Source organism: Callospermophilus lateralis, chromosome 14, assembly GCF_048772815.1.
Source record: "Callospermophilus lateralis isolate mCalLat2 chromosome 14, mCalLat2.hap1, whole genome shotgun sequence".
NCBI classification, from domain to species: Eukaryota; Metazoa; Chordata; class Mammalia; order Rodentia; family Sciuridae; genus Callospermophilus; species Callospermophilus lateralis.
Window position 1 is genome coordinate 12,312,068 of NC_135318.1, and position 121,896 is coordinate 12,433,963.

At 41.4% G+C, this 121,896-nt stretch overlaps 1 protein-coding gene across 2 annotated transcripts; it reads left to right on the top strand.

Annotated features, from left to right (window-relative positions):
• Positions 1-56,764: 56,764 nt before the first annotated feature.
• On the top strand, positions 56,765-117,198 carry Vsnl1 (visinin like 1). Of its 2 annotated transcripts, XM_076833466.1 has the most exons (3): positions 56,765-56,926; positions 109,796-110,011; positions 117,001-117,198. In XM_076833466.1, exons 1-3 carry the CDS (start codon positions 56,765-56,767, stop codon positions 117,196-117,198), a joined length of 576 nt encoding a protein of 191 aa, XP_076689581.1. The 2 variants fall into 2 exon arrangements, with proteins under 2 accessions (XP_076689581.1, XP_076689582.1); XM_076833467.1 differs by lacking the exon at positions 109,796-110,011.
• Positions 117,199-121,896: the final 4,698 nt, after the last annotated feature.

Sequence of the window (121,896 nt, forward strand, 5' to 3'; positions counted from 1 at the left end):
TATCTTCTTTAATCATACAAACTCATGCTTACTTAGATTGTTTTCTGCTTTTATATAGTTTTGCTGAAATTGGTCACTTTGTTTCAGTTGCTTGTACAATAAAAAGATTGACATTAAAAATTCATAAAGCTATTATTTGCTTCAGGTTTTTAAGGAATTACATAGATTCACATTAAATACAAAATGTATTGAACATGAAAATTATGTTGAACTTTTTTATTCAGAATGTAAAATAAAATAATAGTTGGATGAGTAAGGTCTGGAATCAAAATAATTTGAATCTACAGTCTGCTTTTTCTAGATGTATAATATAAGCCAATGATTTAGCTTTTGTGAGACAGAGATTCCTGTCAGTGGGAATTATAGAGGAGAACCTACCTCATAGGTGGTTGTGTTAATTAAATGCAATATACTATGTAAATCATTAAGAAGAGTTCTGGCAACAGCACAAGAGGTAGAGAGGGAAGATGGGAGGGGAGGGGAGGGGGGATAATAGAGGATAGGAAAGGTAGCAGAATACAACAGTCACTAATATGCCATTATGTAAAAAGGTGAGTGTGTAACCGATGTGATTCTGCAATATGTATTTGGGGTAAAAATGGGAGTTCATAACCCAATTGAGTCAAATGTATGAAAGATGATATATCATGAGCTTTGTAATGTTTTGAACAACCAGTAAAAAAAAAAAAAAAAGAAAGAAAAGAAAAAAGAAGAGTTCTGGGCACATAAGTCTGTGTTCATTTTTTTAAATTATTATAGTTATTATTATCAAACTTACAGTGTGCTGAGCTGGCTCTTACAGATTCAGACAAGCTGATTGGCAGCTTGTCTTCCCATCTATGCATTTTAATGACTTCATGTGGGTAGTTTAGAGTGGGCCATGATGGAAGTATTTACATCACAGAATCAGCAAATGCTACAAATCAGACCCTCCTCCTCCTCCTCCTCCTCCTCCTCCTCCTCCTCCTCCTCCTCCTCCTCCTCCTCCTCCTCCTTCTTCCTCCTTTCTAGAAAGCCAGTTGTTAAACAATTGCCAACATAGTACTGCATCAACTCTATATTACAATAATTCAGTTATAGTTCTGCATAAATCAGTTCACACTACAGGGCTGTAACAGTAGTAAAACAAGTGGCTCATCATAGTTTGGCTAAAGTCAAAGTTAAGCAATTCAACTGATCTATACTTGATGTTAAAACATATGTAAAACTTTATTTTAAAAAACATCTGGTGTTAAAATATGTGGTTCATCTCATTTAATAAGTTTTTATGAGTAGAGGTACCAAAATTTACCACATACAAAAAAATAAATATTTCCATATTTAAAGTTTTCTTACAGTTCTGTGGCTTTGGAATAGAAATAGGTTCAGCTGGGTGTGAAGCAATTGATCAAAAGATTGTTTCCTCTTTCATTATCTAGGGAAGAGTGTACTCATTGCTTACTGCCAATGATCCTTGATAACTCAACAATAATATAGTCTTCAAAATTCTTTAAAGCGTTTGGTCTCATCTGGTGCTTTGATTTATTTCTTCTTTGTTTTACTGAACACTTATGATGTGCAAGAAAATTTGTCCAATGCTATAAATACTATTATATAGATACTATGCTTATTGTTTATTTATCATATAAGTATGATGATATATGTTATATAATATAAATACATAATGATATTTATATAATGGAAATTATATTTTATATAAGTAGAGTTATTATATTGTATAAATAGAGTTGTTATATATGTATGGTATCCTTGTCCATCAAGAATGCATTCTAGCATTCTGGCCTAGTTAATTGAGCTGTTCACAATTTGATGGAAAGCTATTTTCTACCCTTACCTCAGCCATTTCATTCTACTCTCTGCCTCTCACACTCTGCAACACAAAACTACTTTAATTCCCAAACACTTAGGGGTTTTTTTAGTTGTCATTATTCAGTTCAGAAGACATTTATTGGACATCAGTTATGCACTGAGCACTGTGTTAAGTGTCAGGGTTTCAAAAATAACACAGTTATTTTCCAGGAATGTACAGCATAATAAGAAGAAAAACATACACATTTATTTCCGTATAGCAGAATAAAAGCCACAGTGGGGTATAATGAGGAACTGAAGAAAAGGGAGCCAAATCTTAGAAAATGTAGAAATGGTACCCAAAAACTCATTCTTGGAAGACCCACTTATACATCCCGGTCCTCTAACCCTATAATTTTCTATAAAACTCCCCTTTTTCTCCAAACTAATCAGGTATGCCTTCATATTTCTACATTTCAGACATCTACTGCAATATTCACAAAATTAAAAAATGGCTAATTGTATATATACTATATCTTCCACCAAATTATTAGCTTCTTGAGACTTAGAATAGTTAATTTATCTACCTTCATATTTTCAGTATTTAGTATGAGATCTTCCACACAAAAGACAATAATAATTTTTAATTATTGGCTTGACTATATACCCAATGGATAAGATATAAAATAAGTAATATTAAATATAAATATTATAGAATTCTAATTTTTGCCTTGAAGTGTGAAGAATAGGTAAGAGGCAAATAATTTTTAATCAATAATTATGTTGACTTCTCTGTAACTTGTACAGAGACAATCAATCCTGAAACATAAAGTTGTACATTTTTGCATTAGAAAAAATAGAAAGGGAAACCCTTTAAATTTATACAAGTTTAAAAAAGCCTTGGGAAGTTATGTTCAATTCCAGGGAAGCTCCCAAATGAAAAATGAGAGAGAGAGAGAGAAAAAAAAAAGTATAATACAACCTCCATTTCTCAGTAGGAAAAAAATGGACAATTACATTAAAAAGAATATAAACAATATAAACATATTTCTTGGATTCCAAATAATAAAGACTAATTGCCAAGATGGTTTCAGTGTCTGTTGGCAATTATAAAAACTGTTGCCCAGTCAAATAAGCCTAGAAATTTCCTCTGTCAAATGTAATTTCCTTTTTTCCATCAATCTAATTATAGAAAAATGCACTCAAACAGTAAGTTACTCTGTATGATACTTTTATATTTCACCATATCTTGTACATACATACTATATTGCATTATTAGAAATATAATCAAATTTTCCCTATATACACATGACATCAGATTATACTCTATAAAGTTATAAATATATATTAACCTATATACACAAATACACAACTGTAATTTAATAATAAACATCAAAAATAAATTGTTTTAATTTTTTGCTCTTTAAAATCAGTATGAGAACAACTGTTTTCCAACAGTTATGGTTTTATAAGTGGAAAATTATGTATCATACTTACTGTACTAATTAGAACATAGAATCATATTAAGTTGAGTTATAAGAATAATATTTGAAATTGTCAGAATTCTGAGTAATTTAAGTTTCTTTTTTAATACCAGGGACTGAACCCAGTGGCACTTAACCACACAGCCACATCCCCAGACCTTTTTATTATTTATTTTGAGATAGGTTCTCACTAAGTTGCTTAGCACCTCGTCAAGTTGCTGAGGATGGCCTTGAACTTGTGATCCTCCTGCCTCAGCCCCCTGAGCCTCTGGGATTAGGGGTGTGAGCCATCATGCCCAGCAGAGTAATTCAACTTTTTCTAAATAGTAAAATGGCAGAAAAATAACTCACTGAGAATGAAAACTAAAGAAATGGATTAATCATATAATTGCTAAGATCCATTCTGAATCAAGAACTTGGCATTTTGAATGATATAAAGGAAAGGTATATTCCATAGTTTATGCGCATGCATGAGCACACACACAAACACACACATACACACACAAAAGAACTTTACAATACAGGTGGATGCTAAAAAAAAAAAAGAAAATTATATATCATGGTGATATTTCATTGATTATTCCATTCATCTTGAGACCACTGGAAATGAAAATGAAGAAAATGTCAACCTCATATATATAATCATGGAGGTCTTCATAAGATCTGAATAAGACCTTGAAGAATAAACTAAAATTTTAGTGTTGTATGAATTAACTAATGCACTGTAATTCAAATTTTTCTGTGGAATATGCTAATCCCTTGAGAAATTCCTCATTTGAAATACAAATATGAGTGGGGCACTAAGAATACTACAGATTAGTAGTTGGAGGAATCTTTTGGGTGTAGAGATGCTCTGAGTCAGATCTTCATGAGAGGGCATCTTTCCCAGTTCAGCCTCATGTAATGTCTTCTATTCTGCTCTAACTTCAAGTAGAGGAGTTGGTCAGAAATTATTGACTGCCATAACCTGTGAACTGCTCCACTCCCAGCTCACCCCACAGAAGAGCATCACCATAAATACCCCCAAAAAATGAAATTTTCCCCTGAGAAAAGAAATATTGTCATAGATCTGAGGAGATTCATTTTTGGCATAGTGTTTTAATAAAATGTACCACCAAGTAACAGCACAGTCCTTGGTATAGAAGTGATCAAAAACAAATACCCAAAGGAGGAAATAAAAAGCACACTCACCTTACAGCATCAGGGCCACTCCATCCTAACTCCCTTAATATTACTGAGTAAAGCTTTCTTAACTAAAGGCATTTTAGCAGTTGCCTTACAAACACTCACTTCTTGTACTGGTAATCCCTAAAACATAAATAGAGTGGGTTACTGTATTCTTTCCTTCAGACCAAAGTGACAAATTGTTCACACAGCTTTTAGGATAAAACAAATACAAGCAGAAATAACATCATTAATGGCCCATTATCTTAGATTGGTGGATTTATTACCCTCAACAACAGACGAAAGAGCATCAATCTATTTAGTAGTCCTTAGAAAGATCTATTTTTAAAAAGGCATGTTGAATCCATAAAGACCAAAGAATAAACTTTAGCTTTTTAAAAACTGGCCTTAATCCATTGGATTCAAACTGCTTTCAAAATGGTCATGCTCCAGAATTTCATTTGTTATTTTTCAAGTAGTACAAAACATGTATGAAATTTTCAATAATGTTTCTAGATATTAAGACTTTCATAGAAAATGGACTTGATAGATTTAATCCTTGGGCTATATCTACTTATGGATGACCCTGAAGTTTATCATAGTAATAGGTCATTTTTTATAAAGAACAAATGTGAATTTTATGCAGTTATCAAGTTTGTGCTTATTAACTGGGCAACTAAATTAGTAAATATAGTAAACTGACCACCCAATGTTTGCAGTTCCATATAGCTTTGATATTGTTATTTAATTTATAATAATTTTAATAATGTGATCATTTTATCAACAAAACCATTTTATCCAGAGAGACACTGCATACCAGACACCAGAATAGCATTGAGTGTAAATAAATATTTGCTGAGTAAGGATAGTAGTAATGGTTTGCTATATGTGGTTCATTTTTATACCATAGTGAGAGAAAATTATTTGTTATCATTACTTAGCTTTTTTTAAAAACACACAATAGACTGCTTCTTACAGATTCTCACAGAAATGTAAGTGACACTCAACAGAGCCATTTTATCCATTCATATATTTGAGAGTCACGAAGGTCTTAGGGTATATGCATCCTGAGTATCAGGAACCTACAATATTAAAGAAGCAATACAATTAATCTTTTAGTCTTATTTTTCACAATCAACACGTTTGTGTTTGTGATACTGCCATAATCTATATAACCAGAACTGAGTAGAAACATACATATACTATAAACCTAAAACTGCTCTAAAAAATAAAGCCCATTTTTAAATAAAAATATATGGATCATTGATAAAGCATTATGCTTTACCAATGTAAATTTGTAATATGAAAATACTGTTTGTATTACAGTGTTATTAATACTTAGTTTTATTAAAATATCCATTCACTTGGCCTAAGAAATCTTGAACAGAATGTGCATTCTAACTTCTAGCAGTGGTGTTATGATCAGTGTATTTAATCTGATTTTCATGAGCAAATATGAAAGGTCCCCAAGGAAATTGTTTTAAATGAACTCAAAACTGAAGTCATGAATTTAATTCAGTTTTCAATAGGAAGAAACTGGCTCAGTGTCATCTTAGATGCAAATTAACATTACTAATTTACTATCTAGAATAGCATTGAGTGTTAATAAATGTTTGCTAAGTAAGCTAGTAGTAATGGTTTGCTATATTGGGTTCATTTTTATGTCATAGTAAAAGAAAATTATTTGTTATTGTTACTTGATTTTTTTGAAAACACACAATAGACTGCTTCTTACAGATTATCACAGAAATATAAGAGCAATGGTGATATATTTTCCATCAAAATACTATGAGAGACAAAAAATGTTACCAACATTGTTAAGGATATGATTGATAGATTTAGGGTAAATTTCAACTTGTATTACATAGGGATAGATCTGGAGATATAGTCTTGGAACACATACCATATATATCCTATCTTTTAAACCAGACTAGTATAAATGATCTCAAATTTAATTCAAACCCACTATTGTCATCTAGACTAGGGTCATTCCCTTTATCATCCTCTTATAAAAGAAAAAGAAAAAAATACAAATTATAGCTTTTTAGCTGAGCCTGTTCGTTATAAAATGAACTAATGGCTAGACATATCAACTTGCCCTTTAAAGCTAGCTCTGAAAGAAGTTACCAATACCCAAGTGAACAATGAAAGGGTCTAAGGAAAATGCAAACTCAATTCTGTTGGAAAATCCTGGAGCAATTAGTGCTCCCTTCAAACAACAAAATAAAATGGAACTTACATATTGAAAATGTAAAGACAGGAAAGGGGACATTGCTCTAGAGACTCAGAAAAAACACATTTCTGGAACTAATATTCTATAAGAAACAAAAAGGAAATTTTAGAAGACAACTGTTTTAGAAGACAACTCTTTCTAAAGAAAGAAAGAAAGAGAGAGACAGAGAGAGAGTGAGAGAGGGAGAGAGGAAGGAAGAAAGGAAGGGAGGGAGGGAGAGAGGGAGGGTGGGTGGGAGGAAAGAAGGAAGGAAGGAGTGAGGAAGGGAGGGGAAATGACCTCTATTGAACCAAAACAGAGCAATAGCAAACTGAAATAAAAGTTAGAAATGAAAACATACAAAATGTATTATCTTTACTGGACATAAGAACAAAGTTAATAGTATTGAAAAACTAATCAATGTTAAGGAAAACAAAAATTAGACTCGCCATAGAATATAGAGGAAACAATAATCAGAGTAAATGTGATGAAAAGAAAATTTTATACCTTAGATTTTTCTAGCACAAGGAGAAATTGACACACTCTGTCTATGCCAAATCCAAATTTCCAGAAGAAAATAATCCGATTGGTTTATCAAAGTTCTGGTGTCTGATCAAGCATCAAATAGCAGGCAGGGACTAACTTTTTCAGACTGAATAAGAGACAAGGGAGCTGTAGGTTTACAGGGTAGGCATATTCTTATAAAAGTATCTGCCACAAAGCCCAAATTTGAAAACAAAACTAGATATGATATGTGATGGATGGATATAGATAAGTAGACATAAGTACATAAGCACACACATATGTGTATGTAGTGTTTATACATTTGGATAAATTAATAATCATTTATTTTAAACACTAATATTTTCTAAAATACCAACATGCATATACTTCAAATACAGATTAGTATTTTTATTATTATCAGTGGACCATTTTTCACTTTAGCTAAGTTAGATATGTACTTTTATTTTATTTTACTTTTTTTTTTTTTTTTTTTTTTGGTGATGCGAGGGATTGAACCCAGGACCTAGTATCTGTTAGGCAATAACTTTATCACTGAACTATACCCCACACAGTTTCTTAAAGATAGTATCCTAAGTACTATTTAACAATACTCGAATGAGTAAAATCACCATTATTTTCTTGGAGTTTACAAACAATTATATAGAAAGAATAACCAGGTCACAACCAGATTCCTTTCTCAAGTTTTATCCTCCTTGTCCCTTCTCTCTTATAATCCTCTTTTGTCAGTCATACTTATTTTCATGGACTCATCCATCACCTGTACACGCAACTACCTGTTCTGTATTTCTAATGCAGCCCTCTTACCAAAGTTCCACACCTGCTGGTCCTTGATGTCTGCTGACTTCTCCACTGGATGTGCAACAGCCTTTCAAATGTAAGACATATGTCCAGATGGTAAGCCCACTTCCTTACTCTCCTTTTCTCTAAACTTGTTCTTTTTTTTTTTTAACTAAAGTAATTATCATTATTTCAATGAGCCAGTTCCAAATCTTATGATTGTGTTTGACTCTGCCTTCTCCTATATATGTAATCAAGAATCAAATTCTGTACATCCTAGCCCAACTATATCAAAGTCACATCTTTTCATTTCTACTTCTGTTTTTCTGGTTCAAGTTAATAATTTTATATAATTTTATAACTTTTCTTCCATGTGTCTTTACCTCCAGTTATGCCTCTTCTACTTCTATCCCCTGGTAGTTTTTTTTAAAGTCAAAAGTGAAATTTTGTATTCAAATAAAATCATACATAGAATTTCTATTTATGGAAAATATAAAACTGAAGCTGTTATTATAAATGATCATTTGCTGATTTTATTTTAATTTTATTTCATTTAATCAAAAATATAACAAATCATACTGAAATAAGAGACTAAGGTATATTTGTGTTACCAAATATCAATGTCCCAACAGAAATATTGCAGTGGGAAATTTAGCATACAAACATTTACCTCTTTTATATTTTAAGCAATTTGAATAAAAGTAGATTCCTTGATGCCTCTAAGTTTGGTGGCAACATTAATGAATATTTAAAATGACTTAATAAGTATGTGATTTGCAATTTTAGTGCAAAATTGTCCATGATATTAGACTATAAATTTTTAATAACATGTTAAATATCTTTTATCTTTGTTTTTAATGTACTCTCATCTCCTAATGAAGGGGGGAAAAGTGAGACAAATATTTTGGTTTTCTCCTCAAGGAGTGTCATAGTACTTCACATTCTTCCTAAATTTATAATATACTATAGCAAGTTCTTGTTACCCCCAAGGAAAACTTGGGAAAAATGAAACTAGAGAAACATTCTGTCATCATCAAAAAACAATTACTGGAAACTAGGATTAGATACTGAGTTGCACCTGGTTCCATCACATTATGGGGACATAACTTCTAGAAAGCATTGTAATATGGACTTTCTAAGGAACTATAAAGTGAAGATAATGATAACTGTTTTGGATTCAAATAACAGGATTATAAAATAAAGGTCACAAAACAGAAGGTATTATAGTATAGTTCTATACTTGCATCCCTAATAAACATATGAACAGAAAACAAGAATAATAGAATAAAAGTAATGGAATATCAAATAGTTAATGAATACTTTAAAATACTTTATGGTTTCTTTACACTACAGAAATTCAACCTTCATGCTACAATTTATCCAAGGGGGGAGAAACTAGTGTCAATATTATAAAGTGTCTTTATATCAGAGTTAGGAATTAAAATTTAATCAAAACAGGAGTTTTATTCTTGTACAATGAAACATATACATTTGGCTTCTTAAAATGAAAAATGGACAACATAAACTTTAACTTGATAATCATTAGATGGATTGACATTACCTAATATCTTGTGATTAAATACAACTTCATAGTTTGTACAGTCCTTTAATATGCCCCACCTTTGTTAATCTTCACAACAACCTTGTAAACTGTCTGTCATGGGCTAGGAAGAGAAAGATTCTTCTGTTAATATTTCAGCTTAACACACAAGATGAATAGTACCATTAAAGGCAAACCAATGTAAAGAAGAGTTTCAAAGATGAAAGAGCATGTATAAAAGAAGAAATACTACTACATGCTTAGTAAACTACTGACACCATGGTACACTAAAGAGGCATAGCAAGAGGTAGGACTAGACGGTGTGAAAGAGCCAGCCAATGGTCTTGTGCTAAGGACTTTTAATTTTTATTGCTGAAAGGGAGGAACCACTGAACAGTTTTATTCAGGGAAAGGACAGGATTTGTTTGAGTTTTTGCACAGTGATGAGAATGAAAATGAACAAGTCCAAGTCCAAGACAGATGAGAATCTGAATGACACAGTAGCTGTGAGGGCTGGATTCATGAGATGTTTAGAAGGTGAAATTCACAGGACTTAAGAAATGATTGGGGAGAATGAGAGAAAACGGGGATGCTGAGGATGGCATCCAAGGTTCTGGCTTGGGGGACTGCATTGGTAATGGGCCCCAGCACAGTGCTAGGGAGCAGAGGAGGAGAAGAACAGCTTCATGGAGATGGGGGAGTGAGGGAGATAATTGTTTGAACATGTTGAGTTTGAGGTGTCTGTAAAAAAAAAAAAAATCCTGTGATGTTCTGTAGGCAATTATAAATAAGAAATTGGATAGTAAGACTAATATCCGGATTTAGGAACATCAATAGTTATTTTCTTCTTGAACATTCTCTCCTTAGGAGTGGCAAAATAAATTTTAAAGGAAGAATATGGTAAGAACACTAAAAGAAATGAGTGAGTCCTCCATTTTTTTTTTCTCCTTCAGGTAGTAGATGAAAATTGAGCATTCTGAAAAAGGTTACTTTTATTTGGGCACACCTCCAGAAAAATTTAATACTGTGTTGTAAAGACAGACAAGTAGCAGTCTCTGCCACATAGTAGAAAATTCTAAATACATAATATGGTTTAAAGTTTCTCAGTAGGAGATGGGAGGCTCTTGAAAAAAATGATATGACCACAGTATTTGGAAGATCATCTTAATTAAGTACGGTATGTGGACAAGACATTGGTAAGATATAAAGGTAGAATCATAATATTAATTGAAATGGGATGAAAGAGAAATTGAGGCTGACTAATGAAGTCATTTGGTAATATTACTAATGCATATTTTGGCTCAATTTCCTCCTTATCTGTAAAATGGTTAATAATAACACTTATTTCGTATATAAATAAGGTTATTGAGAAGTGGAATATTGAATATCAAGAATATCACATTCTCACTACCTAATGCCTGGCCCAACGCAAGTACTGAAAAGCTGCATGATAAATAAACGATGAATTAGATCAAAAGGAATTCAACTGGCAGCCACTACTGTGCTAGTCAGTTTTCTGTCACTACAACAAAATGTCTGCAATAATTCACTTATAAAGAGAAAATGCTTAATTTGGCTCATAGTTTTGGAAGTTCCAGTCCTAGATTTGGAGGCCCATTTCTTTGGGCCTTTGATAGGAATAAGAGATGTCAATGACAGGGATCATATGGCAGAAAAAAGCATTTTGCCTCTGTTTTAGTCAGATTTTTTTACCACTATGATCAAAAAATAATTTTAGTTTATTTTGGGGCTCACAGTTTCAAAGGTCTCAGTCTATAGATGACTGACTCCTTCTCAGGACCTGGGGCAAGGCAGAACATTATGATAGAAGAGTGAGGTGGGGAAAGCAGCTCAGGGACATCACACCAGGAAGCAAAGAGAGAGTTCCTCATATCAGGGACAAAATGTGAACTCCAAGGGCATGCCCTCAGTGACCCACTTCCTCCATGCACACCCTACCTGCCAACAGTTGCCACCCAGTTAATACCTATCAGTGGATTAATGCTTTGATTAGGTTAAACCTCTCATAACCCAATCATTTCACCTCTAAAATTTCTTGTATTTTCTCACACATGAGCTTTTGGGGGACACCTCAAAAATACCTAAACCATAACAGCCTCTTAGCCAGAAAGGAAAGAACAAGAGGAAGGGGCCCAGGATCCCAAAATACCCCAAAAGGTTATGCTCTCAATGACCAAAGGACCTCAAGACCGCTCCTCCTAAAGTCCTACAGCAGCTCCCACAAGGGCCACACTGACAACCAAGACTTCACCACCTGTACCTCTGGTGAACATTTAGCATCTAAACTAAAACAATTTCAAAATGAGACTCTTAGTTACTCGAGCATTTTTTTCTTTCTTAAAAATAAGGCCAGTCCATTCTCCAAGAGATTGTAGTATATAAATCCTAAACCTACACTCTGAAAAAAAAATTATATAAATATATGTGTGTGTGTGTGTGTATCAAGAATAATTTTCTCTTCTTGAACTCTCCCTCCTTGGGATAGTAAACTTTAAAGGAGGAATACTGTAAGAACACCAAAACATGAGGGAGGTAAAAGTATAAATTCAGTTGTGAACACTTTTTTGTTAAAAAAAAAATGTTGGTTTGGCTTTTATTGGTTGATTCCAAAGGGATGTACAATTCTACCACTTTTATTTTTTCTTAAAATTTTTATTGTAAGATTTTATGTGGAGGTTGAGAGTCTCAGTACAAAATCTATATTAAAGAAAATAGGTTAAAGGGAGAAAAAAAGTAAGATTTGCTTTAGGCCAGAAGGGTCTTCGAAGACTCTTTTGAATCAAATGGTGTCCAAAGTATGGAGGTCTCAGAAAATGTATTCATTTATTATTATTAGTGTTTACACAATTTCAAAAAAAAGAGAACAGTCTAACACTGAGAACTATCTAAAAAGTCATCAAAGAAAAGAAATGGGCATCATGTACAATACAGCATTTGTGTGTGTGTGTGTGTGTGTGTGTGTGTGTATGTGTGTGTTTTCTCCACTATCAATAGTGATAAAAATTTTCAGCTTAAGAGGGCTGCTATAAATCCATAGGCTAGGCCCAAATGGAGGAGAGATAAAAAAGTGAATAAACATTTCATTATTATTTTTATTCTTTAGGCTGAATACCACCTGCATCTCCTATGACCATTTCTGAGGTTCTAAGAAACTTCTAAGACACTCAAAATTTTGATCATGATTCATTCAATAGAGCTTTAAGAAAATTTGTTGTGAATTTTTCAAATTTCAGAGTAAACTGATAACTATAGCTAGAGAGAATATTTCAAACTGAATTTAGATCCAGTCATACATTGCACAGCACAGCCAAATCAGAGATGGACTGAGAAAAATGATCAACTAGATCTATTAAAAGTATAACTTAATTAACCCCTCCCCTGCACATACAGGCATGGAACACTGACTCTATAGGAATCACTGCTTCATGGTCTTGCCTTTTTTTTACTTATTTTAATAAAACACAGTAGAAGGAATACAAAATGCATACAATGAAATATGTCAGAAAAACAGTGGTAGGATTTTATTCTAAGAAATAACTTCTTATTTGACTTTGGGGAATTAATTTTGTTGGTGTACCTGTATATTTTAAAATAGAACAAAAAGTCAGGATAAATATAAGGGTCTTACATAATACCTGTCCTCTATAAAGATTAATACCCTTAGATTTTAAAATAAAGTCACTTTATACATACAATAAAATTAGCATAACTATTATTTATGATTTAAACAAATATAAATCAATTTATTAATTTCCTGCAACAATGACTTTCAAAAACTTACTTTTCTTCCAATTTTCTACATACTCCCATGCCTTATGTTCCAGCCTTCTTGGCTTATATATGTTATACACAAATATTTCAAATAAATAATATTACAATGAGCTCAGAGGGCCATAAGCTTAGACCTGTTCTTTTCTGGCATTTCACACTTCCACCATCCTACTCAGTTTTCAACTTGTTCTTGCCACAATTAAAGCAGGAGAGGAATATTACATAGAGTTGTGTACACCTAAAAAGTTATTCTTGGTTCCATTGTTTGTTTCATTGAATTTGGGAAGTGGAAGTAAGACTGAAATCTTCTGAAAGAATATAATTTGCTGTTGTGAAAAGATACAATGTTTCAGTTAGACAATAGGAATAAATGAGAAATCGATTAATTACCCTGAGTCAATCATTCCACCTTTTATATATATAACATGGCATCACTTTGTACCTCATAAACAAATATGTTATAATTTGCCACTATCCAATAAGAAGTTTTTAAAGAATCTATCTTGCAACTGAAGAAAAGAAAGGGACTCCCAGTTGTTTCTGGTCAGTTGATTCTATCTAGCACTACTGAAATAATAACCATCTCTCTACAGTACCTTTTGTTCCCTCTTTTACTGCCCCTAACCCACTCCACTCCTACCCCTCCGCCAAATTCCCAGGTTGTGAAAGCTGATGCGGTCTTTTGTGATGTTGGGGTATTAGCCTTAGGTAATTGGCCCTAGATGTCCAACTGTTAGAGCTGATGGCATTCTTTATTCAACAGGTGCAGTACTCCTGTCCCCTTACCCTTGGGCATAAAAGATTGTTGGGTGAGGTGTCTCTCCTCTTCTGTGATTACTGGAGACCTCTGCAACTGCCTAGTGAGGAGAGCAAGAGAGGGCTCCCTCACTTTTTAGTTTTCCTACGACATTTTTTTCTCTCAAAGTTCATTCCATAATTCTAAGAGGGGAATTTGCTTTCTGTAATTTAAACATTAATTCCTTAGATGTCTCTTAGAACTGGCTTCCCTACTATGATTTTGTGCTGCATATAAAATTCAACTAAAGAGAATTTTTTAAAAAATTAAACAATATCAGAAGCTTAAGAAGATAAAGCTACATAATAACTGGAGATTAAAAATTAAGATATCGCATTTAGGACGCCAAACAACGCTGCTATACAAATGGAATTTTTAAAAATACAGTTGCCTGTCCACTTAGACAAAGCTGCTTCATAACAGCGCACTCGTCTAAATCACATCCACCCAATAACAGAGCACAGTTTAAAGTATCAGGATATAAATATTTTTTCCTAAACACAAGTTGAAAATAAGTTATCTAAAATCGAGTATTGCCACGGAAGAGACCTCCAGAGTGCAATAAATAGGCACATTGTGTAGAAGTGAAGAAATGGCATCATGACCCTTTGGGTGGATGCAGAGTGCACTGCGGAGGCTGCTCTCCAGAGAGAAACCAGAGAACCAAGCAAAAGATGCTTTAGTCGGGGAAATCGACAAAAAAATGGGAAATTACTTTGAAAGCCTTAGTCTTTAGGACTAACAAAAGCGATTCTTCCAGAATTGACTTTGTCCCCGCCCCATCCTGGAAAACATAAAGAAATTGCCTGGCCCCGGAGCCCCGCTGCGCAGTGCGCACTGCGGCCCAGGAGCGCGGGGCTGGAGCCCGCCCGACTCAAAACGTGCTTGGCTGCCGCAGCGCGTGGCGTCCGCACGGCTCCGGAATCCAGGTTTCCGGGGTCACCAGCTTTGGGAGGAATTGCCCCGCCTGGAAGGGACGGCCGGAGGGGTGTCCCGGGAGTCCCGTGAACGCGCTCTCCCTCGCGCAGCCTTCCTAAGGCGTCTGGCCGGGGAAAGCACGTTCCTAGGCTCCCAGCTGGAAGGCTGGCTTTGAACGTGGCTTAACTTCACCGCCTGAGACCTCACCTAGCACGAACCTTCGTTTGTCAAAGACTCGTGGGGTAGTTTTTCTGGGTCCCGGCTTAAGTAACCTGAAGTGCGTTCAAAACTGGATTCCCCTTTTGGAACCAGGAGCAGTTGCCTCTTGGCAACGGAGATTAGTCAGTGTAGAGCCCGTTTGCCACGGGAGGCGCTCTTGATGTCCGCAGCACAGAAAGGTCAACGCTGCAGTTTTCCTAAACGTGGAAAGATGGTGGAAGACACTCTGCAAAATAGTAAATCACTGCTTAAGAAAAATGTTGATCTTCATTGTTCTCCCCGAACTTCTCTTCCTTGAAAATAAAACTCCCACCCTAATGTGAAACCCAGAAGTGACTTTTGTTAACTGCATTTATTCCCAAAGCAGAGGACAGTGCCTTTTAATATAGTAGGTGGTTCAATGAATAATTGTTGAACAGATGCAATTGGGGAAAGTGATCAGGTTAGGAACATCTGAGAAATCTTTCCAGGTAGGGAGGGACCAATACTTTCTGAACACTAATCATTGCCAAGTCTTCTAGGCTTTGGCAGGCCTGTTGGGGTGCAGGGCAGGGCTGGCAAAAAGTTTTAGATCTTCAAGGGCACAAAGGGGGCTTTATAAATAGCCTAGTCCGAGGCCTGAGCCCTCAAGCCAGTATTCCCAGAATGACTCATTCTTTTCCCTCCACTCTCCCACTCCTCCAAAAAAAAAAAAAAAAAAGAAAGAAAGAAAGATATTCAATAAACATTTATTTTGCGTATACAGAAGATGCTTATTAAGCTTTTGTAGATTGCATGACTTTCCCAAGGCACGCTGGCCAAGAAGCCTTGGGCCCAGCTCCCTGCAATACACATTTTTCCTTCAGGGTTCTGAACTGGCACCCTGTGCTAGCTGAGCCAACTCCTAGTACTTTTAGCATAGGACCTCGCTCGAATGAAATGGCCCACGGCAAAATGAAAAGTATAGTCCTTCCTTCAGTGAGTCAGGTAGACATGCTCACAGCTTTCAGAGTAAGCTTTCTTGTAATATTTCTGCAGTTTTCTCATTCACCTCACAGGCTGACAAAAGGTAGACGAGAGGCAGGCTAGGACCGAGAGCAGCAGGAAAAGCGGGCTCCACATGTCCCATCTTGGCCTCAGCCACAGTCACCAGGGTCGTAACCGCAAGGTGTGGTGATCTCAACCCGCCGTCCCTGGTTCCGGCCCAGGTGCAGGCTGCTCCGGTGGGGTTTCCAATCTACCTTCCTTTTGAGTTTCTGCTAAAATCTGGAGACTGGGAATCCACCCGCGGAAACTCCGAGCCCCTCTAACTGAGCATGCGCCATTGCCTGGCGGCTTTTGGTCACAGGCTCCCAGGCTCTCCAAGCTGGGCTGCGGAGCAAGGGGAGGAGAGAGAAGAGGAAAGGGGAGGGGGTACCTGGGGAGGCGGAGGCTCGCGCGCCTGCGCATCCAGCTCCAGGGACCCTAGGTTTTCTATGGGATTCCCAATCTGCAGCAGAGATTCACCCGAGCGTGGTGCGGCGGTGGCTGGGCTTGCAAGGCGCGATCCGAGAGGGATTTCAGCAGCCCAGAGCTCCGAGAAAAAGAGAGAGAAGGAGAGAACCACACACCGAGACGGCTTAACCGTTTACCTGAATTAAATATATATATATTTTAAAAAGAACTGTTGAGTTTTATCATTTTCGTTAAGTGACCGTGCGCAGCGCTATAACTGTAAGTGGAAAATACAATCTTCGTTGCATTTCTGCATGTGTAGCACAGCCAATTGTCAGGGAGATGCTTGGCTATTGTCACATACTTTGCTTTGCATAAATGCGTTTAAATGCATGGTGACAAATGCCTTGGTTAATGTTGGCGAACAGAATGTGCTGTTAGTCCATGGGGGACCTTTGGGATTACTGGGGGTGGTGGGGAGGGGAGTGTTTATATGCGGCGTGTTTCGGGAATTGTCTTAAGCTAGATTTAAGATAGGTGAACCGAGATTCATTTTTAGTTTCAGTCTATAAATAGGCGGATTTCCATAGGCAGATTTAAGTACCTAATTGACGGACCATGAAGTTTTCCGGTTGCTGATAAAACTATTGAGCGGTTGCAGTCAAGTACCAACCTGTCATCCGTGGGGTTGGTGCACCATTTTTCCTCACCGTGAAAAAGCAGCAAAGGTGTTTGATAAGTAAAACTGAGTGGATGAGATTGGTATGACCATTGGGGTTGATTGCTAAGCGGAATGTTTAAAACCCAAGGAGTTGGGCGCAAAATAAGCACATTTCTCTTAGTACTTAGAACTGAGTAATTTTTTTGGTTTTTATTTTTCGTCACAATGGTGAATGGGGATGGGAGGGTGGAGGAAGAAAGCTGTTTTACTGCACTGTCGATTTTGAACCGAATCTGAGAATCAGAGTTGCTGAATGGGGACTATCAGCCCCAAACTAGTTACCTGCCTTTGCATTCCGTCTGTGCCTTCTGGAATGCAGGTTGAGAAATGCAAGCCCAGATGTTACATTTGGTGGTGTTTCTTTAAAGGAGAAAAGGTCGTTTTGCGTTTTGAGTTTAAATGGGTTGTTCCTTGCCCAGAAGTGGAAGAAGGGTCTTTGCAAGGTCAAACCCCATGTGGAAATCAAATTGCTGAATACCCTCCTCCGTGTAAGGGGGCAAGGAATGGAGACGCTCCTTATCTTGGAGGAGATGAGATGTGAGAGCACAATACTGCATGGATCAGTGCCCTGCCAGATGCTGGAATGGGAATCCATTTTTCTAGAGTTGTCCTCCTGACAGTATTTTGGGGACTAAAATGGAATGAAAATGCTGATGGGTGTGGAAAGCACAAAGTATACACTCTGTGTCACTTCCCACTTGAAGGCAAGAGAAGCTGTGAAATCTATTTCTACACATTTTTATTATTATTATTTAAAGGAATTTCAGGTTGAGCTAAATTTCAAAATGAAACTCTTGTGAAGACACATTTTACTCCCACCGTAATTTAAACTGCCTACATTTGTGTGTGGTGTGCATGTGAGTACCGCATCACTGTGTGCCTAGCTCATGAGTGTGCTCTCATCGAGCCTTGGTGTCTAATAACCTCGGGAAATGCTGCACTGAAGCAGGTCGGCAGAGCGGCGTGAGGCATGCAGGCAAGAGAAGAGCAGGGCAGTGTGTCTGGATTTCCACAGAAAAGCAGATCCAATCTCTCAGGTGGAATTACATAAATTTTTCCCCAACTAGCGGGGCCTCATTATAACCCTCTTTGGCCCTTTGATCAGTCCAAGTATTTCCAAACCCTCAAGGGAATTTATAATTTATTGAAATGGATGAAACCTGAAATTGGAAATTAGAGAATAACCTCTCCTTGGAAATCAAAGTATACATCATCCTGCCTTCTCTATTCCTTCCTCCTTTACTCCAGAGGAGGAGGACCAATCAATTGTCACAATTGAGCCATACTCCTTTGTCATCCCTGAGAGTTGGCATTGGTTCAATGAATGGTGCAGGTATTGCTCTGCATTGATAAATGGGTGGTAGAGAAAAAGGGGAAATCAGGTATTAAAGCTCTTAGGTATTTGGTCTCAGATTCACTGGATCATAGGCTAACATTCTAGAGGGTCAGATCAAGCACAGACCTTGTAAAACATCTAGTCCGAACCCCTTGTTTACAAACAGGGAAACTGAGGCTTAGAATCTTGGAGCTATAGAAAAGTCAATTGACTTCTAGTCTGTGGACTACACAACTAAAAAGTAATGTTAAGTGGAGATGTTCCCTCTCTCTGCAGTTTTCAGCATCCTGAGTGACTTTGCTGCAGTCTTCAGATAAATGTCTGCTTCTTAGCACATCTTGTGAGATAGTCTCCAGGGGGGCCTTTTACAAACCCTTTCTCTTTACTTCTCTTTTCCTTGTAAGCTTTCTTTCTCTTTTCCATTGCCCCTCACCTCTAATATACCCACCTCATTGGATTTTTAGTCTACCCTTCCTGGCCTCCTCTGCTTCTCTGTCAATTTGGGGGGGATCTGTACAGTTTGGAGGAGCACTGGCAAAACAGAAGGCACGAGCAACTCCTGTATGAGAACTGTCCAGAGCCCATTTCATCCCTCCCTGCTCTACTCCCCAGAATCCTCTGGGAATCCAGCTTTAGAGACCTTGCAGGTGCCTTCCCAAGCCCTCTGCCCATCCAGCCTCCTCCAGAATTGCTGCAGCTGTAGGAATAAGGACCTAGCGGAGTGAGGAAGCTGCAGTGTAAACACAGTGGGCTCTGCCAACTCTTCACTGGCTCCTAGAAGGCAGAACCCAAAGCCTGTCTTCAGTCTTCATGGAAATCCTCCAGATGAAACCACCTGCCGAGAAGGGGAGGGAAAGGGCCTGGAAGACTGCAGAAGGGTGCTTGGCATGGTGCTACAGAGGAGGGTGATGAAGATTTTAGACCCCTGAGAGCACTGAAAGTTCATGCCCAGCATTCCTTCAGGCTGCACTTTCCCTCCTCTTGCGCAGCTTTCTTCCTGACTAGCTGGACTGGGGCTGCGCAGCAGCAATGGGGCCTGCCCAGCTGCCTCCCTTCCTTCGTCCTTTCTTTTTTCTCTCCCTTCTTTTCTCCATTTCTCCCTTGCACCCATAAAAATTTCCCAAGTGCCTACACAATAAAGTTCTAGGCCTCTTAAAGATAACCTGGATTCTCAGTTCTTTCTCGAAAAATGGGATCTTCCAGGCATTTGGAAGATGGCCGCAACCACAGCAAATGTCCCCTTTAGGAAAATGCCAGCTATTCTTCTCCCAGAAATGTGGGGGCCTTAGGGGATGTGGGTGAGATGGGCAGGAGGTGAGGCCACAGGAAGGCCACGTTGGAGTCTCTTTCTCATTTGACAGAGAGTTAAATAGTCTTGGAAGTCGTTGAGACTGAGGATACAAGATGGTGAGGACTCAGCATGTGCACAAGTTGGCAGTGCAATATCACCCTCTCCCTTCTTCCCAGACCTTTACTGAATTAGGATGAGCTCTGCTTGAATAGATTCTGTATGTGTTTGTGTGTGTGAGTGTACATATATATTTATATATTGATATATTTATATATTTGTCATATTATTATATAACAAATAATGTTCTTGGTTAATTAGGTGATATCTAGTCTTGCCACCCCATTCCAGGTTATTCTGAACCCCAGGATTCCTCTGCAGAGACCCAGACTTGTAGCTGCTAAGTGTCCTACTTTTGATTTGCTATATGTGAATCACATTGTTTAATTGATCACATGACCAGGAATGCTCTAGTGCTCCTGTATAAGAGTTTTTACATAGAATAATATAATTAGGAATATTGTCCTGGGTAAGCTACAGGTTTTTAATTTGGATTGCATGGAGATATGGATTCCAAACATGGCTGAGAATCTTCCTGGGGAGTTTCAAAATATGACATCTGACATCAATATCAAATGTGGTTTTCTAATTGATAAGATCAATATATTTTAATGTTGTTCTAAAGGTCTTTTCTTTGTATTCAGTGATTTATATGCTCCTTGAATTAGTGATTATCTAGAAATATAGGAAGACTTTTTTATAGAAGGGATCACATTCAACTAATCCAAGGTTTCAAAATCAACAATATCCATCTCAGTTACATATAGTAGATATGAACATTAATTTTCTTTAAGTATCTAATGATGTAGAGTTAAATTAGTGAATGATGTCTATTTCTACTCCATTGGTTAATTTACATAATTAACAGAATAGACACACTGATAGAGTCCATATAAGTTACCAAATCATCCCTACGATACAAAAATATATATATAATCTTTAGTGAAATGATTATCTTGAACATATATCTACAATATGAAAACACAGTCTGCAAGGGCAAAAATTTCAATAATCTTTTTCACATTTCCATATTTACACAATGTATTTTTATAGTAAAAATTTAATAGTATTTACCAATTAAATATTTGTTCTAATAAGAATCATTTGCATGTCTCTTGTTAATTATATTGACAAATCATTTCTACTAAAGCTATGCATATAATCAACATTGCTTTAAATATCCTGGTTATTAAGGAAAATGCTAAAGATTATTTTATAATTTATTTTTAGTGAAGGTATAATGCATTATATTAATGCCTTTAAAAGTAGAATATGCCTTTTCATTCCCTCATACGAGTATCCTCCCTTTTGTTTCTTAATAAGTAAAAAGATAAATTATTTTCACCTATTTACAAAAAATTGGTATTCGTAAGTCAAAGAGGAAATAGAAATCTAGATTTGGTGGCTTTGTGTTCCACTTATTTAAATCATGGTCTCTCAAACTATGGAATTATTTTAATGTGTTCATACTGTGAAGGGACCTCAACACTTCATTTCTCATTTGCAGTTTATTTCTAAAGATGACTTATGCTTTCTTAAGTGAATCAAAATAGTTTGAGTAGCTCCCAGCTTGGTTCATTGAGAACTTCATTAAGGGAAGGATCTCAGGGATGCTTTAGAATCTAGTTAATGAATGAAACAGAAATGGAATAGCAAATTACTGAAGAATCCTCAAGGAGGTTTGACACCTTAATAATAAGGTGCCTCTGAATACATTAGACATGTTCTATAACCTTATCAGCTAACTTAAAGCACACAAATTGGGTAACTTTATGGTTCTTGGGTTTCTCTGGATTTCTCCATGGCCTTACTTCACTGCCTTCTTACCAGAGATGACCTGCTGTGCAACCACCAAGTGTTTATTTTTGTTTAAAATAAATGCATGGTATTTCCAACAACTTGTTGTATTATTTCTGGGTGAGCATTCTATTCCCTTTTTTTCTGAATTACATTAAGACATGGAGTACTCTCATTCAACAAGTGGCCTTCAATCTTAATATTGCTATTAAAATAATTGCTGAACTCTTTATAGAAAGTGAGTTCTTTTAATTAAAAATATTTTATTTTTATGAAGTATTTCTCTTAAAAAGTGTTAACAAGCCTGTTTAATTTACTTGCAATTATTATAGATCCATAAGATAAATCCTATTTTTCTCAATTCTTACTCACATAAGTATTTTCTGAAGATAGAAATCTATCAATTTAAATATACTTTTTCTCTCTTACTTGGTATTTGTTTATTATCTCTTAGGTTCTGAAAGACTATGAACTTTTGGAGAGCTGTGTATAAACAGATTTTTTGCAAATCATTAACATGTTAAATGTGCTTTGAAGCCCAGACGATTTTTTTAATGCAAATAACAAGATCTTAATATTTCTATCCTCTTATATTTCAGAATTTTTTTGTAGTTTATTTTTTTTAAGTAGTAAACTGTGGTACTCCAGGATTACCTTGTGTTTAATATTTTGTATTTGTTGTATTAATTTGTGATGAATGTGTTCTTTCTGATTTCTTGAAATCCAATCTTAAATTTTGAATAAAATGTCTGCTAGGAGACTCATTAAACATTATCAATAGAATTGAAATGCTTACTAATATGATATTTTATTTTGAAAATATCAAGTAATGCTGTACAAGTCTGTCTTTGATTAGCGGCTCCTATTTGGTAGAATTCTTGGCATTAGATTTTATGAGTTAATGGAAAACTATCAATTTTGTTTTTTCCAGAAGTTCAAGTGTTTCTGCAACTTTTACATAAAGTGCTTGGTGTTTGCTTTCTTGCTCATATGGGAAGTTTTATGAAAACTTTTAAAACGTGAAATAAATGTAATCTTTACAGATAAAATTGTTAGTTTTGCTTCAAATGATTATGGTATTCTTTCCCTAGAATGAGATGAAAACCATCCATTTAATTTTTCATCATTTTTAGTATGTGAGTGGGAAAACTCCTCATCAATATTTCAGTTGACTCAAAACAATTATGAAAGGAAATATAAACAATAATTTTTCAAGCTAGATGCAATTAGTTAAAAATCCCCAGGTCCACAGTTTCTTAGTTCTATGAGCTTGAATAAATTATTTAACTTCTCAGTCTCAGTTTTTATACAAATTCACAATATTCTTGAACAGAAAATAGATTATATATGTAAAGAATATAATGTCTTATTATTGAAAATGTGTAATAAATGGTAGATACTCTTATGATTATTATCCTTTTTATCAGGATCCAATGTTTCACAAACAGCTTTGATCTCAGAGATGTAAGAATCCCATTCATAATGGAACTCCTAAATAAGGAATTCAGCTTTGAAAAATGGTGGACAGTTAACAGTGCTTAACTTACCTGATGATAAAACAAATATTTATTGAGTAAGGGTGCCAACCATGTGTAGTAACTGTAGAACATTAAATAAGCTCCCATCCCAGCCCTCAAGAAATTTATGCCTAAAGGGGAAGACAGATAAATGCAGTACAGAAGTCAAGTGAATTTAAAAAGGCATTATGGATACATAGAAGGGAGAATTTGGGTAAAAAATAAATAGCTACAGTGAAACCTGAAGCTTCCTATTTCTTCTACTACTTCCTTAAACATACCCCTTTCCATTCTACCTTTATTGTCACCATCCTGCCATACAATTGGGAACAACAGACTATGGAACTGAAAGGGCATTTTTTTTTTTCTTATTGAATGTATTTTAAGGTTAACTATGGATTATTGCTCAATGTCATTAGTTGTCATATTCCCCATCCCCACAGTTGATCACTGAATTTCAATAAAAACATTTGAAGAGCGCTGCCTTTTTAAAAGGTTAAATATTATACTCTAATACTTCTATCATGAATACCTTCCAAAAAAGGGATTTCTATCTGATACTCTCCAAACCTCCCCTATTATTCTAGCTCATTTCATGACTAATCTTTCAATGTGTGTCTGTGGGAGGAGCCTTCTCTGATCCACGAATTCATTCTTTTCTCCCAGGGCTTTTACAAAGAAAATATACCTCCTGACAGCTCTTTTGTGTCTAGTCCCTGCACACACACACACACACACACACACACACACACACACCAAATCCAAAATGGCCTCACTGTCTTTAACTCTTCAAAGAGCCTTTTCACTTCCCCTCTCCCCCATTTCTTCTTCCATTTTGGGGGGAATTTCAAGTACATTTTTGTCTGTGAATCAAAGGAGCATCCTTTGCTCCTTTGGAAGTCCTTGAAACTTTCACCTAAGTTCTGAGTATGTAGTAGGAGGGGTCCTAGATGATTCATAGAATTGGGTAGGATTTTTAAATTTCTCTTGAGTTAATTTTCTTAGCTGTGAAGTGAGGATAAAATACAATCTTACAGGGATGACAAAGACTTAACATAGTAATGTATACATAGCACTTATAAGAGCTTAGCACATAGTAAATATTCTTCCTCCCCCTGCAGACCTCCTTCTCTCCTTCCATCTCTTCTCTGTTGTGCCCATCCTCTCAGTCTGCACTTCATCATTTTCCTACTCTAGCTGTTGAACTGTTCTGTGTATTTGTCCTAATAGGCTGATAGTGAAATAATAGCCACTGCACACATTTCTGTGTAGCATGATGGCTGTGGTCCTAGAAAAGGTGTGCTAACTGAATCAACAGCTTAGAGCTGTTTTCTTGCTTCTGTTTAGAAAAGCCCTTTCGTTGATTTAAGACATGTCTCCTACCAAAGTTTCCAGAGCTTCCAGGTCAGTCGATGAACAATCCTCTCCCACTCTAGTGACTGTATGATGCATACCATCACTAAAATCAGAGGACATCTGTCAGGCCTTAATTGCCTTCTGATCTTTATCCTCTCTTTCCCTTCCTTTTTCCCGCCATGTGACTTTGGCCCCTGTAAAAACATTCCAGCAGTCATCATGCGTCATCTCTTGTGCCAGCTCTGACACTGTGACTTGCATGCCTTTTGTCCATCAAATAACATCCAAAAAAAAAAAAAAAAATGTAGCACACTCAACAGTGTTACAGAAGATGTTCAGTCAGGATCATCCTGAGAGCCTTCACTAAGGGCAGGTAATATTAATAATGTCTGAGTGGCCCTGGGGTCAAGTCCACTGTGTCTGTTTAGCTTTGTTTGACTTTAATTGCACAGGAACTATGTTAAAATATAGTTATTAACATTTCATTATAGTGCTGAAGAATTCTGTTGGGAAAAGTGCTTTAAAAAGACAAAAGCTGAGCTATGTAATGGAGATTCCACAAACTCTGGACTCATTAGATATGTATTGAGGCCTCATGCTGTTCAGCCTTGAAAATTATTTCATTTCTCTAAGCTGCTGGGGAAATAAGTATGATATTACCTGCCCTGTCTAGTTAAGTTGAGTCAGTTGGGAAAGTACTCTGAGGATTATACCACCTGAGGGTAAGAATCTTATCATTATTATCCGCCAACTTTAGAATTTTAGCTTGCCCTTGATTAAAACAAAAGTAATTTGAGGATCAAATTACTAATCCCGTGCAAATCATTACAAGGAGGTTATTTTTGCTGAAAAAAGTCCCCTGTTCCCTCTCAACTCCATTCCAGGTCCTAAGATAGAATGATAAATCAATGATGACTATAACCAGGTCTTCCCAATCAAATTGACTTTTTTTTTTTTTTGTACCGGAGATTGTACCCAGGCTTGCTTAACCACTCAGCCACATTCCCAGCCCTTTATATGTATTTTTTTGAGACAGTGCCTCACTAAGTTGCTTAGAGATTTTATTTGCTAAGTTGCTAAAACTGGCTTCAAACTCTCAATCCTCCTGCCTCAGCTCCCTGAGCCACTGGAATTACAGAAATACACTACTGTACCCGGCCTTAAAAAATTATTTTAAAATAAAAAACTCTGGAGAGAAAACCCTAAATCATTGAAGGTTTGAAACACATTGATATCATCTATATTTATCTCAGATTTTTTGCATGTAGTTGTAGAACTTGGTCCACAGCCATTTCTTAGTGGAGTGAGCCTGTCTCCATCTCCAGAGAGAAACCTGTGAAAAGAAAGGCAACCATGGTCATGTCTGTGTGTTTATTCTAGTAGGGAAACCTTGCGAATAAGCTCTGCATCTCACCAGGGTCCAGAGGATATGAAGGTAACTTGAATTTGCACTCCTGGAATCAGCATGTGTCTACAGATCTGGATGATGTAAGGGCAATGAAACTGTCAGGAGAAACAAAAGGACCATGTATTGGGTGTCCACAGAGAATCTGTCTTAGACAGGCATTGAGCCTGCTTATGCAGGCCAACAGGGATAAATTCTCTGCAGAGACCACAGAAATAATTTATGAGCTGCCCACAGCTTGCATTATCAAAATATGATCCTTCTCTAGGAATCCGTCCTTAGCCATTTTTACCAAAAGTTCTCTCTGTCCTCTAGACACATATAAGCAGTGTGTATACACCAGCTCTCCTGCAAGACTGGAAGTTCTTTGGGGGAAGAAACCATGTCTGATCACTCCAGTGAGACTTTGCCTGTGTCCTATAGAGCCCCTTTGCCTTGCCCCCTGCCGAGAGGCAACAGGAAAATAATGGAGAAGGGAAGCCAGGGGGACAGAGTACTCTTCTCCACTGCTGGACCGAAATCCTAGCTCAAAATTGAGCTGAAAAAAAGAGAAACTGAATTAGATACATAGTAGGACTTGATATTTAAATTAAACTGAATGTTTTAAGATGGAGGGAAAAAAAACAGCTGAAAATATATAGATGTGCCAGATATATCATCCTAGGATGGGAAAGGAAGCCGTGGTAGAGGATTGAGGGGAACAAAGCAGGCTAAAGCTAGATGGCCAACCCACTCGATTAAACTGCTTTTTTAAGGAACAAAATGAGATGGAATATGGATGGTTCAATTTTAAAATAAGAGGCTTTGGCAAGAATTACTGGGGTGGATACTAGAAAGAACTTGGTGTGAGCTAGGAGCAGATAGGCGAAAGGGACCTGGATTCAGGCCACCAAGAACACAGGAAAACAGGAAAGGTGAAGTCTTCCAAGGAGTGCTCAGTAGAAGACCATGCACGTGGGGTTTGTGTAATTCTTCTTTAGTCATTAGCTAAAATTGAACTCATGTGAATACTGGAAGTTCTCCCTAGGCTGTCTTGAGAGAAAGCAAATGAAAGCAGAAATCATTTGTAGCTTCTGATAATAATAGTAAAAATACTGTAAAAAAAAAAAAACAAAAAAGTTACATAAGCTAGCACAATGGCACATGCCTGTAATCCTAGAACTCAGGAGGCCCAGGCAGGAGCATTGCAAGTTAAAAATCAGCCTCAGCCACTTAGCAAGGCCCTAAGCAAATTAGCAAGACCCTGTTTAAAAAAAAATTATTAAAAAAAAATTTTTAAGGAGTCTGGGGATGTGGCTTAGTATTGCACACCCCTGGGTTCAATCCATGATACTGACAAAAAAAAAGAAAAAAGAGCTTATCAGGCAGAGGACACTGTGTTGGGTAACATTGCACCTCTACAAGGTGAGGGTTTTAAGGTAAGCTTTGTTCTATAACTGAGAAATTGCACCTCAGAGAAGAATGATCTGTCCAAGGTCACACAGCTACTTGATGATAGAAGTCTTATTTAGACTCAGGATCCTTCCTCTCCACCAATCTACAACCAAGCAAACAGGACTTTAAAAAAGATTACATGGAAAGCATACATCTTTGGAGAAAGAATGCAATGGACTTCAGTATACCCATCAGCCAGCTTTAACTGAGGCCACTGTGTTTTAACTTCTGTCCCCTTTCTTCTCCCTCAGAGTGGGTTAGTTGAATAAATAAGGCATTATATAACTTCACCAATAAATATTCAAATATGTATCTACAAGGACACTCTAAAATAGATCCACAATACTATTAGCAGAGCAAGAAACATTTCTTAATATCATCAACTATCCAGTGTTCAAATCTCAAAAGTATTTTTATGGCTTCTGTGAGTCAGAATCCACACTGAGTTTCAGTGTCTGTGGTGGTAAACAAACAGCAGTCCATTTTAGCCAGGACAGGAGCTCTTCTCATTGGAGGGAAGTATGGTGTGGATAAAAGAGACATGGATTTACAGTCAGGGCCAGTCACTCTGAACAAGTCATCTAAACTTTGGAAAATGAAAATTAAACCCCTGCACTTGAAAGGATCAACACAATCCATTTGAAAGTGCTTAGAACATTCTCTGGCACGTACAAAGTCTTAATGAATGTTAGTTTCCTTTCTTAAAAAGAAAAGCAGAAAAGGAAAAGGGAAAAGTGGAGTCAGAGGCCAAGAAGCTTGAGGAAACTTCTTGGAGTGCTTTGGCTACGGGTCCCTGGAGAACATTCTCATTTGTTTCTGGATGGAAATCTGACCATGATTGTGCCAAAGTGGCTAATGACTAATGCTTCTGAATCTTACCCACTGACATGTTTTAGTTCCCATACTAAAGAGAGGCAAATCTGTGACTTCAAAATTATGTCAAATTTAGAAAAATGGCAATATTATAAAATATTTTCTACTTCATGTCAATTAAAAATAATAAAAAATTTAAATATGACAAATTATATTAGTCGAGGCTACTGATATGTTGCAGAGGTAACAATTTAAAAAAAACAATAAAATTAATTAATCTGATTTAGGTCTGAGTTTGCTTTTGTTCATAAATTTGGGCAAGTCACTTCATTCCTCAAAGTCTCAGTTTCTTAGAGTATAAAATAGAAGTTCTGAATAAGAAAATCTTAAGATCAGACATCAGCAAAATGGGAAATTAAAAAAAAATTCTTATATATTAATAAAAACAAAATCTGAATTCTTGCTCTACTGTTTACTTGAGAATGTGGCCTATCTCACAAAATTGTTATGAAGATTAGAAATAACATATATTATATGCTTAGCAGAGCCTTAGTCCTTAATTGACAGTCAGTAACAATTATTATCATCATGGCTAGTTTTTAATAAAAAGAGTCATATTTGTTTTACTCAAAGAGTTTATTTTTTAAAATTTTTATTCTTAAGTTTTAGGTGGTCACAAATAACTTTATTTTACATTTATGTGGTGCTGAAGATCAAACCCAGTGCCTCGTGCATGCTAGGTGAGCGCTCTACCACTGAGCCACAACCCCAGCCCCTCAAAGAGTTTCTTACTTACATCAGGAATTTAAACTTATAATTAAGAAGTAGAGCTGAGCATAGCTGACAGACAATTTCTTGCATTGGACTCATCTAAAACCATTTGTAAAATTAATGGATATTCTACCTAAAATATAGGTACTTGAATTAGTACAACATATGTAAAAGAGCTCAGAGTAAAAGCATGGCAGCATCATTTTTGTGTGCTGTTTGCACCTATGGACTTAGAAAATGTAAAGTGAGCAACTTCTTCTATATGTGGGACTGATTCCTAAAATACCACCAGGGGTTTCTGGCAAAGAGTACACCATTTTCTGTGACAGGTGGATAGGGTTATACACGTGAGTGGAGACTCATTGGAAGATGGTATCATAGAAGGATACTTAAAAGTCCATACATTATTCCAGCTAGCATCTCTGAGTCATTCTGATTGGTTCCTGTGGACCAAGAAGGAAGCCTTCTTTCTGAATTTGGATTGAGCATAGACACCATGGTTTTTTATCATGGTGGTTGAGATTGCTTCATTATAAAACTGAGGCTTCTCTGGTTATCTAAAATTAGACGGAAGGACACAATTATTCTTCTTAAGTAAAGGAGATAGAGATGCTTTTTTTCTTTCAGAAGACTTTTTTCTAGATTTACAAACTCTTAAAAAAGGGCTACTCTTGGCATTCCAGATAATTGGTTGAGCAGATAGGTGGCTTCTTCAGGTCCCTGCTGTATCACAGCTTTGATATGAGCTTCATTGAAGGCTGGGGATTTGGTCTTCTAAGTACTTGGTAATACATTCTCCGAGTAAAAAGAAAAACACTTGCTCATTGCAGAAATTGTGGAAAATGAAACAGGAAAAAAAATCACAATGTGGTTATATTTTCCATTTTGATTTCTAATTGAGACTACTTATTTCTTTAAAATCTGTGTCCTACTAACATGATTCTTTCAATTAAAAGTCTTTACAAATGTAATTTTTAAATTCCTGAATCATAGTCCATCAGGTGTATATATTAAGTTTATTTCAATATTTTCTTATTGTTCTACATTTTAACTTTTTAAATACCACTGAAAAGAACATATTTGTGTATATAAGCTTCAACCCTTGCCTAGACAATGTCCTTTCACACAAATTTCTTCCCATCTCCAAGAAAGTAAGTAATTTCTTCAAACCCAGTCTTGCTGCTTAGCAGCAGAGGTTTGGACTCTAGAGAAAAGCTGGCCTAAGGAGTCAGAACAGTTAGTACTTTGGGGAAAATGCATCTAAATTAGCAATTCTCAGGGTGACTGTAAGAGCAGATGGCTGCCTTCCTCTCAGAACCTCCGGAAAGCCTCTCTTGATCAAAACCTACCTGCAGCTGTCTGAAATCACATTACTTCTGTCATTGTTTTAGAGCAGAAGATCAGAAAGAGAACCAGGTCTAGCTGGGATCCAAGGGCACTGTGTACGGTTTTTATACGTGCTTGGTCTTCACTGTCCTGACCACTACCACTGGCAGCACCACCACCAAGCTTGTCTTCATCATTCCTAGCAGAAGCCTTCCCAACCAAACTGTGAACTCCTTGAAGGTAGACCCAGCGCCACATTAATCTCTGGATCTCGGAGGGGTCTGAATACCTAACCCATCCTCAGAGAACATGTTTATGTGCTTTAGACAGAATTTGCTCATTTACATTTTAACCTGAACAAATTCATGGGATGTTTTATTCCCCCTAAAAATAAGTTTTGTTAAAAGAAGCCCACTGCAGGAGGCAGTGAATGATAAATTTCAGAGTGTGGCATGTCTCCTGCCAGCCCCAAGCCCCACTTTGACAGTCCATGTCTTTAACAGATTGGATTTTTTTCCACTTATACTGCAAACATCTCTTGCTCTTAGTATATGTCAGGAATTGAGCTTAGCCCCAGAGATACACAGAAACTTAAGATAAACCTCTGCCTTTAAGAAGATCATGGTCTAAAGCAGAGGCTAAATGAAGTGGGCCAGAGTACTAAAAACAAGTATTAAAATGGTAGTTTGTTGACCAAGTAGAATACCTGCTTAGTTTCTTTCCCTTTTAAAACAAGACATTAAATGAAATTGACAACATAAACACATCCATGGGTTTTATGTTGTTCCAGGTTGGTGAACACACCCTTCCCCCCCAAAACAAAAACAAACAAACAAAAACCTCCTAGACCCCAACAGTTGCTTCCATTTTAAGGATAGTTTTAAAAGATCTTTGTGCTAAATATAGGCAATAATCAGGTGCCTATAGAAAATTCAGCACTTAATAGCATCTGTTTTTACATTCCTTTGTATGAGAAATGTGTTATTAAATTGAACAACTACATGTAGGCACGATTTAATAAAAGGAAGCAAATTACAAAATATTGCCAGTTCATTACTTCATAAATCAAGTAAACCCTTAAAAGTGATTGATTTCAGATAGCATGCTAGAAGGAAAATTAGAGCTATAGCATCACAGACCTGAATTCAAACCCCAGCATTGCCACTCATTAGTGAGAAGGCTTCTACTTCCTTGCCTGCAAAATGGAAACTGTTAAGTCTGTCCTGTGTAGTCTTATAAAGATTTGATGAGATTATGCATCTGGCCCACCTAGGACAGAACTGAGAATAGAACGAATGTGCAACACCAGGGAGTTATAATTATGATTGTCTTAACAGTGATGTGTAAATAAACAAGACCCCCGGGTTCTTCCAGAATTTACTTACCCTTAAACAAAGCTGTGAGATTATACATTGCTTGTTTAATTCACCAGTGTATCCGTAGAGTCCAGTCCAGTGCCTAACATATTATAGATGCTTAATAAATATTCATTGAATGAATTATAGGACACCAAATGGTCTCAAATGTTTAAGAAATGGAATAGAAAGATGGGAATTTCTGGCCACATGGGGAATATATTTCAGGTGCAAAAGAAACTGACATCTGCCTGAGCTCAGTCACCTGAGGCCTTTACACGTCTAAGGGATGCTTTCAGATACTCAAAATTCTTCATAGTTAATCCAGAAAGAAGGAGAAAGAGGAATCGATGTCTTTTTGAAGTGTGCTGTTAACAGTCATTAGCACATATTGTCTCTTTGCCAGGGACTCTGCCAAGTGCTTTACCTGCATATTACCTCACTCACTGTCACAACAATCCAATGAAATAGATATTTTCCCTACTTTAAATGAAGAATTTGATACTCATGGAAGTCAAGTTATTTGCCTAAAGACATGAAGTTTGTAAGTGATAGCTCCAAGATCGGAATCAGAGCAGTGCTCACTTCATTTTGTTTTCTTTTTGTATTCACTTTGCAGCTTTTTAATGGAATACTAGTTCTCTGTTTCATGTATTAATTCATTCTTTTAACAAATTTTATTGAACATCTATCATTTGCCTCTGTTAGTCCTTGTAGAATCAGAGTCTAGTTGGAAAATAGGTATTAAACAAGCACAAAACAGCATCAAATTACAAATATAAATTAAGTGCCATAAAAGAAAATATGTGATGTTTTAAGAAAATAAAACAGGAGACCTACATGAGGATGTTTGAGGTACCAGATTCCGGAGAAATCCACTGAGGAATGGATTTCCAACTCAGCCTCCTGGGATTAGACTTGTTTACAGCTGCTGGGCCTTACACAGAAAGTTGTTGCTACATCTCTCTTTGAGAAGAAGGTCGTGGGTTTTTATCCCGGGATTTAGCATCTCCTGTTTTATGTATGCTTCACTTATGGGGTCTCAATAACAGAAGACCAGAGAACCTTGGTAAATCTCCAAGGGACCCTATGCTCTGATGGAAAATCTCCTGGATGGTTTTCCAATACAGACATCTGTAAGCACCTGTGTCAGGTACTCTTCCCAAACCCCAGGTTGCTTTTCATGTGGTCTGGATCTGTAAGTCATTAAATATACCAAATACTTGTAAAAGGCTGTGTGCTCTCACAATTCCATGAAGAAGCATAAGGTTCTGCTGAAGAAGCTGCCAGAACACTTCTAAGGAATACAAAATTCAAACCTCCCCAGTGGAAACTGGAAATGGGTCATTCTGTGATTCTTAGAGATGTAGATATTAGGAATTAGCTGATAAAGGATAGAAGAAGATGCTGTTATTAACAGAGGCAGCAGGAACCAAGTTATTCAATAATGGCAGAAAAATATTTTCAAATGCATGTACTCTCACACAATGTTTTAAATAGTTAAAGAATGTTAGTGAAATAAAATGAGCATGATGTCATGAAAAGAAACACAATTCTATAATCAGGTCTACGTTCCAATACAACTGTCACACAATACCTCAAGTTTTATGAATCATTTTATCTGTAAAATTCAGGTAATGATACCTAATATGACAGTATTATTGTAGTAATTAATATGACATAAAAGTGTCATTTGATGGCTTGCCTTTAGAGGTGGTCATAAAGGTGATTTTATTGTAAGATTAATAATGCTGCACAGGGCTAATTGACACTGATTTTGCTATGTGCTTCTATCCAATGCTCACAACTTCGTGTTAAGAATTTTTCCTGTCCCTATTATAAAGATGAATAAGTTGAGACTTGGAAACAGTAAGTGACATACCCACATAACATAGCCAAGGAGGAGCACACCAGGTGGTCTGATTTGAAACCAATGTCTTCACTGCTCTCTCTCTCATTGAGTACTCAGTTATTATTATCAGTACATAATTATCATTATTATGATCATTATTTTAAATTCAAGGCTCTTGAGACGTATGACATTGTTTTCTGAGAGTAAAAGCTTGAAGATTATTTTTTAAGATATTATATTTCTATTTTTTCATCACACTTCATAATTTACCTTAGCAAATCGGAGTTAGAATCCACTTAAAATGGTAGGAACCCCCAAGTAAGCTTAAATAAGAAAGAAAGGTATTCCTCACTTGTATAAAGAAATCAAGAGGAAGAACTTCAGGGTGGTGACCAGTAACTTCACAAAGTTCTAAGAAACCCAGACCCCTTCAGCCTCTTTGCTTTGCCACCCTACAAGGCCCCGTGTGTCTCACGATCTAAGTTGCCTGTAGCCATTCATGCTTTCTAGCCAGCAGGAAGAAGGAAAGGGAGGTGAGGGTGCCCCTTCCCCATTAAGGACATTTTCCCAAGTCACACCTGAAAATTGGCATAAAAGCCATGGGCCAGAATTTAGTCACATTTAGCAAAATTCCTGATAAAATTAAGCTTTTTATTTCTGAGGAAGAGAGAACATGGATTCTTGTAGGAAACCAGAGCCTTCATTCATCCTAGTAGTGACAAAATTTATGTTATAATAGATATTTGAATTTAGGTTGTCAGCTCCTTTAAAATGTAATATATAATCATAACAAAAATAATAAAGTATGTTTTAAATATATGTCTAAGATTATAGTTAACTAAGTTTTTTACAAAGAACATTATTCTGGGTGTATAAAATCTTGGTATCCATGCCTGGTCTTTGCATCTAGCTCTTCATTTTGGTCAAATCACTTCTTTTTGTTAGTTTCATCGTAGGTAAATTGAGAATTAAACTAGAATGTTTCTAATATCTTTTCAGTTCTACCTACAACTGAATGGTATATGTAGATCTCATTTATTTTCTATAGTTTTAAAGTAATACAGATGTTATATGACAAAAATCTAACGAGGCAGTTTTCTCAGGAATAGAAACATATTTGTCTTTTGTATCCTGCCTTATCACAAAAAAATGGTTAAAGACTTAAGACTGTTCTTTGTTTTTGCAAAAGTAATGTGATAAGAAAGGAAAATAAACAGAGTAAATATCAGAAAGGAGATTAAATTATCATTTTTCTTCTGGTTATATGCACATAAAACCCAAATGTCCAAGGAAAAGCAAAAATTAACAAAATTTGATAAGAAGATAAACAAAACAAATAGCCTTTTCTTTTAGTTTACCTGAAAGTATGCAGAAATGAAAAATAGGAATAAACATTCTATTCATAATAGCAACTAAAAGATAAAATATAAAATTTGTAAGAAAAACAAAATGGCTGTAGATAGCAACTATAAAGTCTTTTTGAAGAATAGAATGCATGATAACAAAAAATTAAAAGAATATGAAATCATCTATATAATTTTACATATATAAAAATTATAATGCAACAATGAATTGTTATTGTTGTTTAACATGGTCTTAAAGCTATCTGGAATTCTAAAGTTTAAGGTATTAAAAAGAATACTGAGGATAGGCTTTCTTTGCAAGATGGCTAAAATAAACTATTGTTTCAATAAAATAAGATGAAGTAGACATAGAAATAGATACACTAATGGAATAAAATGGGGAATCCACAGGATATCTCGGTTTCGATATTTTTATTTTTTTAATGACCAACAAAGGTAGCATTTTAGTTTAGGGTTATTTATTAAATAAAGTATAGTTTATTTAATAAATGGCACTGGGTTAAATTGATTACCCATTTTTGTAGCCAAATCTGGACCCATATCTCATACCATATAAAACAAATTTCAAGTATACCAAAGACCTCAACTTTATAAGTCTTAGAAGAAATCTAAGACATAACCTAGATATAAGCAATTGAGAAAGCATATAGTAATGGGCATATTTGATGATTACATAAAAGATGTAAACTCCCACTAGGCTAAAAGATCCCATTAACATAGAAATTTGCAATGTGTTTCAGTAGCTTTAGAAGACAAATGCTTGTATCCTTAGGACCATCTGCCTGGTTTATAATTGAGACTGATTAAAATATACAAGATAGAGGAAGATCAGAGCCACTACAAGAAGGAAAGACTTTGTATTTGGATGTGAGAGAGTAAAACTATTTTCAGCATTTTCTGAAGTTACCTCTTTGGGACTCAAAACTTTCCTCAGTGAAAGTAATGGTGGTTTGTCCAGCTCAGCAGTTCTAAACAAACATTGAGTGTCTATCACATGCCAAGCCTAATACTAGGAAAACTTAGCAACAAAAATGACAGACTCCCTCATGGAATTTTATTATAACAGGGAGGACACAATGAACAGATGAATAAGAATTGAGCAGCCTTAAAAAAAAAAAAGGAAGAATATACTTCTATGGGCATACACAATAAAGAGAATAGCCTAGCCTAAGGAATCCAGGATAGAGACAAAGTGACTTCTAAGGAGGAGTGAGACTCAGTCAGGTGAAGAGAGGCACAGAGAAGGTACTTCCCACAGAAGGCACAGCATGCTGACGGGCTGGGTTTGATAGTGACCCTTGTAAGAAACTGGAGCTTCTTAACAGGGTAGCTGGGAGAGTGGCATTGGATGAAGCTGCACAGTTAGGTAACTGGTAGCTAGGCTACTGATTTGGGTGACCCTTACAAGTAGCATGAACGACTTTTATTTTTTGTACTGTATCCCCTTAGGGCAGTAAAAAAATATTGAACATTTTAGAAAAAGAAGTGACTTGATAAAATGTGGCATCATCAAAAGATCCCTCTGCAGAGCGGATTAGGGAGAAGCTAGAAGAAAATAGACCAGTTTGAGGCATGATCTGTCAGTTGTCCATGTAATAGATGATGTAGACTTGGTCTAAAGTGTGCCACATGGATTCAGAGACATGCAAATCTGAGCTATTTAAGAGGTGGATACATAGGCTAGATGTGTGGGGAGAGGGAGAAAGAAGGAGGGAAATCGTGTTCATGGGCAGCCAGGTAGGAGATGGTACAATTCTTCAGATATAACATCCTGGCCAAGCACCTAGTCTTCCTGAGGCTTTTTACAATAGAACCCAGAAGTTAATCAGAAAATGAACCTCCCTTCACATTGTTCTAGTGTTCATGGGAATTGTTCTTTGTACATCAGAATGAAAAATGTGACTCACCCCAAACTCTCTTACCCAGCCAGCAAGGTCTGTGATACCTAGACTTCTGAATTCCTATTAAATTCTACAGAGTTTCAATAAAACCTACTGAGGTTTCCTGAAGTCTACAGTTTCATGGCAATATTTCCAGAGCTACTTAACACTCCTAGGACTTCTTTGTAATGCCTACATTTTTAAACTTTCAAGGTTAGTAGTTGATTGAAAGAACACAGAGTAACAAATAGCTGCTATAAATGCAGCAACATTTAAAATCAATTCATATTTTAATAATAGCACTAGCATTGGCATACAATTGAATAATAGTGCAATGATATGTGAAAGATACAGTATTCTGTTTCTAAGGCTTAGTGTTCCCGTGGATTCATACATCCTTGGCAATCATTTGGTGGATTTCCCCACCTCCATACTTTACCCCAGCAAATCCATGTAACAAATTTGATTTTTCAAATGATTGTGAATATTTTTGTTTGAAATAAGAAACAAAGCTAATGTTGAGATTTCCAAATTTTTCAGAAATCAAAACAATTATTTTTTTTGTTTCCTGATGATGGCATTTTTTTCTGCTCCCTTTTAAGTTTGATCCTAAGTTTAGAATCTAGAGTCTGTACCCATTGAGAAACATTGCATTAAAGAAGTTTTATCTGCCTCTGAAAATTATTTTGCAAAGATGAATTAATTAAGGATAAACATCAGAACTAGACCTACAGAGCTTTTGGGAACCAATAGAAACCTAGAATTTACTGCTGCCTCCTTGGTTTGGATCTTGAATACAAAATGTTTCTCTGCCAATATTTCATTTTCTTGCTCTGCAATTGAGCTCTGGATTCACTATTAATGGGTGATCCAGTACTTTTATTCCAGATCTCTGAAGGAGCAGGTCAACTATTTTTATCTTTAGTTGGAAAACCCTTCCCACTATCCCCCCCTCACCCATCTCATCAGCTGGTGGGAGCTGTGCCCCTCTTGAGTCAGTGACTCAACCTGAGTTGGATTTGAGGTCATCTCTGCCTTAAAACCACTTACTTCTTTGAATATAAAATATTGATAGAGCCATTTCCATGAAAGAAGAGAAAGAACATATTAGTAACGGATATCTTCAATATGTAGGGCAAAGAACAACCAGGAAGGTGATATGGGGGAGGGGGTTAACTATTTCCTGCCAAGAATAACTCAGGCACTACTTCTATGTTTTTCATAATACGTTATCTTCAGGGCAAACCCAAGCAGGTTTATAATATTATCTTTATTTCACAGATGAAAACAGTATGACTTTAAGGCAATGAGTATTTCACTTGGTCATCTAGCAGATCCTGGCCTTTTGGCTCCAGAATTGAGCTCAAGCTGTCTGCAAGCTCATTGTAGGCAGGATGATCAGCTGTGCTGGGCAATAGGCAATACTGCATGCTTAGTGGTCACAATGAAGAACATTGACCAATCAACTTCAGGTCCATTAAGATAGCTCTTAAGATATAAAGGGAAACTAGTAGACTAGAGGAAAGGGACAAGAGAGCAACAGAGGAGGGGAAAGGAGAAGTAAATCCTGGGGAACAATACTGACTAAATTATATTGTTATATCATGAGCGTGTATGGATGTGTAACAGTAAATCCCCTTATTGTGTATAATTCTAGTGCACTAACAAAAGTATGGGAAACTAAGAAAAATATGAATAGGCAATTGTTAAATATTTGAAAATTGCCTATCTACAATCTGAATTTGTAAACTGTTTTTAAAACACATAAGAAAAATATTAAAATAGAAATAAAAATCATAGCTGGGTATGGTGGCACATGCTTGTAATCCCAGTGGCTCAGAAGGCTGAGGCAGGAGGATCATGAGTTCAAAGCCAGCCTCAACTCAAAGCCAGCTAAGCAACTCAATGAGACCCTGTCTCTAAATAAAATACAAACTAGGGCTGGGGATGTAGCTCAGTGATCAAGTGTAACTGAGTTCAATCCCTGGTACACACCCAACTCCAAAAAAAAAAAAAAAAAAAAAAGGAAAGAAAGCAAAATCATCATCCTGATATTCAAATTTAATTTTGTGATTATTTGATGTTTTATCTGATCTCTTACCAATGTGCATAATTTTTCTTTAACATAGTGGTGATATAGATAAGATTTTACCTTCAACCTTTCTTTGTTAAAGGCAATTGCTTTAATTATACTGTTTTTTTCAGTCACTCTTGTCTGTCTGCTGTTTATTTATGTGAAATTCTTCTTTGCCTTAAAAAGAAGCATTTAAGTTTAGGAAAATGTATAAGGTATTATAAAATAAATCAGAAAACATGAATTAGAAAATTTCAAGAAAAATGGAAAACAGGGCTTCTGACTTCTTGAGCCCACACTTCAGATTGCTAAACAGAAGCTGCCCTGTGTGGCCCAACAGTCTCCTCTGTGCCTTCTTTGAGTGCTTCCAACCTGAAAGGTACCTTCAGGGCTAAGAGATGAAAGAAGCTACGCCTACACAGTGGCCTAAGATCATGCTCCATTTGTAATGAACTGCATATCTATCATTAAATGAGACTTTATTATACCACCTCATGAGACTGTGCAAAGTGGCCTTTAAGAAATTACCCTTATTAATGCACTTATGCTTAGAATGTTGTCTAAATACCAACAGCAGCAACTAAGAATGATCACCAACTCATTCTATGTGCTTTTGATGATGACCAGAAGCCAAATGGCTCAAGGAATTAATCTCCTTCCAACTAACTGTTTCTATCTCAGAATTTAAAAACACCAAAATTTCTCAAATTGTCTTACAAATATTTTGTTAAACTGCTGTGTCTAATAGAAAACTTTATTCAATCATTTTTAAAAGACATGCTGAATGCCCTATAGAGGTATGAACACGGCAGTCTCCACCTGCAGAGTGGCCCAAAAATCTTGTAGAGTCAGGCAAGCAGACAAGTATTGCAATGCCCAAAATCTAGCTTTAAGGTATGAACAGCAGATGCAATTGAGGTACCAACAAACATTTGTAATACTATGGAACTAACCTGAATCTTCATTTGAGTTGGTGATACCAAACTTGCATGTCACAAAAATGAAATCACTTGACAATTACCAATGGCATATCAGAAAAAAAGTATCTTTTCCTAAATTTAAAATGGACATGCTTTAAGTTAGTAAAACTCTTCAGAGTTATGGTCTACTTTTCTATTTAGTATTCTGCTACATGTTTTCCTTGAAATGAACATGATTACTGTCTATGATAAGAGCTAGAGGAAAACATGATTATCCAAAATCAAAGATGGCCATTTGAGTGGTTAATCTTCAACATTGTGAAGCACTGAGGAAAAAATCAGTCTGGATTACTAAATGCTATAAAAATAAATATTTTTTCATACACATGGAAAAGTTCAGAAAATAATATAAAAATATTCTTTGCCCAACTACCGAGAAATTACAAATATTAATGCCTTCTCATACTTCAAGATTGTTTTCATTTCTTATCTCAGTCCTTCTTACCTGCCTTTTTCCTCAGAAACAATTATTCTATTCAATTTGGTATGCATTTCTTTCAGGAATATTCTTTTTTCTATTTTTTTTTTCTAAATGAGTACCATTTTGACTGGTTTTAATATTTAATTAAATGGTATCATTGTGTGAGTGTCATTGTCCAACTTGCTTCTATCAAAAAAAAAACCTTCAGAGAGCCCTTTTTATTCATTCATTAACTAACTTGCATTTTATCATGTGACTATACCCCAAGTCAATTATTTATTCCTTATTTGATGGACATTTTAGGTGATTTTTTTTTTTTTTTTTTGTATTTCAAAGTTGCAATGTGCATCTGTTTCACATACCTGCTTTTGTATACATGTGGCGTCTACATGTTGAAATGGATCATGTTCTATAGGCATTTTCTGCTGCATTAGCTATAGATACTCCTCAACTGACAATAGGGTTACATTCCAATAAGCCCATCATAAGAGAAAAATCCTGCAAGTTGAAAATGTATTTAAAACATGTGATCTACTGAGCAGCAGAGCTTTGTCTAGCCTGTCTTACATATGCTGAGAACACTTACATTAGCCTATAGTTGGGCAAAATAATCTTACACAAAACCTTTTTTATAATAAAATGCTGAATATCTAGCTTCCACAAATGAGAGAAAACATTGGACCCTTGATTATCTAGTTCTGGCTTATTTCACTTAGCATGATGTTCTCCAGTTCCACTCATTTACCAGCAAATGCCACAATTCATTCTTCTTTATGGCTGTGTAGAATTCCATTGCATACATTTTGAATAGTTCTTTTTGGTTAACACAAGGAACGGAGGGCAATCTTCCGAGGAGGAAATGCAGGCTGGCATTTCCAACCTGGGAAACAGAAGAAATTCAGATTCCTTAAGACAGAGACAGCAAGGCATAATGGTCACCCACCACTCTTAAATATCATGGACTGCCCACTCTGGTGAATTTGAAGGTTAGATCATTGGTTACTGTTTGGAAAATGATGAAAAGAACCTGAAACTGAGCAGACGACCTGGGTCCTGTTCTAGGTGCAGGTCTGCCCTTCTGACTTTATTTATTCTTTCTGCACTTCAGAATTCTCAAAATTAAAATAAGGAAGGTTAATTCAATTCTATGAGTATCCTTTCAAGTGCTCTTATTTTAGTATAAGGCAACATAATAACTTAGAGGAGATGTCTCACCATTAACATTCATTTGCTACCACAGGACCTTGTGTGTTATAGTAATGCGATTATCATTCCATTTTGTAGCTTGTAATTAAACTTTTTATACATTGTATCTTTCTTTGGATCATTGGTTGCACAAGAAATAAGCAAGTCCTTTTTCCTTTCCATATTCTGATTCACAGCATGGTTTTCACACCTTTTATTCATTCATAAGGAGGAAGAGAGGAAAACAATGGACTGTGTTTTTGCACTCAACAGATGTAATTTATAGAGTGCTTCAATCCTGTATCTATTCTTTTTCTAATTAGCATATCAATAGTAATTTTCCATGTTTCAACTTTGTATTCATATTTTTAAATTTTTTTAATTTTAATATTTTAATTTTTGACTAGAATAAAAGAAAATTTATATTTTAAAACTGTATTCATATTTTTTTGCTCTATTGAATTAACCTTCCAAAAATTGCAACCCTTTTCCCTAATAGAAAACAGTCACAGTTCTAGAGTTGTTACTATTAAATTAAGCTGCAATAAATATATTCCCAAGTACAGCTTTTCCTTCTTGGGATATTTCCTTAAGATAATAAAAGTGTTAAGATTTGTTAATTTTTGATTTCCAGCATTTTCTATCTAGTACGTTGTACCAACAAACAATTTTGCTCTACTTCATCACTGTGGTTGTTGATATTTCGTCTTTAAATCATATTCTGTTCATTTCTTTTTTAATAATTTTTTTAAAGAGAGAGAGAGAGAAAATTTTTTTTTAATATTTATTTTTTAGTTTTCGGCAGACACAACATCTTTGTTTGTGTGTGGTGCTGAGGATCGAACCCAGGCCGCACGCATGCCAGGCGAGCGCGCTACCGCTTGAGCCACATCCCCAGCCCCTGTTCATGTCTTTTGCTATCAAATCCTTTTCCCCTTTATCTTTAAGCACCTCATATTTTTTCCATGTTGCTCTCTGCACTGGCCTGGTTTTCCAGACTCCCTCAACTTTAAATATGTATGTACTTATGTCTCAGTTTTATCTTTTGTAAAGTTTCTACCTTTGCTTCTATGTTTGACCGTAATGAATAGATAAATATGCTTCCCTCTGTTTATTTACTCTTTGTGTTTAGTCTGGTATGAATTATCTATTTATACTCTTTGATCATTCTTATCTCCTTATTCTGATGATTTGCTTACAGTTGGTATTTGATTTACATAAAAACATACACATCTTCTTAGTTATTAACATTTTGTCTATAATTTTTGTTCTAATGTTTGTTTTAGTTTCTTTCATTTCATATTAAAATTAAATTTGCATGTTAAAATTTGATATTGTAATTTTGTTTTGACATTTGTCTTTATTTCAAATGTGAATTTTTTTAAAAAAGAAATGGGTGCAGATAATATGGTTCTAACTTACTTTTTTCATCTAATTGCTATCAAGGGGTGACAATGTCAGGAAACAATTACATTTCCTTTCTCCCTTGTTCTGAGAAGGTTCCTTGATCATGTATTAGGTGATTATGTATAGCTGGGTCTATTTTGAGACTCTCCATTCTGTTGTGCTGATCTATATGTCTATTTTTGTGCCAGTAAATCCTGCATTTATTTGGGGAGAGCTCAACTTTGCTCTCTCAAGTTTTCCTTCTGTAGGCTAAACATTCCTTGTTCTTGCACTTGCACTCTTGTAGTGAGCATCAAGCTCCTTCCCCTCACCTAGGGACTAGTACAGCAGGCAAGCATGAGGTGACAGATAAGCCTCGGGGTACCCTGAGTTGCCAACCTAAGTTTGCCTTACTTGGGGAAGGAAGTGCCCAGGAAAGGAGAACATGCTGGCAAAAAGGGGAACATGAGGAAGTCCTACACTGAAATGACAGTTTTTAATGTGTGTAGAAACCTAGAAAAGACATTCTTGGTTTTTGCCTCCTCTAAGGAGGTAGAATAACTTGTGATGGCCATTATAACCCGGGGGTGCCAGGGTTCAGATTTCAATTGCACTATTTTCTTGCAGTGTGACCTCAGACAAATTTCTTAAACTCTCTGTGCATTGTTCCCCTCAACTGTAAAGGAAGACATAATGCTATCTACTTCACAAAATTGTTGTAAAGGTAAAGTCAGACAATCCATAAACAATGCCTGTAGTTGGTAATAAGCTGTTACTACTGCCAAAGGTTTACTATTGCATTTGGTATTTTGGAGTAGTTATTATACACAATTTAATGTGGAATGAACAAGGTTAGAGAGGTTTAGTAACTTTCTGAAAGGCACCAGCTAGTAGAAGTCCAGAGTGGCTATCTCACATCCTATTTAGACCCCCATGGCCTGGGTTACTTCTCCAGTGCACGGTGGGCAATGCTGATAATTGGTTCTTGGATTCTGTAGTGGTAACATAGACAAAGGTGTAAATTCTTAGATAAAGGTAAATACAAGACTCAAACACAGTAGATGGTTGTCTTGAGGTTTCCTTTTCGTTCAACAGGGAAAGGAACTAGATGAATGGGAAGAGGCAATAGGGTTTTACCTTAGTCTGTAAATTAGTGGTTTGGAAACCTATCTCTTCAAATGAAGCACAACTCAGCATATGGCTCCAAGTGACAGTGACACAGGCCTGGAGCATTTGTCATCCCTGCAGGGTGCCAAGAAGCAGCACTTCCTCTCCTGCAGCACCTGTTACCTGCGCTCTCAGAAGGCACGTGGCTGGGAGGGAGGCAGGTGGAGGAGGCCACATTAGCAGCCAGCACACGGGGCTGCCAAGGCGAACACAACCGGAAGGTCTAATTTTAGCCCCCCTAGCCTTGGCATGTCCCTTTCAGTCAAGATAGTTTTCATGTGCCACAATAAAGTACTTTGTTCCAGCCTTGCTGGACACTTCACAAAGACCCAGCAAGGACAGGGTGAACCAAATTCAGAGTTGGACACACATCAAAGACAAGAACCTCCCCAGAGAGGGTCACCACCCCTCAGTCTCTGGTAACTGTGCCCTTTCCATCCATCTCCATGAAGGGGCACGTGGAAGCATTTATCCTTCTGCATGGCTCCCTTCCTATTCCTGTGTGTGTGTGTATGTGTATGTGTGTGTGTGTGTGTGTGTGTGTGTGTGAGAGAGAGAGAGAGAGAGAGAGAGAGAGAGAGAGAGAGAGAACTTTCTGGTGACTGTTCATCCACAGGTGACTTTACTCCTTCATGTCAGAGATTTGAAATCTGCTCCTTCTCTTCATCCCTCCCTAACAAAACTCTGTATATTTGGGTCTTTTTGTTTGTTTGTTTGTTTCCTAATATGTCATGGAAAAAAAACATGTCATGTACCAGATGAAGAGGCAGAAATAATTGTACAACTGACCAACTGCATCCATGGTTTGTTTCTTAAAATGACCTGGCTGATTAGGTGAGGCAGAAACTTGCGTGGAACTTGCACCCATGGGGAAACTAAAGTTCGGTGAGGACACAGAGTCTGCCAAGGTCACACAGGGAGTCACTGGCAGAGTTAGAACTGAAACCCAGTGCCGTGGGGAAAGCTGTGGGCCCATGAAGGGATCTAAGTGCAGAAAGCCCACCCAGGCCTCTGGGAGGACCCTAAGAAACTTGCAGAAGATGTCAGCTGGGTTTGTGGTCAGCAGTTCCAGGTTAAGGACCCAGAAGGTTGTGTTTTACTTTCAGGGAAAAATCATCATTTCCTTATTTCCTGGAAAGAGGGTTGGTTAGGTTGGCTCAGAGATGTTACTGTTTCCAAAGCCTTCTTGAGTCTTTCCCTTGCTCTTCTGGTAGCTCTCATTCTCCACTTCACTGGACATTAGGCCCAGCCTTAGGAACTCAGAAGTGATGATCTGTGGAGTCATCCACTTTTTTGATCTTTGAGCTTTCTGTATTCAAACTTGAATTTCCATCACTATAATGAGCATTGAGTAGAGCTTCAAGCATTTACAAAGCTCTCTCCTGTCTTACATCTCTTTGAGCCTTGTGATAACACGCCGACATTGGCACTGTTATCATCAGTCTCACAGGTGACAAACGAGAGCCCTGGAGAAGTTGCTGACATGGCAGATCCTGACCCATCCATCTTGATTTTGACACTGTGTCCCCGTTAGCTTCTGCGGTGCTGAGATGGCAGCCTGGGGTTTTCCTGAACATCTTTTCCATATTCATCACTTCACCCAGATTTAATAGGATGACTGGGAACTAAAGCTCTTTGGCCTACAAGTACATCCTGAAATATTGCTGTGAACTGATTGAAAGGATGCAGTTCTGATAGGAAGCCCCACCACAGTTCTTGTTTCAAGATTCCCAAGATTGATGCATTTGTGAATAAAAGACAATTGTTTCTTTAAATGGAATTGTATTTGTGCATTTTTTTTCCTGATTATAAATGTCATATGTGCTCACTACAGAAATTCAGAAAGATATGGAGAGGAAAATATTACTAGTACACTGCTCACAGTTACGTTGTTAAGATTTTGATGTAAATTATGAACTGGTCAGACTTCCCAAGCTCACAGCTTGAGCAAGTGAGTGTGTGTGTTAGGCAAGAGCAAGGTGATACTATGCACTGTTTTGTGACCTGCTTTTCCCACTGAGCAGTTGATTGCAATATCTCCTTTCTTCTACTTTCGTCTTTCTTTTGGGGGCATCAAGTATGCACTCAGGTTAGTAACACCACTGAGTTCCTGGCACACTCCATCATGGCCTATATGGAGACCTCCTTGCATTTTCTTATATGTTTTTCCATTTTTCCTTATCTTCTATGTTGACTACACTCCCTTCCTCTACTCTGAGGTATTTAATATATGTCTTCAGTCAAGTGTTTATCCTTGAAACTATGGTGTTTGCTTGCATATTTCTGCTTTAATTTAGATAAATGACGCTGAGTCAATACTGATCCATGTGAGTCCATGCAGACCTCCAGTGTCACTGTTAATCACTCCATTTTCACCATGTAGCACTACCAAAATCTATTTAGTCTGTTTCCTCTGAGAGATATTTTTTTAAAAAATCATTTTGAACAATGCTGGAGTACCTCCCTTGTAAATATGTCTCTAGAGAGTGTTGTCTCTGTGATTATTTTCTTGAAATAATTTTGAGGAACTGCTTTTTAAAATATTCTTTATGCAATCTTTCAATTTCTGCAGGTTTTTGTTGCTGATTTCCTAATAAGAAGCTCAGGAGCTCTCTCTTGTGTGTTCTCTCTCTCTCTCTCTCCTTTCCTCTCTCTCTCTCTCTCTCCACCTTGTTTGTCTCCCACTAATGGCACTTAGTACAGTCATCTTCGATCTGTTTCATAGTCTCTGTTTTAGAACTCAGCTGATAAATTCTAGATGCTGATGGCAGGGATCAGAGAGTAGCTGATTGATTCAACAATATTTCTGGGTACCTGCTAAGTTGTAGGCTCCGAACTAGGTGTTGGGTGAGTGACACAATCACTCTGTCCTTGCAGATCCCCACGTGTAATGCGATGGGAGACATGCATGACAGATACTCCCGTGGCAGGATGCAGGGACAGTAGCTGTGCAATGTGCCATCAGCTTGTAAAATAGAAAGTCAGACAATGAAGTCATTGATGGAGAAGCCTTGTGTGTGTTTTGAAATATGGAGTTCACTAGAAAAGCATGGTGCTATTAGTGGGAACTGTCTTCAAAGCAAAAAGAACCCCAAAAGGAAACCATCAGAGAGGTTGGATATGATACAAGAGGTTGGAGCACAGGGTGGACACATGGGGAGCATGGAGACTAAAGTTGTGCTGGGAGGGGAGAAGGATGGGAAGAATAGACCCTGGCGAGCAGGCCTGGGAAGTACTGGAGCTCAAAATAAGCTAGGGAGAGACCACTGCAGGATTTAATCAGGAGTGACATGAGTGGGGTTTGTGGTTTAGAAAGATCCTTCAAGCTGCAGTGTGAAGATGGATTTGAGCAGGGCAAGACTGAGGATGGGGAAGCAAGGTAGGAGGTAACTTCCATCATCAGGGTGAGAGGTGATAATGGCCCGGACCAAGGCATTGGAAGCAGAGGAAAGTAGACAGAGTTGAGTTAAGGGGTAGATGCTACTAAACTACTTAACTCGATAATTGATTAGATACAGGAACATGAAGGAAATAGAGAAGCTCAAGATAGCAGGATGAATGGGACCCTAGGAAGATGGCTGGGCCATTACCCCGAGAGAAGAAAAGAAAAAAAAAAAAAAAGAGATTTTAGGGGAAAAGGAATGTTGGGATACATCGCTTTTGAGGTGTTTGTAGGATACAATGGTGGAAATGCATAGCAGGCAGCTGGAGACATTATCTAGTGTTCAGGAAAGATGCCCTGGAAATCTATTTGGAAACCATACAGAAATGCTGAGTTTAAAAATTTGTTGAACAAATAAGGAATTGATTGATTTTTAGCATCACATTTCCTTCAGGTAGAACATTTTGCTTATATAAAGCCATCTTCATAGTAGAACATCAAAGTTAAGTACCTTTTTGGAATTTCTGTAGAGATAACAAATTTCCCTTGGAGGGGGAGAGCAGTGGCCTGAGACTCAGGAGATGAGTGGATTGTGACTCGGTCACTACTGCAGACACGTGGGTGTGCCATTCACTCCTCCAATATCCCAAGCCTCACTCTGAGAGGAAGGAAAGTGGTGCACCCCTGATGCTTCAGGCCCAGCCCCATGACAGGGATGTGCAGATGACGTGGGACACTCCTGGTCTGCTCTTCTCTCTCAGCAGCTCCCTGCTGCTCTGAGATAAGGGCCACGGGCCCTTCCCACTGGGACTTGGCAGCACAACCTAGAACACAATCTGTTGGACAGAAGGCTGTGATTATTAATGAAGGCATTTCCTCTGCTACCTCCCAGGACTAAGTGAGGTTCTGACACTGCCAAAGGTGGCCCGTTTCCTTTCATAAAAGCCAATGCTCAGAAATATATAGAGTGGTCGGGACACGCAGGGAATTAAGAATAAGATGCAGAAAAGGGGGTGGCTGCTTGAAACAGTCCCCAGTCAAAGGCCACCAGCTATTAATCAGCTCACACTTCTGCTCAGTGGGTGAGCGAAGAACTGGATGGAAACCATCCACTCAACAGTTGATGCTCAGTCTGGGCTGTGGGATCCTTGGTGACTTTCCTCTGTTGGGTCAGATAGGAAGCACTTTTGCATACAAGAGAATCCAAAGGACAATAGTAATTTCACTGTCTCACATTTTGGGTACTTCTGTTCACACATACCAGGTTTAGTACCAGGTATTAAGGTTAGAGTGACTCAGGGTCACAGTCAAAATCCTGAAGTGTCCACCTTTTGAAGAAGTTCATGTGCTGGATCCCCATAATGAGGACCGTTAAAGCTACTGTCACTGAATTCCTGCTTAATGTTTGAAAAGGCATTATTAGAAAAAAAACTAAACATGATATTTTACATATCCTGTTTACATCCCCAAGAGCAAAGAACATCATTTTCATTTAACAAATAAGAAAACTGATGTTCCATTGGGCTAAGTAACTTATCAAAAGTCATATACTTTGTATTTAAAGGAACACCATTTGATTCCAGGTCTGACCCCAGCATGCACACACACTAAACTCAGTCCAAGTGAAACTAGAAGGGACATCAAGCCTAATAGAAAGGAAAGGGAACCAACAAAATGGGGTTCAAGAACACTGAGTAGAAACTTTTCGAAAAGACGCAGGCTGATGCCAGGCTACACAGAAGGCTTTGGCCTGAGTTCTCCTCCTCAGATGCTTGGGAAAAGTTTATCCTTTCTTAGAAAGCAGGGAAAAGATGGACATTCATCTGACTTTCATGGTCTGAGCTTACAATTTTGACCCTTTGCTTTATCAGAGTTTGTAGCAGCCTACAAACCGCATGTGAGGGCACTCTGTTACCACCTGCCATGTTCCCTGGCATAAGTGCCCTGACCTCCCTCTGGCAACCTCTAGAAGACAAAAGGGTTGGATCAGATCATAGATCCCTGGGACCAGTTCTACATTTACCTCCATGTATTTATCACCCTTTCGTGAATACACCTGTTGCCACCTGCTTGAACACTGCCACTGCCACTGCCATCAAAGTTTTTTTTCTCATTTCCTCATTTATTATAGATCAAATATGTACTTTCTCCTTTTATGTTGAGTCCCCAAGGATGAAGTCTGTGCCTCGCTGCCTATTTCATGCTTGCAGGCCAGAACCTCAGTTGTAATCCCACGAGGTTCAGGTTCAAGGCAATGTCATTGAGAACACCATGCAAAAAGACTTCTCTTTCCTGAAGCTGCTCTGGTTTCCAGACACGGCATGAAATGCCAGCCTGTGATCAACACTCTCCCTGTCCCCTGGGAAGTGCTGCTGGGGCCTTGTGAATACTTGACTTTGGAAGGATGAAGACGGGAGGAGTAGAAAGAGCCAGAGTGTCAGATATTCAACTTTATTAGAAAAGAAAGCCGCACACGAGGTGCTGGGAAACTCTGAGGCATGGACGTCAGTGTTGTTTCAACAGTCTCCAGAAACTGGAAACCTAGTCTCATTTGTTTATAGGATTCACAGGACTTGGTGATGGAGGTGGTTTCAACGCCTTTGTGAAGAGATAAACATGCTTTGAGTGTTTGACACAGGGAAAACACACTGTAGAGTTGGGAGATACCCAACTGGGCAGAAGACTTGGCTTCTCAGCTCAGGATCACTTGCCCTTGGGATCTGAGAGAACCCATCACTGTCCTGAGCCTCAAACCTCCAACCTGAACCCAAAGGGTTGACCCAAAAGAGTCCAGAGGCAAATCTTTCAGGCTTTGGTCTCCTTCAGTGTGTCAGGTTTGAATTCTTAATGCTAGACCCCAGCACAGGGATCTTGAGAGCATATCAGGGATGCCAGGGAGGGAGCAGAGGGAACTTGGGTTCCGTCTGCACTGCTCTGGGTGTTTTCTGCTTGGACCATCTGCTTGGCTTTTCTCATGCTATGCAGCAGTATACCCCAAGTTGACAATCATATTCGCCTGAGTTGCAAGGATGTGTACAGATTTCCCCCGAGGGAGGGTCCCATGGACCGTGTTGACAAAGTAGCCAGGGGTGATTCTGGCATCTAGACAGGATTAGGAAACACTGCTTAGGAGTTCTTAGCTGGAACAGTCCTAAGTGAAATTGCCTGCTTGGAGGGACTGTGTCCCATTGTGCACCATAGCTCTCTGTTGTGAGCGCTCATCTTCTCAGGCTTCACATTCCAGAAGTTGCAAACATCTCCTGCGTTCAGGTCTGAGTCCTTCAAGGGTGGGACCGTGTCTTCCTTTACATCCCACCGTGTCAACACAGGGCCTCACAGAAGATGCCTAGCCATGTCTGCCCAGTTGAGTTTCCCTGGGGTTCTCTGCCTTCTTCCATTAAGTTAATTGTACCCTGGTCATTACTGACACAAAACCATAGTGACCCAAGTTCTCTCTGCTCCCTTCCTGGCATCCCTGATATGGTTTCAAGATCCCTGTGCTGGGGTCTAGCATTAAGAATTCAAACCTGACACACTTAAGAAGACCAAAGCCTGAAAGATTTGCCTCTGGACTCTTTTTGGTCTTTTCATGGCAAAAGCCAGTAGAGAAGGATCACAGAGGAGGCAAGATTAGACTGAGCCTGGCATGAAGACTAAGGTTTAGACAGGTGCCAAGGGATAAAAAAGGTCATACCAGGCAGGAATTGAGGCATGAGCAAGGCCAGACTCTTGCAGTTATTTCATGTGCAGGTGAGGAACTTAGGGCTGGAAAGGCTGACCTGAGTCATCAAGCACCAGAACCAGCCGGACTCCCATTCAAGTCTCTTTCCATGCTAGCTGGCATCGCATGCGTTCCAGGGACCTGCAGCCCTAGTCTCTAAAGCCCTTTCTTCTGCGGCTCTGGGCCGATTTCCAAGCCTCTTACCCACTGATGTGCTTATGCTGCTGTGTCTCTACACACGTGGCTGTGCTGCTCCATCTCAGCCACTCAGACTTTAGATGAATCTCACCAAGAGGCAGCCAGTCTGACTGACGGATTACCTGGGAGGAGCTGGCTGTGCCTTTCTGTGTGCCTCACTATAGTCAATAGGCCCTGGTATGTCCTGGGGAGCTAGAATTAAATAGAGAGGGAAAGGAAGGATCTCAGAGCAGTGCACACAGACACACACACACAGACACACACATACACACACACACACACACTTTAACACCAAAGAATCTATGTAGAGAAATGGATGCAGGTGCTTCCCAGCCTCCTGCTAGAAATTTTCTTCTAGGAAGTTCTCCTGCCCACCCCCCACCCTCCTGCAGGATACTCTCATGCTCTGCCTCCTCTGCTCTGGAACCTGCTACTGAGACAGATAGGACATGAGTGGGAGGTGAACAGACCTAAGGCAGGCAGAGCAGTTGGAGGTGGTCACAGAATTCAGGCAAGAGAAGATGATGTCCTGCTTTAGAAAGCCAAGAGCACGGGAGGACTCTCTTCAGCCTGCACTTAGCCTTCACTTGCTGGTTGAGCCAGGGAAAATGGTTTAATTTCCCCAGCCTTCAAAATGCTCATCACTAAAAGGGGAGAGATGATCATCTCTCTCTTAGAGCATTGTTATATTAGTTAGTTTTAGTGCACAAAGTCCTCTTGTACACTACCGTTGTTTTTTAAAAAAATACCATTTTTCCTGGGATCATTTGCAAGTAAGTGGGCTGAACTTTCCTTTCCCAGAGCTCTGTCTTCAAGGAGTTCTCTCAACCTCCAAAGCCCTTCCGCCAGTTCCTTTTTGTGTGTAGCACTGAAATTCTCTCTATTGAAACACAAAGTGATGAATCCCTTAGCTTTGGGGTGGGGCTGCATTTTATATTGTTGCCTAGAACAACAGCTTACAAGGAATGCACCCTGGTTTGCATCCCCTCCCTTCTTGGGCAACAAAATGCTCAAGTTCTGACAGGCTCTCAGGTAAAACCCGGTAGAGCCAATGTGGGCTGAGACAAGCCAATCTGAAGTCTGTCACCCATATTTGACAGTCACAAAACTTATTCAGAAAAATCAGTGAATGGTGGAGTTGGGAGAATCTTAAAGATTGTCTGATCCAAATTGCTCATTTTTAAATAGGGAAACTGAGAAGAGGAAAGGAAAGTATTTCACCCAAGATGACAAAGTAATTTGAGAGAGAGAGAGAGCTGGCACTCTCCCTCCTGCCCCTGCTGCCCACATTATGTCATGGAAACTCTTTATTGGGAATATTAAAAGATTTGCTGTCATTTTTACCCTTTCTACCAACCTGATCCCATAATGAGAACCACTACTTGGCCCATGTCACAGCAGCCCCAAACAAAAGTAGCACAGGTGGGAGCATCAATCCATCCACACTTCCACTCACACAACAAACATCACCAAGTGCATCTTCTTGCCAATTACTGAGGACCCTGAGATAAAAGACACAGGCCCTGCCTTCCAGGTGCCCAGAATTAAATGATGAGAACAGACAAGGAGCCCTCTCTGGGAGAGCAGGCTGTTTTCCATACAGCTAAGTCAACACTCCTCCCCCTGAGGCGTTCCTTTTCTAGCTTGTGACTGCTCCTCAGATCTATGTTATGAGGTTGATTTTCCTTGGGGCGGGGGGATGAAAATATGCCAGTTGCCTCTGTTCCCCTAATTTATTCACTTCCTCAAAAAATACTTGTTGAATACCCAAAACAAATTACAAAGGATGCAAAGAGAATTAGGTCCCCTCTCCCAAGAATCTAACAATCCATTGGAGAAATAAATGATGATCAAGGGAAGGAAGACAACAAGATCAAAGAGCGTCCACATCTGCAGGGAAAGCTTCTCAGAAGTGGTACATGAAGCTACGTAAAGAAGGGGAAGAAGTCCGCTGAGCAGACACAGGGGGAATGTCACTCTAGAAAAAGAGAATAGCATACTCAGAGCCATGGGAGTATGGAACACTTGTAGAACCTGTAACAGTTCATTACTGTTAGCATATGAAGTGCAAAGACAGATTGGCAGAACATAAGGATACGAGGATGCAGGGATGGACTTATACCATGCTAAAGAGATGGGGCTGCAGCCTGGACAAAAAGAAGTACGGAAGGTTTTAGGGCACAAACCAGATGGCAAGGCTTTTATTTCAGAAATTCACTCAGCTGTGCGGAAGGTAAGTTGAAGTTGGGGAGCTCAGGGAGGAGGTCAACATCAACTCAGAGAGGACCTGATGAGGCCTGGTGAGGGCAGGGGTAATGTCATGCCAAGCCAGGCCAGAACTTGACTTTCTGCATGATCCACCCATTAGCCGGCACACCTGAGCAGTGGTACTGACCATGACCCATAACCACCTGGGCTGCAGTTAGGCACTGAGTCTCCAAAGCTGTGACTCATGGTCCTGACAATGCTCCTGCATGTAGAAGAGACTATCTCCTGCCAGCCAGAGAGAATGGTTAAGGCATCACAAATGCTCTGTGGACAATTCCAGTTTTCTTGAATTGATACATTGTTGAGTTTCTAAAGGCTCTTGGAAGAGGTGGTTTTTAATACCCTTTAATCCATTTTTCCATCATTAATACAAAGTCATTTCTGAGCTTGTGGTTTTAATAAATCTGTCTTTTCCAAACAAGGCAGCCCGTCTGGCAAAGAAAAAGAACCTTCTTTCATCCCTTCCTGGAACTGTTTCAGGTCCCTCTGACCTTCCTGCTTTTGCTCCCCCTGTTCCTTCCTCTGAAATAACGTTTGTCCTCCAATCTAAGATTATGCGCTGGAGTCTTGTGGATCCAGGTTCAAATTTCCAGCTTGGCTCTGCTGAGCTGTGTGATCTACATGTCACCCGGTGTGCTAAGCTTCAGGGAGTTGCCCTCGTCCTTGCTGCCCAGTTGTCTTAGAGTTAAAGTGTGAGAAATGTTCCATTTAGTGCCTTCTCCACAGGCAACATTCCATATTGAGTGGTTCTCTGTTAAGGGAGGTTCTAGATTAATAGTGAAGATCTATACTTCTCTACTAAAAAAAAAAAAAAACAAAGTGAAGTACTGAAAGGTTTGGCAAAAATACATTTTTTTTGATTGTCAGAATAACCATGAATTACAGTTTTCTTACCCAAATTAATTAACCCTGATACCTGAGTGCCCACTTGATTTCCAAATCCAGCTGTGGCATCCCACAACTTACAATTAAGGGACAGTTGCTAATAAGAGACTTGGAACTCGAAATCAACAGCAAAACACAAGAAGCTCCACACTAAAGGACATAGTTGCTGACCCCCAGGTCCTTCTCTCAAACACAGGAGTTTGGAAGGTAACTGACAGCCAGTGCTATATGCAGCTAGGATATAGCAAGCATGGTCAGGTTCTATTATGGTGAGAGAGCTGTTCAATGTTAGGGCAGGTTACTGACAGTGGGTGTGGAGTCTCCTTTAGGAGAAGCTTTAAAAAATAATAACTGCAAAGTATGTGATGAGATTATCCCTCTTGACTGTTGCAAGTGTAGACCTGCCTGGATCCTGGGTTGAAAACCCATTTCAAGCATGTTGCAGAATGAGGTCCACTTGCACAAATTCTTCAAAACTTAACTCACTCACCTATGACTTGATTTTAAAGATCTTCTGGTATTTTTCTTATTCTGGTTGTCCCTCAGATTTTCAAGATTCTCTTGACCTTTTGAAACACTCTGAGGTTAATTTGTCATGCTTTACTTTTATTATTATTATAAAACAGAAATCTTAAAGGACGTTCAAAAATATATCCTTAATTTTCCAGCACGAGTACAACTACTATAATAATTTCTAAATATTCTTTTGGGTCTTTATTTATCTACTCATTTCTTAATTAACCATCCTACAGTAAAGCTGAGAAAACTTTATTATATCTGCTTAATTTAGTGAAGAAATTAAAGACAGCATGGTTAATTAATACTGCCCTAAATAACACATAAGTTAAATGGCCATGTCAGGAGTAAAAATTAGGAATGACTCCAAATTTTTTCCCATCCCCCGGCATGCTAATATGATGTTAGCCACACACCTATCATTAGTATAGGTAACATTATCTTATGTACTATTATTTTCCTTCCTATCAATAACTTGGAATCATGTTAACTAAAGTTCACCAACTAATCTCTAGAAAAAGCCATTAAAGTTTTGTCAATTCTGAAGACGAAGTATAGGAAGTTTGTAAAAATGAAAGAAGTAGAAATTAATGTGAGTTATTTTTATTTGAAAAAAAAAAGCTACAGCTTTAGAACTAGGTCAACTAAATGCACTATGATTACTTATCCAGATCCCCACCCCCGTTTTTTTTAACTTTTGGTGGTGGTGGCACTAGGGAATGAGACCAGAGCCTTACACATGCTAGGCAAGTTCTCTGTCACTGAGCTACATCCCTGGCCCTTTCTATTTTATTTTGAGGCAGGGTCTCACTAAGTTGCTTAGGCTTCTGACTTGTGATCCTCCTGCCTCAGTTGCCTCCATAGCTGGGATAACAGATATGCACCACCACACCCAGTTCTAAGCCATTTTAAATACTTTTTTATTTGTTGTTTTTAGTTATACATGATAGTAGGATATATTTTGACATATCATACATACATGGAGTATAACTTCCCATTTTTGTGGTTGTACATGATGTGGAGTTATACTGGTTGTATATTCATATAAGAACATAGGAAAATTATGTCCAATTCATTCTACTGTCTTTCCCATTCCCATTCCCTCCGTCCTTCCCCCAACTCCCCTGTGTTCATTCCAGTGAACCTCTACTCCTCCCTCCCAACACACCTGTCTTGAGTCAACGTCTACATATCAGAGAAAGCATTTAGCCTTTGGTTTTTAGGGTTTGGCTCCAAGCCATTTTTGATCAATTGGTTATAAAGTCTTCTTATTGTTCCTGTCACTAACCCCATTGAAAATCCCTGTGATCTAAATGTAGAATTAGACACCTGGGCAGCAAGTGCTAATGAATCATAACTCATAGAAGGAGAACTAAATGCTTCCATGCACTTGATACGAACAACACAAAGAGGAATGGCTGCCTGGTTTCCACTTGGGGGTCCATGCCTTGTGACAGGTGACACAAGGAGAAGGGTGAGCCTTGCAGCCCTTGAACTGTCCAAAGAGTCTTTTTTGCTCCTATTTTTTCTAGAACACAGAGTAGAGTGAGGCAGACTTTGGGGACTGTGATCAGACACCCCAGAATGAGTCCCAGCTAAGGGGCTGCTCAGATCTCCTCAGTTGGAAATGGGCACCACCACAGCACTAATGACCTCCACTTGCTTTTCTGCAGGCAGAATGGGGAAACAAAATAGCAAACTGGCCCCCGAAGTCATGGAGGACCTGGTGAAGAGCACGGAGTTCAACGAGCATGAGCTGAAGCAGTGGTACAAAGGGTTTCTCAAGGACTGCCCCAGCGGGAGGCTGAACCTTGAAGAGTTCCAGCAGCTCTACGTGAAGGTAGGGTGCCCAGCCTTTCATTTCCTGGGCTGGAAAATACTGTCTCAGTGAAATGGAGCTTTACGTGGAATTTTAACTGGAAGTAGTCAGTTTGTTTCAATTCTGGCAGTTTTCTAACCAAAAAGAAAAATGGGCACTTTTTAAAAATGCAAGTTTAAAAGTATTTAAAAAGTATTTGTGTGTGTGTGTGTGTGTGAAAGTGTGTGTGTGTGTGCGTGAGTGCATGTGGGTGCACATATACATATGTTTAGAGATAAATCAAGAGGTTTCTGAACAAGAAGAGTAATTGTGAAAACACTGAATACTGTTTGAAAGATTACAACATCTAGTGAAAAACCAAAGAATCAGATAATTGGGTTTGCTGATAATTATTAGCAGGTTTCTAATGACGACATTGTTTGGCTTTTTAAAGGTTGTGTGTGTGTTATCTCTGTTAAAGGGAAAGTACCTGAGAGGGCTGGCTGTGGTGGCAAATACCTGTAATCCCAGCATCCCAGGAGGCTGAGGCAGGACAATTGCAAGTTCAAAGCCAGCTTTGGCAACTTAGAAAGGCCATAAGCAACTTAGAGGGACCCTGTCTCTAAATAAAACATAGAAAGGGCTATGGATGTGGCTCAGCAGTTAAGCACCCCTGAGTTCAATCCCCAATACCAAAAATAAAAAAATAAATAAACAAAGAAAGTAACTGGGAGGGATTTTTCACCAAGAAAGATCATCTTATATGCCATAAGAACCCAGATTCCTACAACGACCCATTTCAAAGAAAAAGGTGTGATGTACCTCAGCATCAATGCCTATATCATGGAGTCTTAACTTCTTACATTATTTAGAAGCTACTCTTTGCCTGACATTAAATGGAACTGTCCCATAAAGTATAATTTTTTCTTAAGTCATAGTGTTGTGGTTTGTCTGTTTATGGAATTGTGTTGGTTCTAGTTTTGGCATGACTGAAGTCTTTCCATTTTGTGTATACTATGTAACAATATACATGTGAAAGAAATACATTTTTTTAGCTACTTCTGACTAAAATACCAAATTAAAAAATTGCTTTTATCATTTAATTGAGCAAATGTGAATTGGGGTAATATGAACTCTTCAGATACATATGTGTGTGTGAGAAGCTTGTATCGGATGTTAAACATTGTCATTTTCTCTGAGGCTAAATATTTCCTGTAGCCTGTGATCTAACAATTTCACTCCTGCCCGAGTTCAAGAAGGGACATGTATAAGAATGCTCACAGCTGCAACAAAACTTGAAAGCAGCCCAAATGCTCATCAAAGGAAAAGTGGAAAGTAAGCTGGAACATTTTTACAATAAAATATTACACAGCAGTCAAAATATTTGAACTCCAGCAAAAACACTAAAGGCAAAATAAGTTTCAAGAATTCTAAAGTAAACAAAAATAAAATTAAAATATGTGTTATAGGACTACAAATAAATGCAATAAAATGTTATAAAAAGGAAAGCAAAGAAAGGAATGAAAAATACAGGATCTGTGTAACCGATGTGATTCTGAAATCTTTGTAATGTTTTGAATAAAAAAAAAAAAGAAAATCAAAAAAAATAAAAAATAAAAAAATAAAATAAATAAAATAAATCTAATCAAAAAAAAGAAAAGAAAAATACAGGATCCAGGTCAATGATTGCTTCTGTTGGGAAGAGGTAAGATAGGGAATGGGGAATGACAGTGTGGTGAAATATAGACTGTGTCATAATCATAGATGCTGTTTTTATTGGTAGATTTGCAAGTGCTTATTGCATTAAAAGCCAACTAAATAAATGACAAGCTATTGCACGGGCCACTGAGGAACCCAGGCTTATGACTAATCCAGTGTTGTGTACCTGGGGCCCCACAGGTATATACAAAATTATTTCCTGAAATGTGTATAGAAAGGTATGGTGTGTGTACATGTTATAAGATCGCCATGACATTCCTAAGAAGATTGATTAATTAATTATTATCTTACAGACATCTTTATATAGAGATACTGATAAATGCATCCATTATTTAAGTGATACACAATACTTTTGCAGAGAAGTGGGATCAATGCATTTCCAAATTGTTATACCAGTCACTATAGTTTTCTAAGTCACATCTTCTACCACCTTCTCACCTGGAGTTAGCCTGTGTTTCAGGACTATCTTTACTCTTAGCCCCAAGGAATGTACAGACAAATGAGAAGTCACTTTTCTATCACTAACGCTAGTGGAAGTATCACCCTATGGTTAGAAGAGCACTGGATGCCTATTCCTATTTGTTTAAATTTGGAGGAGGTTAGCCTTTGAAGAAATCATTGAAATGCAAGAAATGAGGTCTTTCCTTCCTCTACAGAAAGAATTCAGCACTGACAAAGCCCCTGCCCCAAGCTAGAGGCCATGTGAACGTTAAGCATAGCTCAGTGCTTCGGGGTACAACTCATGCTCTTGTACCAAAGCCATCTGCCACCTCCCCACCTCACCCCAAGTGCAGTGGTTTTTTTTGTTGTTGTTGTTCAATAAAAGACTATAGGACTCTCTGAACTTAGTTGATTCTCTCTTGGCAGCCTCTTACTTTGGCCTCCTAACAATGAGATCCAAACTTGCCCTGTGCTTTTGTGTCAAATAGGCAAAAATCAGGCAAAGTCTTTTTCTCCTTCCGGAGTTGTCCAAGGACAGAAATTGGGGAAGAATCACAGAAGAAATATGCCACATACACAGAAAAAGAAAAAAGAAAAAAAAAAAAAAAAGGAAGTTCTGATAAGCTAGAAGGGAGAGGCAGGGAGAAAGATGTGGGTTATGTAAGAGGCCCAGGAGAGGGACTGATGAGGAAAACTGCCTCTAATGCTTCTGAAAAATGCAAGGATTCAGCAAGACACAGTGATTATTCTGGAGAACTGGCAGTCTGCAGCAGTTCCTTCTCTGCGTGGGGTGGGGATGAGCCAAACTGACGGAGGCCTTTGCCCTTCTGTCACTGCAGCCAGCCTGGTGCAACTCCTGCTGCTGACCTGACTGTCTCAGGTTCCACCTCAGCTGCTCCAGAACGGATCCTGATGAGCTTCAGGCCAGGGCTGGGGAGTGGGAGACACCCATCTGCAAGGCCAGGAACTACCAAGCTCAGCTTCAGAAGCCTCTGCATCCCCAAGGTCAAGGCACTTGTGCACTAGGTCTGCTTTAAAAACATTAGAAATCTGGGGGTGAGGGGGTAGAAAAAATGAGGCCATTTGTCCAGCATCACCAAGAGTGAAGGCAGAATGCACACTCCAGTGGTAAAACTTCCACCGTGGCTCACAGCCCGACCTTTCCACCGGAGTCCAAGGCAGCCCCTTGGCAGCCCACCCACCAAACAGCTGCTGGAGTGAGCTTTGTAAAACAGGTGCAGCATGATCCTTCCCAGTTCCATGCAGCTATCATCTTTCAGTCCTGAGGAACACGGTCACCTCATTTCAATCGACACAAACCCCAGGGCCTCTAACAGAGCCAGCCACAGATCAGGCATTAGTGTATCTTCTCAGGAAGTCCTAGTATGAAGACTGAAGGACCCTCCAGGTCCCCAGCTAATGGGGAAGACACAGCCAACCTCACTCCTAAGAGGAATGGCACATGTGTCTGGTGCTGAGGCAAGAATGGAAAGAAGAGAGGTTGATTTCAAACCACAATATTAACACAAGAAGTTAACTGATGCAGTGGTAGGAGGAGCACTTCGCTCTGAGCCTTAGAAGACAAAATATTCCTTAGGTGATAGTTTTCAACTTTTTCAAGCTCGGTGCCTATTTCAGCTAAATGACTACACACACACACACACACACACACACACAACCCCAATTCTTATGTTGAAGCCCTTAAGCCTCAGCATTGCAGATTGTGCCTGTATGTGGTGACCGAGTACTTAAAGGTGATTAAGTTAAAAGGAAGTCATTAGGGAGGGTCCTAATGCAGTTCAACTGGTGTCCTTTTAGGGGGAAACATAGGGAGAAGACAGCTGTCTACAAATCGATCAGAGACAGACCAGTCCTTCGGAGACTTTGTCTAGGACTTTCAGCCTCCAGGACCCAAAACAATACATTTCTTTAAGCCGTGTAGCCTGTGTACTGCGCTATGGCAGCCCTAGAAAAGTAGTACACTTCCTTTCCTTTACGGTTGACATGTGCAAACTCAGAGCCTTCTGTAACTGATAAGAGGACACCTTCTGTCAGGAATGTCTGGCACCCCCGCACACGGGGATGTCTGTGTCTCTGGTCACAGAAGTTATAGCAGATGCTCTGTTATTCCCACCACAGCACTGCAGCCAATAGGCTGGGAAGAACTTGTATTTCATCAACAAGAACAAAGTACCTGATTTTCTCCCCATGAGAATTTCCTGTTTCCAACAATCATTTTAGTTGCCAAATCAAGATCATGAATTAAGATGGAGAGTCTGCAATTTTAACTGTGTTTTCACAAAAGTGGCCACAGTTTTAAAACGAAGGCCAACTCTAGAGGGAAGCAAGCAGCCGTGTGAGAGTGGAAATGTCCCTATCTCGGGGTCCTCTTCCTTGGAGGACTGATGCCATTTGTAATTTGCACAGCTACCATAACATCAAGGCCAAAGGAACCAAGGAACCACCTAGTGGAGTCCTGTAAAGAGCCCTAAATGAACTTTGATATATGTTTGCAGTTTGACTTCCATAATTATTCTCATCACGAATCATTTGGGCTGGCACAGGTTGAGTCAAAAGGTAGTCACAAGGTTATTAAAAAAAGGAAAGAAAATAGGATTTGAAATCTGACAGATATGAGAATCAATTCTAGCTGTACTATGTTTACAGAATCTCTGCCTCTCTGAATATCAGTTTTCTTATCTATGCAGTGGAAATAAGAGGGCCTGTCATGTCACCTCACTTGGTAGAAACCCAAGGAAAGAAGGGATGTAAAATGATGTACAACCCATCCTAAGTTGTGTTTGCCGTCATGATTGACAATTACTCTTGGAGGGCCAAGGAAATGGGTTTTATTTCACATGACAAATCCCATGGCAACATAGAGTGAAATACAGAGGAGGATGTGAGGTTTAATGGGAAAATGTACCCTAGTCAAACGCAGTCCACTATGCATTCCAAGGTGGGACGGTGCACAGGAGGCTGCAGCATGGGTCTGTGCCATCCTCATTCCCTAAGTAGGTTCTTCAGCACTGAGTTCTGTGTCCTCCCAAGCACAAAGCAATTCCCTTCTCCCAGCTGCCAGACAGGATGTAGTGTAGCACTGAAGGACCTTTTGATGCATCACGTACCAGTAGCTCAGTGCCCTGACCCTCACACCTGTCCTCCAGAGAGGAGACTGCCTTGTTCAATCCCTGCTGCTTATCATTTTGCAGATGAAAGAGATCCATTCTTAGGGGCAACTAAACAGCCAAATGCTGCTCTGCTGGGCTCTAGCCCAACTCTCCTGAATCTCAGCCTTTTTCATTGCACAAATTTTTCTTCTCTGGGTATCAGTGAGGCAGCTGGCAGGTGCCCCTGAGACAGGTGTGAGAGATCTAGAATCGAATATGATCATCATTGATTCAGCATCACTGATTTTAGTAAAATTCATTCACATGTAACAAGAGTTCCTGCCAAGTCATTCCACATCACTCCAAGTGATCATTTCCTGAAGAGCTTTGTAATTTGGCCTTAGCAAATTTTTCTTACAGCTCACCTAAGAGCAAGTTCATTCATTGGTTCATTCATCCTCATTTCCTTTGTGCATTCTGTAGGACAAATACTCTATTGTCACTACACCGTCATCAGTGCACTCAGAACCTGGGGGCGCTTAGTTTCACTTAACAAATCCGTTTTTATTTTACAGCAAAATATATACATGGTGTTCAATAAGAACTTTTCTAGTCCAAAAATATTAAAAAATAAGTCTACTCATGAAAGTTCTATTGACACAACTACCCAGCAACATATACTAAAAAAAATAAGTAAATGCTATCATAAAAGCAGGAATATTTGGATATTTGATAATAAAGTATTTTAATAGAAAAAGAAACATTGTTAATATTTATTCAATTAATTGCAATACTGGGGGTTGGATCTGGGGTGCCCTACCACTAAGCTACATATTCCAGCCCTTTTAATTTTTTATTTTGAGATAGTATCTTGCTAAATTGTCAAGGCTGGCCTCAAACATCCATCCTTCTGTCTCAGCCTCCTGAGTTGCTGAGATTGTAGGCATGCATCACCACACTTGGCAAGAAACATTCAGGTATAATGAAAATATTCTGTAATTCTCTGTGTGGTTTTAGAATTTCACTTTTAAATTGTTTTCTTATGTTTAATAGTCTACTATCAGGAGTAGGTTGTTCTTCCTGAAATTTGTATGCAAACATATTATGCATATAGGTTATAGGTGTATAACCTTTGTTTTGTAGAATATAAAATCAAAAGTACTTGTTGAGGTCTGCTCTATTGGTTGTGTGACTTGAGATAAGAACCTTTATTTGTGTTGTTCTAGGCTTTAATATCTGTGCAAATGAAAAAAGTTGGTGTCTGCCAATAGTCTCAAAGTTCAGCATACATCAAAGTCACTTGGGCTGACTGCTCCTTGGTAGCTTCCTGGGTCTCTTCCTCGGGGTTTCTGCCCTTCCAGATGGTTCTAAGAGGAAAATCTATGGATAATGTTTTGAGAACTTGTCTAGACATTAATCTGGGAATGTCCTGAGACAGGCTGGGAGTTCTATACACACTGAAGCTAGGTAACATGTTATGTATATCTCTCTCATTGCCTTCATACAGAGTTCTGTAGTCCCAAGAAGAGTTAATAACCAAAAAAGATGCTTCTAGCATTGACAGACTGAATATTCTAGGTTCTATAACAACTGGTATTGAATCTTAATTGACAATAAGACAAGAAGAGAAAAATCACCTTCTACACTAGATAAATTTCACTGGCATAAGAGTAGGAATAATGATTTCAATTCTGCACTTTGTTGAATGTGTTGCCGTCTGGAGGTAACTTTTCGTCTGGTTCATTCAGGACATATCACTTAAGCTTTATTTTCTTTAAAGCTCCATGTCAATGCAAATGGAGAGAGAGACTCTAGTGGGATAAACTGCAATCCCTTCATTCCCTTCATTTCTGGAGCATTCCATGTGCCAGAAGCTGTGAAGCACTGCATCTGTGGAGGAGAACATCACATTCCCACCCAGGGGGAGTCCACGCCATCAAGAAGCCTGTAGTCAAGAGGGATTAAAACAGATGCAAACAGCCACAACACTGGGTCTCCTGTGATCAGGACAGGGAAGGGCCAGGAGGTTCAACGAAGGCTGGTTAGTAAGGTGGGGATGAGCTGATTCTCAAAGGAAGGGTGGATTTAGACATGAGGAGCTGTCAGTCTTCTTGGAGACTCTAACATCTCATTGACCAAAAAACCAAAACTTAAACAAAATATACCTGTTGTGATTCAGAGCCCGGAGTGTACATGGCGTTGGAAGAGGGGTCGTTGTGTGAAGTACATTAGGTTGGAGCAAAATAAAAATAAATTAATTAAAAAAAAAACAAGAAACAACCAAATACAAACCTCTTGGTAGTCCTGCAGAGATAGTCCAGAAAGCAAGCTATAGAAGAGGAAGTTTGTCCATGTCCGTGCTCCTGCCATGGGCCTCTCTCCCGCCTCTCCCCTCCACCCTTCTCTTCTCTTCTCCCTCCCTGTTTTTGTTCCCATCCTTTCTTTCATTTCCATGTGCCCCATCTTACCATTGGCTCTCTGGATTCTCACTGTGGCCTGTGATGGAGCTCTTGGAGGTGGCACCCCCCTAACTTAGAGCCATAGGAGTTGGAAAGCCAGGAGCCTTGGCAACAGGTGGCAAGCAGTGACAAACCACTGGCTGCCCAGCCTTCCTGCCACATTTCTGTGCTTCTGTGTCCTCTGGGCCACATTCAGGAGCACCATCCCAGCGCTGCTCTGGCTGACTTCATTGTGGAGCACAAGGGATCAGAAGCCCTCTCGCTGCTGCACCCTGGCCATCCTATAGGACCAGGGCAAAGCTTCTCCCTGGGGAATCCTCCTTGGTCTTCCCAAATCTCAAAGCCAGAAGAATCTCCTCCTCTGTCCCCCCTGTCCCCATGACTTTAGTCATGGGGACTATCCACTCCAACTTCAGAAAGAATCTTCAGATTTTCCACCCAATTCTGCAAGCTTTTCTTACCTTATCACTAGGGAGAGTCCTTCCCTTCTCCCCAGAGCTTCATAATGCTAGAGTTATTTTCCCTGCATACAGGCAGATGTGATGCAGCTTACTAAGAAGGCAGGAGGGCTACCTAGCTCTACCATATACTAGCCATGCAAATGTAGAAAAGTCCTTTATGCTTATAGTTTTGTTAAATAAAACAACAAAAGACTCTGACCCTTAGTTTTCTCATCTGTGAAATGGGAAGAACCCTCAGAGCCTTGCTTATTTTATAGGCTCTTGTTGTGATGAGAAGGTGCTAAGAGTGAGGGGTGCTTTGTGAATGATGACTCACCTTGCCCAGGTGTAGTTGATCAGCAGCTCTGTGTCAGGTACCTGAGCACAGGAGGCCTTCTAGACACTGAACAGCCCAGTGTCCCTGGAGCACTTACTGCCCCATCAGATATTCTATGAAAAGAAACTAACAAAGATGAGTATTATCTCTTCTCAATATCTGATCCAAATCAATTTTGAAAATAAAACTCTTGGCTCAAAAGACATTTTTTGGATAATCAGTTTGGAGGGATTCGGATTCTGCTTGTTAATACGAGGTAATTAGGAGTAAGAGCACATTAAAAATCTGTTGGGCAGAGCTATAGACAGAGCATTTTAATCCCTGAGGGAAATAGACATTACATAAGACACATAATGTCATCCAGATTGGGCTGGTGAGGATGTTGCAACTTTTAGTGAGAACCTGGGAATTCATTTCCATTCAGAATGTTTACCAACATGATTGAAGCTGCACTTCAACTTGAATTAATGTGGAAAGCAAGAGCTGGGTCTGAAATCTCAAGGAAGAAGCAACAATAAATGTGATTTCTGGGAAAACAGGGTCCCTTGTGAGGCTCCAAGGGCATTGTGCGTTGGTGAGGTTGTCTCAGGCCAAATCTAGCTTACTAGTGCATTTTGCATTAGAGAGAGAGAGTGCACCCCAGAGAGGTCCAGGTGATAACCTTCCCCTGTCTCAGTGGAGTGAGATTACTTCAGATGGCTTCCACACCCTAGGGGTTTGCTCTCCTGTGATAGGGGAGGTGTCAGTTAGAGGGATATCAATGGTCATTGCCACTATGATATCCTGAAGGAATGCTATTAGCTGATACCTTAACTTCCTGGTCCTCGGGATAAGGTTGGAAAGATGCCTTTAGCTGCCACTCAGCCTGCTCTGTCCTCCTTTTTACAAATGAGGATGTCGAAGCCCTTTAGTGGACAAGGGGGGCTCAAGGTGAGCTCACTTCTTAATTGCTCCAACTAACAACCAAGAGGAAGTATCTCGACTGCAGCCTGATAATGAGAATTTAAAGCCAGAAGGCCCTGCTGTCTCTGCAGCCGATTGCCCAAGGACAGTCTATTTCTAGATGGAAATAGAGCCAAAGAGGAAGAAATAGCCCGTTTCCATTACATGGTTAGACTTGAATAGGCAAAGTCAGGCATGGGTCTCCCAGTGCAAAGCTGTTTCACGTTACTGGATTTTTCTGACCCTTAAAATGGTGATATGGACTTGGATCTGATATCATTGATCAACCTGGGGTCTGGGAATGAAGCTTATCTCCAGTGGCCAATGGAGTATTTTCCAAAAGAAAACTGTCTCCTTTACTGCTCCCTCCCTTGTCCCTGCTTGGACTGGTTCTTGGGCCATTCGCTGTTTCTCCAGGGAGGTTGCTGTGGAGCTGCTGGGCCTGGGCTGTGGGGGCCCTGACCTTACTGTGAATGGGATCATCCCTGACCTCTCAGTCAGCTTCTCCATGTAGGAAATGCACTCACTGGGGAGAGATGAGAGATGTCAGTCGTAGAATAGGTCAAAACCTATCTAACTAAAATGTCTGAGAACCTCATTATCTCTATCTCAGGGAAATCCCTTTGAGGATAGTAATGCAGAGAAGCTATCAGTGGTCATTCACTTTCCATAAACAGCTACCAGTGCTGTCCATAATAAGTCTGTAGCCAGGAGCTCTGGAGGTATGGGTTTTGCATCAGACTTCCACACTCCCCTAGGGCTCTCAGCCCCTGAGGAAATGCAACAAGCTGTGTAAATAACTAAAAGAGGTAGAAAGCAATATTCACCCTAAGACAAGTACAGGAAATTTTTGTATAAATATCTCCACTGACATTTTCAAGATACCTTGAAATTTAAGTAGGATTTGTAGCTTCAAGAAGACATTTTTATCAGGAAGTTCAACCTTGGTAAGGTCATAAGACCAGTGTCTTAGTGCATGTGAGTTGCTGTAACAAAACACCATAAGCTGGATAGGTTATAAGCAGAGAAATTAATTTCTCACAGTTCTCAAGGCTGGACAATTCAATGCCTGATAAGGGCCTGTTTTCATTGCTTCCATTGGTCCCCTAAGGGGCCACTGAACTCTCTGAGGCCTTTTTTAATAATAGCACAAATTCCATTGGCTCCCTACTCATGACCTAATCGTTGCCCAAAGACTCTACCTCCTAATACCCTCACCTGGAGGATTTCATCATAGGAATTTGGAGGGGATACAAACCCTATGGCAGGCAGGAAGACAGGAGAATAGTGTAAGGAATAGCAAGCAGTTCTGTAGCTGAAATATTAGATAACCAAAGAGGTATTGGGGTAAAAGTAGATGCAGGTCACACAGAGTACTGAACACCTGAAGTCCCCAAGGTTTTGCAACCAAGTAGCTTTCTAAATATCTAACAGGCAAACCTTGCGAGGATGTGTTCAAACACCACGCTCACTAGCGGCCTGGAGTTATATTCTTAACAACAGAAGGGACAGTACTAGGAATGAGAAGTTACTTTTCATTTTCCCTCTTCAAGGTTTCCTGTGACTCAGTGAGCAAAGCTCCAGGAGCTTGCACGGTGTCCTCCAGCAAGTGATTCACAAATGAACTTGTTGAATTCTTCATCGAGTGTCTATTGTCTGTCCCTTGTGTGTGCAGCCCTAGACTCCACACTGGGGGATCAGCAGGTTGGACATCCACAGACATCCATTATGAACTTCCAAAACCGACAGGTGCAGCAGCCCAGGAGCTAAGTGAGGTTATCAGGGAGCCAAGGCTTTGGGACCTCAAAGAAGGGAAAAAAGAGAGCAGGGATCACTGGACAGAGGGGCTGGAGCTGAGGGTCAAAAAGGATATAGACACACAGTGAGGACAGAAAGAGTCCCTGCACAGAGTAGACGAAGAGCAGGAGGAAGAGCAGGGGTAAGCAAGACTCACACCCTGCTAAGAGCATGCTGGGATTTTCCTTCACGTGGTTTGTCTATCCAGCCTCCCTGTGGCAGGGCTGACTACAACCACATGGTTATTCAGTCATCCGAGTTCCATTCCCAGCCAGAGCTATCTGCCCCGAGCCCACCACTTGTTCAGAAAGAGGCTTTTCCCGGGTCTTTGTTTATGCCACTTTTGAAAGAGGAATGGGTGGTGGCTTACTGAGGAAGATGTGGATTTATTGATATTCAGGCAATAAAATGGGTATTCCTGTGAAGGCCAGCTGGGCTGCACCCATGCAGTCAGACCCCCACACCAACACCAGTTTTTCTGTTGAAGGAAGCCCTCTTCTCTAAAATAAAGACAAACTCAACATGTTTCTGTTTGAAAGCACAGACAAATGGGCGTCTCATCAATGCAGTTCACCATGTCTTCAGGGACACATGCAAAATGATGCTGTCTGTGTTTGCTCATTTTTCGCTCATTGTGTATTTTTTATTACTAAATGGCACATATCTGTGAGATAAAGTTACATGCATTATCATCGTGGTCTTGCATCTTTCTATCAGAGACACAGGCAGCAGCTCTTAATCTATTAGGTAACAACTGGAAAGACAGCAGCTCTGAACCACAGGAATCCAGGCTCTGCCCTGAGGAGCTGTGAGTTCTTGGGCAAGTCCTTCTCTTCCTTGATTTTCAGATCCTGCAACTGTTAAATTGTTCTTCATGTCCATCTCCCAAGTGCCTGCTGTTCGGTCAACGGTAACATCACTCTCATTATGACCAAGGTCCTGGTGAGAGGAAGGGGTGAGGAAGCTGGCATCGTAGTGTGCTTGTGCTACTCAAAATCTTCAGGGCCTGTTTATCTCTATGCAGCCTCAAGTGTCCACCTGCTCCAGGGGACTGTCCCTCTGTTAGTAGTGGGGAGTCTGTCTGGACTTTCAAGGCACTAACTAGACTTATTCAGCACCCCAGCCCGTCTGACCTGCTCCCACTGCTCCTGTGTGGAACATGGTAGGAGAGACGAGGTTGCCCCTGGTACAGATGCCAAGGTGATGCCCAGTGACTGGGGCAGTGAGTGAGGAGAAAGCAAATCTCCCTGCCCAGCATGCTTCTGCAGCAGCCAGTGACAGCCTGGAACATGTCACACTGATTGGAGAAAAAGGATCAGGGAGAGCTCACTCCCCAACATGACACCCAGGCAGGATGGGGGCATGACAGAGTCCCTTCAAGGGCCAGCCCATGGGAGGCAAAGCATCCCATACTAGGTATTGGGGTGGGGAGGCAGGCAAGGACTCTCTTTTCCCTGTGCACTCATCAATCTACTTACTATCTGCTCCAGGGAGACTGGCACACCCTGGGGGTGTTGACGAACGGGCTGTTGACTTTACAACAGAAAATGCCATAGAAAACCAAGCACTTTGATTTATTTCTCAAATGTATCAACGGATGGTTAGATGGACAGAGGAAGGAAAGATAGATGATACCAGCTAACACTAACTGTTCATCGTGTGTCAGACAGTTCCAAGCCCTCTGCATATGTTAGTTCATTGAATCCTCATGAAGGTGTATGAGGCCAGTGTTATTATGTGCCCCATTTTACAAGTGAGGAAACTAAGGGACAAAAGGTTAAGGATCTTTCCCAAGTATTCCAACCCAGGCAGTTGAGCCCCATTGCCAACTCTCTTTCCTAGCACTGTAGGACAGAAGAGGCTGGACATCTGAGGAATTTTCAGGAAGCAGGTTTATCAATGGCAGGGTTCAGAGGGGCTATCACCTACAATTCTCTGGACCATGAGTCTGGAAATTCCTCTAACTTTATACCCAGTGAGGGGAAGGGCTTGAAAGTTTACATTTTTGTAGGAGTCTACGTAATAGTATTATGCAGTAACATCATCAAATCTGCAGCCAAACTTACCTTTTGTAAGACAAACCAATTCATCCCTCACAGAGAATAGTAAGTCCTAAACCACTTTGAGCTCTTTGCAGATATTTTTGCTGATATTCTATTAATAAGAACAATTATGGTGAGGGTTTCTGGAGAAGCTTAATTAAGATTCTTTGGTGAAGGAGAGGGTGCCACTATCCTAGGCAGACAGATCCTTGATGGAAGTCTCCATCATCCCGATTCCATTATGAGTGTGGTTTCTGTGGTTTTCTTTACCACCGTCTAGAAACATTCACATATGTCCAATGCAGTTCCAGATGACTTCTAGGATGGAGTGCTGAGAGGCAGAAGGAGAGAGGGACCTGGACAGAACTGTGACCAGGTCCAGCTCTTACACCCTCCTGCTGCTTGGCAATGGTCAGGTTCTTCATTCCCTGAGACTGATTGGTCTTATCAGACAAATGGAAAAGATCTGCTGGGCCTGCTTGCCCAAGTAGTCACGAGAGCTTGACGAGGCAGAAGGTCTAGCAGCGTCTGCATTTCCAGTGTAAGGCCCCCTGGTTGGCAGAGCTGGGGGCTGGTAGGAAACCAGGATGGGTTGACTGCCTTTGAGGTTGGAAAAGCCCACCCTGAGAATAACAGCTTCCTTCTCAACCAGAAATTATGGCCACAAAATTATGGGCTCATACACCTTCCTGCCCGCACTGAGGAACCACAGAGGGGTGGCTTGATTAAACCAGATGCCACACACTGTTGGTTACTAGGAACCTCTCTCTACCCGTTCCACCATCTTTCTCTCACTGAAGAGGCTAAACACCCAGTGGCAGGCTTTCCTGGACTTATCTCACACATTGGCATGTTACCTAATCCTGGTGGAAAGGGATCAGAGGAGAGATTCGTTTGTGCTGGGAGTTGATCGGGAAAAGGGTGTTCTCCCTCCTAGAAAGATCAGCACACTGGGTTTTGTGATGTCTGTATATTTAACTGGAATTGCTGCAGTTGATGTTCAACGGTGAGGGCTGTGACTCCCGAGACGAACACAGCGGCATGGAAAGATGGAAAGACTGGAGCCCTTGATGATGTCCCTGAGCTGCACAAGAATCCTAAAACAATACCTGGACCCCACATTGTGTGGGATAATCAACCCTCTGTGGTCAAGGCCATCCTTAGGTAGTTCAGAAAGCACCCAACTTAGGACAATGGTTAATGGGGCTGAGAGCCAGGAGCCTCATACCTTGTCAGGGGGCTCCTGTCTACTATCAAATCATGAAATCTGATCCAGTTACAAAGCTCTTGGGATAGAAGAACTGTTTACTAGGAGGGTTAGAAATCCCTGCTCTACCTCCTGCAAAGAATATCTGTAAGACTAAAGGAAACATTTTTGATCTCCACTAGTACTTTGTCGTAGAGCTATAGAAATGAATAACCTGATAGACAGGCACAGATGGGAGTGCTCCAAGGGCAGAAAGAGTTCAGGATGACTGGGGGGCGGGCAGGGTAGGGGAGGGAGGTTTTTCTTCCTGCCTAGACTAAGGGAGTCAAAGCATACCACTTCCTTGGTGCCTTCAACACCAAGATCCTAGAACCCAGGTGCTCCTGTCACCAGGTCACTTGACACCAGGGCCATCTCCTTATCCAGCTGCCCACAGGGAGGGGCTATGCTTATCCCTCTCTATATCTCCAGCTCCCAGAAACAGAAATGAGTGGGTTGATAGAATAAATTAATAAATGAGTAAAAGGGTTCTGTCTTATAGCTTCACTACAACTCAATTCAAAGAATAAATGAAGGAATAAAACATTTTGAAGTGTGTTATCCAAAGTAATAAACTGCAGAAATTCACAATAACCCTTTCAATAGAGGATGTTAAAATAAGTAGAAAGCAACATAACAGCAGAAGAACATGGCTCTCGTTCTCAGAGTCAAGTGGCTAGCTAATTTTCTTGTGAATGCATGGAGTAATTACCAGCAAAAGAGTAGTCAATGAACTTCCTTAAACACTATTTTCCCAAAGAGAAAATGAAAGAATAAAATGTAAAACTTGAGATGCCCAATATGAAAAAGCTATCTGATTACTTGAAAATTAGTCTGCTTATGTTTGAGTTTATAATGAGATTTTCAGAGAAAAATGCAAAAACTGTAAGTATTTTCTTGTAGGAAAAAAAATGCAAGGCAGACCATAAAGTATATAAATGGTGTCTGAAAATAGATAGCTTTGTCTGCTTTCTAAGTAAATCTCACTGCACAGTGAAGGTAGGACTTATTTTTATCCATGTTCTCTTTAAAAATGTGACATGTCTACCAAAGGCACTATCAATGATGACATTGTGTTACAGCTAATATGTTGTGGCTTTGCAAGTCAGTCCCAGTCAAATCTCTTGCAGACTTGGAAGCTGGTGCCCAGAGACATCTTTCAAGATGACACAGCTGGGTTGCCAGGGTAACTCGTTGGATGAAGCTATAGCATGCTTTGGGAGACATTATATAAGACAAGACCAACTTGGAAGAGTCAAGCAATATCCTGGGGGTGAGAGCAGATGGAGATGTTGTCCATTCTGCTTTCAGGATGAGGACATAGTTGTGACATTTGGAGATAGGTAGCATGAGACACCTGGGTCAGCCATCTCAATGCAAAAACCTTTATGGTCAGACTAATGGAGAAGGCTCTCGATTATCAAGGATTCTAGTTGATAGAGAATCATAGCAAAATATATCAAATAAGGATAGTCATTTTCTTAAGGATAAGTCTCACTATTTATTATTAGATTTCAAAGATGTTTTAGATTTCCTATTATTTTTGTGTTAAGAACATGTTTAGGTGTGCTTATTATTCAAATGGATGAACGACTCCCATAAAAGACAAAAATCTGAATAATTCATAGAGAAGATAGTAAAAAACTGGGGACCCTGAATATATGAGATTTTATAGATGTGCATACACACACACACACACACACACACACACACATATGCTTTATTATGTGGATGCCTCAGTGAGGATCAAAATTCATGGGAGTGTGACAGAAACTCATGTGGCATCCACATAGCTGAAAATTTTTCTTGCTTGCAAAGTCTAAGTTGATCTAGCAGCTCTGCTCTGTGAGTCACCAGAGTCCGGGTCTCCTTTTCCCCCAGGGCATTGCTCTGATTTATATGACCCCATTAGCTCAACACAGTGTCACATTCTAGCTTGGGAATGGAGAAGACAGGAGAGGCAGGGGAGTGAAGATGTGTGGCTACATGATGGCCCCTGGGGATAGGATAGAAGGCCTTGCCAAGCGGGAATGGACTCGTTCTTTGTATGCCTCGGCTTTATCCTGTTCTGCTGCCTCGGCTGGACCTGGCAACCGACCCTTTTACTCTGTCTGAGGTATTGAGGGCTGATGGGAACTTCATCCAAATAAAGTGTTGGACTGTGACCATAAAGGTCCCACCAATGTGTCACTTCGTATGCTGCGAGCAGTGGTATTTATCTTTAAAATGTGAGAAAGTGTTATCTGTAACTTGATGGGGAAGACTCCTGGTCACCTCTGCTTGATGCTGACTTGGGAGCCCCGCCGGGTGTGCTGCAGGACGGGTAGACCATAAATAGGGCTCCTTTTCCTTTTTTTATGTCTGTTGGTAGCAGGGACATTTACTTTCCAATATGATTTGAATACCATATAAGGAGAAGACCAGGGAGGCATGGGACAAATGTGGCACAGGATGAGGGACACATGGTTGAGAGATGCTGAGACAGAGGAGATTGGTTGGGCCTCTAGTCACACTCATAGTGAAATTAACTGATACAGAATGACTGTTTAGTCTTTGTATTTCACTCATCCATTTATCTGCCCATTAACTCATGAAGTACTATGGAGCATCTACTCTCAAAACCCGCAAATTAAGAGCTGGAGATACTGAAAGGAGCCAACAGCCATGGTCCCTGCTCTCGAGGAGCTCAATCAACGGAAGAGACCATCAAGCAAACTGTCAATGGCAGGGTTGGGATGTGATACTTATAGCCTGGGTGAGGCCCTGGGTTCATTCTCTGGCACAAAAAAATAAATAAAAGATTAAAAACACCAAAACTGGAAATGATGATCCAGTGAGTTAAAAATCGCCCCCCAGATGCTATTGAAAAACAGGAAGTGTTTACAAGAGGCTCTAAGAAGGTGTGTTGGAAGAAATCGTGCTCTAGCCCCATCTCAAGTGAAGCAGGTGGTAGTGGAAAGAAAGGGCTCCGGGCAGCAGGGAGCATTTGTAATCTTTTCTTCCCCCTTACTAAGATTTATTTCTTTTGTCTCCTACTCCACAAAATCATCTTGCAAGGCAAGATCCTAGATATTTCTCAGGCACTCTAAAAATACATCCATAATCTAATGGAAACAAGCATTTTGGCAGGACGTTCCCCTTCCTGCCCATTAGTCAGCCCTTTATCAGAGAAGCCTTGTCGAGGACAGAGAATATGATGTTGGATCGCAGAGTGTCAGTGATATGGGGGTGGAGGCATGCGGATGGCAGGGGCTTGGCCCTGAAGCTCCACCATGTGTTTCCAAGGAAACATCCTCTGAGCTCCAGCCAGGCAAGGGCCACACTTAGAGGCCCTAAACTCTGCTTTCTTTGACCCAGTGGTGCCGGAGTTGGCTCCTATTTCCAAGGCAAATGAAAAGCTTTGCTGGATAAAGCAAGTTGTTATGGCACTTTTCTGGTCCTGATGGTAGTTTTCAAAAAGAGGAAAGAGAAAGGGAAAAGAGCTAATATTTATTGAGTTCCTACTACATTTCAAGTATGTGCTACAAGAGAAACAGAAGATAGAGAGGATCCCCTGGAAGCAGAATTGAGTAATAACAAGAACAATAATCATAGCCAATGCTTATGAAAACTTATTATGTGCTAGGCACTCTTCTAGGCATATTCTTTGCGTTAATTATTTAGCTCATAAAACCTCCTTCTGAACTAGATACGCTTACTATCTCCACTTTACAGAGAGGCAGTAGAAACACAGAGGGAACGTAACATGGCTAAAGTTGCACAACTAGAGAATGGCTGAGCTGCACACATGCTCCAACTTTGGATTTTCCACCTCTGATTCTTATTGTGTGACCTGGGCAAGGGACATAGACTCTTTGAGCTTCAGTTTCTTCATTTAAATGATTCGGATAGCAACGTCTCACATGCAGATCTGAGAGGTCAAGCATGTATGAGAGAAAATGAAAGGTGATCCTGCCGTATCAGGATCTTGTGGTTTAGATATGAGCTGTGCCCCAAAAGCTCATGTGTGAGAGAATGCAAGAAAGTTTAAAGGTGAAATGATTGGGTTATGAGAGTCTTAACTTAATCACAGTGCATTAAACCCCTGATAGGGATTAACTGGGTGGTAAATGTAGGCAGGTAGGGTGTGGCTGGAGGGGTATGCCTTTGGATTATGCATTTTGTCTGTGGTGGGAGAAGACCTCTCTCTCTCTCTCTCTCTCTCTCTCTCTCTCTCTCTCTCTCTCTCCTTCCTGGTGCCATGTTCCCAATTGCTTCCTCTGCCACACCCTTCTGCCATGATTTTCGGTCTCACCTAGATCCTAGAGGAAGGGAGCTGGCCTTCTATGGACTGAGATCTCTGAAACTGTGAGCCCCAAAATAAACTTTTCCTCCTCTGAAATTGTTCTTGTTAGGTTTTTTGGTCACAGTGGCAAAAAAGCTAACTAAAATGACAGGGGCGTGTGCCCACATACGGCTGCTTTGGAGGCAGCCTTCATCTAGAAAATGAGGTTTGAACTTGGCCAAATGGTAGATTTCTTCTGGCTAGGAACAGGTTTAAAAGATTATTCCAAACCCTGTCGGCAGTGGGATCAACTCCAGAGCTTTCTAAAGAGGGCTGTGACGGCTCAGTGTGAAATGAGCCAACTCTGTCTTCAGCAGCCCTCCTTGTATTGTTCTGTCGTGTTCTCTGCTCCATAACTCTCTACCCCATGCCTTCCACTTTACTCTGGTCTTGTTCTTACCTGAACCTGTTCCCCTAAACTTTATTAATTTATTTATACTAAAATACCAATGTCTGACTAGATTTCATGCGTACATTCTTCAAAGGGACTTACAGTTTATCAATCAGGAGAGCCAGAGTACTCATGGTGAGAGTTTAGAGTCTAGGAAGACGACCTTCTTTATATTCTAAAGTTCACATCACACAACTGGGCAGTGCAAGGCAGACCTTGTCAATCATCAGGGATGGGAATTCAATAAGGCACAATTTTCACTAAGCTTGTGTACGGGTGTGCATATGCGCACATGTGGACATTCAGAGGATTAGAGGTGGGGAGAGGGTTGCCTTTCTTGATTTTGGCCTCCTTCCAGAATAGTGTCTCTTTGCAATAAGACACTTCACCCTCTTTTTTTGGAGGATGGAAGTGGTAAGGAGGCAGATGGTCCAAAAAGGCTGCTTAACACCTGTGTGAGCCCTGAAACCTGTCCAGGAGACTCAGGAGCAAAGCTGCTGAGAAAGGAGCTCCCCTTCAAAGCCCTTCACCATGTAAAGCCCCCTCCCCTTCCATGAGCACCTGATGGGTCCTTGCTTAGAGGACAGATAGGGTGAAAGTAGGGCTGTGACTGGGTAATAGATCCCATGGTTGGGAAATCCATGAAGATATTCACCTTCATCAAAGTTTCCTGATCAGATCACTCAGATATGCCAAAGAGAAGACCCTGCAGCATGTCAGGTCGCCAGCTGCAGAGGCCAGGGAAAAGGAAACCTAAAAGAGGAAGCCCTGATCTGCCCTTGCCTGGGGGAGCCCAATCTTCCCCCTCTGATTCAGTACAAAGAAAGTGCAAACAACATCTGTACTTTGAAAAAGCATCAGGATGACTCTGAAAAGCATCCCAAGTTGCTTCTGGGCTTTCATATGTTGAAGGGGGAAGCCATCCCCATGTGACAGCAATGGTTTGATTTCCCAGAAGGTGGATTTGGATTTAGCCATTTTTGGCTCATTCATTCACTCAACAGAGTTTCCAAAGCCCTTCTCCAGGCCAGGCCCAGGGCCCAGTTCTTAGGCGTGGGGACACAGAGATGAATAAGACACCAAACTCTGCCTCAAGGTGCTCCCGGTCCAGGGATGCCAGCTTCCTCTCCCTGTCTCTCCTCACCCCTCTCCCTGCTCATTACTCCCCAGGCCAGCCCTCTCCTTCTTTCTCCTCACTCCTGGTTGCCTTTCTTCCCTCTCTTCTTTCTCTTTCTGGAGCCCATGCTTCACTCTGCAGTATCCTTCCCCATGATTCATCGCAGTCTGCCAGGAACCAGAAAGACTACTGTAAGTGACCTTAAGTTACTCAACGGAGGCATAGAAAATGCCAACTGAGGTAGGAAGTAGGAGTTGTAAAAAAACAAAGAAAGAAGTTGAAGAGTACAGTAAAATTCTTAGAAGACAGTTGATGAGTTGTACAAGGCTAGAAATCCCTGAGGTCATCATGACAACAGAATGACATCAGGGTCCCAGCCCTACCCTGGCCCCCTCGAGACCCCAGGCCAGGCACTCCGGGCCAGTCTCCTCATCATGAAAAATGTCTGGACTAAGTCATCTCTAAGAACTCTTCTGGGAATCATCAATCCAGTCCTTCCTGTGGGATACTCTTCACTCATCCCAATGCCCAGTCTCCTCCCTAAGCAGAGCATGTGAAGGAGGATGCCTAAATTCTTGCAGAGCTAGACAGACCTATGGCCCTGGAGCTCCTTTACTCACCTACTCACATTGTATCCTCTTGTCTGTAAGCAGAAGACACCTCTTTCCTCTGCCAACTCATTTATCCACCCCAAAAAATGTAAATAGCTTCTTCCATTAACATGGCCGTGTACCACCATCAAGAATCAGACATCAAAAAAATTACACATCAATCAGATAAGATCTTGTCCCCAGAATGCTCCCAAGCCCAGGGAAGAAGTATAAAGTGAACTTTTCTAGGGGGGATATGCTTGGACCCAGTGGAAAGGGAAGTCCTGGTAGCTAGAGAAGTGGGGTGAGAGCTGGCACCAGCATGGAGGGAGAGGTGGCTGGTGAGAATCAGCCTCCTGGGGAGTCCTGCTCCAGCTGGGCTCTGTGCTGACAGAAGCCAGCAGAAAGAGGCCCCTGCAGCAAGAGTTTCTTCTCCGTGGACAAAGCCCTCTGGGGTACAACTGCAAGCTGGGGGCTCAGTGGTGTCTCTCACCACCATTTCTTTTGTGGCAACACAGTCCTGGCACTGAAATCACAGTGTCCCCTTGGCAGATGTCCTGGTTTGGGGAAACACTGGCTTAACAACGTCCAGGAAATTGCATATTCATGATGAATCCTGCTGACAGATCCTCCCAGTCCTTGGTCCCAGGGAGGGCCTCCTGCAGCCTAAGTCACTACAGTATCATTTTTCCAAACGCTTGGAGCCCTCTCTTCTGCTTGCCAGTCTGCAGGGAGCCAGCCTGAGGAACTCCACATAGCATTTCCGTTGACTTTCTGCTCCTTTCCCCCTTTCCCTCCAAACCCAGGCCAATTTGCCTCCGCCTCACTCTTCAACCAGCCCCAAAGGGGGCATTTATCCTTTAGGGTCAGGTCCAGGGCACTTTTCCTCTTAGCAGGTCCACCAGGAAGAGACTTTCTGGGCATTCACTTTGCATTCTACCTTGCCCAGGGGAAGTCAAATACTGCCAATAACAGCAGGAGAACACTGCAGTTATGACCACGGCCCCATGAAAAGTGCAAGCCCATTGTTGGTGAAACAGTTCAGAGGCTTTGGTGGACAGAATGGGGTTCCTATTTTGAGTGAGACTCTGTTTCCTCATTTGTTAAATGATGATGCTCTCACAGAAAAGTTGAAATGAGAGTGCCTAGCACAGTGCCTACACCTGGGGAGTCACCAATACCTCCGTTTCCCATATTTCTTTCCATTATGAGGGGAGGTTTTCTCTAATTTCATTCATTCCCTGGTTATAGATTACTGAATAAACAGCAACTCCATCTTCCTTAAGTACAGCTCGCACGATATCCTGCCTCCCTTCATAAACCTCCTGAATCCACAGCATATCCTTAGGTGAAAAAGAAAAAACCAATTACAAAGCACTAGAGAGAGAAAGATAGCACAATCCTATTTTTGAAAAACACACACTCGTCTCTCATTGCCTCCTCTCTCTTCATAGTGTTTAATTCCAAGATGGATTGGCAAGAAGGACCCTTCACGCCTTACTTTATATACTTCCTTTTATCTTTAAACATTCACGATATACATGTAGTACACTTTTCATTTTAAACCAATCCTAAGCAATACCAAAAACCCTCTTATGGCTCACTTTGCCTACTGGAAAAAACTATCAATTCCATTTCCATGCACTGGGCCTGTCTTAATTACTGGGCCATGAGTAATTAAAAATTCAACAAACAATGGCTTAAACAGAAGTTTATTTTTCTCACATATAATGAAGTTTGGAGATGGACGTATGTTGAGTTGGATCATGACTTCTGAACATTTTTGAGATTCTCTTGGCCTTTCCTTCATGAACACAACATGACTGTTCAAGTTCCAGGAATCACATTACCATTCAAGTCTGCCAGAGAAGGGAAGAGGGGCAAGGTACATCAGCCCCCTTTTATCGTGAAGTCAAAAGATTTCCAAGAATTGCCTCCTACCCACCTACCTCTGGCAAACTTACTCTTCCATGTCTTTGACCTAAATTATATCACATAGGCACACACACACGCACAAATAAATAAATAAAAACAGAAACAAGATTATTATGATGAGTTTTAGTACAATCATCATCTATTTCCTGGGACTGGGACAGATGAACACTGATCCCTTGAGCAAAGCACAGTTATTTCAGTAAGGACACACTGATAAGGTAGGCAGGTGGCTATCAGCTAAAGGGCCTGAGAACCTTCCTCACGGCAGAAATCCATGCACTACAAACAGAGCTACCTGTGGTCCCCACACATTCTTCAACATGGCACCACCAGTCCTGAACTCAAGCTGTTCTCTTGGCCTGTGACACTCCCCCTTGATGCCGTGGTGAGGAGAACAAGTCCCACATACTGTGAACATCACACAGAAGTGGATCCCAGAAAGCCCCATGCTGCTTCTTATCTCTGAGCAGCCTCACAGCCAGCTCTTTGGCTCCCATCGGGGTCCCATACTTAATTGATGAACTCCAATCAGTGACTCTATTTTTCATGAAGCTTTATGAGATGGCCTGGTGTACCTCTGCCCCATCGACACTGCTAGCTCCCTGGTCTGTCCCTGCAGCAAGGTATTTCTCCCTGGCCCTTCTTCCTGGAGACTGGCAGTGCAGTGATTGGTGATAGGAACCAATAGATGTACGTGAATTTGACAAGCTTGGTCTACACAAGTTCAGTGTGGACCTGGATGACAGTTCCTTGTGTGTGTGCTAGTTTAAGATTCTTAAAATAAGTTCATAGGGTGGGCCTGAGGATGTCCTTCTGCTTCATGGTATCTGGGACCCAAAGTCCCCCTCCCAGGGGCAGGGCTTAAGAGCTCTGGTATGGTCCCGAGGAGCAGTAAAGGAAACCCAACAGCTCAACAAGCTTGTCTCCAGGGGACAGACCTGGGCATGGGCTCTTCGGTCTCCTAACTCGTTCACTTCAGAACGGACATGCTTCTGAGATAGATAGGGAGCATGAAAAACACAGAGAAGGGCCTCCTTTGACACCAGCTGCTCCTTGGGCCTTGACCCTACCATGAGAAGGCCTGGTTTTCAGGAACACTGAGAAACAGCCATCAACCTGAGCATGCTTTAGCTCTACCTCTTCCTTAGTTGAAGGTGATGCTCTCCCCATGAACTTAATCTCACAACTACTGGAGAGGCTCTTACATCATTCTGGCCTGTTCAATGTGCAAAAGAGGAGGGAAAAAACTTTAATAAAAGATCCAGAGTTCAGGGCTTTGTCCACTGTAGCTTGAGGCCTCTGCCTTGTTTTCAAATCTACTTCCTGGTTTCTAGCACCCCTGAAATTAATTTAGAAACAGGTAAAATAGCAGCAGTGCTCTGGTCTTGTGGTGCAGGATCTTGTCATGGCCCAATATTGCTGAGCACCGGACAGTGACCACATCAAATGCACAGTGGTGAGCTGCACTGGGAAGGCTGCAAGCAGGAGCAAGGGATGCTGTTGTCATGGTAACCATCGTTTATCCTCATCTTGCCAGGTTGGGCATTCTGAGTTGAGCAGGGCTGAATTATTGCCCCCATTGTGTGGTATTTTTTTCAATTTTGAGATGCCTATGTCCACACACACACACACACACACACACACACACACAGTTCCTAGACCTTTTCCTCTGTGTTTGTGCAGGAAAAAATCAGTGTGATTTCCAGCACCCTCCCAGCTTCAGAAAGTAGCATTATCCTGGGGAAGAAATACAGGGAGACAGGTGAAGGAAGAGTGAGGGAGAGAAGCTATTGCCATGGTACTTGGTGATCAGAGGAGTTTTGTTATGCATTCAAGGATGTAGTCAGCCCATGTATCAATTTCCTACTGCTACTGTAACAAATTACTCTGCACTAAGTGACTTACAACAACACAAATTTATCATCTTGTTCTTTGGAGGTCAGAAGCCTGAAGTGGGTTTCACTGGTGTCCTCAGGGCTGAATTTCTCTCGGTGGTTCTTGGGGAACCCATTCCCTTGCCTTTTCCACCTTCTACAGACTGCTCTCATTCCTAGGCCCTTGGCCCTGCTCCATCTTCAAACCCAGCAACACCGCACCCTCACACCCCTGTCTACTTCTGCTTGGTTCTCTGACTCTGTTAACAGCCCTGGTGATTACACTGTCCATCTGGACAATCCAGAAATAATTTCCCCATTTCCAGGTTCTTCACTTGATCACATTTGTAATGTCCCTTTTGGCGTGGAAAGTAAAACATTCACAGGTTTCAGGGATGAGAATATACACATCTTTGCCAGTGTGGCATTATTCTGCCATTCTACCCAGGTTCTGCGGATGGTGCATTATTGTAAGAGTAACCACGATACTTCACAAGCACCCTTTGAGACTTTTACATGTATTAGTTGATTTAATGTGTGCTAAAGTTCTACAAGGATGGTATAATTATTCTCACCTACACCTGAGGAAATTGGGCAGACGAAGTTACGGGGAAATGTTCCAACAGGTTTAGGCAAGGAAGGCAGAGTCGGGAATTGGCTCCAGATGTTGTGCCTGTTTTTCCATCTAGCCGCCCCCCCCCCAATGTCTCCCAGCACTTTAGACAAGCTGCCACTGTAATCAGCCTCTCAGGATAGATGAATGAGGGGTTTGGAAAGAGACTCAGGGTCAGGGTGTGCAAAGAAAGCTGACCTAAACACCCAACTGTGTGCTATGTGGGGGTCTCCCAAGCTGCTTCACTGAGTCCTCACAAAACCCTGGGGGTGACATCACCCAGGCTTACAGGAAAGACCACCATGTCCAAAGGGATTGAACCACTAGCTTAAAGTAACACACCTAATAAGTACAGTAGACTCCACTTATTCCCAGCATATTCATTCCAAGATCCCCCAGTATGCACCTGAAATTGCCAATAACACCAAACCCTGAATATCCTGTTTTTCCCCATGCATACACCTATGACAAAGTTGAATTTATAAATTAAGCACAGGAAGAGACTAACAACAATGACTAATGATAAAATATGATAATTATAACAATATTCCATAATAATAGTCATTTAAAGCTTACAAATTGTTTATTTCTGGAATTTTCCTATTATAAGTTTAGGACTATGTTTGACCTCTGGTAATGGGAAACCCCAGAACAAAGTCACATGTAAGAAGGAATGACTGTAATAGAACTGGCATCAGAGCCAGTCTCTGTTGAACCCAGAATCAATGTCCTCCCCTCTTCTTTCTCTGTCTCTAACCAAGTTACCCACCTGCCATCAGCAGCAGAGGACCACTCGGTCCATCTCAGAATCCTGACTTTAAATGAAGATTGGTGGGGTGGGGAGGTGAGCAAGTTAACTAACGGCATGTATTATAAACATGCTTCAATTTTTTTAAAGGGATGTTTTAAAGAATATAACACAAATTCCACACGAATGTTCACTAACATTAAAACTTCAGACTCAGCGCCCTAGTCTGCTGAGGCTCGGGTATTTTCTAATCTTAAGGACACTTTGGTGGAAAAGTGTGGGCTTTGAGCTTCAATGTGCTCCATCATATTTGCCTTCTTTGAGAAGGCAGTTTCAAGACAGGGAAGTAGAGCAACCAAGTCACAAACCATCTTAGGACATTCAGTCCCAACTCTCATCAGGTGCCCCTTGCACTATCTGGTTGCTTCCCTAGGCATGTATTTTCCCTTCTGTAAGATGAAGGTAATATATTTCTCCATAAATAAAGTTTACTGGGCACTGGCTGTCATCAGGATCTGTATCAGACACCTGGGAACCAAAGACAAATTAGTTTCCATCTTGAAAAATAAAAACATTGGAAACAGTTCCTGCTGTCAAGGTACCCAGGCATGTCACAGACTGTTGTGCATTACAATTGTGTTTGGTTAGTGCGTGTTGGAGTTGTGCTCAGGATATTAAGAGGGCAGAAGGGAAGGGCATTCGATCTAGCTTTCACTTGAAGCTGTCTGAATGTCCTGAGTTCTAGAGGATGTGCCTGAGGCAGAAAAGCATGAGAGAGGGAGGCGCTCCGTGCAATGGGAAAAGCAGGGAGATGATACAGGCCATCCAAGGGGAGGTACATGGGGAGTACAAAATTCATTTCGCTAGAGTGTGAAGTGTCCATCAGGCAGGGAGGGTACCACCATATAAATGGAATCAACCTGGGAGGGATTGAGCAGGGACTCCCCAGAAAGTGGCCGAAACAAGTGAAGAATTTTAGGTAAGGTGGCTCTGGAATTTTCCTTTTTAAGTGGTTCACTGGGCAGCAGTGTGGACAATGGATTGGCAGGAGAGGAGCAGGCTAGAGGCAGGAAGACTGGAAGGATCCAGGAGAGATCTAGGAGTTAGAGACCCACCTCTCATCTTCAGGGGAAATCAGCTGAGCTTTGAACATTGTCCAGTGTTCAAGGTTTTCAGGAGGAAGGCCTCTCATTAGTTCCAACTTAGGATCCCTCACCCATAGGTCCAAGCTCTAATTAAAATGCAGGGGACACAGATGCATACAGTCATCCCCCGACCCCGCCAGGCAAGTGGGTGAGTAGGTATGCAAGAAGCTATTTATGATATTATCTTTTGAGAAAAAGAGTTTCACACCCACTATTGTCTTTTATCCTGTGACTTATAAATAGATTTTAAGTCTCAGAAATCCAAGAGAGTACATAGTAAAAAAGCAAAAAAAAAAAAAAAAAAATAGCAAAGATCTAAACAATCTTCATTTGCTTGTGTTAAAAAAAATGTACAGAGAGTAACTTCTGATAAATTCAAAAGAGTAGAGTGAAATCTCTCACTTTAAACTCCCTGGGCAAGGCTAATTTGAATGCTACATTATTTTGAAGGAGTACAATTTTAATCCTCTCACATTCAAGCATAATAAAACCTTAAGAGAATATTTGTTTAATCAAATGCTAATGAGTAGAATAAGTTAATAAGAAATTATAATAGACTTATGTTACATAATGGTGAGTCAAGAGCAGTCTGATCATTTTTTTAAAATATAATAATAAAGGGAATAAAGGATAGCTACCTTGAAACAATAGCCAGCATCTCTCATTTAACCCAAAATCTCACTTATTGAACAATCTTATTAAAACCAGAAGTTCTTGGGAAGGCTACTGGTTTTCAGATTGCATTCTCCTGAGTACCCAGAAAGTGAGGATGACCCAGAATAAGAGACATGCATCTGAATAGGAATTTTGTCTGGCTGTCCTCCTTCTTCTCAATTCTTCTGAGTCCCTTCAGTTGCCTCTCTACCTGCCATCCATCAAGCCAGAGATCCAAAAGCAGTTCACCTTTTCTAGCTCATCTCACATAAATTTAAAAATCTTTGAAGAATCCTAGTAATCCACATTTCATGCTTATTAAGACAATCATTGGTGCTCTCTATGTGTAATGAATTGCATTCTGCCATCATGTATAACAAATTAGAATAAATAAATAATTTAATTTAAAAAGACAATCATTTTTCACAATCAAGTAATCCATAGATAGTTTAGCACTAGAAAAGCTGTACTTATAATTGCATCAACAATATTAAGAAAAAGTGATTTGAATAGATACTTGTAAGAACAAAAGCATCATCTTAAAGAGAAAAACATTTTAATAACGGAAGGTAAGTCTTTAATTTCAGGAGAATTTATTTATTTATTTATTTATTTATTTATTTATTTATTTATTTTGGTATAAGGGATTGAACTCAGGAACACTCGACCACTGAGACACATTCCCAGCCCTATTTTATATTTTATGTAGAGACAGGGTCTCACAGAGTTGCTTAGTGCCTTGCTGTTGCTGAGGTGCTTTGAACTCGAGATTCTCCTGTCTCAGACTCCCCAGCTACTGGGATTACAGGTGTGTGCCACCGAGCCCGGCTGAGAATTTGTTATATTAAACCTTTGTTGGCACCATGTCTTTAACCATAAATGTATGAAAATCAATACTGAGAAAGGGACATTCTTTATCTTTGGGTTATAGAAATTATTACCAAAAAGTAAAATAGGAATTCAATACTAGGATCAGAAGGAGAAGAATTGAAGAATTCAAGAATTTTTCAAGATTTGAAAAGGAGGAGGAGGACAGCCAGAGAAAGCTGTCTCTAATCACTGAAAGAACATGTACCCCTCAAAAATCCATGAGAATCAGCAAAAAAATTGAATTAATAATGATTTGTCTAAAATAACCAGATGATCATTTAAAATATAAAGGTCATTGTCCTTCTTATGTACCACCAAAAATTAATCAGAAAACATATTAGAAAAAGATAACAACTTATAATAGCAACAAAATAAAATACAGAGGCAATCTTTAGAAAAAAAAAAGAGGGGACTTATATGAAGAAAACCTTATTGAACAACATAAATAGATTTGAGTCAATGGAGGGAAATGCAGTTTTTCTAGCTATCCAAATCAAATTCTGTGAAGGTGTTAGGTATTCTTTATTTAGGTTTAGAGGTAAATTGAATGTCAATTTAAAATTATTCTGAGGTCCACTCAGAAGAATGAACTCGAGACTAGATGACCTTTAAATAAATGGGATTCTTGTTCTCAGGATTTGAAAATATGCTTTATGACTCTAGTTAGTAAAACAGTATAATCTACTGCCACAGCAGAAAAGTAGCATGTGTAACTGGTCAGGAACAAGCCGGCCTATATATACCAATGTAATTAATCAGTGATCGAGTACTGTGCTAGCCTAATGGCTGCTGGGCCATCTGCTTGAACGTTGGTGGAGAGAGAGTGAAAACTGATTCTCCCCTTGCACAAGGAACCAAATAAATTCCAGATAAAATTAAAGAGCTGGTTTCTGAAATGAAATAATAATAGATGATGATTAAATAATAAAAGTGGCTATTACTTGAGTCTCTGGATGGAAGTGATTTCCAAGAGTAAAAGTATTGGGAAATATCTGTTATATCCATAGGTTGACTGAATACAAATTAAAGATCATGTAGATCCAAAAATGCCCTGGGCCTAATTAAAGGCCTAACACCTGCTAAAAGGAGGGGGAAATTCGCCCTGGAATCTGCTGTAAATTATTATAAGGACTAAAGAGCTAACTGGGAACACCCGTTTTTTCAAGGCTGGGGAAAAGGAAGAGCACATGTCTTCCTCACTATTTCTGGATTAAAAGTCTGGGTTGATTTGGGCTGGTATAATAGTTTGTCCTATATAATAGTTGCCTTGACAGCACTTAGGCAAGATTCCCTGGGTTTGCAGTCACTCCTGGTGATTGGTTATCAGGTATTTAAGACTCAGTTCTATTCATTAAAAAAAAAATTCCATCTCCAACTCGATTCAGAGCTCTCCTTCCCTCCCCAGCACAGGCTGACTCGTCATCTATGACTGCAGAGAGGAGGCAAGGACCTGTCAAACCCAAGGCTTTTGGGCAACAAATCCTGCTTATGGACAGACAATCATCTCCAGGTCTGCAGCTGCTCCCTGGGTGCCCTTGACTTGTCTCTTTACCTCTCTGAGCCATTCATCTTGTAATATGTGGAAAATAACAAATGTGGTGGGCAGAATCATGTGCTCCCCAAGATGTCCTAATCCCTAGAATTTGTAAACATGTTGCATTACATGAAAGAGGATTTAAGGTTGCAGATAGAACAGGGGATACTAATCAGCTGACTCTTGATAGGGAGATAGTCCTGGACTATCTGGGTAGGGCAAAGAAATCACAAGAGTCCTTAAAACAGGAAGAATGAGGCAGAAGAGAAGGTTGAGAAGAACTCTACCTGCCATTGCTGGCTTGGAATGAAGGGAGGCATCACATCACCAGCTCAGGGATGGCAGGCAGGGGACCTCTAGAAGTAAGAAGAGGCAAAGGGAGTCTTCCCTAGGGTCTCCAGAAAGAAATGTGACTCTGCCATCATGATTGGAGCCCAGGAGACCATTGTCAGATTCCTAACCTGCAAAACTCTAAGATAATAACAAATTTCTGTTGATTTAAGCCAAGAACTTTGAGGTTATATCAGCAATAGGAAACCCAGCCAATGCACAATATTCGAATGTGTAATTACTAGAAGAGATCACCTATGTGAAATGCCTACTAAAGTGGACCAGTGAAAGTACCTTTGTTACCTAGCAGTAGTGACTGTAATGGACTACTTACTGGTAACCAGGCTTCCTGAAGAGTCCCTACTCTCTGCCAAATAAATGTGAAATGATTTTTTCCCCTTCTAACTCCACATATGATGAACTATTCTGTCCTATATAATAGTTGCCTTGACGGGTTTGCAGTCACTCCCGGTGATTGGTTATCAGGTATTTAAGACTCAGTCCTATTCATTAAAAAAATTCCATCTCCAACTTGATTCAGAGCTCTCCTTCCCTCCCCAGCACAGGCTGACTCGTCTGTGACTGCAGAGAGGAGGCAGGGAGTGGAGGTGGGATGTGTCACTGATCCTCTCTCTGAAGCAGCGTCTCCTTCCTCTACGACAGACTAGCTCCTCCACTCCTTCATGTGTAATGGGACAGGGAGGAGATATGAAAAATGGAAATTCAAGAACATTACTGTTCTACCCGTGGCCGGTCTTTCAGCTCATGGTCTCTGGGTTAATGTGGGCTGGCCATGTATCCAATGGGCTTCATCTAGAAGAGTGAGGCTTACGGTGATGCGGTGCCCCTAAGCCTTGGCTGCTGTGTCAGTCACCTTTTCACCACGATGACAAAATACCTGAGAAAAACAACTTAAAGCAGGAAAGATTTATTTTGGCCCATGGTTTCAGAGATCTCAGGCCATGGTCAGCTGGCCCCATCGTTTCTGGGCCTGTAGAGAAGTACAACATGGTGGAAGGACATGGCGAGGCAAAGTAGTTCACCTCATGGGAACAATAAGCCCTTCAAAGGCACACCTCCACCTCGGCCCTGCCTCCTACAGTTTCCAGCACCTCCCAACAGCACCACCAGCTGGGAGCTGCCTTCAACACAGGAGCCTATGGGAGACATTCCAGGTCCAAACTGTAACAACTGACCTTTGGCAGGTCTGGCCTCATTCGTGTGAGGACTCATGTACTCCATCTCAGCCATTGCCCAGGCCAACTCCCAGACCAGTGGATACATGCAGATCCACCCTCCAAACCATTTAGGAACTGGGGAACTACAACTGCTCCCTACGGTTCCCTACAATTCTCTTCCCCCATTCAGAAGCACAGGGGCTGCCAAGTAACTGCCTAGAAAACATCCAACCAGGGAACAAAGGCCAGTCTTTCCTTTGTATAGGAATTGACATTCGTTTACAGTCACTCTTGGAACCACCAGAGGAATTCCAAGCCAACCTGAGAAGATGGTCATATGCAAGACCATTTTTTGAGCTAGACCTCATAAGCCTATGATGAACCCCAATTGCCATCAGCTCTCTGAAGCTAGAATAGCACCTTTTATTCTCAGTTTCTTGTATTGGTCACAATTGCAAGACAGAGGAAAAAATCTCTCTGTCACTGGCTAGAAACCTCACTAGGAGTCTCAGAATAGGCACAGGAAAGATTCCTACATTCACTCACACAATGAAAAATCCAGCATTGAGATGCCTGCCTGGCTTCTAGCTTGCTCTGACCATTGCCAGGGCCTGCTGGGTCCAGCATGGCTGATGCAGACACTCTGAACAGGGAAAGCCCTGACAAGGTTTTCACCAGAAATAGAAGCAATAAAGGACTATTTAGTACAGGCCTGCTGTTCTTAATTATCCCAGCAGCCCCTTCCTCGTTCCAAGGTGGCATTCAACAGCTTCACTGCCAGAATACTAACCCAGGCCTGGGAGATGCCAAATGTTTGGGCTTCTCCCACATCACTGTGGGCAGCTGCCTCAGTGGACCTGGAGGAAGCCAGACAAATGCATGGCATATTTGTATGCAGACAAATCAGTGATTGTTTCTGGGGCTTATTCCTTTATTCAATTTTTCATTGAAGCAGGTATCTTGTGCCCTGCTCTGTGCTTTGAAGGATACAAAGGTAGAGAAAAATGGTCTGTTCCCCTTGGTGGTTTACCCCAATCTAGCAAGGCAGACCCAGACACATAGACATAAAATAAGAACAGAATAAGCACTATAGGAGAAGTACAAACAAAAGGTTAGAGAAGCACAGATCAGGGACAGATTCTAGCCTGAGTGAGCAAAGACATAATAGAGTGTGAGTTATTGAGGGCAGAGGCTGGATCTCTTTTCTCTCTCTCTCTCTCTCTCTCTCTCTCTCTCTCTCTCTCTCTCCCTGTTTATCTGGGTCTGCACATATTGGATACCCAACCATTGTTAAGTTAAGCTGGCATGAGAAGCCTGGAAACACGAAAAATTTTAATAAAAACAAGCAATTCAGTATGTCTGCGTACAGCACAGGGAGGAAGGTGTGTGGTAAGACATGAGTACTGGATGTTGGGGGTCCTTCAATGCCAGCCTAAGTCCACATGGTTACCTATAGGTAACCATGGATAGAAAGATGTAAAAGAGTGATAGAAATTTGTGTGTTAGAAATGTCTCCATCAGGGTCTGTACAACCTTCAAAGGCAGGAATTGGGGGTGTGTAGCTTTATTTTAGGGAGAAAAGAAATTCATGAGGACTGTGGTTATCCAAGCGTTCGGATGTGGATTTTAGCTTGTTGGAATACAAACCTCCTTTTAGAATGGCATTGGAGAATCCAAAGACCTACGTACCTCGGGCTCCTCTCTGAGGTGTAAGGGAGGCCTGACTCTGTGCATCTAATGTTCTTGAGTTTGGAGGTGTTGCCTAGGAAGGCACTGGGCTCCATCAGGCTGCATCCTGACCTGGGCTTGAGCGCCTGCCAGCCCTGTGGGTCCTGTCAGGACTTCTGGGGGCCAGGGCTCAGCAGCCAGCTGTCTCTGTTTTCTGCTTCACGTACTGAGAAAACACCTGCTCTCAGCATCCTTGTTTTCTGCCTTGCCTTGCCTGCTTTGGTCTGTGCCACCCCACAGTCCCTGGCCTTGGCTCTTCCTTGACTCTATGTCACAGCTCCTTGCTCCATCTGGATAAAGAGAATATTCACCTGCAACAGGGATCTCACAGGGGCTGGGGATGTGGCTCAAGCGGTAGCACATTCGCCAGGCATGCGCAGGACGCTGGGTTTGATCTTCAGCACCACGTAAAAATTAAAAAAAAAAAAAAAAAAAAAAGTTGTGTCCACCAAAAACTAAAAAAATAAAATAAATATTTAAAAAATTCTCTCTCTCTTAAAAAAAAAAAAGAAAAACAAAACGGTTCTCATAACCAGACAACACTTTGGAAGACCAACATTGGCCCATATCTCTTGTCATCTTCTTTGGGCCTCTGCCCCTCCTGGCCCCTCTCCCAGGTGCCCAGCCCTGGGCTCTAGAGCTGCCTTCTCCCCTTAGAAAGGCAGCCCTGGCCTCCTTCTCTGCCCATCCCAGACTGAATTTTTTCTTTTTTTTTTTTTTTACCCAAACTGAATTTTAACAGCTCTAATTAGATCCCTTAATGCTCAGGTTGGCTCTGTTGAAAAGCTTGAAGCTGGACAGATCTGGGATCCAATCCCAGATCATTAGTTACAAGACTCTGGGCAGGTCACCAAATCCTCAGCCCCTTCCCTGATACACCGATAACACGAACCACATCACAGGGTTAGTGAGAAGACAAGGAGTTGCTTCCATAAAGCCTCCCTAAGGTGAGGGCCCCTGTAACAGTGACCATTCACTTTACTTGAGAAATGCCCTTCCAGCCCCTCCTGCTGAGTTCTAGACCCAAGAAAGAGATATCTATTCCTGGGCAGGACTTTCCTAAGCCTCTTTTTGTGCATGTCCATGCTGATTCCAGCAAATTGAGCAGCTGGCAGGGTTACAACTGAGTGCCAAGGAAGTGCTACCTCAGAGTGTCTTGGACCACCTGAGGGTTCAAGTCCTCCGCTCCAGAGTGTCAACCCTTGATGCTCTGTGAGAAGGGAAGATGGCAGTTACACTGCAGAGACTGGTCAGTTGGGCAGACAGAAATCAGCAGATGCTCCTTGTTCTTGAACAGGAAGACTCAGGGTTGCAAAGATGCCAGCTTTCCCTAAGTGAATGTCACAGCTCAAAGCAGTCTCCATCAAAAGCTCCTTGGGATTTGCTTGGTTTGGTTGCTTTGCCAATTGACCTAATTACTTTGATGTTCCTCTGAAAGAATATATTTCCAATAATAAGCAGAAGAAAAGAAGAGGGAAGTCGATGCTTCCCAAATACTGAAATGTATTACAAGCTTATAATTAAGATACTATATTGTTGACAAAAGTATAGGTTGACAGTCAAAGGAGAAAAAACCTAGATCAAATGTAGGCCCCCATAAACAGGATAAAGTGACATGTCAAGTCAGTAAAGAAAAAAATGAACTCTTCATTAATTCCTATGAGAGTTTCTTAGCCATTATATTTATAAAATACACGTGACTATTCAAAGTTAAAGGAGAGAGGCAAGAATTAGAAGAAAGTATAGGGGAATATTCTGAATTCCAATGTGGGAAAAGCCTTCCAAAAAATGACACCCCAAACCAAAAGTCATTTTAAAAAATACTGATGCATTTAACTCTATAAAATCCTAACTTCTGTGTAGAAAAAAAAAAAAAACACTAAAAACAAGCAAGTCTTCCCAAAGAAAATACAAAAGATACTCAATCTCAATAGAAACCAAAGAAATACAAAAATGCTTGGGTAACAACACGGTACCATTTTTCTTCTGTCACAGGAGAGATTTGGGAGAGAGCTCAGGCCCAGTGCTATTAAGAGTGCAGTACTAATTAGCACCTTAATTAGGCCCTGGACAGTCCTTTAGCAATATGGGTCAAAAATAAAATTTGTCCAGCAATCCATGTTTAGGTGAAAACCAGAACAACTTTATAAATAGAAAACTTTTACTAAGTCATTGGTAACAATGAAGGTGTATTAAATAATTGGTTGAGGGTTAAATTTTGGTTTCATAAGGCTGCAGGTATCATTCAGTGGTAGAGAGCTTGCCTAGTATGCATAAGGCCCGGGTTTGATCCCCAGCATGAAGAAAAAAAAATTGGTTAAATAAATTATGGTGCATGCATACAATGGAATATTAATCAAAAAGAGGGTCATATGTTTAAAGCCAGTAGCATGACTATATTTTCATGATATATCACTGAAGGAAAAAAAGTCCTGGTTAGGAATTGTAAATACACACACACACAAGCGCGTGCGCGCATGCGCGTGTGTATGTGTGTGTGTGTGTGTGTGTGTGTGTGTGTGTGTGTATGTGTGTAAGGAGTGTACTTATGAACGTGTGGAGCTCCGCACAGGCACATACTTAAACAATAACTAGAATAAAGGAAAGGCTTTTATCAGCATGATTCATTGCTGTATCCCTGATGCGTGGAACTGTCAGTGTTCAATAAATAGTCGCTGAATCAATGAATGAAATCCTAGAACAATGCTCAGTGTTAATAATGGCTGCCTCTGAGTGGTAGGATTTTAGATAATTATTCCTCGATTGCTGTCTTCATAAATGTGTTTTATCTTTAGCATCAAAGAAAAATGCTATTTTCTGAAAACGGAAGTGCTTTAAAAAAACATAAACAATGAATCTCCTTCAATTATATGTTAAATAGATTACCCTTTGGAGAAGAATTATGAAAGACTCATAAAATAAAGAAACCAGCATTAAAAATAGCTCTTGGTTAATTTAGTATTAAAAGTAAGGGGGAAAAAAAGACATATACCAGATCTGGAGGAAGGTCACCTTCACCTATTACATTAGTCAGGAAGTATAGAGTGCCCGCTGTGTTCCAGGCACTAGAGATACATAAATAAGTCAGGCCTGCCCCTTCTCTGGAGGCAGCCATGGCAGAGTGGGGGCAGAGCTGGGGGCAGGTGTGCAAACACACCCTTCCAATGCAGGTCAGAGTGTTGCCATCACTCGAGGTAAAGCCATTGATGCAGCTTGGGGTAGGAGAGCTGGGGTATGGGGTTCAAAAGAAAGAGCAAAGTGACAGAGGGCTAGTGGGAACCAACAAGGAGTGAGGGGAAGTCCTGGCAGAGAAGGAAATGTGGGCAAAGCATAGAAGAGCACTTTGGAAGGACTTCCTGTGGATCTGTTCAGGTTTGGAGGACCGAGGTGGCTAGAGAGATGAACTGGAGAGACTTGCTGGGCCCAAGTCCAGAGAGCCTAGACCAGCAAAACGGCTTTGGCCCTGCAGTGTGGGAGGGGAAGGGAGGGGAGCACCAAGCAGGGCAGGAGAGAAGTTCAGGGTTACATTTCTCTATATTCTAGCTCATTCTAGGGGCAGGTGCTGCCTTCCTGAGCCTGAGAAAGAAGTGGGGTAGGTGGGGACAGTGGCTCAGGGCTACTCAGCAGAGTCCCATCCTTGGATGAACACTCTGTTATTGCCATTTTGAAATTCTTTGTAAATTTTGAACAAAGGGGCTTCATAGTTTCATTTTGCTCAAGGACTCACAAATTAGGTCGCAGGTCCTGGCAAGACCAGAGGCAGACTTTGCATCTCAAATGACCAGGAGGAAAGGGCAGCATAGGATACTGTCTCTCTCCATGCCGGCCTAGGGGTTCTTCCCAACACATTGTCCAGAAAAGAAGTAACAAACCCAATGGCAATGTGTACCTTTGCCCAGGTTGGAGAAGAAGCCCTGCAGTGCAGAAGTGAAAACAAGGCCAAGGCAAAGACTCACTGTGCCCCTTCCACTCCCCTGACATCTTCGTTTCTTCTCCAGGATGAGAGACCCTCGGGTAGGAGTGGGGAGAGGAGGGGCCCCGGGGTTGTGGTGTATTTGTATGTTTTTGTTCTTCTGGGAGCACAGACACCATCCTGATAGAACATGGTTACCTCGCTACCAGAGTCATATAGTGCGGGTTGCAGATGCCCTGGAAGCCAGCAGGGCTCCCCTCTTCTGCCCACGGTCCTGCTGCTAAGGAAGTCACTGCTGCTGCTTGGCTCTGCCCTGTGGACAGACACTGGCTGGCAGTTGGGTCCAAGTGGGAGATGCTCAGCCTCTAGCTCCATGCACATGCACACGCACACACATATGCACATGCATGCACACCCACCTCTGGGCACAAGGGGTTTGTTCCTGCCACCATGAGGGTTTCCTTCCACACATCTCAGCTTTGCTAGCTGCTTAGCAACAAGCCGTTGGGCAGAGCAGGGAATTAAATACCTCTCTGGCTGCTATAGTCACAGGGATCCCACGGGAAGGAAAGGGTCACACAGAAGGTCTGGGGCTGAAGGGCAGGGCTGTGAAGCCCATCCCATCCCAAACCACGGGGATCAAAGAGTCAGGATGCTGGGGCTGAGCCAGGAATCGCAGAGGCCTGCTGGGAGTGATGCTCCAGAAAATAGAATCCCTACAGAAATCCGTGAGCGGCAGGAAGGCTGCAGGGATGGCTGATAACAGGTGGCTGGCAAAATGCAAAAAGTTGTAAATATCTGCCATGGGATTCACCTTGGAAAGAGCCAGGTTCAAGTCATCCTTATGGCCATCCTAAAATGTCTCATCCTGGTTTTCAGTTCTTGTTTTCAGAGTTTAAGGTCAGAAGCCCTCTCCCCTAGGAGACCTACAGCACCAGGCAAGGTTCTCCAGTTGCATTTCCTAAATTCACATCTCAGCTTTGTTGTTTACTGTGTGCCCTTGAGAAAGTTACTTCACCTCTCTGAGCTGAAATTTCCTCATCTATGAGCCCCATCTCAAAGGTCTGTTGATAGGATTATGTTAAAGCAGATAAAAGGACTTAAAATGATGTCTAGCACATGGGTGTCAATCAATGTGTGGCCAATTACACTTCTCTGGGATAAAGACACTCAGTCATTATGGACCACATAAATTGCAAAGTGGGCTACACCACAGACATCCAGATGCCAAGGGGAGAGGAAAGGAAAAGAGTTGCTTTTTTATTTTCACTTACTTGTCCACTTTTGAGCATCTTCCGAGTGCTCGGCATCATACAAAAGGCTTCACACGAGTTTTTGCATCGACTCTCCAGCCACCCTGGGTGGGTCTTTGCAGACCCATGGAAACTGAGGCTCGGAAGCAGAGTGCTCTGCTCAAGGTCACACTTCAGAAGTGGAACCAGGGACTGACATGGTCACCTTGGCTCTGTAACCCTCACTCATTCCCCTAGATAATCTGCCTCTCCTACTGCTGTGCGGAGAAGGGGAAAGATATTGATTTGTCTGAGTGGTCAGCATTTGCCAGAGAGCTCCTCCCTAGGGCAAAGCGTCAGGAATATGATGTAAAGCCAGAGGGGCTACCATAGCACCCCCTGGTGACAGTGCCCGGGATCAGGAAGTATTAGCCACAAAAATACCAGGCACCTCGATTAGGAGGGCGGGAGCAGAAGGCCCAGCCTTCCTGGCCTCTGCGTGGCCTGAGCGACTCGTGGACACCAGGACAGGAAGGAAAAACCTCTGCTCAGGCCTGAGGGCTGCAGCCTGATCTCAGAGGCTCGCGGCTTTCCTGCTGAGCAGAACCCCTGCTTCCCGGATCAGCAGAAGCCTATGCTGTGACCTTATGTATTCTTGAAGTTTTGATGGTACAGTAGCCCATAATTAAAACGCATCCTTTGGCATTGTTAGCCCTGGGAGCTGTGGGGTTCAGAACCAAAGCCGTGAGCCATGTGAAGCTCCTGAGCACTTGGAATGTGGCTGGAAGGAATTGAGATGTTCCCTGCGTATGATATACACACGTATTTCAAAAACTCAGGTCCAAAAATAGGTAAAACCCCTCATTAATAACTTTAATATTGATTCCATATGGAAATAATGCATATGGTGCGTGGTGTATTTTTAGTATAGTGGGTTAAAACAAGTACATTATTAAAATCAATTTCATTTGTATTTGTTTACCTTCTTAACATGGCTATTAGGAAATTCAAGTTACATGTGTGGCTTGAATTTGTGTCTCAAAATATCTTTTTTGGCGGGGAGGGGGGGGGGAAGGGCATCTCCCAAAGGTATTCCTAATAAGCCTTGCATTTCGAGGGTATTTTAGTGACCATAAAACATTTGTCTTTCTTTGTGGATGGATCGCAGAAAGCCATACCTGGAATGAGGACCCTTAAGCCATTTTGTACCATCTCCTGATTCATAGACCAAGAAACAGGGCACTGAGAGGAGGAATTAATCTGGCACACCAGGTTTCTTGCCCACCTTTACCTGGCCCCACCCCACCCCTGCCCCTGGGGCAGGCTGACTATTCCCAGCTCCTCTTCCCTGCCCTTCCCTCAGGGGAGGCCTGGGAGCTCTCCAAGGGGAGGCATTTCTATCCCTGAGCTTGTGGAGGGGAGCCCATGCTTTCCCTGCAGACTCAGAGAGATAAATATGGAAGTGCAAGTGGAGAGCTTCCCGAGAGGCACCAGGGCTGCTACCACCTTTAATGCATAAATGAGGAGGGAACAAGGCAGGAGGAAGCTCCTCTGCCCAGCCCAGCCCTGTCTCCATCCTCCTGCCCCTGCTCCCCAGCTGAGCTCCCCTGGGCTTTGGTTCCAGCACCTCCTGCAGTGCATGCTGCCCCCCCAGCACCACCCACAGCACAGTGTCTGCCTTCTTCCTGCCACCTCTAGGACCCATCAAGTGCCGCCCCCTCCAGGATACCTCCTGGGTCTCTCAGCCAACGTGGCTTCCTCCTTCAAATCCCAAAAGCCTGGAGAGTGTGCTCTTCTACATGGAGTGTGGTCAGAAAGAGGCAGCTCCGGGTCCCATCTTGAGAAGTGCCTCAGATAAGCAGAACCACCCCTGAGCCCCTCCCAAGCCTACTGAATGAGAATTTGCATCTTCCTAAGACACCCAGGAGAGGTGCCTGCACACTGAGGCTAGAGCCACCCAGCTCTGCACACGGGTGAGAGTAGGGCATGGTGTCCACAGTGTCCGGTGTCCGGTTTACATTGTTCCCACTATGGTCGATCACAGTCAGTGTCTGGCACAGGCACAGGCTTGTGATGGATACTCTAACCACAGGAAGAATGACCTTTTCTGAGTCCTGAGATTGATGCAACCCTTTCCCAGATGTGGTCCCACAGCTCCCTCCCCGACCCACTGCTTAAATCACACCGAGCATTAAGTCAAGAACCCTGAGCACTAGCCAGAGACCCAAGCCCTAAGCAATCTTTCAGCAACCTGCCTCTCCAAGCTTGGGAAGAGCTGCTACACCTCCTGCTTTGCATCTTGGTGGAGTGCCTGCAGGTGGTTCACTACAGAACAATGGAGATCTTGCACTTTCTGACCTCTGAGTTCCTGTATTAGTTAGAGAGACACGGAACGTCTAGACCCAGGGCAAAACTGCCTGAGTTCAAATTCTCCTACTAATACTTACATGATCGAGGGCAAGTGACAATATTTTGGTGCCTCTGTTTTCTTATCCATGTAATGGGAATAGCCATATCACCAACCCCACAAGGTTGACAGAGGATTACATGATTAAGTATTGGTAATGTGCCTTAACCAGTGCCTGACACTTGGAAAGTGTAATAACGTTTAATTAAATCAGTGCCTTTTGTCAAAGATGATGTTGAAAACAGCTGATTTAGAATCATAGGAGTTGGGAGAACCTCTGGGGTTCATGGAGTGAAGGGACATTGCCCCAGCTGCTCTGCAGAGGAGAGAGCCCTTTAATCCCTCAGAATTTCTCATGTTGTGCAATCTCTTACCTCAACTAAATTACTGATTCTAAGCACATTCAGTCTCTGGTAGACCTGGCTCTCTATGGGTTTGAAGGTACTAAAAGGAAGGTTTAGATGCACCAGGATGCATTTGATGCATTCTGCCAGGAAACCCCACGCCCATCATTGGCTGGCTGTGCTCTTCTTGGATGGCCTTTGCTGCTAATAACTTTGCCTGAGACTCTGACTCTGCTTCCCTAACTACAGGGAGATCTTGGGCCACATTTGTGCTTTACTGCATCCCTCTCAGCACTTAGCCAGTACCTGGCACATAGGTACACACAGGATGATAATTACTGACTGTTCATTCAATATATTTTTTCCATAAAAGAATGAAAGAACATTATCTCCTCTATATGTATGTTTTAATATTCCTCACTTTTTGGCACATATACAGAGTACAGCTTTGCCCGGACTAAAATAATGATGATAATAATAGCATCTTTGATTTGCTGAACACCTATTCTGAGCCAAGCACTGGGCAGGACTCACCACACACATTTATCCTCACAACATTATTAGTCCATCTAGAGAAGGGAGCCCACCGCCCCTCATTACCCAGCTCTTCTCTAGAGGAAGAACTGGTAGCTAATCCCAGTCATTCTGACTTGATTCCAATGTAAATGTAATGCATTTAAGCCCAGAAAGCCCAGTAGCCAATCCTCCCCCACCTCACTCCTGTATTCCTATGAAGAAACTAAGGCTTTGGAAAGGTTAAAACCCTTTGCCCAAGGCCCTATGTCTAGTAAACTGTAGAACTACCATCAATCGCAGACCCCGGGCGTACCATCCTCCCTCACCTTCTGCATGGTGTGTCTTCTTTGCTCTTGATCTGGAACCTCTGATGGCAGAGATCAGACTTTGTGGAGTTTGTATAATTTGGGCAGAAGTCAAAGTCAGGGCAGTAATGGAGGAAGTGATAAATATGGGGAACATGTAGGAGTTGGCAGAAAGACTCCTCCCTTCCAGGGAATGGAGGGCACACCTTCTTAGGCAGTTGCCCGAAAGATGTTCGTTTCTCACAAACATGTTGAGCTTCTGCAGCTGGAAGCTCCCTACCTCCGGCTGTAATTGCTGTCACCAATTTTGTTGTAATAGCTCTGTCTCCCTGGGATCCCAGGCCCACTGGCCTAGGGAAATTTTAATAGGATTCTGAGATGCAACCAGGCAGAGCAGTTTCATAATGGTCACTGTGACACTGTGAAATGACCGGGGTGTAGGATGGAACGGGAACTGACCTTGAAGAGACCATTTCATTCTTGGTGAGGAAGGCGAATAAAGTAAACAGTTTCAGAAGTAGTTGTGAATTTGTTGTTCCACCCACTTTGAGCAATGGACGAGAACACCTTTCCCCAACAAGCCACACCTCCACCAGCACCTCCAAAGACCCTGAACTCTTGCCTAGTTTCAAAATTTCATTCACTTTAAACTTAATAAGACAGTCTTCTTTCTAATCTAGCAGAATGGCTCTAAATGAAAATGCTTGGCAGTTTCCAGAGCATGATGTACTATTGACCTCCTAGTTTGGTGATAGATGGGAACCAACCACAAGTTGGAGGCTCAAGACTGTTCATCAAGAGACGTAGAGGAGGAGTCTCCTTCCTCAAATCAAGATGCCACTGACACAATCTGCAGGGGAATCTGTGCATTGGACAGAAGTAAAGAGAGTTCATTTGACTTTCAAGTCTGTGTAACTAACAATCCATTCGGGGTCTATGACACTTTCAGTGAAGACAGGGATTGAGATAGAAAGAGAGATAGATAGAGAATAGACTGGAATTTAGGTGTGTGTATGGAGATAAGATATAGACATAGATAAAAACACCCTAGACATAGGCATAGGGATACATAAAGAGATATTCACCTTCAAAATTTGATCCTATAATGAGGGCATGAGATACAAAGGACAGCAGGGATAGGCACTTTGGTTAATGACAAATCCAAAAACATGAAAGTACCATCCCTTTGTAAATTAATTATTTTCTTTATTCTGCAGTATTTATTTATTTGTTTGTTTGTTTGTTTTACTTCCAGGATCAGTAGAAGCTAAGGAAGATCAAAGCTTATCTGAATTATCTCCCATTTTATTTTTTAACTTTTTTATTTGTTTTAATTAGTTATACATGACAGTAGAATGCATTTATGCACTTTGATATATCATACATAGATGAGATAGAATTTCTCATTTTTCTGAGTGTACATGTTGTAGAATCACATTGGTCATGCCGTCACATACATACATAAGGTAATAATGTCTGTTCCATTCTACTCTCCTTCCTATGCCCCCAACCCCTCCCCTCCCCTCCCTTCACTTCCCTCTACTTAATCTAAGATAACTCTATTCTTCTCTAGTGCCCCACCCCCTTTATTGTGAATTAGCATCTGTATTTTAGAGAAAACATTTGGCTTTTGGTTTTGTGAGGTTGCTTATTTTGCTTAGCAAGATAGTCTCCAACTCCATCCATTTACTGGCAAATGCCATAATTTTGTTCTTCTTTAAAGCTGACTGATATTCCATTGAATATATATACCACATTTTCTTTATCCATTCATCTATTGAAAAACACCTAGGTTGGTTCCATAGTTTAGCTCTTGTGAATTGAGCTGCTATAAACATTGACATGGCTGCATTACTGTAGTACACTGATTTTAAGTCCTTTGGGTATAAACTGAGGAGTGGAATAGCTGAGTCAAATGATGGTTCCATTCCAAATTTTTTAAGGAATCTCCATACTGCTTTCCATAGTGATCACACCAATTTGCAGTCCCACCAGCAATGTATGAGTGCCTTTCCCCCCACAACCTCACCAACATTTATATTTGCCAGTATTGTTGATGATTGCCATTCAAACAGGAGTGAGATAAAATCTTAGAGTAGTTTTGATTTGCATTTATGTAAATTGTATTTGTTGATCAATTGTATTTCTTCTGTGAAGTGTCTGTTCAGTTCCTTAGCCCATTTATTGATTGAGTTGTTTATTTTTTTGGTGTTAAGTTTCTTGAGTTCTTTATATATCCTAGAGATTAATGCTTTATCAGACGTGCATGTGGTAAAGATGCACTTCTTTTTCTTTTCTCCCAATCTGTGGGCTTTCTTCTCACATTATTGATTGTTTCCTTTGCTGAGAAGAAGTTTTTTAATTTGAATCCATCCCATTTACTGATCCTTGACTTTACTTCTTGCACTTTAGGAGTCTTGATAAGGAAGTCATATCCTAGACTAACATGGTGAAGATTTGGGCCTACTTTTTTTCTATTAGGTGCGGGGTCTCTGTTCTAGTGCCTAAGTCTTTGAGTTGAGTTTTGTGCAGGGTGTCTCCCTTGTTTTACATCGAGGTAAATGAAGTCCTCAGAAAGAAGATGGCTTGACCTTAGCCACACCTAGACACCCTGTCTCTTAGTTCAGCATCTTTTCCTTCACAAGTTGTTTCTGTAATCCATCCTGGTCCAATAAGCATTTATAAACCACCTACAGTATACAGCTTACACATGCACAGAGACCTGGTCTAAGACATAAATGAAAATTGCTTATCCAAGAGGCAAAAGCTCCTTTTCTAGAAATTTAGTCTAAGACAACTTTTCTTCTCAAATGATAGATGTAACTGTGCAAGCCGTGAGCTAATAGTACTTGCCTTGTGATAAAGACCGCGGTGCAGGGGAAAACACATCCTGTTACCCAGCGGTGCAGTGGAGGGGCAGCTCTAAGAAGCCACTCAGGACCTGGGCGACCCATGGGGCTGGGGTAGGATCTGTTCTTGACATCCTCCCAGGGAGCCCACGAGGGGAAGGAGCTCCCATCTGGGCTGCATCCACCCCAAGCTTTGCATTGCTGGAGGGCAGGGACCAGGCCCAGTTTCTATGCTTAAGGCTTCTCCTCACCCTCCTCCCGCCCACACAGAGCTCAGCATACAGCCTGGCACCACTGGGGCTTTTGCGAGGATCTGTTGAATGAACACTTTGGCAGGAAACTGTTTTTGGACTCACCATTTCTAATTAAGGGGAACTGTCTCTCTCCTCTTCCCATGCACGTGACCGAGTGCATGTGCTGCTCTGGGATGATTCACCCCTCGTGAATCATCAGCTCAAGTAGTAACGAGAATAGTCTGAAGGCCAAATGGCGAGCCTTCTTTAGCACAGCTGGCGTAAGGAAGCTTCACCACTCATTTCAACCCTGTGGCTGGCCATTTGCCGCTGGCTCCAGGGGCCTGAAAAACACCTGCTGCTGAGTCACTTGTTCATCTGACAGACATTTACTGAGTACCTACTGTGTGCCTGGCCCTGTACCAGAACCGGGGATTACTATGGTGACAAAGGCAAACCCTTCCCTGGCTTCCAGCCAAATGGGAGAAAGGCATGAGCCAGCACCTGTGAGCAACTGTGAGAAGTGTCACCAGGGAGGGGACCTAGTAATGAGCAAGCACTAAGTGGGACTGATCTAGGCTCAGAGATGGCGTTCCTGAAAAAAGGAAGACTGAAGTGAGGTCTGAAGAAGGAATGGGGTTAACTGAGCCAAGGGCAGAAAAGGAGCATTTCACCAAATCCTAATCTCTCAGCATGGAAAATACTCAACTCAAAGTGGATCAAGGACCTAGGATTAGACCAGAGACCTGCGCCTATTAGAGGAAAAAATAGGCCCAAATCTTCATCACATCAAATTAGGCCCCAACTTTCTCAACAAGACTCCTAAGACGCAAGAAATAAGATCAAGAATTAATAAATGGGATGGATTCAAACTAAAAAGTTTCTTCTCAACAAAAGAAACAATCAATGAGGTAAAGAGAGCCCAACTTTTGGGAGCAAATTTTTGCCACACACACGTCAGAGAGAGCACTAATCTCCAGGATATATAAAGAACTCAAAAAACTTAACACCAAAATAAAAAAAAAAAAACAACCAATCAATAAATAGGCTAAGGAGCTGAACAGACATTTCACAGAAGATATACATTCGATCAACAAATATATGAAAAAATGTTCAACATCTCTAGTAATAGAAATGAAAATCAAAACTACTCAAAGATTTCATCTCACTACTCCAGTCAGAATGGCAGCTATTAAGAATACAAGCAACAATAAGTGTTGGTGAGGATGTGGGGGAAGAGGTACACTCATACATTGCTGGTGGGACTGCAAATTGGTGCAACTAATCTGGAAAGCAGTATGGAGATTCCTTAGAAAACTTGGAATAAAACCACCATTTGACCCAGCTATACCCAAAGGACTTAAAATCAGCATACTACAGTAACACAGCCACATATGTTTATAGCAGCTCAATTCATAATAGCTAACCTGTGGAACCAACCTAGATGCCATCAATAGATGAACGGACAAAAAAACTGTAGTATATATACACAATGGAATATTATTCAGCATTAAAAGAGAATAAAATTATGGCATTTGCAGGTAAATGGATGGAATTGGAGAATATCATCTAAGCAAAGTAAGCCAATCCCAAAAAACCAAATGCTGATCCATAATGGTGTGTGGGGGGTGGGGTGGGGGAAATGGAGGAACTGTGATTGGGCAAAGGGGAGGAGGGGAGGGGAAGGGAGGGGGCATAGGGTTAGGAAAGATGGTGGAATGAGATGGACCTCATTACCCTAGGTACTTGTAGGACTGCACGTATGGTGTGATGCTACATTGTATACAACCAGAGAAATAAAAAGTTGTGCTACAATTGAGTACAATGAATCAAAATGCATGTTGCTGTCATACATACCTAATTTAAATAAATAAATAATATTTTCTTAAAGGAGCATTTCAAACACCTGCAGAAGCATGACAAAGCCCCCATGGCATGCCTGCGGCCAGAGAGCAGAGTCAGGGGCCCATAGTGAAAAAAGCCCAGGAGACAGCTGCAGAGTGGACCAGCAGCTGGACCCAGAGATGGAGGCAAGACCAGAGGGTCTTGGCATCTGGGAGTAACCTTGTTCCCTCTAGAGTTGTGTGGAGGATGGATGGGAGGGCCAGAGAGCAGAGCTAGGAGATGAGACGTGTGTATATGTTAGTGGGGCCAGGAAAGCTGTCAAGGCAACAAGGCCTGTCCTGGGCTAGACCCCATGGGCACGAAGAGTTGGAGGCCAAAGCCAAACACCAAATTAACCCTAAAGGATACCATGCCATCAGCAGCCCAGCTCCTGAGCACTGAGACCCATCACCAACCACATGCTTCCCTGGGTGCAGCAAGGCTGCTCAAGAGACTGGACCCCCACGCTGAGAGCCTCAGCCCTCGGGGTGAGGAGTTGCAAGTCATTTGCAGAAGGTGGGCAAGCCACACAGGCTGAAAGCAAAGAGCAGATGGATTGTGTGAGCCACAGACCCCTACAGGTCCCCTCGGAGTTGCATTGTGGCCAAGGGAGGTCAGGGCCCCAGAGTCCAGGGCCCTATCTTCAGGCGGGTGCAGAAGGAGGAGGAGACTTCAGTTGCGGGCAGTGAGGCTGCAAGAGCCAGGTCTTTGAGAAACCAATGCTGGGCTTGGTCCCACCCAAGCCCCTTCGTGGAAGGATGGAAAGATACTTAGGGTAATGGTCCTCCTCCAAGTCCTGACCTTCTGAAGAATCAGCCGAGTCGGCCTGTGAAAAGGACCTGCCCGGGCCTGCCTCAGTCACTCAGGGGATGATCACTCCTGTGTCAGGGGCAGGACCTGAGGGGGGGGTCCAAGCCCTGGCCATCTGGGGGGGCTGGAAGCCCTGCTGACCCCAGCAGGTGAAGGAAGTGACCTCAGAGCTGGAGCAACCCTACCCAGGGGTGCGATACAGAAGGCCCCAGCTTGGGGACCTGGCTGTGTGGGTTCACAGGCATCAAGACGTTAGAGAACAGAGTTCAGAACTGACGGGTAGCAGAGTTCTAACAGCAGCTGGGTCCTAGGAGGGATTGAGACGTGCTTCTCCATGACTGGTGGCAGAGTACCCGGGATCCTCCGATGTTTGGTCTCATCGTGAGCTTTCCTTCTGGCCAACTGATGGGCAGAATCCATTCAGAGGGCTGAGGGCTGCCCAGCCTCTGCCAGGAGGGGCCGAGGGCAGAGCCCTGGAGAAAGACTGTCCTCTACAGTCGCCTTGCTGCTCCTGGCCCAGCACATCGGCCATCACAGGGGGCGGGGACAGGTCCGGCTCAAGGCTTGGCTTGCACAGACGGCCCCCTCTCCAGGTCAGGCTGGCGAGCTGCTGGGAGAGCCAGGTTCCCCATCGTACTGAGGCAGGAGGGCACCCGTGATCGTGGGAGAGGGTGGTTCTCAGGGGAAACGAATCGAGTCCAACTACCAGAGATGTGTAGTGTGAGAAGGGACAGAGCGGGGCTGGGGCGGGCTGCAGAGGAAGGTGCCCCGTGTTTTGAATCCACTTCTTGTTCAGCCATCACACAGCCTTTCTGTGGCCACTGTGGTCTGTAGAGCTAAGGACAGGACTCACATTCACCATAGCCAAGTCTTGTACTGCTGGACAGAAAGGGACTCAGGGATGGCCCACTTCTATAGGCTTTTGCAGTGAAGCTGGTTAATCATGCAAAGAAGCCTGTTGTCTGCCGAGGGCTCCTCTCCTGCCCACTGGTCCGTTGGTCCTTCAGGGGAGGGGTGTGGAACAGGGAAGATCTGTGTGGTCCTGAAAATTCCTGACCTTTAAATTCTAAGCTATGATGAAAAGCCATGAACTGTCAGCTACCTGCTTGTAGGGGAGGGGAGGGTGACGTACTAAGTTTTTTTTTTTTTTTAAGTGTCAACCTCATCGTATCATCTCAGATACTTTCGTTTGTGAGTCTATATGCTTACAATGTATCATAGGGGATTTTATACTGATTTATGTGGTGGTTTAATTAATGTGTATTTCCCCCACTATCCATCCTTAATGCTCTATCTTCTTTCTATTTTTATTTTTATCTGCTAATATACCTATTGACACATAGTAGCTGCTCAATAAATATCTGCTGAGTTAAAGACTAAACGAGTCATTCAAACTATCCCTTGGTATCATTTTAGTAAATTCCCTGCACTACAGGATGCTGCCAGCAGGTGAAGATAAATACAGCAGAGAATTTCAAGCTTTAGAGGCAATAGAAGGCCAAGAGTTATATAATGCTTCTTAAAACGTGGATTTAGGTTTGTTTCCTTAGCTACTTGATCAAGACAAATCTCAAGGTGTAGTAGACGTGGTCAGACAAATCTGCATTCAAGTCCTGTCTCTGCCACAGACACCTGGAACCTTCATCTTTCAAAGGCTGTTTCTCATCTACCAAATGGAATTTGCAGGTTTTGTTATAAGAACTAAAAAAGATAAAGAGCCCTTATAAATTCTGCACAAATAAATAGATGCAGTTTTTCAACCTCAACATGCTTTACCTATCATTATTCATTAGTTTGTAGTTATTGCTGCCACCCAACATTACTTCCATATCAACATTGAAATACAGGAGTTGAAGTAAAATACATAGGATTTACAAAACAAAACAAATCTTGAGCAACAGTTTGTGAAAAACACGTCCTTCTCAAGTCCCTGTTGTCCTCCAAAAGAAATGAGTATGGGTTCAAGACCCTGATTTCTTTCTAGAGAGATTAAAGGAACTGTGGCTTTATTTTTCCATAATGATAAATTTAGAGTTAGATTATTTCATCAAAAAAAGGAGTATTTTCTGATTAGAAAAACTCAAAGCATTCAGAACATTATAGGATGAGTTTTCCAAAGAAACGACCCCTCTAAATATTTGAGGGCCCTGAGCACACTCGGTTCTGGCCAAGGAAACATGTGGCTGCTGAAGTCAGTAGATAGACCTTCTGCAAGCCACATGTAACTTTTATAGCTCAAAATTTGTGATTGATTTTTCTCTGAAGGATTTCCAGGTTTAAATTAATTTTTAATATACTGACCTAAGGTACCCAGCTATTTTTAGATAAAGCTGTCAAAGATCCCTTAACTTAAAAGTATGCTATGAGAAGAAAGTGGAAGCATCCCGTGCCAGGAACTGACAGTAATGAAGAAAAATGCCCACTGCTCCCACGTCCCTGCACATCGGTCAGGGAAACTGCATGCGGGGGACTCGGAATCGGCCTACGGCTCTCCCCACTCTGCTCCCCAAGGGCAGATCTCAGGAACCAGCTGTACCCCAGCCCCTGACCATAAGGCAGATGAACACATTAGCAAACCGCACCCACCCAGAAAGGGAGGAAGGCCGCTCACGCACAAGGTGTGTGAAGAGCAAACTTGCTTAATTTGAATTTCTCAAGTTCAAAATTGTTCAGTTTCAAACTCAGCATTCGCCAGCCTGTCCTCAGGTCCATACCCTAAGGCCCTTTGGGAAAAGCATGGGAACTGTGCTGAGCTGGTCAAAGAGGAAGGAAAACTTTTCCCACTGGGGGCCCCCTCCTTGAACTGCTGCTCATTTTCTGAGCTTTAGGAATGCTTTGTCCACTCCCGTATTCCAGCTCTTTAGCAGATAACATGACCATTTCAAGTTGAGTCCCATTAACTGTGTGGTCCCAGAGCACAGGGATTTGAGGTGTTGGTCTCTGCATCCCCAGCTCCTATGACAAGGGCCTGAGATGGAAAAGGTCTCAGTGAATTTTGATGAATAATGACCAATGAAGGATAGCAGGAATGGAAGGAAGATACACAGACAATGAGGAAACAGGACAAGACTGTCTTTCGCAGTCACAGAAAGATACATGTGATGAAAAGAGAAGTAGTCCTTGTTTTAGTTAGCTTTTTTTAATAACTGTAACAAAGAGACTTAACTGGAACAATTTTTAGGAGGAAAAGTTTCCTTGAAGGTTCACAGTTTTGGAGGTCTCAGTCCACAGATGGCTGACCCCATTCCTCACTGTCCGAGGCAAGGAAATAAGAACATCATGGTGGAAGGATGTAGTGCAGAGTGTGGTGGAGGGAAGCGGCCCAAGACATCACACCAGGAAGCAGAGAGAGCTCTCTGCTCAACAAGGACAAAATATACACCCCAAAGGCACATCCTCCTCCCCTCCTCCCACTCCTCCCCTACTCTCCACCTGCCTACAGTTATCACTCAGTTAATCCTTACCAGGGGATTAATTCACAGATTGGGTTAAAGCTCTCATAACCCAATTTCACCTCCTAACCTTGCACTGTCTTACACATTAGCTTTTGGGGAACACTTATCTAAACCATAATAGTCCTCAAATTTTTATTTTCTCAGATAATACAATGATTGCTATCACCATAAGCCATTAAAGGTTGGGGTAATGCGCTGCACTGTAATAGGAACTGAAACAGGTGGCTCTAAAGTGCTGCCCAAACACAACTCTACAAGCCTCTCTGGCCCCTGGAATACTTATCTCCCCTCAGGACCTCGTGTGCTGAATCCTTACGTGGAAAGGCATTTGATTTCTGGGGGATTGTTCCCCTTCCGATGTGCTTTGGGGTGTAGGAGGAGGGTGAAGCTACACTGAGCACAATGCAGAGATGTTCAAGGAGAAATATGTACCCATGCCCCCAAAGGATGACAGCCATAGGGATACAGAGACAGCTGGCCAGCAGGTCCCCTTAGCCAGTAGCATGACTTAGAAAGAAATAAGAACACTAGTGAGCCACCTCAGTATTGCTGTAGCCCCTGTAGTTGCTGGGTTTATTCGCCCAGAAACAGAACCACATACCTGGCCTCTCCACTTTGAATAGCTCATGGTTTGCTTTTGCTTTTGGCTTTGAGGTATGTCCTCCTGTTGGAGGTCAGAACCCCCTGCTGTGTGTGGTGGCCTAGGTTCCTGTCCAAAGAGACCCAGGCCAGCCCAGACTGACTCTCTGAGGTCTTATCTCCTCTGGGTCTCTGCCTCCTTTTTCTCTGCCTGTCCATTTTCTGTCGCCCACGCACCCTCCATGACTGCTGGCTCTGTGAAGAAACCTCTTTATGTCTCTCGAAAATAAGCCCAGTCATGTTCTATTTTTAATGGGTTTTAAATGTCTGTTCTGCAAAAGAAAATTCCCTGTAAAAAGAAGTCAGAAACCAGAACTCACTGAGGGAGGAGGCGAGTTGGGTTGGGCTCTGGAGCTGGTGGGGGAGAAACCATGTCCAGCAACCTCCCTCCAGCCCCATGGGGAGAAGTTTAGGCACCACCCTGCCAGGCTGCTACCTGCCTCAGTTGCCCCTGGAGGAGAGTGACCAGAGGGGCCACATAGGAGGAGCACTAGCACCTTGTGCTTGTTGACTGATTCCAGGCCCCATCAACCCCCAAGTCCCATGTCATCAGCCTCACCTGAAGGAAAGGGTTGGAACCTGTGCTTGAGGACAGGAGGAGAGAAGGCCTCCCTGCTGCCTCCCACCCTCCCAGAAGCACCGGAATGGGAGCAGGCCCTGCCCCGGCATCCTCTGGCCCTTGGCTCTCTCTCTGGGCCAAGACCAAAGACCTTCACTTCCCTCCCCTGCTGACCTCTGACCTGTGTGTTCTGCTTTGCAGTTCTTCCCTTATGGAGATGCCTCCAAGTTCGCGCAGCATGCCTTCCGAACCTTTGACAAGAACGGGGATGGCACCATCGACTTCCGGGAGTTCATCTGCGCCCTGTCCATCACCTCCAGGGGCAGCTTCGAGCAGAAGCTCAACTGGGCCTTCAACATGTACGACCTGGACGGCGATGGCAAGATCACCCGGGTGGAAATGCTGGAGATAATTGAGGTGGGCTTCAGATGGGACTGTGCCCAGGGCAGCTGGCACCCGAGCACGGTCCCCCAAACAGCTTCCTAGGGCCTGTGCTTAGGTGGCTTCTCTTTTTCCCTGCCTGGAGCCACGCTGGTCACACACCAGGCCTTCACTTCCCCTGCTTCGGTTCCCCACTGCAGCACAGAGTCTGGAGAAGTCCCAGAACCAGTATTGGGCCCTTCCTGCTGGCCTTTTAACCACCCACTCACAGACGACAAGGTCTTCCACAAACACAAAAGTCTGCGGCACACAAAAGATGTTATTAGGCACTTTCCCGGGCCCTTGGTGGTCCTGCTTTGCTGGACATGGTCCCCTTTTCCTTACATCAGCTTCCTGGGGTGGGCATCAGAGGCAGCCAGGGGCTCCAGAGTACCTCTCTCCAGATTCCCACCATTCCACAACGTCCTTGTTTGTTGTATTTGCAATTACCCAGCATTCCTCTGCCCTCTGCTCTGGCCTGGACGCTCCCTGCCCTCCCTGCACGCTGCTCTTCTCCTCTAACCTCCATCTCACTTGGGCCTTCTCCTTCCCTCCTTCCCCCAGCATGCCCCACTGCCCTCTCCCTCACTGCTCTCATCTCTGCCCACACCTCCTCTCCCAGCAAGGCCTTCCTCCCAGCACTGCCACCCCAATGTGCCCACCCCCACCTAGCCCAATCTGACCCTCACCAATAAGGCGTTCTGTCACAGCATTAGTTACCTACCCCCATGACCTCGTGTAAGAGAATGTCGTAGAACACACACCCCGAGGAGAAGGACTTGGTCAGCTCACAGCTGTATTTTCCTGGGACCTCACCCCAGGCCTGCAGTCTACCAGGCACTCAGCAGCTGATGTACGCCAATGGCTTTTCCTGACTGTCTCAGTGTGCTGGCCCAGCCCTGTCCTGGCCACTACAACTTGGGGAAAGAAATGCACTACTTGCTGTAGGCAAGAGTCCACCCTGGAGCTGGGGTGAAGGGCACCCAACCCCAAGGGCAGAAATTCAGGAGGAGTGGGTCCCCAGATGAGAATTGGTAATGATGATAAGAGAAGCAGCCCAAACCCAAGTGTCCCAAGCCCTCGGTGTCCACACTGTACTCTTACACCACTCCTGCTTCAGATCAAGACCTTTCTTTCCCCAGCCTGACCCACACAGAAAGATCTGGTTGCCGCCTCTAAGATGGGGCCCTTTCACTCACACCCTCTCTTAGGGGTCTGAACTCTCTTATCCTCCCTTGTAGCTACTTCCCTTCTATCCTCAGGGCTCCCTCCCCTTACAACATGCACAGTAAACTAGTATCTTAGCTTTCTATTGTCTCCACTTCATTCAATTAATATCCTCCCAAACCGGTTCTGAAAATACGGCATAAAAATTCTGAACATGTGACTTCATTTTTTCACCTTTCTCTTTTTTTTTTTTTTTTTTTGGTACTGGGGATTGACGTGGGGGCACTCAACCACTGAGCCACATCCCCAGCCTATTTTGTATTTTATTTAGAGACAGGGTCTCACTGATTTCTTAGCACTTTGGTTTTGCTGAGACTGGCTTTGAACTTGCCATCCTCCTGCCTCAGCCTCCAAGCCACTGGGATTGCAGGTGTGCGCCACCATATCCCCTCTACCTTTCTCATTCTTTAATCTTTGGTTCCTCTTCCACATTCCTCCTAGCTCTCATCAAGGTCACTATGAACTTCCTACACAATAGGCTTTTCTAAGTTTATTCCTCTTTTACTTGTCCACCCATCCAATTGATGACCAATCCCATCCTCCCCCAAACTCTTCTTGAACCCTTATCAGCGCCCATCAGCCAAAGAACACACCTGCAGTGTCAGTGACAAGTTGAGTTTATTACCCCTTGCCCTGAGGCAATCGTGGGGAATTCAGTAAGAGTGTAGGTACTTACAGGATATGGACTTTTGTAAGGTAATTTGGGGTTGGAGGACTCAGGGAAGTAGAGGTTCACTGTAGGTTGGGTACTTCCAGAGAGTGGGGATGCTTCTAGGATTAGGTACCTCAGCAAATTCCACATCAGGAAGGAAGACTACCCAAGACTCAATCTATAATTGGTAGAGAAGCTGCAGTCATTTATATTAGCAGGGATTGGAATGCATGCTATTTCGTGTTTTGTCTGTGTTCAGACATAATTACAGAGTGATTCTCTTTTTATCTTGCTCCGTGATGGTCACAGGTGTCCTGTGAAATTGGTCATGTTTTCCAGGCTTGGCAGTGAAGACCAGGCTAGCTCACAGATGCAGGGGCCCTGGGGACAGTACCAGGCCAGCTCCTAGATGTCTAATTTACAATTTACAATTAGATTTGGAAACTTGGCCATTGGTAAACTAGATAAGAATAGTTTAAGTGGAGTTGGGGGGTAAATCCCAATTGGAGCAGCCAAGAAGAATGGAGGAAGTACTGACAGTAAGCATAGAAAACTTCCTAAAGCTTTGCCTTAGGAGGAGAAAGATGGAATGACCTTACTACTGAATGTCCCAACAAGCTCTCTCTGCTCTGGATGAATAGATAAGAAAACATGGAGCTGGGGATATAGCTCAGTTGGTAGAATATTTGCCTTGCATGCACAAGACCCTGGATTCAGTCCCCAGCACCACACACACACACACACACACACGCATGCACGCACACACACACACCAAAAAAAAAGGTATATATACACAACAGAGTGTTACTCAGCCATAAAAAATAATGAAATTATGGATGGAACTGGAGACTATCGTGTTATGTGAAATAAGCCAGACTCAGAAAGCCAATGTTTTTTTCTGATTTGTGGAAGATAGGCCAAAACTGAGTGGTGGGGGAGGGGAAAATTAGGGGGGGGATTCCATCAAAACAGAAGAAAGATCAGTGGACTAGATGGAGGGGACTGAGGGGGAGGGAGAAGGGACAGGATAGGGGAAGACAGCAGAGTGTATGTACATGTATGAATATACCACAGTGAATTTAACCATTGTGTACATTCACAAGACACTAACTGTATATATAAAAAACTCCGACTGGTCAGAGTTAGAACATTCCACAGACTTGTGTAAGTGCAAAGTTGTTCTCCATTTCTCTATGGAGTTTCAACCTCTATGTACAGCGTGGTTTGTAGACACAGATTAAAGAGTCCCCTCTGCAGATTCCTGGAGTGCTCTCTCTGCATAGCTATCTCTCTCTGGTCTTCTGCCCCAGAAATTCTGGTTAACTCTGCCTTCCCCACTCAGCTTCTGCCTCCTCAATTCAGTGAGAGGTAAGAGGTAAGACCACCATACTGTGCTGCCTGGGCCTCCTTCCTGCTCTGTGGTCCAGAAAGAACCCTGGGTGGGAAGCTGAGCCTCAGGGCTCCTCTCCTTCATTACCCTCTTCTCAGGAATAGCAGTCCTGTGCTGCCAGTTGAAAACAACGGCTTCTTTTATTTTTGTCCCGCTTTCTAGTGCTCAGTAGAAGGCAAGTCAGTAGGGATAGCCCATCGTGCTTGGTCACAACTGACAGAGGAGTTCAGGCTTCTGCAACAAGACACCACACAGACTGGGTGGCTAGCAAACTGCAGGAATATATTCCTCATCCACTGGAGGCTGGGTGTCTGTGATCATGTCACTGGTGGATGGTGACAGCCTGCCTCCTGGGCCATAGAGGCACTTGGCTGTGTCCTCAAAAGACCCAGGGGGTAGGGGCTCTCTGGTGCCTCCTTCCTAAAGGCACTGATCCCATTCATGAAGGCACTGCCCTCAGGACCCAGTCACTTCTCAAAGACCCCACCTCAAAACCATCAAATTGGGGTGAGGATTTCAGCACATGAACTTAGGACACAGAGATTCAGATCACAGAAGGGAACTTTAGGAGTCAGACCCTGGGGCTGCCTTGGTGTTTGTATGAAAAAACGAGTCTGTGGGAATGACTGAGCCGGTAAACACCTGCCTGCTTCCTTCCTCTGGGTAAATACCCAGGATTTGGTAGTGACTCCTGCAGACTATCTTTAGGCTTCTGTTTTATTTTCCTTCTAGACTTTCCTCAAAAATCTCAGCTCTCAGCTGTTTCCACCTAGCCGGCCATGCCCTAGCTCCCACCCCTTCCCTCTCTCACATCACCACCATTCTGCCAGGTTTGGGCCCTATCACCTGTGCCATTGCATATCTTCCTGTCTCCAGGTCCCCTCTGCTGAGCCACCTTGACCAATGCACTTACAATAATAGCGTTTGCATTATAGCATTTCTGTCCTTCAATAGCTTCTCATGCATTGGACCAAAAACCTTTCCAGAGCAGGACTACGTGTCCCCAGGCACAGCTCTGCAGCTCTGCAGCTATCTCAATGAGATCCCTCGGTTGGCATTCCTCCTAGCGCCAACTGGTCTGACCACCTCTGTCTCCTCACCCATGATACGTGCCTGGGTACTTGGGCTCAGAACACTCCTTCTGCCTGGAATGTCCTTCATGGCCCTGTGCCCACCCAAATCCCCTCATCCATCCAGGTCTAGGTTCTCTGGCCTTGTTCAAGATGCTTTCTTGGCCTACTTCACCCCAGAATTCTTACCGCCTGTTGGCTCCTGTGGCTTGTTGTTGACCATTCTCTAAGGGCCAGTTTCTCTGCGAGGTGGAAGAGAGAGGGATATGAAAAGACACAGCCTGCTTTCTGAGAGCCTACTGACCCAAGAGCCAGTCCTCAGAGAAGAGAAGGGGCCCTGAGAACAGTGAGGATGTGCTGGTATTGGAGGAGGGACCATTGGGAAGAAAGAAGAGGGAAGGACAGACAGTGCAACCTCGCTGAGGGACGGCATGTCTGACCTGAAGTGCTGAGACCAGAGCTAAATAAGGGGTCTACCCAGTCTGGTGAATGAAAACATAACTGAGACTTAATTATTTCTTCTCAGGAAGCAGAGTGTAACATATCCTGTTTGAAAAAAGAGCATACTAAACACCTGGATGCTCGCAGGGTACCCCATGAAGTGTACACCTGAGGGAGGGTACGAGAGTCACTGATGGCACCCTGACATTTGGTTTTGAGTCTGGGGTGCCCCTCCCCTGCCTGGGTCTCTGCATGGGGAAGGTCCTTTCTGTGTCATCATATTCAGTCCACTGCAGGGCTGCGCCTTGGCTGTGGTCAATGAGACCATATTTCAGAATTGCCAGCTGAGGCCCAGGGAGCTGTGTCTTGTTGCCCTGGCCTGAGCAGTAGTGCCCTTGTCTTGGCCACTCTCCGCATACCTCTGCCTCATGAAAGGACTCTTGCTCTCACCTTTCAATGGACAGAGTGAGGATAGCAGCTTACATACAGATAACCTGGTTCTCTCTTTAAAATCACAGTATAAAGCAGTCTCTGCCTGGCCCATGGTCCCCATTCAGGTGACTGAACTAATCTGGCTCCTGTCTACCAAGTGTCCACAAAAATGAAGCTTCAACAGTCTGCCTCTTTTAAAGACAAATTCCTTAGATTTTTTTCCTCCATAGATCAACACAATCCAGTTACATAAATACACAAACACAAAACAGCTAATCTCAATGGATATTTAACTTGTTAATAAGGCATTTGCTAGTAGTTTACTCTCCCTGGTTAGCATTTTTAAAAACAGGTTTATTGAGTTTGTAGTTTATACAACATAAAATCACCCATTTTAAGTATGCAATTTAACAGTATTTTAGTTAACTTATAGAGGTATGCAACATCAACATAATTCTATTTTGAACCAACTCTGTTCCCCCCAGTAAGAGCTCTCCTCCTGGAGGCCTGTTCTGAAGCTCAGTTAATCACCATTCTACTTTGTCTCTGTGGATATGGTTTTCTGGACATTTCACAGAGATGGGATCATACAGTGTGTAGCCTGTGTCTGGCAGTGGTGCAGCGGCTTCTCTTTCTTCTTGATGCATACTCGTGTTGTAGCATTTGTCAGTATTTCATTCCTTTTCATTGCCAAAATAGTAGTCCATTGCATTAGGTATATCAATAATATCGCTTTGAACATTCTCATGCAGGTATGTGGATAGATGGGAATTCATCTTCTTAAAGCACTTCTCTAAGAAAGAGAACTACTCCTACTTAGGAAACACTCAATGAAAATTATGGACAATTGATTGACGTGGAGAACTGGAATCTTCTCCCTCTCTTCTTCAATATACACACTCCTTGCTCTACAGATCTTCCTAAACTAACTTCTTTCAGAGCCCAATTTTAATGGTACACCTGGCTCTGTTGTCATAACACACTGTAAGTTCCATACTGACTGGGCCCATATTTTATTTGTTCTTAAATCACCAAGGCTCGTGTTTGGTGACTATCATCTGTACTTCAGACTCAGAATATTTAAAATCCAACACAGCATTTTCTTTCCTGAACCTGTTCCTAACCCATGATTCTTGATTTCACCACCCAGCCACTGTTTCTATTCATTTTCTCTAGTCAGAATCCCAGGAACCATCCAGAATTCTATAGGTATTTGACCACCAGACTCACATTTATATCACTCTCTCATTGGAAACCATCTAAGGAATAAGCTTAAGTTCCTTTCCATACCTAGAACTTTGTGATCTGCTTCTTGCTTCCCTCTCTCCAGCTTCATTTCTTACCAACACCACACTTCACCCTTCCACCTACTGCTTCCTAACTTTACATCCCAATCTCCTACAACTTTAAATGAATTTTTTTTTCATTTAATCACTATTTATTGAAGACTTACTGTGTGCCAGGCATTGTGTCAAGTCCTGAAGTTACAGAAGGGAGCAAAACACATAATCCCCCAGCTTCACAGAATGAACCCTCTGGTGGGGAAGACAAAGCAGTTACTATTCTAATAAAGTGAGAGATGTATTATGTTGGGGAAAGTGATATATATGGGTTGCCATGGGAACATGACACACAGGAAATGAACCTTCTCTGGGGAAAGAGAAGCTAAGCCTTGAAGGATGGGTAGGATCCAGTCAGGTGAAGGGGAGGCAAGAAGAGCTGTCTGCTCTCCTGGGTTTTCTGGTAATATCGTCTACAATGTTCTTTTCCCAAGGCTATCTACAAAATGGTGGGCACTGTGATTATGATGAAAATGAATGAGGATGGCCTTACGCCCGAGCAGCGAGTAGACAAGATTTTCAGCAAGATGGATAAGAACAAGGATGACCAAATTACATTGGATGAATTCAAAGAAGCTGCAAAGAGCGACCCTTCCATTGTATTACTTCTCCAGTGCGACATTCAGAAATGAGCTGATGTCAATGCTATGGACTGCACAAAAGTCTCAATGTTCCATTCAGTCTGCAGCTATTCTCTCTCTCTCTCTCTCTCTCTCACACACACACACACACACACACAAATATTGCTTGGACTACCTATCAAGGGACTTGCTTCTTGTGTTTGAAACACTTGTGTGCATGAGAATGTCATTTGCTAATGAATTTTAAAAGCATATATTATAAAACAAGACAAACAACCTGCCACAATGTGATATGTGTAATATCATTTCATAAAAAAAAAAACATCCTCCTCCAAAAGCTGGGCAGAAATGTGCTGCAAAGAGCTATATGATTTCTTGTACATGTTTTGCTAATGCTCGTGTCCCCTTGATTACATAATGTTAGTAGCACTGAGACCCCCATGGTAATGTAACTTAACTATGAACTGTGTCACCATTCTCTTGTAAAATAGTTCTGGACAGAGACACAGACGGGCCCTTGGCTCCTGCATCTGGTCCACACATAAGCGCTTGTATTATCGGTGAATATAAATGTACTACATTTGCATGCCTTTTGGGTTTGCCTTAATTCTTACCTCATTTGCATCCTATCAATCTGGAAAGAGCTGTTTTGGATGAATGCAATATAAAACTTTAAAATCCTGCTAAATGACTCACTAAGTATATCTATCTATATATACATATAAAACAAAGATATTATTTATTGAAAGTAAAAAAGAAAAGATGGAAATGTATTGATTTCAAAGGCATTCAAAAGGTGGTAATAGATGTCCCAAATAAATTTATAACATTTGATTTCCCCCAATTATTGCTTTGTAATTTTAAATTTGAAACTGATGTTCTTTATTGTAATTGTTAGCTAACAACTTACTAAATCCACCCTTAAACCTGCACCTTTGGAATTTAAAGAATTAATGCCAACAAAAGGGAAAAACCAACCTGCCAACTTTTCATCCAGGCTCCTCATTAAGGGACAATTAATGTGGCATGTAATGTTTAAAGAAAACAGAAGACTTGTTCATTCTGAAAAATTGCTCATTATATGACAATAAACTTTATCTCAGTGTGACTTTTGTACTAACAACTTACTATGTTTTATACGACCAGGTGGAGGGCCCATCTGGTGGGCTGAGACATGTCCTCCCACATAAGCCACTAGGAAAGACTTCTTCTTTCCAAAGCAAAAGTACACTAGTTTTTATTTATTTATTTTTAAAACTTGTTGTTGTATTTTTTTTTTATTAGTTGGTCATGACAATACAAGGATCTTGACATATCATACATTTGAATCAAATGGGGTATAATTTCTCATTTTTCCAAGAGTACAGGTTGCAGAATCACATTGGTTCTACGGCCACGTATGTACATACAGCAATACTAGTGTCTATTTTATTCTGCTGCACTTCCTATCCTCCCTTCCTCTCCACTAGTTTTTATTTTTAATCATGGAACAAAACTCTTCCCCTTTGGACCTTGAGAAAGGAAGGCAGGCAGAGGAGATTACCTCAAGAATTCCAGCTGGGGATATAGCTCAGTTGGTAGAGTGCTTGCCTCACATCAAGGACCTGGATTGGATCCCCAGCACCACAGAAACAAACAAGCAAAGAATTCTAAAAGCAGTTTTGCATTTTCAGAACTTACCTAAAGTTCAATTTCTTCATACAGTGCTGTCTCAGTGGTACTTTCTCTGACGGTGAAGCATCTGTATCTGTAGCTGTCCAGAAGCTATATGTGGCTATTAGCACTTCCAGCATGGCTAGAATTTTAAACTTTAATTAATTTAAGCCTAATTTGCTAGGTATAGCTAGTGACTCCTATATCAGATGCTGCAGCATTATATTATTCATTCAAGCACTTTTTTCTCCTACTACAGGGGATTGAACACAGAGATGCTTTACCGCTGAGCTACATTTATAGCCCTTTTTAAATTTTTGAGACAAGATTTGGCTAAATTGCCCATGCTGGACTTGAATTTTCAATCCTAGTGCCTCAGTTCCTGAGTTGCTGGGATTTTAGGCACATATCACCACGCATAGCACAAGCACTTTTTATTCAGTGCCTTGTTTCCAAATATTTTTCCTTTGTCTTTGGATCATTAAATGATAGTAGAGACCAGGCATAGATTTCATTCACCCACTTAACAGAAAACTGTGACCAAGGAAATCTTTCTACAAACACTTAGAAAGTGTTTGTAGAAACTTAAACATGGGTGGAACTCAAATTCTACCCAGAGAAATTATAGATGCATGTGTTAATAGAATGTCCTAGTGTCCTTACCTCCTGTGCATGGTGAGCCAAATTGTAGAGAGAGGTCAGGGAGGTTCAGTGCCTCCAATACTCTTTGCCTACACTGAGTGAGGATGGGGTGGATGAGGAGGGACGCTTCCTTTGGATGGCATCTGGTTAAGTAGGCTCTGGGTCATTTCATCACGACAAGTTTTGATCATCTACTACGCACCCCAATGCTACCTTTTGTGTGTGTGTAGGAGACAACCATCAAAAATAGACATATGCAGATATCAAATTGTAAAAATTATGAAGAAAAATACAGCAAGGTGGGAAGAAAGGCAAGTGACAGGACACAGTGGTGGCTCTTTGCACGGTGTGGTGTTGTGATGGTTGAAATAAGACCTTCTGAAGAAAGGGAGGGAACCATGTCACTATCTGGGGCACTTATGGAAAATGTACTCTCCAGCAGACTGGCCAGTTCTTTTCATAAGTAAAATGTAGAAACTGGAGCAGCAGATAAGAATGTTGTTCTGGAGCTCACTGCTGCTACTGTGCAGACTGCCTGGCAGGGATCCTGAAGAAGAGCTGGCAGGACTTACAAGTGTACATATGCCCTCTGACCCAGCATCCCCATTCCTGAGTATATTGCCCCAAGAAACACTCACAAAGGGCCACTCAGAAATATGTTCCAGGACCTCTGTGGTGGCTGCAGTGTGAGTATTGCTTCATCACTAAACTAACAGGTAAGTAAAATATGGTGGATGGCCCTACGGCATACTTCACATGAGCTGGAAACAATAGGCTGATGTACCCATGGCAACATGGATGTATTTTTTAAAGACTGAGTGGAGGGGGAATGTGATCTGCTTCACAGAATAGTATACATACAAACAAAAATGTACATTTTCACAAAAGAACCCCAAAATCACATAAGATAAAGGAAATATCACATTATACTGGTTTCTATGGGGGAGGACAGCAATTGGGCTGGTTTAGTTACTATTGCTCCACAAAAATTCAACCCCAAAACCCAGTGGCTTAAAATAGAAACAATCATTTTATTGTAAGACTCTGGTGCAGCTCCAGTCACTTGGTAACTGGAGCTGAAATGGGCCGAAGCAGCAGGAAGCTGGTGGGGATCTCTGTTCTCAAATCATTACCAAGGGCTAGTTGTGCTACCTCATAGCACGGCTGCCTCAGAGCAGTCATACTACTTCTATGGCAGTTCAGAGTTCCAGTACAAGTATCTGGTGCAGTTGGAAGTTTCACCGTCCTTTTGATCTCAGAAAAACATGGACACAAAGTATCACTTCCATAGCATTATATTAGTTATAAGAAAGGCATATACTGTTCATAGTCCAGAAGGGAATTAGACTATCTCTTGATGGAATGAGGAAAAGATTCTAGAAGAACATGCAGTATGAAAGATATTGTCATCTTTGTTAAACAAGCTGCCATAGTGTACCTCATAGCTACAGTTCACATTTCTTCCCATACAAGATATGTTTTCCCAAGAAACCACAAAAGCCTCCTACCATGACTCAGAGTCAAGCTTGAGGCCCAGGATCTTATCATGTCAAGGCTTGAGTACACCACACTGAATCCCATTATTTATTATTATTATTATTCTCCTTCTCTTCCTTCTCCTCTTTCTTCTTCTTCTCCTCCTCCTCCTTCTCCTTCCCCTCCTTCTCCTCTTCCTTGTCTTCCTCCTCCTCCTCCTCCTGTTCCCCTTCCCCTCCTCCTCCCCCTCTCCCCCACTCCTTCTTCTCCTTTCTTCTTATTTTGGTACCAGGGCTTGAACTCAGGGTTACTCAACCACTGAACCACATCCCCAGGCCTATTTTGCATTTTATTTAGAGACAGGGTCTCACTGAATTGCTTAGAGTCCCGCTTTTGCTGAGGCTAGCCTTAAATCCTCCAGCTTCTTGATACAATGACCTGTGAGCCAAATGGATATCTATCTGCTCCCCTCTCCTCCCACAGCATGAAATGGTATAGGCTTGGAGAAACTGCCAGGCATATATTTCAGAAGATGAAGGAAATGAAAAGCACCTGTCTCTAATCCACAGCAATTCTGAGCTCCATTTTCCTGATTAGGGCTCAGACCTATTCTCTGGAGATTATTCTCCATGGCTCTGCCTTTTGTGCTTACTGCTATCCTGAGCTGTCTTTCCCTCTTAACAAAAAAAAAAAAGCAGTCTGTATATAGTAGTTTTCTGTCTACGGATTGCCTACTCATAAAAGTTCAGGTGTACAAAGTCTTCATTTGTACTGTGTCTTACTCTTTCAGTTAAAGATGACACAATTGTTTTAAAAGCTTTATGAGTTTCTTATAAAGATCCACTGCATTAAAAGACACTTCTTATGAGATTGCTCTTCTTAATACCCTTAGAAGTCCTATTGCTTAATGGAGAGGGCCTGAAAGACACCCTTTTAGAAGTCAGCCTTTGGTCTGAAAAGTTCTAAAACTGATGCCTT

Excerpts from the sequence above, each read along its gene's own strand:
- Vsnl1 (XM_076833466.1), top strand. The coding sequence starts at position 56,765 with ATGGGGAAACAAAATAGCAAACTGGCCCCCGAAGTCATGGAGGACCTG. Across the intron at positions 56,927-109,795 it reads TCCAGCAGCTCTACGTGAAG|TTCTTCCCTTATGGAGATGC; the intron begins GTAGGGTGCCCA and ends TCTGCTTTGCAG. Across the intron at positions 110,012-117,000 it reads AAATGCTGGAGATAATTGAG|GCTATCTACAAAATGGTGGG; the intron begins GTGGGCTTCAGA and ends TCTTTTCCCAAG.